Source organism: Anabas testudineus, chromosome 2 (assembly GCF_900324465.2).
Source record: "Anabas testudineus chromosome 2, fAnaTes1.2, whole genome shotgun sequence".
Taxonomy (NCBI): domain Eukaryota; kingdom Metazoa; phylum Chordata; class Actinopteri; order Anabantiformes; family Anabantidae; genus Anabas; species Anabas testudineus.
Window position 1 is genome coordinate 20643203 of NC_046611.1, and position 112240 is coordinate 20755442.

The following is a 112240-nucleotide window of genomic DNA, read 5'->3' on the forward strand; positions in this document are numbered from 1 at the left end:
TGCATTAACCCAGGCTTACCTGTCACACAAAGATAAATATATTACTTGCATTTTGTGGTGCCATGGTGGGCCAATATACCACAACAGCAACAGCTCCAGCCTAACCAAGGATCTTCATTACGTTATACAATGTATTTGTGTATTTGTATATGTATCACTGCAGTATGGCATCCCTTTGTACTTCTAAGTTTCAGTCCAAGCTGAGCCTATATTAGCATGCCAGTCTATTCAACCATTTTTCATAATGTTTTTCATATAAACTATATTGCTAAGTATGATGTGAAGCTTCATGAAAAACAAAAGAAAATATGATTACAACCACTCACTAAAAAATTGGTAACACCTTTTATTGATCCATAATTTGCACAATACAAACAATGCACATCTATTGTAATATAGGGCAGATGTATCATACTCTACAAGAGCATTACCTCATCATCATGTATATATATATGTATATATATATATATACATACATGTGTATATATATACATATATATACATACATATATATATATATATATGCTGTATTTTTTTACCTTTACTGTCACCCACAGCAATATAAAAAGTACACAATTAAATTTTTCAGAAGAAAATATTCTATACCATTGTTAAAGTAAGCAGAGAAGTATCTAGATCACTATCCACATCATTTAATAGCAGAAGGAGAAAAAAAATGCATGAAATGTTTTCATACTTTCACAGAATGTCAGATTATTGGAAATATTTTTTGTGTCTAATGCTATATAGTAACAAATTAAAGGAGGACTAAAGGTTAATTTTGAAATTGTTCCCTAAACAAACCAGCTCGCTGATTGCTTGAAACTGTCAATAATTAATTGGATTTTGCCACACAAGGGCTAGTAAAATGAAGACTGATGAACAAAATATCAACAATAACCCAGCCCCAAAAGCTAAACATCAGCACTGCCCGTCTCACAGATGAGACTGCAAAGCTTCAGAAATTCATAGCTGTCTAACTCAGTAAATGGACAAGGCCTCTTTAAACAGGGACATGATCATAATTGCATAGAGCACGGACGGAAGTCTGCCAGCTACTGTAAGTGAGCTCCTAATTGAGACGTAGAAAAAAAAAAGCACAGCTGAACACTGTTAGCATTTTTCACTATTTCATTTGTATATTCAGTTGTGTTTACCGCCAAGCTCGCTGCTCCCGCTCTAAAGTCAAAAACTACTAATGTTGGATAAAAGCTGAATAAACATTTCCCCATGGAAGTTCTTTTTGCTGTCTTTCTTGTCTTACAGCAGTGGAACTGGTGGTTTTCTCGTCAAAGCCATACATTTTGGTCCTATCTTACCCTCCTGACATAAGCTGACTAAGGTAGAACTCATTCATTGGGTTCATATCTGAAACAAAAAAACAATACAAATCTGATATGAGACAAAATTCTTATTAAGGAAGTCAAGTTTGGAATTAAACAATACAACAGTATTATTATTATTCATTAAATGCAAAAGGCCATACAGTGTTTCATTGCAGAATACACTGCCCGTCCAAAAAAAAAAAAAGGTAATCACTTGGATTCAACTAAGAGAATAAGAGACTCCCATTGGTTAATTACTGCATGGATGATTATGTTTCAACTGGCAACAAGTTATTTAACCCTAACTGGAACAGTGGGTAGCTTCTCATTTCTTAAAACAACCATGTCTGAAGACACATCCTGTGGTTGTAGAAATTGCGCTAATCTGTTTCAGAAGGGTCAAATTATTGACATCAAGCAAAGAAAACATCTAAAGAGACTGATGAAACTACTACAACTGGGTTGGGATGGAAGACGGTCATGTGATCTGAGTTCAGAGTCCAGATTTACCCTGTTTCAGAGTGCTGCGCACGTTAGGGTAAGAAGACACGAGGGTGAGGTGATGCACCCATCATGCGGAGTGCCTATCATACAAGCCTGTGGGGGCAGTGCTATGATCTGGGGTTGCTACAGTTGGTCAGGTCTAGGTTCAGCAATGTTATGCGGTCAGCTGACTACCTGAATATACTGAAGGACCATTCATTGGGTTCAAATTGTGGTTCAGGGACCATGACACATCATTTTCACACATGGATTGGCCACCACAGAGTCCAGACCCTAACCCCATTGAGAATCTTTGGGATGTGCTGGAGAAGACTTTGCACAGTGGTCCGACTCTCCCATAATCAATACAAGATCTTAGCGAAAAATGAATGCAACTCTGGACGGGAATAAATGTTGACAATGGTGACTTTGCAGCAGCTTATCGAAAACATGCCACAGTCAGTGCAGTAATCAAAGCTAAAGGCGGTCCAACGAAATATTACACTGTGACTTTTTTTTGGACAGGCGGTGTATATTCCCTACCTTACCATGATGTTGTATGTACCTTTTTTGAAGTTGCTAAAATATAGCAATTGCACTGTTTTATCCTTAATGAATGCTCACCTTTGCAGCCGTTTTCTAATTTCTTTGATCTGCTCATTCTTCTTGGTCAAGATCTCCTTCATGTTGCGATAGGCTGCAGTTTGCTGGAACTTCTTGTCCAACTCCTGCACAACATATACAAATGTAAATAACAAAAACAACTAAATGCTTCCACGCTGAAAACTAGCGAGCATTACAAGTTCCCCTTGTCAACTTGACAGCTTGTGTTTGGTGGGTGTTAAAGCTACTGTAAACTGAAAGAAATCTCTCAGTAACATCAAGAGTGAGAGTGGGCCCGCCCACCACAGTAACTAAATGTAAGTAAGTAAATGGTCGAATTTGTTGATGAGACTACCTACAGTTGCAAGAAAAGGTATGTGAACCCTTTGGGATTACATGGAGTTTTGCATTAATTTGTCATAAAATGTGCTCCGATCTTCATCTAAGTCACAACAATACAAATGCACAGTCTGCTGAAAATAATATTACACAAATATTATATGTTTTCATGTTTTTATTGAACATAACATGTAAACATTCACAGTGCAGGGTGGAAAAAGTATGTGAACCTTTGGACTTAATAAGAAGATTGGAGCACATTTTATGACCAATTCATGCAAAACTCCACGTAATCCCAAAGGGTTTATACAATTTTTCTTGCCACTGTACAGTGACGAGGTAGAAAGGCTGACAGGGTGGTGCAGAGAGAACACTCTGCTCCTTAACACATCAAAGACCAAAGAGGTCAACATTGAATTCATGAGGAAGAAAACCATCTTTTTGCCATTGTACATCAGAGGGGACTGTGTGGAGAGGGTGCTGGACTTTTTTGAAGAGGATCTGACCTGGGTCGTGAACACCTCTGGACTGCTTAAAAAAGGCCCAGCAGAGACTGTACTTTTTACGGGTGCTCAGAAAGAATAATATCTCACAGAGACTGCTGGTGTCATTTTATCAGTTCTCCATTGAGAGCATCCTCAAATACTTTATATGTGTTGGGCTTAAAATGTCCCAGAAGATTGTTATGTGTTGAGCTCCTACATGCTATTTATCACTGCAGGTGTATGTGTATGTGTGGTGAGGTTTTATTTACTAAGTTGTGTTTTTACTGACTAGATGACACTTTAACTTTCTACCTACTATCTATTAGTAGCCCGTTAAGCACATGAACACATTAACAAAGGTGAAGGTTTTGACAGCAATTTTCTTGGTTATCCTTCTTTTTAATGATACGTTTAACTCTCAAAACCCTAAAGACTGTGTGGATGTGGTCAAATCAACACCGAACTCTGCAACAGTTTATTTAAATTTAGCTAAATCTTGATTTGTGCACATGTATGTACAGTATGTGACATCACGATGATGTACCTTTTCTGCCAAGGCTAGCTGCTCCTGCACTCGAAGAAGCTCATGTTTGGCAGAGATCAGGTTCTCCTGTAGATCCTTTTGGGATGCAGCGTTGGCACAGAGAGACCTTTCATAGTCCTCCTTCAAGGCTGCGACTGTGTCCTCTAGACTGCTGATCTCCTTGGATTTAGCAGCAATCTTGAATGAAAAAATTAGCAGTATTAACAGTATACTTTCAAATGGAACAAACAGAAACCATTGCTGTTACACATTTATAACACAGAACCTAACATTTTGTACTATTGACCGTGACAGACTAAAGTAACACTTTGATTAGCAAGATACATACCAATTTAAGTCCAAGTTAGCAGACAAAAGCAAATAACAGCAAGTGTTCAGACCCAACACAATAAAAACAGAAGAGTTAACAACAAAAGTCGCACAATAGAAAGCAAAGTTAAAATGTCACGTTACAATGTGGAACAGTACCTGTTGTTCACCTTGCACCATCTGAAGGTCCTTCAGAGCTCTCTCTGCCTTTGTTTTCTCATCCAGCGCACTCATGGCCTGATAGAGTTCATCAGAGCATAAAGTCAACCATGTAAACTGATGGGATTAAGGTTTTGTTAGCCTAATAAATGTGTAGCAACATTTTTTACCTGGCATTCTAAGGTCCTCAGCCTGGCTTTCAGTTTATCATTTTCCTCCTGTAGTCTTCCTATCTCCTGAAGAAATATTCAACACATATATGCATGAGGGAATAAAGATATTTATGCAGCTTTCTGCAATCAATCAGTAGTACCAGTAGTTTTCATCTATTCTGTATGTTTCTTTACCTTGTTGAGAAGTTCAGATACCCCACTTTCATTCAATGGTGCTAACTTGGGTTTGCTTGTTTCCTGGTTTATCTGAGAATAAAATAAAGACTTTTCAGTTTTTAGTAGTTTTATTATTCTATATGTGTTAGCCATGCTTTGCTTTTATTGTACAGAAGATGTAACAGAAAAAATAAACATCTTTTCTGTATCCGTGCGGTCATGCTTTTCTTAGAAATGTGTAGATGACTTGTGTCTACCTTCAGAGTAAGGTGTGAATAGCCTAACCTAACTCTTTATAGCCTAAAGAGTATTCAGTTACAAAGCTGAAATGTTTTTCGTTTCCAATGCTTCATAAAACCACACGTCAGCCTCAGTGATGCATGACTGTGATGTTTGACACTTTTACGTGTCAATGGCAGGCAGCCTGATATCCGACTTAACATGTACAGCAAAGCCGAACTGCTCTCTAGTTACAACATTTCATGTGTGTTTAAAAATGCTTTGAACACATGATTAATGACAGCTAGACTGAGTCTACATGTGACAGAGTTGAACATTAAACTCACCTTATCGGTTGTTTTAAAGTCAGTCTTCTCAAATTCAGCCACTTGTTCTAACAGCTCCCTATACAGGTAGAGAAGAAATAAGAATTACTGTAACTGGCAGAGCAACAATGAAAGTAGGAGAAAAAGTTTAAAAGCTTATAAATATCATCTGCACTTTTAGATTTTATTTAACTGTTATGTATGAAATGTCATGTATATATAGTTGGGGTCAGTATTTTGCAATCAACCCTGAACAGAGCATAACTGATCTATCCCGTGACACAGCTGTGAGCATGTTTATGTTTTTGACATTACAATAATCTACTATTTGGCTGGTATGAGTGTTTGCAAGTAAAATAAACACCCTTGTTCTTGATGGCAGTTTAGCACTTTTGCTATAAGATATATGCCTGTGGTGAACCGATCAGCTCTCTGAAAAGCTTAAATGTGGTTTTTAAAAAGCAGCTGAACACACGTAGACTGTGACATGGGGCGTATTCCTTGCTTTAGACACCGTATCAGTCACGTAGGGCTGAGCCCTGCAGAATATCTTGACTGCTTGTTTATCTACCCACTATTTTCATATTGCAAGCAAAAGAATTTTTCCAAAACACCGTGTTTTAACAAGGTGAAAGGTCACTGTGGTTAAAAGTTGTATGAAGTTCACCTGAGTTTCACAGAAGGCAGAGCACACATCCAAACCAGTTTAAATGTACTGTGAACCTTTACAGAGATCAAACTGGCAAGAGCATCATCTCATATTGACAAACAACCAGCTGGAGAAGTAGGTGAATTCTATGACCTTTTGTTGATACTGAGATCACCAGATAATGTGACGTGAGTGCACATGGAAAAGTCACACTTCCTTCATATGACAGGCTAAAAGAGGAACAAGGTGACATGTCCTTTTAGCTTAAATTTGACTTTGATATATTTCAAAGCCATGTTGTGAACACATTTTAACAGACACGATGGTTCAAACTGATTCCTCTAACTTGTCTTTCTGTAAAGTAATTTTTTGAATAGAAAAATGTTATATGCTCTGTTATTTGTCTTATGTTATATCATTGTCTATTCATTCTTGGTATCATTGGTCAGTAACAACAGCAAAAGAGCAACCATAAGCATTTGTTGATATGGACTAGATTTTACCACACATGAAAACAAACCAGTGATGTGATCACATCACTTTGTGCCATTTCACCCCTTCAGAAGTATACACATAATACATCTCAGCCACTAATAACTACTGATAATAAAATATTTCAATATCAATTTATAACTGTGTTCAATTAAACAAAACAGTAATACATAATAAATCACTGTAAGCATGTTATAGTATGAACCATTTAAATTGCTAATGTAATTAACTTCTTTTTTTACCACTGCAGATAGTTTTAAGATGTGTTGCTGAAATTTCAGTGGCTGGGACTAAGAAGCATCTAAAAGTACATGTGAAAAACATCATCAAAGTGTCTCCATTTAACTAATGTGCTTGTTACTCGGATTAACATGCAGGCTTCACTATGAACAGGCACCTTAAGGAGAGTTCCCTTGCAAAAGTAGATAACAACTTCATTAAGTAGTAAAGTTTGCAAAGTATTCTGAGAAATATGGACAATGTTTCTGTGGTAACATATCACTCAAAAGCTTTGATTCACCAACATTAACATCAGATTTCTCACTGGTCAACATTAGGGAACACTAAAAAGCCTCTAATCACTGTGTACATAAATTGTAGTGAGAAGGTGGCAGAATGAGTGGTTTCCACATTAGGTGAATGTCACTGTGAAAAGCAAACTAAAAAAGGTGAAATTCACAGTGTATGCAAGCATGTGGCTTAGCAATGACCTTTTTGCCTGGGACAGAATGCGCAACAGATCACAATCTATACAGTACTGAAGAGGAAGTTGCGTATGGCAAAAAACTAGAGAACATGAATGTGTATTGCAGGCTAAGACCTTAAATCTTACATTGGTGTGACACTCTCTTTGATCTTGACCTGACACAATAAAATCATTTTACATTGAAAATGTTTTTACATCTACTTTGGTGTGTATTATTAATTTGTGTGTACAAGATATGATTAGGCACAGTAGATTTTATAAAATCCAAGTAAGACGATTTGCCACTCTAGTGGGGACAAACCTGACTACATCACTTTCCTTTAAATACTTCTAATTAGGTTATTATCAATAAACAGAGAGGAGGTGTAAGTCTGAGGAATTTCGTTCCTCACAGCTCACCTGTTCTCCAGTTCTGAGATATCGCTCTGCAGGCGAAGATAAAACTTCTCAGCCTGGGAATAAAGCTGCCTCAGTAGCAACACATTGGTGTGCGCTGTGTTGATGAGCTCCGTCTCCACCTCCCCACGCACCACCACCTGCAACCCATCCAGCATCTCCCGAACCTCATCCACTGTGAAGGTTTCCTCCACTAGCCTTTACACAGAAACACACATGCACTTATGCATAAACATTATAGATCCATCTGACCTGAAAATCAACTAGCTACATAATGGATCTGAACTCTGAACTAAAGATTAATTTAATTAACCAGATTTGGTTTTATTCAAACAATGACATCAAAAGCTTAAGTGTGACCAGTCACCTGCTATCTTTGAGTTCCTCGAAGCATGAATCAATAGTCCTGAGCCTCAGGACCCTCTTTGAACGGGCAAATCGCATGTAATTGATGATTTCATTCTGATGGTGTTCATTGAAGGCAAATTCAGCCTACATAATAGCAAAAAGAAAAGAAAGATAAGATGTGGACACTGAGAGCTGTACTAGCAACCACAACTAGCTGATCAGCCTGATCAGCTAACTCGAAGAGGATTTCCCCCTCCTGTGTGATGGGGCCTATTACAACTATTGCACATACAACGTGCTATCTATGTAGATGCTTGCTAATTAGCTACTCGACTTTGAATCCATGTTATAAGTTAAAAACAGAGGTTAGCGTGCTGACTTCTAAAAGCAAACAGATTGCCTGCTTACCTAAAAGAAGGTATTGCTACCTATGGTAGCTGCTACTTACCATGGTGGCTGTGCGGCTAACGCTAACGTAACTAAGTTCGCTAGGCTGAAGACTGAGTTGATCCAATAGGAAAATGGGTGTTTCAGCCTCTAATTTAGGCCGCTCAGTAAACTAGAAAATAAATCTGCGATGCTGGAGTCGACGGTTCCGTCGCACGTAAAGTTTAATTGAGCAAAGAACATAAACGGCGATTATATCATAGCTAGAGGCTTATCTGGCAGATCGGCTAGCTTAGCAATCCAGCTAGTGTTTGCCTTGAGAATGCCTTGGTAACGGAGGCTAGCGTCATTACCTTGGTTACTAGAGGTGCGTTCAACGGCGCTTAGTACAACAGGAAACAAAACGTTACATACGAGTTATTACTAAGGTATAATATATATTGTATTATCATTGTAGTCAGAAAACAGTATATACATAAAGTAGAAGCTTACTTGTTATTGTTATAGTTTTAATAATTACATCTAATACAAATCACCACCATTCGCAAGTAGCTAATGCACTGCATGTTTTTAAAATAGAATGCTAATGTCTGCTTGTCTCTTAACTTGACCTTATTTTATATTATAATTATTCTACTCATATAAATCCTACTAAAATGTATATTTTACATATTATCTGTATGTATCATGTATGTATCAGGCACTTGGGGTACTTAAAATAAAATTGCTTTGGCTTTCCAATGATGTGACTACTTTGCAGATGAGGCCTTCTCTGAATTCACTGAATTTTCAGGCAGGTCATGGATACTGAAGTATTACCAGAAAATATAGAGGCTGAATTTGTGCCACAAAAAGGGCACTTACATTTATTACTTGAGGTCTTTTTACAGCAGTAGATGGCAGTGTTGAGTTAGTAAACAAGTGTGAAAAGGAGTAAATTAAATCCTGCATGTCTTGTCACTGCAGTACAGTACAGCTGGGGAGATTGTATTAGGGTAATCGCCACAAAGCCAATCTCTCGCCATTAAATAGTATATACTACTCCTTTTTTGAAACACCATGAAACCACCATATGGTTAAAAACATTTTTTTTTACACATTTCTTGAATTCCTTCCCCTTCCCTCCAAAAGGTGATGGAAAATCATGTAGAAGTGGCCGTGACTTTAACAATTAGGAAATATTCATTTAAAAATAAATAAAATGTACTTGTCAACCCAAATTTAACTGTACAGTCACTAAGGTACTACTATTCTAAGAAGATCATAAGGTTTGTTTTAGTCTTGAGCTGTTTACCCCCCACACACACTTGTTGTATTTAGTACTAACAGACTTGGTTTAGGTTCAAATGATCCATAGAAATACTGTAGATTGGGATGACAAAATCAAGCTACTGGTCAAAACAAGATGAAAGTTTTGACACTTACACATCTCAGTCACATAAAGCCAATGCCAGAATGTTTTATAGTACCACCTTCTGTAACGTTAGACACTTTTCATTAATGATCACATACAGTAGCATTTATCTGTAATCCGGTAACAGCTTAGTAACCCAGCTTCATTGTAGTGTTTTTATTTTCATGGTATACAACACAGTTACTGTTTATCACAAAGACTTATTTTAATCCATATTTTAAATGATAATGTAGCTGCCTTCATGAACCACGTAAAAACTTCATAGAGATTCAGTTGCACTGTCTACTTGTCCCCTGTCACTGAAACCTAAAGGACATCACTGTGCATTTTATTAAGGATGTTCCTAACAAAAAAGAACTAAACTTTTTCCCTCATTTCTCTCTAGCAGTAATTAAATTAGACTAACAGGCAGCGCATGGTTGGTCACCTAATCAGATGCCTCATAACGTGACTACTCTGTGCTGTCCCGCTCATGTTCACGCTGTAACATCAGTCAGTCACAGAGGCCAAGATGTTTCCCCTTTACCTTCAATCACGGTGAGTCACTTACAATTTCAGGCAGGGACTAAAAAGCACTAGTTTTAAAAGATGTTGGCAGTCTCAGACCCAGTTTTTCAGTGCCACTGTTCTACAATCATACCACGCTGGTTACTTTTCATTATACACGTCTTGTGGTAGATTCAGAAGTAGCGCATGTTGTTGTTCAGTGGCTGGTGTGTTAACAGCTTTAGCAAACTGTTAAGTAAATAATAATTATTGAAGAATGCAAGCCACTGGGTGGCAAATGTATTCAAAGAAAAATGTCCTGCTACTGCTACTACTAAAAGTAGCAGGAAAAATTAAGCTTGTTGTGAGACATACAGCAAACACATTTTAAGTGAACTGTTGTAATTGGAACTATAGGAAATTATTACATGTTATTGATGTACTGTTACTGCTCTTTTGAAACGTGGATAGTACATATTTGTTCTTATGTAACTCTGTGTGCATATGTATGTGTGCTCTCAGTGATTTTATGTTCTGGCTTCAAATAATTGTGCTAAAACTTGATCAATACCACAGTCTGCCTGAATCTGAGATATTGTTGCATTAATGGGATAGAGTCCCTAGATGGCACAGTAGTTCCGTTTAACCCAGGAGAATCACTTTATGTTGTTGATCAGTAAAGGTAAACTAAACCAGTTTAATCCCCATTATAGCATCGATTAGTGATTATTTATTTATTAGGATTAAGCAGTTTTATTTGGTTCAGCTCACTGTGATTGCAACTCAACTTTTAATTTTCTTGATTAATCAATTCATTGGAAACTACACCAACGAAAAGTGACACTTTTTCCACTTTGTTTTGTTTTATCCGAAAAACAGGTCAAGCATGCTGCCACAGCTAAGCAAACGCATACTATGTATTACTACTGTCTAGTCAGCATTTAATCCTCACTCACTCATTCACTTGAAAATAATTATCAAAGCCGATCCGCAGTAGCCAGTCGTGGAAAACTGTTCCGAGGTCAGTGAGGGCTGCATCCATCAATTCAAACACTGAAGAACCTGAGGGAAAGCCGATCTGGGATCAGGTGTTTCCATGATTCCGCGTTGTGACAAACCAATCAGCTGACCGCCGCATGACAGGCAGGCCTCACGCGTGCGCAGTGGCACACTTTTGGTATGAGGAATATGGCAGCGTCCTGAGCGCTGTTTGGGGGAATACGGCGCAACTGAGCTCCTTCAGCATCACAGTGGGAAAACTGAACCGCAACGGCCGCACTCAGAGGAGGGTGGGGGGCTGAGGGACGGCTACAAGTGACACCTGTTAGTGAATTTACAGGTAAATGCTCCAGTTGGCGCCTGACACTTGTTCAAGCCATCTTCTTCCATGTTTGCTTGATTGAACCCCGCAGCTAACGCGACTAGCTTCAAAACCTGAGTGATGTGCTAGTTAGCCGCTAGCGTCTGGCTAACTCAACACTAGCTTGCCACAATCCCTTTTTACATTTGGTAAACACACGCTAGTAAAACGTGTTTAGAGCTGTGTGTTGTTTTACTTGAGCGGGGTGTCGACATCGCTAAAACCGTGCTGTCGTGCTTGTTTTCGGCTAACGTTAAGCTGTTAACCGCGCAGGCCTCCTACAATGAAGCAGAGTTTGGCTAGCTACTTAGGAGCCAGGTAACGTTAATGCTGCCTGTCGTGGGTTTAATTGACAGATCGGGAATCAGCGCACATCCTCAAGTGGGTGCCTTTAATGTGACCTCGGTCTTTACATGTGCAATGACGTGTGAAGAAATTATCCAGCGTTACATTTTGCAAGAAAGTCTTTCATGCAATTCATACACAGCCGCAGGAAATGGAGTGTGAAGTTTGATTGGTGAAAGTTCCTGCCCTGGAAGGTAGATTGCCTCACATAACTGGGAAATAAAAGAAGGACATTACAACACGCCTGCAGGGCAGGAAGAACTATAAAGAAGAAAAACACATTGCGGAAGCAAGCTGGATTTTTTTCGTTATGTTTTTGGTTAAATGAAATAGATATTGTGGTGTTCTTAACCTGCAGATTCCCATGTAGATGTGTCTTATTATTGGCTAACTTTCTGCTGTGGTTCTTATTGCACTGCTAGGTCAGATGTGGTAGCATGGCACATGATTTTTTGACCCTTGTACCTGCAGTTTTCCTATTTACATCTTTCAAAATTAAACAGGTGATCTGGCTGTGAGGAACAAGGTATGAGGCATTAACCCTTAAACTAAGCAAACAGCCAGAGTTAAATGACATGACACACAAATGGTGGCTCTAGTCTAGTGAGTTGGTAGGAAGCAATATGTTGAGGACAGTGTGTTTGGTGTCAATGATGTCACAGCCTTTTATTTGTTCTTTGTTTCTGAAGTTGAGAGACCTGTCTGGAACAAGTGATCATGAAAATGCACGCTTTGCTTGTGGCTGCTTTCTATTTATACATTGACCTCTGTTTACTCTTTTTTTCCCTAAACTTAGTCCAGCATATGTCATGAAAAATTTCCTATTGATTTACATAGAGGCAGGAGAAGCTGGAAGTAGTTATCACATGACCCAGTCCATTTTTACACTCATCAGAGTAATATTATGAAAACTGCACTGCCCCTTTCAGTGGAAAGCACGCTGTGCACCACACTGCTAACATCCCTTATTGTGCATTCCTTCTGCATCTCGCTTTGGATTAGATGCATTATGCAGCTCTGTGAAACAAAACTGTTCATGCAAAACATGGATCTAGACTGTTCCTTCCACCTTTGTTTCTCCAGCACAGGCCTCAATTGTTGATACGCTAAAACTGTCAAATTTGTAAAGGTCTTCATCATGAGTTGCTTGACTTTCCGCAAACTAGTCTGTATGTATGTCCTGCTCACTTTAAATACCAGACACTTTTCCAGTTCATGAATAGCGGATTCTATCATTTCTACCTTTTTAGCTTTTAGCTTCTACATTTACACCCAGAAATGGAGAGGAAGGAAATCTGGAGTCAGATTTTTCCAGGACTCTGACAGACTGCTGACACAGGTTCCCCTTGTCACTGTGCAGCTGCCAGCAAATTAATTTTCTAAGGACAGGAGGAAAACTTATTCCCTCATTTATTTTTACAATGGACTGGTGACTGGTTTGTTTTTTTAATCATCACGTCTAATTTGTTCAGTCACGATCAGTTACAAAATTTCACAACTTAATATGAAAGAAAAATATTTGCTAACTGAATATGGATCCTAGTTCATCTGTTGTCCAGGTTTGGGCGTGTCCAGTTACTTTAAAGTTAAATTGTTTTTTTTTTTTACCCAAATTATACAACAAGCAAGACATTAAGACATTTCCTAACCTGTCCCCAAAACTGTCAAGTGGTGACATTGGTACCAGATTTAACACATGCTCAGGAGGTCCACTGTGCAAATTTCTCCTGTTGGTTAATCGATGTTTACAGTGTATTAGTCCTCTAGCTGAAGGAGTGTATGGTGGGAGTCTTTCCCTTTGAGCTGCAGAATGTTTAATGACTATGTGAAATGTGTGTGGCCATATATTAGAATGTGTGTTACGTGAAGTTGAAGTAGTAATGACTTGTAAAGCTGTGGATGCAGGTTATTTGGTGAGTTCATGTAGAGTGAATATTACTTGAGATCCAAGATCACTCATAGTCCACCGTTTTGTTTTCTGTATTGAATATTTTTGAAAGGCTTGCTTTTTGATCAAGATGATAATAACGCTTCTCCTGTGTTGAAGGTCCTGTGAAAAGATGAATGTCGTCAAAGAAAACAAAGATCTGGCCTGTTTCTACACCACCAAACACTCCTGGAGGGGAAAGTAAGGACCACAACTACTTGCTTTTTTAACCTTGCTTATAGGATTTCAGGACTTCTGGCACTGTCTATTTACTTTTGTCTGGGTATTGGTTTACAAGTTACGTCTTCTCTTTGTCTCCTTGTAAAAGAGGTTTGGGAAAATCCTGAAATCCTGACTCAGATCTTCCATTGTGTTGACTTCCTTATCTCAGCCAAGGATATGAGGCCTGCCGCACGGACCACTGTCATCAGTCACTGACCATCACTAGTGATATGTGTTTTGTAGAGCTGCATGGCCGTATGAAATATAAGTTGAAGAATAGACGGAGACAGTAGAAAAAGCATAGAACTAGTCTTAATTCAGATGGCATCCATATAGTGGGCATGAAGCACATAAAGCGTGAATATGGTGGTAGGCACAGTAGCCATATTGACCTAACAAAATATGTAAGGTAGAACAGTACCGTAGAATAAGACCAATATATTTGATCTATGTTTGAAATAGGGTTGCCACGGCATTCTGGTTTCACAAAGTCGATAGTAATCATACTATGTACATTTGATTATTACTGGTATTGGGAGAAAAAAAAGCAACAAAATGGAGCATCTAACCTCAACGTGCCTATCAGATTTGCATTGGGCACCTGACTGAAATGAATGCGACTGTGTGAAGGAAACACACAGAAAAAACTGTCCGCTGTTACATACATTCAGTAAATTAACATTTTTTTAATATAAAGAAAGCATGTGTGAAAGCATTTCTTGCAGTTTTTAGAATTTTTACAAACCAAACTATAAGTTAATGGAGAAAATCCTCAGCACATTAATTGATGATAAAAATAATCATCAGTTGCAGTTGGATGCAAAATAGTTGAAAAAGAATCCACGTCAACCAACTACGACAGTAAAATCTTGCTTTTACATTATTAAAATTAATAATAATAATGTAATACAGTAAAACAATATTTTTTAAGATGGTTATCATACTGTTATCAGGGTCATATCATGGAAATCTCACATTTTTGCAACCCTAGATGCAAACATACGTGTTACATTATACAGTATCTGAATTCTGCCTGTGCATGTAGTACCTGTCTGTATCTATTTTAAACTACACACTTTAAATAGATATCAAACTAGATGGGACTGGATGGTAGCCTTCACAGCTAATGGAACAAACTCCTGTTGATCAGTGAGCCGGTGGTGTCACATTACCAATACATGCTTTTTAAATGTCTTTGTCCCATTAAGGGCTGCCATTGACTTAGGTAACTTAAGCAGGGCTGCAGCACATTAGCCATCATCAGCGCTTCATCTGGCTAATGCTTCCTGTTGTGTCCAGAGACAGGAGCGTTGATGTATGTGTGGTGGACAGTGGACACTGATGCCCCATTAAGAACAAGATAGTGATGCAGTTTAAACTGGTTTATCTGAATTAGTTTGCATGTGTCAGCTGACCTGGGTCAATGACCCTCCTCCTCACCTGCACCTGGACATAGTCTGGGCATCATGAACAGAAGACTGGCTTCTGTTAGAAACTTGATATTAAGATTTGATGGTAATTCTCTCTAAAGAGAAAGCGACAGAAACATGGCACATTAATCAACAACACGTGAAACTGGGCTGCCATGAGAGAATGAAGTAAGGAAAGAGAAATGAAAATGAAACTTGTTTTGGTGCTTTTCTAATGTAACATGAGTGTGAAAATGCTGAAACCACAGAATAACATCTGACCACAGTCTCAGATTAATGGGTCAAATGAAAATGTAATAGATGGGCATTATGTCCGAGTCTGCTGTATGAAAAGAATTCAAGTGAAACAGCATTAATGGGCAAAGAGAAAGAGGTCATGTCAGGAGCCTCTTTCATCTTGCTTCATGCCAACTTCAGATGTTGTGAGTTACTTTTGTTTTCAGTGGGTTGTAGATCACAAAAAGTACTAAAACTATTCTATTCAATCTTTCATCAAGCATTCTAACTGTATTTTTCTGCCTAACTGGCAAACAAAGACAACAAACATACTAAATTTTGCCTGACACCTCAATTAACCATGTCCTTTGGTAGAAGAACCTGCTTCAAGTAGCCATTGAATAATTTTAGACTTTGCTATTGTCAGCTATTGTCAGCTCCTCCTTGGGAATGCAGTAAAACATGTTTGTGATTACCGTGCTCCCAATGACCATACTGTATATCATATGTCATGAATTAGCCATGTAGCATGTTAGGTGACATTCAACATAATGTTCAACTTGATGTTCTGTGCAGGATCTAACACTCAAGTTTCGAAGTGCAAACAGCAGCAGTCAGTGTGACACATTTGCTCAGATGTCATTTAGTCCAGTTTTTGGCGTTACTTCATGTAGTGGTTTGGTCTATTTTCTATCTGGTTGCCTTTTGACATGTGTTTCCCATTTTCTGGTGGCATAATCAAACTCAAAATCAATGGATGTCTGAGCAATGGACTTACTCTCAGATCTTGCCTGAGAAATGTTTCTGCAACAGTTAAATTAATAGTAGACATAAAATGTGTGTGTGTCCAGCTTTAGTGTTACAGCCAAATTTTTTCCTCCTCTGTTCTCGTGGTCATTTTTAATTCATGTCTTGTGACTCTAGCTTGTAGAAAATATCAGACTTGTCTGTGTGTGTACTAAAGAAGGATATTTCCATGACTTTTAAACACGTGCATCCACTTTTCTCTTGAGTTTGCTTTTCAAGTAAAATATGTAAATGTTTATTTTGTCGGTTCAACAATACATTTGCCTAAAGTACATAGAACGTGCTGTAAATAATTTTCACTTTATCCTTTTATTGTATTGTAGAGTATGTTTCTCTCATTCAGCACTCTTCCACCACAGTCTGCGTCTTTATAATCCAGTATTTGCAAAGTGTTGTTTACAACATTAAATAGAGTTTTACTAGATCTGTTTGTATTCCTTACAAACATTGGGCTCTACCTTGTTTATGAGAAATTGAGCATATTTGTGAGAATGTGGTTGAATTATGTGATTTTATTTTATTTTAGACAACAATGGCACAGAGGAACCAGCAAAGCTGAGTTGCAGATACAAACACAATACTTGTTGGTGGGATAAATTAATAGCCGTTTTGGTCTTTCCATAGAAAACCACCTGACAGCAAAGAGGCAGTTGGCCGGAAAGAGTTTAGTCAGATACAGGAAGTTGCTTAATGTGATATATTATGAAACTGTGGAAGGAAAAGATACACACTACCAGTCAAAAGTTTGGATTCACATAGATTTCCTTGTAACATCAAATGAATCAGTACAGGGGAGTATAGTATGGCCATTGTTAATATTCTATACGACTATTGTAGCTGAAAACAGCTGTTATTTACATAAATGTACAGAGGCCTGTCATCAGCAAACATTAGTGCCGTCTTCCACTTGCACGTGTGTTTGCTAATGCAAAGTTATTCATTTAAAAGCAAACTGATTATTAGAAAACCCTCAATGATAAAGGTAACGCATGATGAAAACATGTATCTTTTCATGACAAATTGGTTATTCCCATGGGAGTCCGAACCTTTGACTGGTATTGTACTCATTGTGGCTGAATGAAGAACAACATGTTAGCACAAACTGCATCTACTGTATTACCTGTAAAACATTTGTAGCTGCTTACTGTTATTTTTCTATGCATACCAGAGTGATTTAGATTTTTGTTAATGTTTTGTTGATACATGTTAATTTTCATTTATTTTATTTCTGCATGAAAACTAACGTGATCCTGACTAGTTTTAGTCAAACAAATGAAATAATGTAAGGAGAAATGGCCTTTTTCATTTATTATCTAATACATGGAAGTTTCAAGTCTCTGCAACTTGATTTTCATATATTTGTATAAATAGAAATCGAAACCACAGGAGCACAAGTTGTACAAGCTGCAGACTTCCTAGTTATCTTTCTTCTTTCATTCTTCAGACCAACTTCTCTTATAAAAAATCAGTATACCACATATAGTATGAAATGAATTGTCACTCTAGATGTCTCCCCACAGTAAAAATAAAACATCATGCATTGTTAGCAGGTAAAGGTCACATACTTGCAATAAAAGGTTAAATATTGTCTGTGTACAAAAATAGAATTGAGGAAAAAATTTAGCTCAGAAAATGAATAATTAACAAGGTTTGTGCTGACACCCAAGTTCAGCCTGCCACTTAGCACCAAGGTCAGGATGGTTGGAGAGACAGCACCCTGAGATCAGTACACAGTTTCTTAGGCTTTCTAACACAGAGTTACTTAAAAATGACTTCATGTTTGTATAATTTTGAAGAAGGGATGTGGGATGTGTATGGACCTAATATTCCATGTCGGCCTTGCCTCAGGCCTCTGTCCCTCTTGTCTGTTTGTGCTAGTCACATACTGCATACACAAGTAGAAATGAATTCTGAGGAAGTAACCTCTCAATTTGACTTCCTTTTACTCTGCTTTAAGATAGAATTAACGCCTAAATGGTAACTGTACCAGACGCTATAATCCCATCCAAGATTAATGAGAATGTTCAAGGATGCATCTGTAGGTTGCATTGGAGACACAGATAAATATAAATGTATAGCAGATAGAAATAACTGCTTAAATTTAACACTAAACTCAGCACTGCCTGCTGAGTCATCACCAAAACTCATTTAAACTAAAACTAAAACCATCCAGTGAACCATTTTAATTTCAAACACCAAACATGGTAAGAATGGGGCAAAACATACGGAACGGAAACTGTTGAAAAATCACACGGCAATGAAGCACACACCGCCGTGCCTGCGTGCTCACACACACATACACAGATTGATTGAGTGTAAAATCCAGACACACTGGCAAAATAGCGTATTACACCTCCTTCCTACTATGTGAGAACAGTTCGGATGAATTTAAGTTCATGTTATCGGTGTCATGAAGTGACAAATTGCAGAACTACTAACGTACAAGATGTGACCTTTTTATTTCATAACTTAGAGACAGAATGTGGCAAATATATACAGTACATATCGGGTCTCCTAGTTTTAATGCCAGATGTAATTAGCAAATATTCAGAAATTACATCTACACTACTTTAGTATGGTAATAAATCTACTTTTAACTGTTGGGAATAGAAAGAATTAAAGCTTCTTGTTAATCATTAGTTTACAGTTTGTATTCTTTTGTCGTTATCATTTCACTTTGCCTGTGTGTTATCTCAACTACTGATTCACAAAAATGCCTGGAAAGAAACCTGGATAATATCAACAAGTAACCGAGCCCTCTGGTGATGTCACCTGTCCTTGACTTATATTGAGTTTCCAGAAGGCAACAGAGGGGTTGCAAGTGGACCCACTCCTCCCACACTACCATGCTCACTGTTACATGTAATGGAGATGAGGTGTGATGAGATGCATTTTGACACATTTGAAATCATCAGATCACACGTTAATGAGTAATAATCTGAGTTACCAGGGCTGACTGGATTTGTATCTGACAGGTTTAAAACACAAGCCACGCATTAACTATTAATGTTATGTGACTGCCTGTGCTCTTGTAGGTGTTACTTTCATGTGCAGTTTTGAGTGGGTGGGCTGCGTTTCTGACTCATCGCATCTTTGTGTTCCAGATACAAGCGAGTCTTCTCAGTGGGGACGCATGGCATTACTACTTACAACCCTACCACGCTAGAAGTAACAAATCAGGTCAGTGTGTATGCAGCCTGTCATAGAGGATTTCCTTGTGGCATTCGGGTTCCTCCTTTGTAGCTGTCAGTGTCTGTGCGATGTGCTCTTCTTAAACTTGTGTGGCTGTTGAAAATCCATTTGATATGAATTCCTCTTTTGCTAAAAGCTAAAAGCAGTATTTTTATCTTCTTATGTTTAGCCTTTAAACAAGCTTTTAGCAGTGCAGTTAATGTTAAGCAGCATGTTACACAGAACATGAAATGTCAGTCAGTACTCATTATGTGTTAACAGCTTATCATATTCTTTAATGTAGTTTTATGAAGCTGTAAGGGTTTTTAGGTGTAGAATGCAGTGTCGCATTTATATTATTACTGTGTATTGTTATTGTATTACTGTATTTTGCCCCTCATGGAAGTGTGTAAATGCTGATTGTATTATTGCAATAGCAAATGTTTTTAGTGTCATGTGTGTTCATGTCTGTGTTGTTTCTGTACTTGTTTGCCAGTGGCCTTATGGAGACATCTGTGGTATTGGTCCGGTAGGAAAAGGTCAGGGAACAGAGTTCAACCTCACATTCCGCAAAGGCAGCGGCAAGAAGTCAGAAACGCTGAAGTTCTCAACAGAGCACCGAACAGAACTGCTCACAGAAGCACTGGTGAGGAGAAACAGCTGCATTGCTTCACTGCCATCATTCGTGACAACTGAACAGAGCTAATGCACATATGTTTAAAGAATATGTCAGAAAGTGGTTTTTGAAGTGACGTTTTCATGCTTTCTAGTTCTGTCATGGCTGCACATCTTTGCTGTGTTGATTAAAAGAAATTCAGCAAACTCACTAAGTGTAAGCTGCACTGTTAGGGAAAGCGATGCTTGCAATTCACAGGCCCTTTGACTCTCGAAGTGTTTATCAGCAGATAGTTTGTTGTAAGCTTATTATCCTGAGATGCTGACAGAGCAACAAGAATAGGTATTTCCCCATAGAGCTAATTAAATTTAGTTGTAATTTTTCATTGAAAATTTATAAGCATAATTTAATACTTACAGTAAGTATTATCATTTTATATGCTGTGTAATGTGTTTTATTTTTTTATTCACACAGAGGTTCAGAACTGAATTTTCAGAAGGAAAGATAACTGGCAGGGTAAGTACTTTGAACGACAAACGTTAAATTACCATATTAAATCCAAAATGAAGTGATGGTGGCGATTATGCCACAGTAAATGTCTTAAAACATGTACTGCTGTTGAACTCTTAATAGCGTTACAACTGCTACAAGCACCACTGGAGTGACACACGAAAGCCTGTGAGTTTAGAGGTGACGCCAGGCGGTATCGACCAGATTGACCCCCACACTAACCGGGTGGTGTGCTCCTATGACTATCGTAACATAGAGGGCTTTGTTGATGTCTCAGATTACCAGGGAGGATTCTGCATCCTTTACGGAGGCTTCAGCAGACTGGTAAGCATTTAAAGTTTGTGTGTTTGTGTTTGTATCTTCTATCTGTATATGTTTCACTGGTGCTGTTATGTGTCAACAAAGAATTCCTTTCTATTTGTGTTCTCGTGCCTGTTTTCTCTTAGCATCTGTTTGCCTCGGAGCACCGGGAAGAAATCATCCGCAGTGCCATAGAGCATGCTGGAAACTTTATTGGCATCACACTACGACTGAGGAAGGAAGCTCTTACCTTCGAGGGTTATGTGACGGACAGGTTGGGGAAGTACAGCTCAGATGACAGCATCACTTCCCTCGCTGAGTTTGTGGTGCAGAAGATCACCCCTCGACACCCGGTCAGTGCGCCCTGTTTCTTGTTTTTCTCAGTGTTGTATGGTATTAGTATGTACTTTGTTGGAATCCTTTTGTGTTCCTCATAATGGTGTCATACTAATACTGTGAAGAAGAGTTGGTTGGTAATGAAATATAATACATATATCACTGTCTGTTACTACTAATGCCAGGGAAATGGAAAATTGTTAGTGCCTTGTTCAGCTTTTAAGTTGTACAGTTATAAATTAGTCTAATAATTATAGTAGTAATTATTTATCTGATCTTTGTGTGTTCTGTTGATCTTTTCCAGGAGCCTGTGAAGCGTATCCTTGCCCTTACAGAGACCTGTTTAGTAGAGAGAGACCCAGCTTCATACAACATAGTGACAATCAAACCCTTTGGAGAGGTGAGTCACTTTTAAACTGAAACATTCATACTCAGATCCTCTCTGTCCAGTCTGGCTTTACATCGTGAAATAGATTAATTGAACTGTCTATCTATGTTTCATTATTTATGAACTGCATTACATTACTACAAGTTAACAGAGTGAATACACTCTCTGCATCCCCCTTTCCTCTCATCCTTGTCCTCTCTGATCTCCCTTCAGGTGTTTGCTCTTATCTGTGACGTAGACAACCCTCAGGTGTTTACAGTTGAATTCATCAGAGGGCAGATCAGGAAGTACTCCTCCACAGAGAGGTACACAGACATAACCTAACATACATACCATACAATTTTGTATGTGGTGACACTACAGGACTTGTTGGTTTATAAAATGTTTGAAAGCATTTTACCTCACTCAGTATACTTTATTTGATTAATTTGTTTGTGTACATGTATTTTCTACATAGTCTTAACTCTGTCCCACACACACACACACACACACACACACACACACACACGAACACCATCAGTGCTCTACACCACTGATCATTTACAATGTATTTTGCTCAGTCTATTTAATATGTGCCTCTAGGGATTCCCTGTTAGCCAGCCTACTTGATGGAGTCCGCGCGTCAGGCAACAGGGATGTGTGCGTCAAGATGGCCCCCACACAGCGAGGGCAAAGATGGGGCCTACTGAGCATGCCCGTGGATGAGGAGGTGGAGAGTTTGCATCTCAGATTTCTGGCAGCACCTCCTAGTAAGTGAAAACCCTGGAGCGCACGAGATTCATGGATTGGACTTCATATAATATCATTAATTTGGGTCAGTGGTAAATATATATACATTTTGAAAGTTTCGAGTAAACCATCCACTTTAGTCGTGCGTTGGCCAGTTAAACACTTCAGAACTAATATATTTGTAGCATTTTGTAGCGATACTCCAGGTTAACAGAGGATTAATCCTGGTGACTTTGGTCATTCTTGATTCTCTTTTTGACATTTAGAATAAATTTGAATATTTTCATTTTTGTTTTATGATCAGGTATCTGTAAAACCAATATTATTACCACCAGTCTCAGTTTTTGTTTAGTGCTATTTGGCACTAAATGCCTACTAATCATCAATTTAGCATGGTAACTGTAAGTACCGGTAACTGTAATTAACTATAATTATGCTAACATTAGCATTTATATTAAAGCTGAGCTGTGCCTGTCTGCAGTCTGTGCCTTTCCTGTATTGTCATTATTTTGGAATAACAGAACTAAACGCCTCTGTGTGACTTAACACTGATCTGAAGCTTTTTCCAGTATTATTAAAGACTCTGCTAACCATATAGATGAAATGTAGTTAAAATTTAAAAAATCTTTGTTTCTTAGTTCAGGTAGCTGTAAGTGATGAAACATAAATATATACAGAACTAACTGATAATAAACTATTTTGTTTTGATTTACCTGTTCAAATTGAGAACATAGATATGTAATTTCTAGTTACTATTGTTGTCTGATTTAGAAAAATTAGGCCCTATTGAGTAAACAGTTGAATGATTTTACATCTGAGGACATTTTTTAATTAAAATAACAAATGTTATTTGTCTTTTTCAAAGGTCACATGATCTTTTTCTTTTGCCAAATTGAGTGCTTTAGTCTGTGGCGTGAATAGATCAGCACTGTGAGATATACAAACTTGGGCTACCTTATGCTTAAGTGTAGCACACTCACTTGCGTAGCTGTAGAGTCATGTTAGAAGTTACAGTTGATATATTCTTTTGTTAAATTGTTCCATCCCTGTTTCCCAGATGGAAACTTTGCAGATGCAGTGTTCAGATTCAACGCCAACATATCCTACAGCGGTGTGCTGCATGCAGTAACCCAAGATGTGAGTGTGTCCAGTTCTTGTGAGATTTGTCTACCCATCTGCTTAAACAGGATTCGTACTAACTTCCCCATCTTTATGTTTATCTGCTTATCTTTTTTTCCCTTCAGGGCCTTTTCTCTGAAAACAAAGAGAAGCTCATCAACAACGCCATCCTGGCTCTTTTATCCCAGGAGGCTGAGCAGCCGGCTCTTAACGCTGAGCTGGAGAGCCACTTCCAGGCCATTCGACGTTTGGTGGCCTCCAAGGCTGGCTTCCAGGCTTTCACCCAGCTGCCTAAGTAAGGATGTTACAAATATGTGACTTTACTTTCCTGCTTTCATTTCTTTAAAGTATACTTGTTGAGCTGCTGGTAACAGGCATGCTATGTCATTCCAAGGTCTGGTCAAGGGTCTGGACTCACAGATGCAACGTAAATATGAATCCATACATCTCAGTCTACCCTTTGTCAGTCTCTGTGTCTCTCCTCTTCATTCTTTTTTACTGGAGTCTTTCTTAGCTGTCTGTCGGCCAGCCGTCTCTTCTTTTATCTTAGTTCTGCTTTCATCTTAGATGTTTTAGACGGGCTCTTCAGAGGGGAGGTTATGTCACTTCACTCTGTTCAGTAGAGCTGTCTGCCTCAATTTATCTCGACCTTCTACTCTTAACCTCTCATACCCTTATTTTTTTGCCTCTATCTCTGTCTCCCACTATCTACATTGGTCATTTTATCCTTTATGTCTGTGTATTTCACATTTTTAGGTCTTGTCGTTGTTCTGGGTCACTGAGATGTATGAGAGGAACTCTATTTACTGTTTATTCCATGTTCCTATGAAGCAAATAAACCAGAATTGGATTTCCTGAAAGATTCATTGCTGCAGCAGTTTGGTGTTTCTTACAAATACAAAGCATAAATCACAAAAAAAAACACATAAATGGTTTATCTTTGGCTTAGGAAATCCTCTTTCATTATGTTACTCTTAGTAGTTTGATGACCAAAGAAACAACAAGCCACTTCGTATGCAATGAATTCTTTGTGTATCCAACCCCAGACCTCCTTAAATACCACAGCATTTGTGTACTTTATATTCTGTTTTTTATGTTGTTTTTATGTTCTTTAATGTTTTAATGCATGCGCCATGTAGTAATGATGTTAAATCTTAGAGTTTCTGTTTGTGTTTTCCAGGTTCAGGGAAAAGTTAGGAGTAAAGACAGTAAAAGCTTTAAAGAGGGACAACAATGGTGTGACACATGCTGCTATAGACATGCTCTGTGCCCTTATGTGTGTAAGTACATGCTAAATATCAAATTATAAGCCAAATACGGACATAGAGAGAGACATAAAAGTAAATACAGCTCCACTGAATGAATTTTATTTCTTTGGCTGAGACCTTTTCTTTTATCCTTCCTTCCAGCCGATGCATGATGATTATGACCTGAGGCAGGAGCAGCTGAACAAGGCCTCTCTGCTCTCCTCCAAGAAGTTTCTGGAAAATCTTCTTGAAAAATTCATCACAAATGTGGTATGTTTCTTTTTGTTGTAAGACAGCTGGTTTCAGCCTGAGCTCAAGCTCACAGAATTTGTAAGTTCTTCCGAATCTTATGCTGTTTTTTCCAGGACCATGGAACTGGAGCATTGGTCATCAGCTCCTTACTGGACTTCTTAACATTTGCCCTCTGCGCCCCCTACAGTGAAACCACTGAGGGGCAGCAGTTTGACATGCTGCTTGAAATGGTTGCCTCCAACGGACGGACCCTGTTTAAACTCTTCCAGGTGAGACTATTAAGATGGTAGGGTTAAAGAGGAGGAGCATGTCTACGAGCAGGTCTCGTAGCTCCCATGTATTTCCACTAGAGCTGTAAACTATTTTACATAAGTTTTTCATTTTGATTACCTTCTCTCTAATGTGACTCATACATCAGATGCTTATGTTCTGAATTGTGTTGTCCTTGTCTATAGCATCCCTCTATGGCGATAGTAAAGGGAGCTGGGCTGGTGATGAAAGCTATTATTGAGGTAAACTTTTCTATGGGTTAAGTGTGAATAATTTAATTATCATTGGACTGTGTCCGTGCTTTATAATTACGATGCACCTGTATTTGTTTAATGTATAGGAGGGAGACAAGGAAATAGCCACAAAGATGCAGGAGCTGGCTCTGAGTGAAGGGGCTCTTCCAAGGCATCTACACACATCTTTGTTCACCATCAGCGCTGACCAGAGGATGCTTACCAACAGGTCCAAGCTCAAAAAATGCCCACTGTCACATACAAAAAATGCACTAATTTGTATTTGGATTTTTTTCTTTCTAGTTACAGTTCAATGTAATAGCAGTAGAAGTTTGTTACAGTAGATGATCTCAAAGGTATGTTTTCTGACTTTATCAGGCAACTGAGTCGTCACCTGGTGGGACTGTGGACAGCAGAGAACCCTGTAGCCATGAACCTGCTCAAGAGGATACTGGTAAGCTTTCAAATCAAAAACTTTTGGTTATGCACAGAGTAGACAAGACAGCTTTCACCTGCACATTTCCAAAACCTAACACAATCAGAAAATGGCATCAGAATGACACCGAAAACTAATAAGCAATACTAACCATAATACAATCAATAAATAACAATAAATAGATAAAACATTTAATTACAATGAAATTAATGAAATTAAATATGTAAAAAGAATCAAAAAAGTTTTTGTGAATAGTTTATATTTCTGAGAGCTAAAAAAAAACCCTGTTCAAGTCCTTATTTCAGTTTGTGTTCCTCTCTTGCTGGTCTCTTAGCCAACAGGTCTGCTGGCTTACCTGGACAGTCCTGACCCAGTCCCAGAGAAAGACGTGGACAGAATGCACATTCGTGACAACTTGAAAATTGCCACGGTATCTGGACAAAACAAACTGAACAGAAAGCCCAATAATGAATTTTCCTTCTGTTAAATGTAAATGCTGCTTTTGATTTGTTTGCCACAGGACCAGCTAAACCGAAACAAGGTGCCTGAGTGGCAGCGGATAGCAGGCAAAGCAGCCAAAGAGGTGGAGAAGTTTGCCAAGGAGAAGGCTGATCTGGTGTTGATGCACTGGAGGGATAAGATGGGCATAGCACAGAAGGAGGTGAGCATTCATTTTCCCCTACAAGGGGACTGAGTGGGTGACTTTTCCTGTTATCTTTTAAGCTTCGGCTGCTCAAGCGTCTCTTACTGTGGCTCCTCCTGCTGATGCTGAACAGTACTGCAGAATCGAGAGGCACACTTTTCACTTGCTCTTGCTGTATTTTGCATGGAAAGTGTTGTTGGCTCTGATGCCTCCTGAACTTGTGGAGACACGGTCTGCTATGATATAATGGCATTTGATTTTTCTGTGCTTTACGTATTTATTATTCAAGCTGCTTTTACACCTTTCATGTACAGGTGTTTTGCGTCTACTCTATGACACAGGTTTCCTATTACAAATGGATGTCTGTTGTGGTGAGCTGCTGAATTTGACCAAAGTGCTACTTAAATTTGAATGTCACCTATGTGTTTTGAAGAGATGTGACATGTTTGAACTAAAGGCACATTTTGCACGTAGAACATGTGAAGAGATTCAGACTCAACCTCTGGGTTTTCATGTAGAAGATGCGTGGGTGGGTTGAGGTTTGTGGTGTTAGCTAGAGTGCTTACAAAAAATTTGGGCCTTTACTGCCTGCTCTCTGGCCTTTAGCGAAATCAAATGTATGTTCCTATAAATCTAAACTCAAATCCTTTTTCACCTGAATGTCACCTTTCTTTTTCTTTTCTGTGTTTTTATTCAAAATGGCTGAAGCTGATCAGTAATACAATTTGATTCACTTGCTTTCACTAAATATTTCCTTTTCATATCTTTCATTTTATATATTTGGCTTTAGCAATTCATTATTCAGTCCTTTAAAATACATCAATCTCATAGATACTCTACTAATGATAATGTAATAGAAACAGTGAATGTTTTTTCAGATTCTTTTTATCGGTAGACCCTTTTTGTTGCGATTCATCTGTTTGATCGAAGGAACAATAATCTCTCTGTGTTGTCTCTGCCCCACCCTCCTTTTGTGTGGTTTCTCTGCTGTCAAACAATGCAGCAGGACAGAAATAACCTGGTAAGTAGGACTGGCCGAGGGGATCGATGGTGTTTTGCTCTCCTTCTTCTTTCTCTTGAACATACCGTATTTCCATCTTAATGTGACATATTGAGTGTGTTTTTTAATTCAGAGGAATATACTGGAATTTCATGGTTTTCTGCATTAATTTGTCATAAAATGTGATCTGATCTTTATCTAAATCAAGAGTATTAACAAATATAATGTGCCTAAAATAATAATGCAAAGAAAAATCCTGTTCGTTCACATTTTATGACAAATTAATGCAAAGAGGTTGATACTTTTTCTTGCCACTGTGTATGTACAGTATGTATACAGTGTAATCTTTCTTAAATGTAACTACCTGCACCTGTAGCGTTAAATAAAAAATAATAAGCACATTTAGTTTAAGAAATAAATGTGATGTCCACAAGCTGAAGGATCTTAACTTCGCCAAGCAGCCATGCCAAAAGTAAATACAGTATTTTTGCACTGAGAAGAGAAAAAGAGTCTACCTTGCAAGTCATAAGTAATATACAAATTACATTTGTAAGTAGCAACAGGGAGCAGCAGATTAATGGGAATAGTGGTACAAAATATAAAAATGTTTAACAAGATGTTTTAAAAGCTCTCTTGGCAAAGGTCAATTTCATTTAGCAGAAATTACAGAACACACTGAATTCTGTGATCCCATCTTGGTTTATGTGTTAATCAACTTAATTGTTGTTGACTCATTCCACTTTCTCCATTCTTAACACTTTTCATTACTGTTTCCTTCACATTGGTGCCAGTGTTCTTGTTTAAGTTGTTGGTTATATCGTCACTTTTTTTTTGCGTCACAACTCTCTACTACTCTACCATAAACTGAAAAAGTTAAAATATTAAATGCTCTGAATAATAATAAACTGACTTGAATCAGGTCATAAAAGTTTTTTTGTTTTTTTTTTCAGAACCCAAACCAAAAGCCTGTCATCCTGAGGAAAAGACGGCAGAGAATAAAGATTGAAGCCAACTGGGAACTTTTCTACTACAGGTACAGCTTGATCTGTAGTAAAAAGACAAACAAAAATTTCCTATCAGCGTTTACCTGTTATTTAGCAGATGTGTGGTACCCACTGATCAGCATGATTTTATTTCACAGCAGGTTTTTAGGGGTTTGTCTTTGTGGCTTGTTTAAGAGCATTGAATCCCACTGTGAGATTATTTACTTAACATTCCCCCTGTGTGTTTGAGACACTTTGATAGGATACGTGTTATAGTGCTGATGGGCTCCCAATGGGTGTATAGACGTTTTTTACCTAACATTGCTGAACTCAAAGTCTTTTGTCCCCTTAAGATTTCAGCTCGACCATGCACGGTCCAACCTCATCTGGAACCTGAGGACGAGGGAGGAGCTGCGGGATGCACTAGAGGGTGAGATGCGTGCCTTCAGCGTGGACCGCGAGCTTGGCAGTGCCACTGTCATCTCCTGGAATCACCAGGAGTTTGAGGTTCGTGTTCATGTTTAGCTGCAGTGCCATGGATCTCGTAGGTCTCATTTATTTCCAACCACACTTAAACTGAGTGAGTGTGGTGTTTGTCCAGAGTAGTATATTATAGTACTGCTGTTAAAACCACAGAGAAGTACATAGTTGTTTCTAAACCTGATACTTATACTGTGAACTACATTTGCTTGTTAATGTCGTTACCTGCAGGTGAAATATGAGTGCCTTTCAGATGAGATCAGGATTGGGGATTATTACTTGCGTCTTCTGCTTGAGGAGGATGAAAATGAAGAATCCAGTGCCATCAAGAGATCGTAAGACTATAATACAATATAAACACAGCTGACTGCTCTAACATTAACATCTCCTGGTTATTATTTCTCACTCTCTTTTGTCTTAGATATGAGTTCTTCAACGAGCTCTACCATCGCTTTCTGCTGACACCCAAAACTACGATGAAGTGTCTGTGCTTGCAGGCACTCGCTATAGTCTATGGCAAGTGCTATGAGGAGATTGGTCCATTCACTGACACAAAATACATTGTGGGCATGTTGGACAGAGTGAGTACAAACAAACTGTCAAATCAAGTGTTTTTGCATTTTTTGTCATACTCTTTTTAAAGTATTTTCATTAATCCCGATATATATGCTTCTATAATTACAGTGTACTGACAAACTGGAAAGAGACAGACTAATTCTCTTCCTCAACAAACTAATTCTAAACAAGGTAAGATAATAAAAGGAACAATATCATTTGGCACCATGCTTCTTTCTTTATGTCATACAATTCTTTTTTTTTTTTTGTGTCTGTAGAAAAATGTGAAGGATGTGATGGACTCAAATGGTGTGCGAATCTTGGTTGACCTACTCACTTTGGCCCATCTGCACACCAGTAGAGCGACTGTGCCCCTCCAGGTGATAGGATGATTTATGATATAATATAAAAAAAGTGGCTCATTTAATTTGACCAATAATGCATTCAGTACAAGCTGTTGTGTATCTTAATGGGCTGTTAACAATGCTTGCTCCTGCAATAGTGTCTGCAGTCTCAAACAAAAGTCTTCTTAATTTCCACAGAGCAATGTGCTGGAGGCAGCACCAGACATGAAGAGGGAGAGTGAGAAAGAGTGGTACTTCGGCAACGCAGACAAGGAAAGAAGAGGACCTTTCAGTTTTGAAGAGGTATGTGATGAAACAACATCTTGTCTGTACAGGCACTTGTGATTTTAACTTCATACTGCATTTGTGATTGATTGCATCTTTACTACAATGTGTGTGTATATTATTCAAGTAGCCAGTTGGTTAATAACTTAACAATTACTGCATCATCACAGTTACTAAAGTGTTGTTCCGTTTTTTTAAGTCTCTAGTTTATTTACATGTCTGTTTTTTTTTTCTTCTTCTTCTTTTTTTTAATTGTCCAGATGCAAGAATTTTGGAATACAGGTGTCCTGACAGCGAAGACACGCTGCTGGGCTCAGGGGATGGACGGCTGGCGCCCCCTGCAGGCCATTCCACAGCTGAAAATGGTGCCTCTTAGCCACTGGACAGGCCGTGATGAATGAGTCCGACCTGGCCACACTAATCCTTAACATGCTCATCACCATGTGCTCCTACTACCCCAGCAGGTGGGGACCACTGGAAATGCCTCAGTGACTGTGTGCCGCCACCTGTTGTTTGTTTTTTTAATGTTTTATGTATTGTAAATCTGTGAAGTGGTATCTTTTGAGACCATAACTACAATGTATTTTGATTACGTTTTACTCAGGGACCAAGATAATTCCATTATTCGACCTTTACCTAAAATCAAGAGGATGATCAGTGACAATGCCTGTCTCCCACACATTGTCCAGGTAAGTGCACAATTTAAATATGATATTAACATTTCCTTAGAATTGGGACACATTTGCTCCAGTGAATTGTTTCATAAAACTGAATGTTATATTTATGGTCTTGTTGTTGTTTGTCTTCTCCAGTTGCTGTTAACGTTTGACCCCATCCTGGTGGAAAAAGTTGCCAACGTTCTGTATCTGATAATGCAGGATAACCCCAATCTGCAGCGCCTCTACTTAACTGGAATTTTCTTTTTCATCATGATGTACACAGGCTCCAACGTGCTTCCTGTAGCAAGGTGAAAACACACATAGCTCACAACAACATCTTGTTTTAGCATGCCATACTTTGATTTTCACAAATGTATGATAACTAACATTTGAACGTATTACAGCTACCTATTAGTAATTATTCAGCTGTAATGTCAACTAACAGTTTTCTCGATAATTTAAAATTGTAGATATAATTAAAAAGTACATGTTAAATATGAGACATTCATGTAATTTCTTTAGGTTCCTGAAGTACACTCACCTGAAGCAAGCCTTCAAATCAGAGGAGGTAAAGTTTATTTTCCACGCTGTGTTTCACTCTTGTATCTTTTTAATCAGACCTCCTTTTTAAAAATGACTTTTGCCTGTTTGTGACCTCTTTCTAGGCGAAGGGTCAGGACATCGTGCAGCGTAGTGTTCTGGGACCAGTGTTGCCTGAGGCGATGGTGTGTTATCTAGAGAACTATGAGGCTGAACGTTTCTCAGAGATATTCCTCGGCGAATTTGATACACCTGAGGCTATTTGGAGCAGCGAGATGAGGTAAAGAGGAATCTGTTAATGTTGTTTTAAATTAGTCTACTTTTAAATTTTAAAGATCTTGTAGATATATTTAAAATGCAGCAGCGAAATCCTCTAGCTTATATGTGTACGTTTATATTGTTTGTTTCAGACGAATGATGATCGAGAAAATAGCAGCTCATGTAGCTGACTTCAGCCCCAGGCTGCAGAGCAACACGCGGGCTCTTTACCAGTACTGCCCCATCCCTGTGATCAGCTTCCCTCAGCTGGATTATGAACTCTTCTGCAACATCTACTACCTCAGGCATCTTTGTGACACCACCCGCTTCCCCAACTGGCCAATTCGAGATGCTGTATGTCGCTTTTTTCCTCCCTTATTTATCTAATCAGTGTTGTGCTTGTATTTCCAAGAAAGAGTTATTTGATCTTGAATGACCATCATTATCTCTACAGGTGAAGCTGCTAAAGGACACTCTTGAAGCCTGGAAGAGGGAAGTGGAGAAGAAACCTCCCTCTATGTCTATAGATGACGCATATGAAGTCCTCAACCTCCCCAAAGGACAAGGGCAGTGAGTGACCCCTTTTTTTTTTTGTGATCATTCCTATTGAATTTTAAATAAGCTATTTTTATTGTAGCAATAAACAGATCTGTTGTCTATGATGGAGAAAAGAATAAAAGTAGAAGAAAAATTATTTGTTTTTTAATGTTAAAGAGACTAAAAATTACAGTTTTTAGTTTTTACAATTATGCCAGACATCACTAAGTAATGAAACTTTGTTAAAATACAAATAAATTAAATATGTGTTAATGTCATTATTTATGCCTTCATGTTTTATGTATATTTGTTTTCAGGCATGAGGAGAGTAAAATCAGGAAAGCTTATTTCAGACTGGCTCAGAAGTACCATCCTGACAAGAACCCAGAGGGCCGGGTATGTGTTACCATTAAAACCAAACTGTGTGTAGAAGTTTAGACCTTAAATTAGTTTTCAACTACGTTTTGTATCTTTTAGGACATGTTTGAGAAAGTGAACAAAGCATACGAGTTCCTCTGTACAAAATCTGCCCGAATAGTGGACGGCCCGGACCCAGAAAACATCATCCTCATCCTTAAAACTCAGAGCATCTTGTTCAATCGACACAAGCAAGGTATGTAGATTAATAAATATGTTTTCTTTCATGTTCTTTCTAACTACACATTATGTTCCTGTTATGTTAGAAACGAGCTCTGGGACATTTTTCTAATAGTAAAAAGTAGGAACAACGGAGATACTGATTTTGCCACGTGTCTGTAAATAGAACTGGAACCCTACAAATACGCCGGTTACCCCATGCTCATCAAAACAATCACAATGGAGACAGAGGACGAGCAGCTCTTCTCCAAGACCTCCCCTCTCCTCCCAGCTGCTGCTGAACTGGCTTTTCACACAGTCAACTGCTCAGCTCTCAATGCAGAGGAGCTGCGCCGTGAGAGCGGCATTGAGGTACACATTGAAACAAAGTCTGAAATATGAATGAAACATTATAGCTGTCTGTACATGCGAGCAGGTGTGTGGTCAACTGTGATTGGACTGATGATCATTTTTTACCTTTTTTTCATCAGGTCTTGTTAGAGGCGCTTTCTCGATGTGTAGCTGTATTAACTGCATCCAGCAAACCTGATGACATGGCTGTACAGGTAAAATGATCACAAAACACTGAGTTTTTATAGACCTGTAGTATTACACTGTGAGTAATTATGTCTGTAACGCTTTTTCAACACTTTGATGTGTTACAGGTGTGCGGGCACATCTGTAGGTGCTATAGTGTAGCAGCCCAGTTTGAGGAGTGCAGAGAAAAGATCATCGAACTGCCCAACATCATCAGGGATCTCTGTCACATCTTGTACTATGGAAAGGTGAGAATATTACAGCTGTTTAATTAATTCTTCTGAATTATAATTCCAAAGAAGAAAAACATTGTATTTTATTTTGCAAAATTAATATACAGTTTGTGTTAGTTTCTCAAACCATTGCAGTTGCCACAAATGTTTGTTTTTTGAGAACAGACATACAGAGACAGCTGTTCACACATTATCATCTTCTTTCAACACTTATGTGATCAGTTTCTGACAAAAAAATAAATAAAAAATCTTAATAATAATAATCCATTATGGGTTTTGTTTGAAATGCAGGTTGAAGTTTAGTGAGGCTGCCACCTTTACTGTAGGCAGCTTGTTTATGCTCTTATCATCTGAGAATAAATATCTATAAAAATAAATTATACCTTGGAGCGCCCTTGATGCTTTGTTGTGATTCATGTTCTCTCCCTCATCTTCTCTTAGGGTCTTCCAAAGACTGCGGCATTGGCAGTACAGTGTGTTAGCTCCTTCGCAGTGGATTTCTTCCTACAGACTCATCTCTACCATGCAGGTGTGCTCTGGCATCTGCTGGTCCACCTCTTCAACTACGACTACACTCTGGAGGAGAGCGGTGTGCAGGCTAGCCAGGATACAAATCAACAGGAGGTTGCTAACAGCCTGGCCAAGATCAGCCTGGTGGCTCTCAGCCGTCTGGGAGGCTACACCCAAAAGCCAAACTCTCCAGATGGTAACAATCCTGTTTCAGAGACCAATGGCATGGAGGGCATACCTCCAGAGAACCCCACGATCCGTAAGAGCTTAGCAGCCATGTTGACACCGTATATATCAAGGAAGCTGGGAACAGGAACTACAGCTGAGGTCAGTTGAGCAAGTGGAGAGCACACAGGTCTCTAAGCATTTACTTGCATTAAAAAACACAACAGACTCATTTTGACTTATTTTGCATTTAGGTGTTGAAGCTGTTAAACAGTAACTCGGAGAACCCATACCTCATCTGGAACAATGGAACCCGAGCCGAGCTGCTGGAGTTCCTGGAAGGTCAGCAAGAAGGAAACATCAAAAGGGTACGAACGTTTGTAAAAATGGCCAAGCTTCAGTTTAGATGTTAAATTCATAAGAAACAAATCAGTAATAAAACACAGACACCACTACAGGTTCAACAGACATTTAGGATTGATTGAAAGGAACTAAAGACCATGTCTGAACAGTGAGTTACTGTTATAGGGCCTCTAAACCGTTTATATAAAGATGGAAATTTCCTGTTTAAATATTAATATATAGATGTTATTGATACGTTCTGTCACTGTGAACAACAAAAATGATCTATAGTTAAAATGACTGATGCATCTTCACGATGGTCTCTTCACAGGGAGAAAATGATAAAAGCTTTGGTTCAGAGTTTGTGTTCAGTGATCACAGCAAAGAGCTGATAGTTGGGGAGATTTTTGTCCGAGTCTATAACGAGCAGCCGGTATTTCCACTTGAGGTGAGTAGAGCTTAGTATTGCAGACACATTCTGCATCTTCAAATGTCATCATCTGTCTATCATATTTATCATAGATGTCGATATTTAAAACTTACTGAACAGTACAGCACTTCATTTTTAGCTTTTTTCCACATTTAATGGTCTAGTTTTATGAGTCTATAATGCTGTTTTATCATCTCTGTTATAGTACCCTAAAGCATTTGCAGCCAGCCTCCTGGACTATGTTGGCTCCCAGGCTCAGTATCTCCACACTTTACTGGCTATGAGTCAGAGCAACAAGGTTGAGTCCCAACAGCACGCCGAGAGACTTCGCTTCGCAGAAATGGCTCTAGAGGCACTTCGTAACGTCATAAAGAACAACCCTGGTGAGAAGAATCACTTCTTTTAGTCCTTTTCTTATCTGAAGGATTCAACCCTTCATAAAAACTGTGTTTAGACTGTTGCAGTAATAAGACAGACATATTACAGACGCTTTACTTTTCTAAACAGATGTCTCTGAATTCCTACAGGTTCTGAGTCGGAGTGCATCGGCCATTTCAAGCTGCTCTTCTCTTTGTTGCGGGTTCATGGAGCAGGCAGAGTACAGCAGCTGGTTTTGGAGGTAGAGCTGTTCTCTGAAATAAATATCCGTTGTTCCTAAAGCGCCAACATATTAATCATATTGGTTTCTCCTGCAGGTTGTGAACACAGTCACATCAAACCAGGAATGTGTTAGCAATATTGCTGAGTCTCTAGTGTTGTCCAACCTTCTGTTGTTGCTGCACTCGCTCCCATCCAGTAAGAAAGCTCTCAATAGTTAGTGCTTCTTCTTCTCCGTACTTATTCTAGCCTTGTGCCTTTGGACTAAAACAAGTTTTTTGCACAATGTAGGTAGGCAGATCGTGCTGGAAACCCTGTATGCTCTTACTGCCAACACAAAGATAGTCAAAGAGGCTATGGCCAAAGGTCAGTGTACTTCTGTGTTGTTGTTTTTTCTTTTTCTTTCTGAAGAGTGACTCATATGTATGCAAATTCTGATTGCTCAGATGCTAATTTTAGTCTGTCTGGCTTCCAGGTGCCCTGATCTACTTGCTAGACCTCTTCTGTAACTGTACACACCCCCAGGTTCGCACACAGACTGCAGAGCTCTTTTCCAAGATGACCTCAGACAAGCTGGTTGGGCCAAAGGTCAGTCTGAAGAGGAAAAAACATAAATTACTAAAAAAAAAACCTTGTCCTTGTCTACGTTATCATGGGTCCTTACACAGTATATCCTTATACATCTTTTGCTCTGGTATAGGTGCGTCTTATACTAATGCGTTTTCTGCCAGCGGTGTTTATGGATGCAATGCGAGACAACGCAGAGGCAGCGGTGCACATATTTGAGGGAACGCATGAAAATCCTGAACTCATCTGGAACGATGGCTCAAGGGAGAAAGTGTCCACTACTGTCCGGGAGATGATGCTTGAGTATGACAACTAAGCTAAATTTTTTATTTAACCAACCACTAGCACAGTGGTACGGAAAGGAAAGTGACATAAAGTGAAATAAGTAAAGTATCCAAACGTCTAATATTGATCTTAAAATCACTTTCTTTGCTTAGGCACTTTAAACAGCAGAAGGATAATCCTGATGTGAACTGGAAAGTAAGTGCAACAACGCAGTGTTGTTTTAGAACAGTAATATCCACATATTATATGTATTATATGATGTGACAATAAATTCTTAATAAATAAAATCTGCCCAGTTGCCAGAGGACTTCACAATGGCATATGGAGCCGGACACGGTGAGCTTGAAGTTGGTGGAGTCTTCTTGCGGATCTTTATTGCGCAGCCAGGCTGGGTGCTACGCAAGCCTAGAGACTTCCTGGTGTCTCTCCTTGAGACCCTGACTGAGCTGCTGGAGAAGAACAACCCTAATGTAAGCTACCATAATGAGTAACTCAAACACATGTAACTCAGTTTGTTCTTCCACATGTTATTAACATCCCTGGTCTTCTTCAGGGTGAGGCGCTGGAGACCGTTACCACAGCAGCCGTGTGTCTGTTCAGCACACAAAGCCAGCTGGCTGACCAGGTTCCTCCTCTGGGCCACCTGCCTCGCATCCTGGCAGCACTGAACCACAAGAACAATGCTGTACCTAAGAGCTCCATCCGTCTCATCCACGTGCTATCAGACAATGAGGTGAGAAACCAAAGCTCTATATATATTTAATACTTAGTAATGCTAGTCCTAATGGGCTAAAACCAGGTCTGAGTCATTGCAATGTTTCTTACCTTTTAGTTTAAAAAGGTAATTCTGCCATTTTTGACATGTATCCTGTTTTGCTGGATCCTTGAAAACAGTTTCATAATGTCTTCTGTTGTGATAGAATTTAAATAATGACAAAATAGGACCCGACAGATTTGTAGTTTTAACGTTGCATCATGAGATCCTTTTGGAGCTTCTTCTCTGCACTATGGACTAAATTTACACACATGATAAGGAATGTAAAAGTTCAGACTCAAAAATCAGAGTTAACATGTTTCTGCTTGTTTTGCTCAGTTTGTCTCCTTTTACTAACATTGCTAACTAAATCTGTTTTGATTGGTGTAGCTATGTGTACGCTCCATGGCTGCTCTGGAGACTATCGGCCCCTTAATGACTGGGATGAAAGTTCGCGCAGACATGGCTGGATTGGCCTGTGAAGCTCTCAACCGCATGTTTCAGAAGGAGCAGACAGAACTGGTGGCCCAGGTGCAAATCATTATACTGTTATTGTGTTGTTGTTTTTTTATTTACAGCATGTTCAATGATCGCATAGTCTAAATAGTAGTGTAATGACCTCAACAGGCCTTAAGAGTGGAGCTGGTTCCATACCTCCTGAAGCTACTGGAAGGAATCGGCCTGGAGACACTAGACAACCCTTCAGCTACCAAGGCCCAGATCGTAAAGGCCCTCAAGTCCATGACTCGAAGTCTGCAGTATGGAGAACAGGTATGTCTTATCATTCACATAATACTGTTGTATATCAGTTAATTAAAAAAAATTCCAAATGTTGTTGTGCTGGTTATTTATCAATTTAAACACTGTGCAGGTGAATGAGATCCTGGCAAAGTCCTCGGTGTGGAGTGCATTCAAGGACCAGAAACACGATCTCTTTATCTCAGAGTCTCAGACCGCAGGCTACCTGACAGGTAAAGTATTTCTGTACATAAGACTCAGCATCTCAAAAGCTGACATTTTCTAAATAAGAAACATGTTCTGACTGTTTATAAGGTGAGTCGGTGGGCTATTGTTGAATATAGTGCTTTGCTTTATCCTAAACACTTCCTTGTGCCTGACTTCCTCCCTTGCGCTCATGCCCAGCAACGCTTTTTTCGCCAAGTCCTATAACTCCCTGGCTCTGCCCTTTCCTTCCTCTTTGTCCTCGATATTTCCTCCTCAGGGGTATCCACTCCTTCTCTCCTGGCTGCCAGCAGCCCACTGCGAGGTGGGCTCTAGACTCCTGGGCTGGGCCTTCACAGCCCTCCTCTCTCTGCTCTAATGCAGGTAGACTTTGAACTTGCTCCTACTGTCATTCCCTTCCTTCTTAACTCCATCTGTGTTCCACACTTCATTTCCCATTGCCACATCTTCATCTTTGCAATGATGAAAATAATGTCATACATAAAGACATTTCTCAAAGAAACTACAAATGCTTAAACCGCAAATGGAAATCAAATTAGAGTACTTCTGCCTCATGTGTTCCATTACAGTATGAATTTGGAGACTACACATGCTTCTTGACATTCTCTCATATATAGCAACCTTTGCAAACTGTATCCTCCATTCCTGAAAAAGACATGTCATCCATTTCCAGAGAAATATTTGTCAGGTCTTTATTGTAATTGTCATTTTGTTACATTCCACCTCATCCATTCAGTTGATTTCTCAGTTTAGTACATCACTGTTGCTCTCCACTGACACTCTGTTCTCACCAGTCACATCTGCACTCTATCTTATCTGTTTTGTACTATTCTGTCATCTGTAGGTCCAGGAGTGGCAGGGTACCTTACAGCAGGAACTGGCACCACGGTAATGCCCAGCGTCCCACCCCCTGTGGACAACGACATTGGAGACCAAGGCTGACGAACACACACACAGTCACGCTCAGGCACCCAGACTGCAGCTTCACGGTCGCAGCTCACAAAGGGACTGTTCCGCTTCCCATGAGGAAATGGAGAGAGAGAGAAAGATGTAGGAGAGTAGCCATCATTGACTGTCACCAAAATCTCCAACACCTCCTCCAGTGTCACTCTGATCTCCCCTTTGAAATGACACTCATGTCTTCATAAACACTTAAAATTGTTTTAACGGGTGACCACGTTTGTTTTGTTTCTGCTTCTTTTCTTGTTCCCTCCTATGACACACAGAAGAGTTTACTTTTTGTATGAATATATTTTTTACTCTAGTTTTTTTTTTTTCTTTAGAAAAACACAAAGACAGAGGCATATTATAGGTAAATGTCTCTTCTCCATTGTTTTATCCTCCTGTTATATCCTGATTGGCTACATTAACCCCAAAAATCCTGTGAAACAGTGGGCACTTGGCCTTATTTATGACAGATCCTTACACAGGACCTATCCATCTATTACATGAATATGTTGTTTAGTGGTCTGCTTACTGGATTCTCACATGTAAAAGGAAAAAAAGTTAAAATAGGAAAAGAGAAATTGGATGTGTATGATTTCTCTGACCTGAAAATGCCCTTAAACCCCGAAGACTGATGCTGACCTCATCTGTTTTGGTCAAGTTGAGATTTTCTCTCCAGATGTCTAGGCTCTTATTCCTCTGCTCTTAATTCATTCTTCACACTGCTCTCTTTGAAGGCTTCCCTTTCTGCCTCGCATTTTTAAAGTAATTCTCCTTCTCCCCCAAAATGCAAAATGCACTAGAATATTTATAAGTGAATAATAACCACGGAAAATGAGCTTCTGCTAAGACGTGATGAATGACGTTGACTCTGATTATGAATCTATGTGAAAGACTAGTGCAATTTGTGAAATGTTCAATGTAATATTACGTATATAAACTTTCTATATTGAATGTACATTAAAAAAAATAAATCAGTCGCACTTGTACATAAAATTTTAAGAATTAAAGGGAACCCACAGTGTTGTTCTTTTGTATTTGCATTTGTGTTGTTCAGGCTAACACATTTCAGCAGAGTGAGCCATTTGTTGTTCACTCATATTGAAAAAGTTGAAAGATACATGTGTTTTTTAGAAAATGAAGTAATCACAAAGTATTAGTTGGAATTTTCCACAGGAAGAAAGATGAGCACATCGTCCTCTGCAAGTTAGTCTACAAAGCCAACAGTATGTTTTCTCAGATTTTTATTTTATTTTTTAGAATTTCACTGTAATAAACATTTGATGGACATTTGCCAGGCTGATTCTGGTATTTTTAGACTCAAGACACTTTTTAGAATAACACATGTTTCATGGTGGGAAATGACATTTATTGACTGTCAGCTTAAATAAAAACAATTTTAGGCTGTATTTCTGGTGTCTGGACAAAACTGCAATCATGATCTTAGTCTCCAGGCAATGATGATTTAGCTGAGACAGCACAGAATATTTCATAATTAAAGGCTAATACAATTATTTAAGTAAGTAATTATTTAAAAATGTAGACATTAAAATATCTCAATAAAAGCATTCAGAACATAATTGCCACTGGAAAGATTTGTGAGATTAATTTCTGGAAATAAACTGGCTATTGACTGAATACATTTTAGAGCTAGGATTCATTTACAGAATGATGTTTTACACAATGCTGCACATAAGAGTTAGGATTTTGGTTGTCCTCCATAACTCTGGTGTAATTCAGTGCATGTTGGTGCTAAAGTAACTAATTAGGTAAATTAAAAGATTTATTCTTTCCTTTTCTAAATTGTCTAGACCTGTCTTTCTTCTAGGTTAAGTGATATGTGTAATTACACCCCATAATCATCATATATACTGTAGTACAATATTATTATTATTATTTTATCTATATAATAATTATAAATTATATTTAACAAATCTATACCTGTACAATAGGTGTAGTACATCCTGTGGTATCAGTGGTGCGTTCAGTGTTTAGCTGTGGAACATTTTAACACAAGGATCTGACTCCACACGGTCAGATTTTCACGGAGCACCGGAAGTTACGCCAATGGCGCGAATGATATCAACAAAGAGTACATTTTAATTTCGCTAATCTATTATTAAATTGTTATACTATGTAAATATATTCGTTCAATACGCTTATGATTGTAAAACTTGCTTTTAATAATATTAATAGTAATGTCTTTGTTTTAGTTTGAATGTTAGCTAATACACTTTGTTTCGTGTTAGTTCGCACAGACGCTGTTTGAAACTGACATTAGAGGCGTTGACAGTAACTTTATATTAAATGTTATGTTTAATAATAACGATAAACTAGTTTCCAGTGACTAGTTAGAGTTCGTATACTGTCAGAGTAAAGACACTGGCTCGAAATTTGTTGACAGTCTTGGCATCAGGAGGAGGTAAGTAACGTTAGCTATCCTAAGCTAACATTAACAGAAGCATGAGCTACTAGCAGGCTAATATATGAATAACATGAAACCACTTTACGAACGTTATTTGCTTCCTTATCATTATATGGTATTGTTTCTTTACATGACAACGTTTCAGTAACGTTAAATGTAAATTCTTGTCAACACAGACCTACTGCTAATGCTGTTTAATGTCATTAGAAAAACGTGAAATCTTTATGCTTTGGCTTTATACGTTTAGGTTGATCATGTCCAAGGAAGACAAAGAGGGCTACATTGTTCAGTTTGTGGGATGTAAAGGACCAAAAACAGAGTATGCTATCAAGGCTTATGAGGTAAACTACACTATCTGGCTCATTGTTTACACGTTGCCTCTGCTGTACTGTCTGTTTTATAGTGTGTTATAATTCCTGTCTTATTTATACAGGCCATTTTGGAGCTGCAGTCTGAGAAGTACGTGAAAAATATCGATGAGGATGCTGTTTTACAGATGGACCAGAAAGACAAGTCTCTGTTTGTGTTCAGCAGTTTCACCTCTCCAGCTTTTCTGCACTGCAAAAAGGTCTGAGTCATACTTTGATACAGTGGGATTGGTGACGCATTACTCGATTACAATGCTCTTTATGGAAATCGTTCTTTGTCTTTTGTTATGTAGCTTGGCTGCAGAGTGGTAAGTCCCTTAGTCGTATTGTACTGTCTGCAGCAGCAGCGCTGTGTCCCCAGAGCAGAGAAGCCTGTTTATAACATGGCCATGGCTGACGTCACTATTTCCTGCACCAGCTTGGATAAAACAACACGGGTCAGTTCACTGTGTCTGATACTTTGAAGATTGTTGCTACTTGGAAATTGGCAATTCGATCAATGTCAATTACAGTACATCAGTAACGATAGGAGTGAACGTTTGCAGAGAAATGTAATTCTGAAATACATATAATTGCAATGTTGTGCACACTTTTCCTGGTAGTGGGTTAAGAGTTAGGATGTCAACACAGCATCTTTCTCCCAAGAGTTTAAGTCTTTCTGAATGTCTTGCTCTATCTACAGGGTGAGATTATGGATTTGGTGCAACTTATGGGTGGACGGGTGTATCTTGACCTAAATGTATCCGTCACACACCTGATAGCGGGAGAAGTAGGCAGCAAAAAATATTTGGTAGCTGCCAGCCTCGGTAAACCCATCCTGCTGCCCACATGGGTGAAAGCCTGCTGGGAGAAATCTCAGGATAGGTACACACTGTTACAGTTTTGGAACATGGTTGAATTTACTTTATTTTTATTCATATATTTTGTACATATATGTATATCATGTCAACATAACTATAATAATAGTAATAGTTTATTATAGATTTTTAAAGTTAAATAAAAAATTGTTTCTCCTCTCTTTCTGCCTCCTTCAGCCTTTTCAGGTATACAGATTTGCCTATTGAGGATTATCTGTGCCCCGTGCTGCGTGGCTGCACAGTTTGTGTGACAGGCCTGTCCAGCGCAGAGCGCAAAGAGGTTCAGCGGCTCTGTGAACAACATGGTGCCAGCTACACAGGGCAACTCAAAATGAATGAGTGTACACACCTCATTGTTAGTGAACCATCAGGCAAGCAGTTTCAATCTATTAATAATAATTATAGGATAATTATTGTATAAAACAGGCTGGTGAAAACAATCACAATAATCATTCCAGTGGTTAGTTGTTAATTTAATTCTGAGTATTTGTTTTTTGGTTGCAGGTCAGAAGTACGAGTGTGCTCGGAAGTGGAATGTATATTGTGTGTCTCTACACTGGCTGTTTGACAGCATAGAAAAGGGCTTTTGTCAAGATGAGAGCAGGTACATGGTAGAGCGCAATGCATCAAAAACCACTCAACCACATACTTCTACCCCTACTGGCACCAGCAAGAAGGAGGGTGAGGCAGATATGGTTGTTTATGATATTTAATAATCCCCATCAGAGCACAATAGTTGTAGTAGTTTCTTTATTTTAACGTTTTGTTTTGTTTTTTGTTTTTGAACTCTAGAGGGTCCATCTCTGTTGGGCTTGAGCCACATCTCTGTCAATGCTAGCATGACAATAAATGACACAGCCCTCACTAATGGTACAATCAGCCGCCTGGAAGCCCCAGACCCTATAGATAGTCTGGATCTCACTGTCTGTCCAGCTGATGATGTACTGGATGGATGCAAAGTAAGTTGAAGAATAGACTGTGTTGTTATTGTTACTAATGTTGTTGATTTATAATGTTAAAGACAACATCGTATGTAGGAAGGCTGTCAGTAAGGCTTCATTTCTCATGTGTTTAATGCTGTGCAGCTGTATCTGTGCGGCCTGCCAGAGAAGAAACTGGACAAACTGCGACGGCTTGTAAACACTGCAGGAGGTCTGCGATTCAACCAGCCCAGCGAGGAACTCACACATGTGGTCATGGGAGAGCTGGACCAGGACCTCAAGAATTTTCTCTCCAAAGCAACTCATAGGTCTAAACTGATGAATTGACTTGTCTTAGCAATCACTACCTCCTCAGTTACAGCACATGTTCACAATCTGTATATTGACCTTTTCAACTCACATAAAAAAATATTAAATCCAAGTGTCTCCACCCATACTAACTATTTTTATTATAATATTGAGAGTACTGTTAAATGTAGTAAGTTTAAAGTATGATAATTCACATATATATAATTACTGATGATATGTTTTTGCCTTCACAGACCCCATGTAGTAACAGTGCAGTGGCTGCTGGACAGTTTCTCCAAAGGCAGTCTGCTTCCAGAGGAAGACTACCTCCACGCTGACTGCCTGCCTCCTGCTCCAGCTGCTGTATCTGTGCCGACACATCACACTCCTATGTCCCGAATCTCAGTAGGTCCTCCCGTGGCCAGTCCCAGCACTCCAAGGCAAAAGAGAGCAGAGGAGGATCTACTGTCCCAGTACATGGATGATGATGATCCTACAGTAGGTGAGTAGCGTGTGAAGAAAGATTTGGTGTAATTATTAGCCATTAAGAGTTTGTACAAGACACATGAATGGTGGTGATTAAATATTGTTTGTCTTTCATCTCCAGTTGACATACCTCCTTTAGAAGACAACAGTAGAAAATCTATCAGTTTAGCTGCAGAGCCTCAGGCTGGACCCTGGGCACCAAACCACACCAGAGGACCAGAGACGGAGATAACCATGCAGGAGGCTAGTGAGGCGGGACTGTTTGTAGGGAAGTGTTTTCTACTTGTGGGCTTTAGTACAGAGGCAGAGGCCCAGCTCTCTCAGGTGGTGACAGAAAATGGTGGCAGAGTGCTGATGGGCCGTACGCGACTTGTGGCAGACTATGCTGTAGTCCCGTTGCTGGGCTGTTTTGTGGAGGCCACAGTGGATGAGGTGGTCACTGATACCTGGCTGGTAAGAGCACAGAGATGCTGGTTTAATTTTATATGTGTAGGGACAAAGTTGTGTTGCTTTAAATGCAACGTTTCAATTTGCCACCAGGTCAATGTATTAAATCTCTTGCTTGTTGCATTTAAGGGCACCACATATTATTTTGCTTCTTAAAAATTTAAATTTAAAAATTTTAAAAATTTTAAATCCACAACAAATTTTGAAAAAGTGTGAACTGTTTAACGCTTTGTTTGGCATTTTCACTCTTTGTTTAGAGCATCTGAAATGTCAGTATTTGTAACTTTTCTCTGTATGTAATTTTAAATGATTTCTTTTTACTTCTGGTCCCATAAAAAAACATTTGGAGATGTTACTGTAGGTTCTGTTTCATACCTGACATTTTCAAACGTGTCAATTTTCAGGTCATGTGTGCTGAAAAGGAGTGTGTTCTGCAGCTTTCCTCCAACCCTTTGTTCACACCTGTTTCCATGATAGACGGACGTTTCCCTCTCAAGGATTGTGTTCTCTCCGTCAGCCAGTTCACTGGAGCAGAGAGGGAGTCTTTGGTGGATCTGGCTAAACACCTTGGAGCAACGTACGACTATATTAACCACACACACAGCAGTTTTACTTTTAATTTACATGGTGTAAACATTAAAAACTGCAGAAATGTTTGATGTTTATATTTACTAAATTGATTTGGATCTGGCATTTGAATCCTCAGTTCCTTTCTACTGTTATTTTATTTGGGTCCTCAAATATTTATTGGTTTGTTGTCTTGGTCTGTTAAGTAAATGTAGAGGAAGTCATTAATGTATGCATTGATTAAATTAACCTCACTGTGAACTACTTCTTCTAAATCTACGTTCTTTCTCCTCTCTCTCCTGCAGTGTTCAGGATTATTTTGTGCGTCTGGCAAACCAGAAAAAAGGCATGCTGGCTAGCACACATTTGGTGCTTCATAGTCCTGAAGGCACAAAGTACGAGGCAGCAAAGAAATGGGGACTTCCTGCTGTTACCATGTACTGGATACTGGAGTCTGCTCGGACCGGCCAGAGGGCAGAGGAGGAGAGATTTCTAATTGACCAACCACCATCACCAGGTTAGAAGGTTTTGGCAAATGTGTTTTTGGAAAAGCAGATAGCAATGATAGTAAACAAACAACTTAGTGGCATTTACATTTGTGTTTAACCCCTTTTCTGTCTTTGTTGATTCAATTAATATATGACAACAAATAGTGAATAGTTTTTTACTTATTCAAGCAAACCACATGAAATTGCTAATATAAACAGTGCAGTCCCAGAAACTTAATTTTCATTACTTAGTAGAGTTATACTCTACAAATACATTCATTGTTACTTGTGTTATAAGAGAATGACTTTATTTCTTTCTTTCACAGAGAGAGAAGAAGAGAGTTTTGTTGGTGGTTCCCAGAAGCCAATCATGCCTCCTCCAGCTCGTTCATCTCCAGAGATCCCTTTGCTGGGTGTCCAGAGCGGTAAGGCCATCACCCCACTTGATTTAGGCCGCTTTCGGAGTAAAGTGTTCCACTCTGTGTTGGATGAGATGAAGCCCAAAGAAGATGTCAGCACCCCAAAACAAAACCAGCAGGGTGGAAGGAGGAACCCACTTCAAAAGGAGACCTCCCTGCAGTTGGACACTCCCTCTCGTTTCCTCAGCAGGGACCAGCTCTTTAGGCCATCCTTTAATGTCAAGGTTGGGACTCACTCGGTAGCAACAGAATCTACTACTAGAATTATGATGGCAGTAAATATGTAAATATTTTATAGGTAATTTGTGGACGGTTTCTCATATTTAGGATGCACTAGGAGCTTTGGAGACTCCAGGTGGGAGATCCAAGCCAGGAGAGAGAGTGGGAACTCCATTGACAGATGTCATCAACAGAAACATGAAGGTGGCTCTGGCTAATAGCACCCGCAATAATGTTTCAGACATGCAAGCAAGCTCTGCTAGCCCCCAGCTAACCAAGACAACTGACAGGGAGGTGAGCACAAATGTACAGATAAGTAAAGAGTATTGAGGTTTTCATGTTCAGTGATTTATTGCAAGATCCCTTAATTTGTTAAATATACCATACAAGAGCTACGTTTAGCAATGCTGATGGAAAATATTGTATTATTACATCGTTGTTGCTTTACATATGTAAATCTAATTAATACTACAAAAGAAGGTTACATTATATAGTACATATTATGGTCTATATACTGTCAATGACACTTGTCGCGCTGTACATCTGAAAGTTAAACAAATGCATCATTAATTCTGTTTGTAAGGTCCCAGAAAAGGAAGCTGGTCCATTGAACGGTGTCGTGATCTGTGTGGGAAAGAAATTGAGCAAAATGCAGAGTGAGCTAAACGCCATTGCTGCCTCTCTTGGAGCTGACTTCAGGTATCAAATAAATTGCTGCATGCTCCTTATTGTCCTTATTTTAACGAATGTGGATACAGATAGCACAAACATTTTTTCAACTTGTTTTTAGGTGGGCTTGTGATGATACGGTGACACACTACATCTACCAGGGCCGTGTGGGGGACAACACACGGGAATACAGAGGAGTGAAGGAGAGAGGGCTACATGTGGTCTCCCAGTACTGGCTGCAGGCTGTATGTTTCCCCGTAGCACGTAGGAATAGATTTAAGGGAGACAGAGAAAACCTCTTCTCTTCATTTTTGTTGAGCGTAAAAAAAAATAAAAAAGTAAAATAGTTTGTGATGTTGCTTAAACAAGCTCATAAAGAAATCATGTAGAATATAACAAATTGTAAAGTACATCTGATTTAATTTGTAGTTTAATTTTCCTTAACTTTAACTGTAAAGAAACTTTGTTGTCATTGTAATTATACAATGAAATTTGTTTGGTAACTCTCAGAGACCAGCAGCAATAAAAAAAAAAAATGTAATGTAAGAATAGCCAAGGAAAAAAAATATACATGCAAGATAATTGCATGTATAATTTTTTTTCATAGTGGAATACAATTCAGTGCTCTGACCATTTCAGCAAAGAGGTATAACCCTTCAACAGAAGCAGAATATTTAATTAGAATCGTTTGTAGGCTAATTTTGTAGACAGATTGGGGTTTGTGTCTTTTTTTACAGCGTTAATCAATTTTCTATGCAGAGATGTGTATTGTGTGCAGTAACAGGTTAATGGTACTATCTTACACAGTGTGCTGAGGAGCAGAAGCACGTCCCAGAGTCTCTTTACCCTTTCACTTACAACCCCAAAATGAGCCTAAACCTCAGCCAGGTGCCTAACAGCTCTCAGAGGTCTCCACCCTCAACACGAACCCAGCTCAAAGACATCACTGAGGCAAAGTACGACAAGGTCGGTCTACAAATTTTATTTTGCCCTCTGCCCTCTGAGTTTATGGGCTTGTATAGTCCAGATTCATTGGAGATTTCTCATAAAGTTATTATTTTTTTAGTAGTTCAAGCATTTTAATATCAGCCTGTTTCACCTTTTAATTATCTGTCCATCAGTCTGAGCTGAGTGCTGCAGAGGACACCACAAACCTACGTCGTGTGAGTGATGGAAGCACTGATCAAGAGGAGATGAACGACAGCACAGAAAAGAGTGTTGGTGCGGCGCGTTTTTCCAGCTGCATCATACAATTCCATAAAGCTTGTGCACATTGATAATGAATACAGTGACATATTTGTTTGTTTATCAGATATTTCAGAGACTCTGGAGATGAGAGAGAACCTGCATAGGCAGCTCCAGGAGATCATGTCAGCCACCAAGATGACGAACGGGAGGCGTACCTCAGTCAGACTCACCAGGATGGGATCAGGAGGGGCTGACTCACGACCCAACACACCTGAGGGGAGCCGGGTTGGACGCACTGGGAGCAGACGCACTCTGGAAGCTCTAAGGTAACATGCCAGAGGTCACTATTTTATGTAAACCATATGTACTTAAAATGTAATGCGGTTCACTTCACATCACTTCGCTTGTCAAAATAATTTCCTCTCTCCCTTCTGACTTCAGGGTTTCCAGAGAAGCAGCTTTGGACATAAACACTGAACCATCCCAGAGTGAACAGATAGTTTGGGACGACCCTACAGCCAGGGAGGAGAGGGCCAAGCTGGCTGACAATTTACAGTGGCCCGGGAGTCCCTCACAGCACTCAGAGTCCCTCGCACCTCCACCTCCCCCTACTGCAGAAAACGTCCCTTCGTTTAGGGACTCTATGACGGACTCTGAGCTGGTGGAGATGGGTAAGAGATTAGATGTCCTAATTGGACTTAGAATAACTTAAAATAGTTGACCAGTTTATATGTAGAGAATAGCTCCTGAATTGATTGCAGCTTGATTTATATGATTTAGAAGTGACCGGTCAAGACATTGCTTAAGTTGTGATGGTGCCGATGTATTTAGCAAATTGGTAGTTTGAAAGTTTCTAGTGGAACAACTTGATGCATTAAGTAATCTTAGTAATATCTGGTGCAACCTAATCCTGTAGAGGTTTGTTTATTTACTTACATGAAAAGAGTAATTTTAGCATGAATGCATTCACTGGAGAAACATGGCTTCTCCCATACAGTCAGTACTGTAATTCAAATTGCAGCTGATTACTTTATTGCAATCATCTTCTTCTTCCAGCTGCTTGTGATGTTATTGACCAACATATGGGCCAGAAGGTCACGACCCCTCCATCAAACAAACCAGAAAATAACATCCTCACACCTAAAGCTCCGAGCATCGCCTTCCCTCTCGCCAAACCCCCAGTAGCACCAGAGCCACAGGTGAAGATTGACAACGAGCTGATGCACGTTGGCTGATGTCGTGCATGATGCGAACCCAGAACACATGCAACTGCTGATTAAATATGTAAACTTTCTATGTGCCATATTTTTGATACTGTACCATCATGTTTAAAAGAGGGTTGATTCTTCTTCTCAGGAGGAGAGAAAGGAAGAGAAGCAGCCCCCCAGATTTCAGCTGTCCTCCCTCACCCCTCAGGAACGCATTGATTACAGCCACCTCATAGAGGAACTCGGTAAGTTTCCCACCTAATTAGAGCTCTAACAGCATTTCGTCATCACACACCTCGAGTCAGAGGAGCTAATCCCTGTTGACAAGAAAGGATTTGCCTCTGGAGTCTCCAAGTATTTCCTCCTACTGAAGCTCAGCATCATCACATGTTGTGTTTTCTCTGCTCGCAAGTTCAATGATATTTTTATCTATTATAAGGTTTATGTTATGCATTTGTGTTGTATTGTAGGTGGTGTAGTCCTAGACAAGCAATCATTTGACCCCAGCTGTTCCCACATCGTCGTGGGGACTCCTCTGCGCAATGAGAAGTATCTGGCAGCGATGGCTGCAGGCAAATGGATCCTACACCGCTCATATCTGGAGGCCTGTCGATCTGTGGGTTGCTTCATCCAGGTCAGGATCTGAGAATTTCTTTGTCCTTTCAATTTCTTTTGAATGGTTAGTAAGTGCATTTGAAGTTACCTTAAAAAGCACAACATATGAGAATTTAGAAAAAAACACAAATAGAAATAAAGATTTCTTGTAATAGAAATCATCATCATCTCCAAACGTAGACACTTAATATTAAATCTGGTTTAATGTGTTGTGATAAACTGCTTTTTTTATTTACCATATTTCTGCCTCTGTAATCTGTAATACATTTTTATTATAATGAACAGAGCATTTAAAGAATAACTGCACACACATTACTCCAACTTAAACATTATTTGATCAAGACTAAGACCACCAGGGGTCTTCAGGTAAAATTAATTTGGTTTTGACAGTTTTCACAAGCTCTCATGTTTCAGAGTTGAACTCACACTTAGTTAAAACATAAATAAATCACTCACACATTGCTATTTTTCCACCGCTAAGAAGATTGGACATCTCTATGTCGGTTTGTGTTCCAGGAGGATGAGTATGAGTGGGGGAGTAGCTCCATCTTGGATGCGTTGCCCTCCATCACCTCCCAGCAGAGGAGACTAGCGTTAGCTGCCATGCGCTGGAGAAAAGCCCTACAGGGACACTCTGAACACGACGTACGTACTGCTCGCTCAGGGTGATTGTCACTGAGCATGAAACCTTTCGTTTAAACAAGTGTTTGTGTCTTTCAGGGTGCCTTCAGTGGATGGACAGTCATGCTGAACATTGACCAAAACAGAGAATCAGGCTTCAGGCGGCTTCTGCAGTCCGGTGGAGCGAAGGTTGCTGCTTGTTTATTGCTGTGTCAGAGCCACATAATTTACCCGTTATTCACCACTGCAGTTATCAGGGACAGAGATTAGCTTGACACATCACAATAAAATAGCAACATGAACAGGGCCACAGATTTTCCAGTTCTTCTACATCACCAGTATAACTTTTTTGGTTTTTGGCAACACAAGAATTTCACCTGTAATTCCTCTCCAGGTCCTGCCCAGTCCCTCCCCGTCTCTGTATAAGGAGGCCACTCACCTGTTTGCAGACTTCAGTCGGCTAAAGCCGGGAGACTTCAGAGTTGATGTATCAGAGGCTACGTCACAGGGAGTAACGTGCTTGAAACCAGAGTACATCGCAGACTATCTCATGCAGGTAGGTGGAGCTCTTCATATGGAATTTGATGGTGTAAACTTGTCATTTCGTTGTTCAATGTGTATGAGTAACAATATATCATTGTTATTCAATAGTAACAGGATTTATTTATATATATTGACCATTTGAAAAGCAGCTGAAACCTATAAACAATAGTATGAGATACTTTGACTGTTTACGTTAGCTCAAGCTCCATACAATCAGTTTTCAACTTCTTCTTCTCTTTCGGCTTTTCCCATCAGGGGTCGCCACAGCGAATCATCCTTTTCCACCTCATTCTATCATGAACATCTTCTACCCTAACACTAGCCAACCTCATGTCCTCTGTTAAGACATCCATATATCTCCTCCTTGGTCGTCCTCTTGTCCTCCTGCCTGGCAGCTCCATCTCCAACATCCTTCTACCAATATACAATCAGTTTTCAACTAAAAACCCTTAAAATTATTATTTTAGCAGTGACGCTGCCTTTATTCTTTCCCCCAGGAGCCGACTCCACCTATTGAGCTGTATTTCCTGACTGAGGCTCCCTCTGAAGAAACTCCAGGCACTCCGTCACGTAAACGTAAGGCAGCAGCTGACACCTCCAGGCTGAAAAAGTCACGTCTCAATTAAACTCTTAATCCCAACTATTGTCCATATAATCCTCATATATGTGAAAATGATTGTAAATACTTTTTAAAATATGTATAAAATAAAATAAATGTAGCAGCAGATTTGTCAACGTTGCCCTTTTTTATATATGAGCACTGCAGTTGTTGCTGCCTGCACTGTGAGCCTGTAGTGGTGATTGATGACTCGGTGAAGCTCTGCAGAAAATGTTGAGTCACGTTTTGTAATTGGATGCAACAAGATCCTGTGACCTGTGGAGGGCAGTAAAACATCAGACTCAACACTGTTACAGACAACTGAGGAGAAACAGTCTCCAATGAGTCTTTATTGGTTAAAAGACTGTGACTACTAAATTTATTAAATGTTGGGGAGCGATACTCACTTTAAATTGTTTTTAAAAATAAACCATTTATTTAACAGCAGCTTTACCCACCATGCCTCATACTCACTTATTTATTCCAGCAGCTGAAATGAAACACTAAAAACTGTGAGCATGAGCGTCCTGTGTCATCTGTAAACACCAGGTTTTGTTTACCCACTGCTGCTCTTGATACAATGTGCTGTTTCATCCCCTGGTGCCAGCCGAGGTGAGTGTGTTGCTCCCATATGGACAGATAAGTGGTTTAACCTCAGAGAACACGGAGCAGCTGACAGACTGAGGGCTGAGCTGCTGATTCACGCCCCAACAAAGAGACCAGCTTCAAGTCACTTACTGAGATCTGCACATAAAGAACAACACACTGACTCCTTACAGCCATCACTTCTTCTGAATGGGGTCTATGTTTGCACATAAAGTAAAATTCAGTTTGTGCTTATTATTAACACCCAAAGTGTGTCAAAACCTCAAAAACGATATAATAAACTAAACTCTGTAGCCTAAATAAAAATCAAATGACCCCCCAGTGAACTAAAGAGCTTGTCCACTGTGTTGACTGTCGGGGGGGCAGGAGTTGAGCTGCACCGACCCTTTATGTCGTCATTCCGCCCCCTCCTCTGTCGTGAGGTAACTTTCAGGTCGTCCTGTCGGGACAGTGGGCTTCAGCACAGCGGGGGCCACGACTCTCCGCTCTGGGAGGAAACTCTGCAGCAGTCCTCATTAACATTCCCAGTCCGTATCCACTCACCGCGAGGAGCCTCGGGTAGTGGGTGGCACCGGAGTCCTGCGCGCCTCTTAATTGCGCACCACGCATTAAGGAGCCGGCGCGGATCGCGGTGTGAGCGCCAGTCCCCCCGCACATCACGCTGCTTCGAGGCGGAGAGTTTCGTGTCCCGCTGTCGACGGCGTCAAGGGCCGAGACAGGAAAGGTGGGCGCACAGTCCCGGAGGTCCAGCAAAGGGTGGCGCCCTGCGCATCTCGTCCGGCGCCTGGACGCACAGTGGCGCTTCCTAGGGGCCGAGAGGGACCCACGGCGACACCGACACCGACACCGTCCTGCAGTCCGCTGCCGGGGCTTCACTGGCGACTCGTAGCGGCCCGTGACAGTGACATTTCTCGGCGAGGACCGGCAACATGTGCGCCTGGATGCTGTGAAGTGTGACACGGCGGCTTCGGGGTTGCATTTCTCTCGGATACGACAAGTACCCGACGTTACTGCGCACCGTGTGTAATAGGTGAGTGCATCAGTTCATCTGTCCACTTCACCTGCGACTCTTTGACTCTGCTGTGTGTTATTGGCCGCCCATTCCTCTGCGTATTGACTGTGTTCAACATCATTTGTTGAAACCCTGGCTGAAGGTTTCCAGGCAGTTATGAGCAGCAGTGACTGTCACACACACACACACACCATCAAATCACTGTCAGTGCTGCATCCAAATAACACTGCAACATTTCCTAATTCAATGTCCAGTCAGTTCAGAGCACCGTTAAATGCAGGTGTAGACATGATACTACAGGGAAATGCTATCATCATCACACGCTGCTCACTTCTCTGGAAGGTTCCACGTTAATCACTATTTAAATGGGACTTTTTTTTGGTTGATTTGTGTTTTTGTGTTGGATTTTACACGATGTCAGCCTCTAAAACCTGGACAGCCCTCAGAAAAGGTAGGAAACCATGGCCTCTAAGTGTTTGGGTGACACTTCATCCCAGCTCGCAGTGTTTTTCTCTCACTTTATTTACAGCAGTGGTCGTTTTTAGAAGGGGGACTTGGTCATCAGTTGTTCCTTAACTTGAAGCTCTCTGCCCCAGGTGCCCTTCAAGTGCTTTATTTCTCAGACAACATGGCAGCAACAAAGCAGATAATAGGTGAAACTCTCTTAAAAAACAAGACCACCGCCAACAACCTGGCATCACCCAGCTCCCCCTTTGTTTTCAAGCACTGGGGTTTTATAGAGCTCACTTTAAAGTGTCTCCTAATTGAACCTGCCGGCCACTCCATCCATTGTGACAGGAATGTTTGGTCGCCTGTTCTCCACTAAATCCCCCCACTCCTTTGTTCTGGGGAGGACAATCCTCCAGTCTTATGTGTGTATATGTTTGTGTGTGTGTGTGTGTGTGTGTGTGTGTGGTGGGGGGAGGGAGCAGGGTCAGAGGGGGGATTGACATCTGTAGCTGACAGCTTCCTCGGGACGAGACATGCTGTGATGCCATGAATGAGTATTAGGGAACATATGAGCAAAGCACTTAACACTAATGAGGACATTCATACTTAGAGCACAGTGTTCAGGGACCAGACATGTATCATGCAATGCTGAAAATTCAGTCATTGATCATTGGATGTAACCAAAAGATCAATATGGTTATGATTTAACGTCACTGTTTGGTGCTTTACTACACTAAAAATTGTTACTTACAACAAAACACAAAGCACAGCTGAGGCTGATGGGATTTGGACTCAAAACAAAGTATTGAACACATTAACATTTGACGGCACCAGATGAGAAGTGAAGCGATCATGAAGGTCACTGTGATTCAAACTGAGGTGGGGACTAACAACAGAAGCAGAGATAATGGCATCCATCCTACAGCTGTCAAGAAATTTCATTTAAAAATCCCTGAATGTGCGCTCATGGGGGTGCTAGAAAAAAGTCAAGGTTCACCAAAGTTGGTAGGATTCTTCCTCTGAGGAGATAATTCTGACAGATTAGAATCACCGGAGATACAAATGGCTGAATGTTAAATGTTGTCTGACATCAGTTGTCATGCTGGATGTATTGACTAGACAAAACATAATATTTAAAAACGGAATATTTCAAATCCCGGTCTTTGTGTCATCTTATCAGCTCAGTTATTAGTCAGGTAAAAGAGGGCAAAGTGTCTGTCAGTCATCTCAACTCCTTCCTATTCGGTGTGACATCGACTGTGATCGCTAAGAGGAATTTTCAGAGGGCAGCAGCTGAATAATCTTCACAGCTGCTCCTGTTATCACCAATGTTAGGAAAACAATGAAAAACCACCGGAAAGTATCAGCTTTCCCATCCACAGTGACAGAACTGCCTTAAACAAACTTATCAGGGACGTTCCAGGAAAAGGGAAAATCTGGTTTCTGACTCTTGCAGCAGAAACTCTGAGCTGATGGGAAAGTTTTGGGGAATGCAGCTGCGACAGTGTCGAGCTGGTTTCACACTTTTTTGTGTCCCTCGTGACTTGTACAGTGTGGTACGCACCGTGAGGATGAATGTGGCCCCCTCATGCTACACAGTACACGCTCAGGATGGACTTTGCACCTTCCCCCAGCCTGACAAAACAGCAATTGGCCAAAACAGGATTTCACCAAAGCAAAGGGAGGAAAAATCCAGCTTGCGCCAGTGTTTCTTTTCCTGTGTTTTCTAAATGCCACGCAGTATTAACGAAGGCGCTCAGCTGCTTTGAAAATGACTTTCATTTAGGCTGAAAGAAGGGAACCACAGGGGGAAGTGCCCGGCTGAAAAGCAAGCGAAAGCCGTTCAATTCAACAAAGAAGAAAAATAAAAATATTCCCCGTCCTCGATCACTTATTATCAGCTCAAGAACGCTCCCACGGGACCAGAGGGAGCCTGGGCTAGTTGTGCAGAACCGCTTGAGTTCAAATGAAAGGAAAACCTCTCTCTTTCAAGGTGTTGACATTTGAAAACCATTATACTGTATACAGAGGTATCAGAGCAGGCTCTGTTTGCCCATTGGAAGGTATCAGAGTGAATAGTACACCATCTGGCGCCTGGTGACCACACCTGGCCGGGCTGAGCAGGGGCCACAGGAAGAGCAGATAGCAGGAGAAGAAGAGGGGGCGTTGGTAATGAATAACTCACCATTATGATGATTAAAGGGGCGATGGGCAAGGGGAGATAAGAGTGTGATGACCGTTCAAGCATGAGGTGTTTACAAGGGGAATTCCTCACATTCCTCTGCTGCAGCCATGCCACTCCAATCTGCACCTCCACCCACTGACGGTCACCCTCCGGACCAAGAGGGACCCAAGAGGCGAAAAAGGGCCAAACAAGTTCATTCTCCGTCTCACTGCTGCACTAAAAGTGTTATTTAAAGTGATTTTTGAGTATTTTACTGCTAACACAGCAGAGTGAGGGGTACGTAGAGGTTTAAAGTGCTAAAGTAACACAGCTAGGTGGCATTAGGATTAAAGACCGGGCAGGCGTGATGCAGCAAGTGCGACGAACATTTCCTGTCGTGTTTCGATCATTTTCGACCACAGCAAACGCGTCGTTTTTAGCCGTGCTGATGATGTGGCTCTAGAAGCCGGTAATCAGCGCGTGGGTTCACTACAGAAAAAGCTTTACAACCTTCAGATGGATCCATGAGTGTAGTGATCACACAACCTTTTGCCTAATAATATGCTGAATCTCACTATTGCAGTTTAAATGACTGCAGTCAGCTGTACGTTTGTTGACACATTAAACTAAGTTGGTGAACACTAAACATAAGCATGTTAACATGATGCCATTAAGCCCACTTCACAGAAATGTTGAGCTCATAGTGCCATGCTTTACCATACACACTTAAATCAATGACTTAAAAGACTTAAATCTAACAAAGAGCTGCGCTGAGGTCAAATATTTAACCTGCTTATTTGTATATGCATTTATCCTTCAGGAGCCTTCTGCATTAGTAGTTCCTAATGTGTTTCCTGCAGTAATATGTCATAGTAAAGCACCCTAAATAAGTTTTTATGTTATTAAATAATAACCTTTTGATGTTTGAAGACTGAAAAGAAAATGATTTTTCTGCATTTTATGGCAGGAAGTCATAAGACGCGGCTTAACTTTATCCCCTCAGTCTGTGAAACTTTTTTTTTTTTTACAGGTAAGACCTTTAATCTTCACCGTCACCAGTTGCACAGCAGTTGTTTTTATTTCCTCCAGTTTGTTTAAAGTGTGTTTGCATTGGCTAACACGAGGATGAGATGTGTACTACTCCCCGTGGTGGGAGAGGTATATGTAACATCCACGTGTGAAAAGTGAAACACAGGAGAGATGCGGCCTCCTCTGTAGAAAATGTTAGGACACAGGGTTTGTGTTTTAGGCTCACTCAGCACATTTTATTAATGCAGCACAGTTGACTGGGTCTAATAGGATTATAAGAACTCCTGGTGGGAAGAGAAGAAGTCCCCAAGAGCTGCATATTAAACCACCCTGGGCCGGCCACTGGGAGTCATGTGATGCACGGGGACAATACCAGCAGGTGTCAGCACGATGATTACAGGGTCTGAGGCTGGGTTCACCTACGAGGATTACTCAGAGCCTCTAATGGATGTGAGGTTGTGACTCAGGCTAAAAAGCAAGCAAACCGCCAGCCTCTCACCCCGGAAAGTGTTCAAGTTAGAAAAAAGAGAGAGACAGCCTCTAGGCTCTGGTTTCCTTGGCAACTTCTACAGTGCGACTATTATTTCAATAGAGAAACTTCTCACCATTAAAATCTTTTCATGTCGAATTTGTGAGTAGTTGCCAGTTGTACTTTGCAGTTTATGTGCTTTGTTTTTATTTAGTCTTGAAGCTCTGAGCGTGCAGTCAGTTAAAATCAAACCTTGTCTACTTGCCAGACTCATCTGATGGAGGCTGCAGATTAAAGTGCCACCATATGCTGAGGAATAAGGAGCCCTGTCCCCATGGCGGAGCTTATTGCTGGGCGTCTGTGTCACTGTCAGAAGTTAATTGTTGTGGGGGGATTAGGGTACTAGTGTCTAAAATGCTTGGTCATCTCTACAGTACATTGCCCTCCTCCCTCAACGCATTTCCTTTTCCAAAAACACGAACACACACTCATTTGGAATCACCTTGCCGACGCCTTATTAGAACTAACCGAGCCAGGAAAGAAAATCTGGAGTGCTTACGTTTATTAAACCATTGTTTTCTCTCTGCGCCCTGCCCATGGCGCATACGGCTCATTACATGGCTGCTGGAGGAGTCAGATTGATGGGCTGATGTTGTTCATGAACAGTGCTCAACAAGGCGAGAGCCAAGCCCACAGCAAGGTTGCATGAGGTGAAAGGAGACGTATAGGAGATGGAAGAAGAAGAAGAAGAAGGGGGTGGATTCACCCGAATCATCGAGTTTTCCTTAGTGCCAAAAGGCTCTTCATAACAAACACAGGAAAGGTGGTTTTCCAAGGAACTCTTAGGCTACATGACAGCCAGCGTGCAATAATGCTGGTGATAGAATCTGTTTCGGATGTCTTCCCTGCCAGAAGTGTCACGGGAGCTGACATTTCATTGTAATCATTGAATTAACCGCCACTGGGAGAACTCCTCAAATGTGAAACTATCAGCACTTGTCACCCCCAATTAGAGAGCAGTTTATATGGTTTCGCTTCCATTCTCCTCCTCCGTCTCACTCTCCAGTCTAAGAGATTCTTGGCCCCAGGGGGCTGGAAAGCTGTCTAGTAATCTGAGACGATATTAATACTGAATAAGATGGAGCGAGGCGTCGGCCGCGCAAATTAATTTCCACACACAGAGCAGTTGTGTTTAAAAAAAAAAAAAAAAAAAAACAGCAAAAAGGCACAGTGGGAATTCGTCTGGTGTGTTTGTTTGTGTGCGGTTGTGGCACTGGAAGCGGTGGCAGCGACGGTGGTTTGTGGCAGCTACATCACCATGGAGACAGCGGCATTATTGTGTTGGGAGGACGTTGATGCTGGAGTGAGTACAGGATTGGCAGCAGAAAGGAGCAACGCTGCAGCAACAAAATGCAGCTGGACAGACGTGTGACAAAAAAACAGAGACTAGGAGCATGTTTCCTCTTTTAAACGTCCTTCAGTGTCTGTGTACCCCCACCTGATTCTGACCACTTGATCTACGTTCACACCCAGATTATCTCAGTTGCACCGCTGTGAACGACAGACAGCACGAGCCAAATGAAGCTGCAGCTGAAACTGTTGAAATTACAGCAGCTGTTTTGTGCTGGAAGAACGCCGCAGCTCGCCGTGGCGCGTGATATGTCAGAGATGCTGTGGGAACTGCAAGGATTTCTCTCGGCACTGTAATGAGAGTCACTTGTGTTTCCTTAACAACATATAGTTAAAGGACCTTAATTGAAGCATCGTCACTGTGTTAGGAAGAAAGCATGCTGAGGAAGAAGAAGAAGAGACTCATCGATACGTTTACAGCAAAAAACTGCAGATACTACATGACGTGTTGTTTTTAATACATAAGACTCCCACATACTGTGTGTACACCTTAAGCTCTAGTCTATAATAAGGTGGCCACATGCTTATAGAGGTGGTGCCAACACCCATTGTTTTGGGCGCAGTTTGTCCAACAGGAAGCCAGCTACAAACTGGCCAATCAGAACAGAGTAGGATGGAGGGAAGGGGGTCTTAATAGCACAAGTTTATTTAGTTTCGAGGCATCATAACGTGTGTTTGCACTTTACGAACTTCATAATGACATAATGTTGTAATAGTGGAGCCTCAGAGCAAAACATAGCCCCTAGATTAGCTGTTGTGCTAAAATAAAGGGTAGGACATGGTTAGCCGGTGAGTATAAATGGTCTAAGTGATTTGTAGTGAACGAGCGTCAACACGCAAAACCACTGGAACGCGGCTAAATTTGAATCCACCCGAGGCTTCGTAATCTCCAGCACAGAAGATGTCTACTGCTGAAACTGTCGCCACACTATCTCCTAAAATAATGCCAGAGAGGTTTGGCCAGCTCCACAGCAGCTCTCCCCTGGGCACTCGCTCCATTTGTCATTCATTTATTCTTTCACTGATAATAGATCCAGCCGCTCATCCTGCCATATTGTCCCATGCACAACATCACGCTGAAGCGAGACGCGGCAGTGTTATGGAGGGAGAGACACCTGCTTCTCCCAGCCAGCTCATCTCCCCATGAGGCAAACCATTTGACATTTAACTATGATAGCTGTAAATAGGCCACTGGAATGTCATTTAGATTCATTTTGTCTGGTGCAGGTAAAAATCTGGATGCTTTGTGAAACCAGTAACACAACGTGGAAACTGAGTTCAGTAAACGTTAAAGCAGAGGAGGCCACGTGGCAACTTTATGGACTTCTCTGGTGAACTAGAGTAAATATTTTCCTCATGTTAAATATTACTTAACCTGTCACAACATTGGGGCGTATCATCTGTGGTTCATCACTTAATCATAGACTCCATCAAGCTTATCAAACAAAATACTCACATGCTCAGCTCTTCTTCTGAGCTCCATCTCCAGCCTACCATGGACCTCTTCATCCATAATATTAAACACTGCTGACTCTGAGCGCACGTGTGTGTGTGTGTGTGTGTGTGTGTGTGTGTGTGTGTGTGTGTGTGTGTGTGTGTGTGTGTGTGTGTGTGTGTGTGTGTGTGTGTGTGTGTGTGGTGTGTCACAGATCTCATCCAAACCATGCTGAGTCTGGCTTGTTCCTCTGCTGTTTACCTATTCATTAATTCAGCCATGAGTGATGGCAGGGGTGAACTAAAGCTCTCCATCCTTTGGTAATTAAATGCCTGTTGGAGAGACATTTTTCTCCAGGAAAAAAAACACACACACAGACACACACATGTTGTCTGAGATGCTGCTGGTGGGCGTCCTGGGCTGGCTTTGGTGATTAGCGTGTTGAGTTGTTGCACTGATTGCTTCATTATAGACATGTGGAACAGATATTTGGTGGATGTTGCATGTTTGACAGTAATACATGCTAAAGCCGCTTCACGTCAATAGGAACGATGTTATTTAAGTTGCACTCCTCCTTACATCTGATCCTGATTCTCTTGCATCAGACTGTCTATATGCGAACACCAAAGCTCGGCGCAATTAAACAGCACCGTGCAGTTGCACAACATAAACACATGAATGTTGTTGTAGGGTGCGGGCCCCCTTTCAGGAGCTTTACAGTTGCACAAGAGAGGTTTCTAAATGTTTATCGGCGGGGCTCTGATCCTGCCCAGTTTCGTGTGAAGACTTCAAAACTGATTCTGAATAACGATCTTGTTTTGCTCACAGCGGTTCAGCCTGACGGTGTGAGCAGGGCAGCGGTCGACAGCGGTGGCATTGGCACGGACACAGATTATTTTTGTACGCTACAACAAATAAGTGGCTGTTTCTCAATACAGGTTTCAGTATTTGATAGTACTGTGTTCTTGTGTATTTGAATTTGAAGGTCAGAAAACAGTGCATGTTTCTTTTGAAAATAACAAAAAATTTAAAGAAAAAGTCAAAATGAATGGACAACAACATCATTATTTGTTATTTTTTAAATGGTTTATTATTTAATGGTATTTTTTATTTCTGCTAAACCATAGAGAAAAATATAAATCATCTTTTCTCCACTACTTTCATTTGACAACTACACTTGTCTACACTAGTCTCTTTTCAAAACAACACAAAATATTGTATAATCACACTTAATTGATTTCTGGTGTAGTGACAGTCTCACATCAATACTGTTGTATTTCAGTACCATTTTAAAATCAGGACTTTTAATGTAACAGAGGAGTTTCACACTGTGGTATTTCTACTTTTACCTAATTAAATGATCCTCGATGAGTCAACTCCTGCTTAAAGGTATCTTGCTAAGTTACCCACTGAGGTTGTGAACATGGTTAAATATTATACTAAATGCCATGTTAGCATGATGTCATAAGCATTTAGCCTCAGAGAGGCTTAAACTCTTGGGATATTCTTTAGTGCCGAAATATTATAAATATTATATATAATATATATAAATATATCTAAATACGTAAGTAATATGTAAGTTTAAGTTTAAAATGCTTATTTTTTTCAGTACGTGAGTGAGACAAAGTGGTTTTTCTTTATCAGGATGTCTTATTTATCTTGCTCTTATAGAACATCTCAGACTGCAGCAGACTGTTGAGTTCACTTTATTATAAAATTGACTACTATGTACAAGTTCACAAATAGCGTTTTCCATTTTGATCTGCAAACACTCAAAATTGTTCAGACTCTGATTTTTAACACCATGGCCTCCTCCACTTCTGGCTGGGAGACGGTACTGTCTGCTCCGTGATATTAATCCAAATAACGTGTCACATCTCTGCCCTTCCAACATGTCCTCCCCTGTACTTGGACTCCCACTGGACTGGCCTCAGTAGGATCTCACTTAAAAATGTCAACCCTGTCAGGTCCCCGCGCTGTCATATCTTCTGTCATTTCCAGATAAACATCAGCCTCAGAGTCACACGGAGCCCTGGCTCTGATTATTAGACGGGACATCTTCCACCATTCTCTTTCCAGCAGGTTTCCACTTTCACCTTATAACCAAATATTACGTCTTTAATCATCGTGCTCTGCTGTCACATTTTTAGGGTGTGTGTGTGTGTGTGTGTGTGTGTGTGTGTGTGTGTGTTGCACCACATGCAATTTATTCCTGGTGTAATTGGCTTATTAGGCTTTTAGTTTGGGGAATTGGGCGTGCTCATCCTGGGCTGCTCATCCGTGAGTAAATTCTCCATTTTCGGGCCAATTGTCCTTGTTGTGTTTTTGGTAAAGTGCATCTGCGTTTGTCTGTCACACACAGAGGGCCTAATTGATGCGATGTATATGTGTGTGTTTGTGTGTGTGTGTGTGTCAGCAAACAGCGAGCCAGACTCACTCTCAGGCAGCTCTCGGAGTTAATCCGTCTCCCTAATAGTGGGGGTTGGAGCATAGTGGGGAGGAGGAGGAGGAGGGGGCAGGAGAACAATACCACATCTCTCCCTCTGTCTCTTGTGCTCTCTGGCACCGGACACGTGGTCATCGCTCGGCGGGAAATTTCTGGACCTTGGACATTCTTTACGGATGTTGCTCCTTTCGTTCACTTGTCCCAGCTGGCTCTCAGTGGTCTCTGCTGCACCGCTCAAGGAAACGAGGTACAATACACTCCCCCCCCTCTCCAGAAAATACCCTTCCCCACTGTTTTGTCTTCCTGCCATTATCACCAGACAAGAGGCTGCGTCAAGAGGTAAAATTAGGGATGTGTGTGTAGAGTAAGGAACTTCCTGGAGATTTTTCCTCACTGAGGTGTGTTCTGTAGAAAGTATGTTGTATGTTTTCAGGGCATGAAGTAAGGCAGGAAGTGCAGAGACACACTGAAATCAACATGAATTTCCTCGTTTGCAATGCAAATTATTGGTTACAGCACACATTTGCTTTTTCTACCTCATGGAAATTGCTTTCTGTGACAAAGGGCTTTGTTTCCTGTCCTGCTCCGGCCATAGCTCTCGTGTGGTTCATAGATGCTCATCTTAGGATTATCAGATCGTGTGTGTCCAGGAAAGAATGAATTCCACTGTCTATTGTCACACACATTTTTGTCCCCTTACATCTAGTAATCCATATTACAGGATTTCCTAAGTTAGTTATTTCCTGTTATGGGTACTCTACGTTTCCTTACTTGCACTCTTCAACATTTTTCAGGTGTGACCAGTGTCAAATAATCATGATCCATACTTGAATTCTAGAGGCCTGAAGGTGTAAAACTGAACAGTGTTTCAACACGGAAGCTCGTTCATAGTGTTAGATTATATGTGTTGGACAAAATCATCAAAACTCAAAGTGCACGGAGCTGATTTCAACTGTTCAGTCTAGTAGGAACGATCAAATTGTCTTTTAAACTTCTACTACTACTCTCCTACCTACAGCCGCCACCCTGTGCGATGACTCTCCTCTTATTGTGAAACTGTTTTTAGCATCGCTATGATGGCCATATTTATTTATTTCTCACTTCATATGTTAGAACAACAACAAGTCCACAGAAGCAGTTTTTTCTAATATTTTTGTGTCTTTTTCTTTTTACTGTTTTAAACACATTTTGTTATTTTGTAATTGTAATTAATATAACAACGAATCTAAAAGTAGGCTAAGACCTTTGCACAGTGCTGTGTAACTATTTTCGTATACTTACTTTTAAATATTTATTCTACTGTTAGAAATATCCTTTTGGCATTAAGAAGGTATCTATCTATTGAGGCATTTAATCTATTTGTGACACCTTTTCATGTATTTTGTGACCTCACAGGGGTCCAAAACCCCACGTTGGGAACTCGGGATTCTGTTGATCTACTGATCAGTAAACACTGCGGCTCTAATGACCGTCGCTCGAGCCTCATCCGACACAGCACAACACATTACAACACAACACAATAGCCCAGAGTTTGTTTTTGCCCTCGCCCCTCAGCATGTTGAAATAAGCACACTGTCTCGCCCTGTTACATCTGTTGTGTTGATTTGAAGGGATTAAACTTGTTTATGGTGTTCTGCCCTCTGTGTTGGTGGCAACCCCAGGCGTCATATTTTGCATTAAGTAAAACCTAGAAGGAGGAGAGAGCTTGGCTCGGGTCCAGAGGGTGCAGCTCTTGGTTTGTCATCTTGCACCACTACATTTTTAATCAGTCACCCTGAAGGCAACTTAAATTGCTTTAATGTTCATGCATGATACTTAAATCATTTAGACGTGAAATTTAACTGCAGACGGCGTCCGTCTTTCACATGTGAGCTCCCGTAATATCCGTCCCTTCATCAGAGCTCGTCTGGATGTGGGGGCACTTCAGTTTACGTCGACGTGTGAGTCACAGTTTCTTCTGAGGACAAGACCACTAACTCTCCTCCCCTCAGAAACAGAAACTGCATCGAACAGGGGACTTCTAGTGAGAAGCTCTTTGATAAATGGTCCTTCTGAATTGAATGTAGCAGCAGTTGTGCTGCAGTGCTCTAATCGTGCTTCTGCTCTCACTGCATCCGAAGTTTTGACTCTCTATATCCAATCTTGCGTTTCTGCTCAGAACAAGAGGATGAGGTGCAGCCGGGGCGGTCTTGTGTTAACCACGATGCCCACTGGGAGGCTCAAGGATAGATAGTGGCTGACAGCACCTGTGGCGTTGCAGTGCTACTGCTGTGTCATGCTATTTGGCTGTTGTCTGCTGTTGTCCTGTCTCATGTCTCATGTCTCAATTTAAAATCTTTGGAGCCGTGTCTGCTTTTATTGAATATCTGTCTCGCGAATCACAGCAGAGACCAGATTGAACATTGAGGAGCGATTGGATGGGATGTCTTATGGAGGTTTTTCTTTTTGTCTGTGAACATTTCAGTTTATTTCAGTGATTGTTTTTACCATCCTAATGTTCTTATTCTCTTTTTTATTGCTGATTGTCCTCTGTGACTAGTACGGTTTGCACTCGCAGGTTTTTGGACATTATGCATCTCAGTTCTTCTCTTATTCCAGCAACATACCAACATTTTGTACAGTTAATAATAGCGAATATTTAATATATAAGGAAAATTATAATTTTTTTAACTCAGCCTAATGAGATTTGGTGCAAACTACTGTCAGTATATTGTATTTTTTCTTATGTGCTGCAGTTTTAGTAAAAATGACTTTCACTCTTTTTCCGTTTCTGCCAAACTGACTGAAAAAGCTTTGAAAGCAGCTTCGAACCATCTTTTTAGGGACACTCTGATCAACAGGGGTACAAAAGGAGGCCAACTGACCTTCTGTTGTGTTAGAAAAGGACGTTGAAATTTTCATCTAATTTTGTTGTCAGTCTACTGTAGTTGTGCCAAAACTTTATCAGTTGCAGTTCTTCCCAGTGCACGAAGTACAACATATGTTTTGACAGTTTTTGCTTTAAAGTCAGTCATTCTTTGTTGGTAATGAACGCTTGTCTTTTTTCTTTTGTGAGATGACATTTAAAGGATGACTCTTTGTGCTCCTGCAAATATTAAAATCTCAAACTGTGTCCAAATCACATGCTATGTGCACTTTTTCTCTCTGTTTTCTCTCTATCAACATGTCAGGTGTATTATTAAATTGTGTTAATTAGTTTGTTTTGGTCAGTAGGAGGCAACAGAAAAAAAACATTGACTTTTTGTCACATTTTAAAACTGTCACAATGAGCCTGGTTACATATTAACACACTTAACCTGTGAACAACATTCACTTGCAGTCTATTTCTAACCACGTCCTGATTCTTCTAACGTGTAAAGTCGGACTACTGCTGCTTAGTGTGGTGAGACTGAACCAAAGAGTAAAGCTGTGGGCCTAAAAATCTAAACAATGACCTTTAAGACAATAACTGAGTTGGCTGATAATTCTCTGTGTGTTTGTTACTGTGAGTGTTCCCATTCACATTACATATAATAATTTAATCTATTGTTAATATAAAAACAGTGATAAGTGCAGCTTTAAATACTGTAGCACAGTGGCTCCAGTGATAAAGAAACAGTTTGGAAATAGCTGTAATAAATCCTTATACAGGTTGAGATGTTCTGTACTTGGCGGTTGGAAGTCTTTAAATTATTTAACACCTTTTTCTCTTTAAATCCAATTTCCGACTCGGGCAGCTTTAAATCGCCTCTTTGGTTCAAGGGATTTGGAGCCTGAAGACCAAGCCTGAAGTAAAGATGAGAGATCGGAAAAGGAACATACTTAAAGTATATGGATGAAAGCATGACATGACATTAAAGAAGTGGGAAGATGGAGCATAAGAAAGCTCTGGGCTTTTCTACAACATCAAGGCCTGCGTTAAAACTGCTCTTGGAGATCCTTTTACAGCTGCTTTTACTGACGAATTTTAGCTTCGGGGAGTCACACAGACCTGCAGTTATGCAAAGTTAGTTATTCCCAGGCTGCCTGGAGAACATACAGTAATGAAAGTTAGCACCAAACGCACGCAAAGGGGTTGGCTTAACTTTTTTCATCCTAAATCAAGCGCGAAAGCAGATTGGTTATGTCCAAATCAATTCTGAAAATAGTCTCTCCAGCAGTGATATAGTCTTTGATCGATGAGGTCAAATACTTCATCTACAAAATACTTTGCTCTCTTGGTCTATTTTCGTGGTGTAAATTTAGATTTGACGACCGTTTGGTGGAGGATAATGTGCTTGTTACCAATTACTGTGGGCTCACTGAGCGGCGCTGGCCTGATAATCGATGTGGACGAGCAGGAGAGGCAGACTTGACATATCAATCTGTCAGCTGGCATGACCGTTTCCAGCCATACTGTAAGATGTAACAGTCTGGCTGTGAGACAGAAGCCAAAGATGAAGCTTTGATCAAATGGTTTCCCGCGGGAGTTTTACATTTGAAAGAGATAAAAGGGAAAAGGAGGGTTAGCTTTAATTTCAGTAGTCTAATAATTTGCTTATTCTTAAGGCTGCTGGTCAGAAACCTTGTTAAAGATTAGTTTTTTTCCATTATCCATCTGGCTTTTTGGCCTGTTCTGTCTCCTGTCTTGTGCTGGTTTTGTTCAAACAAACCAGTAAACAGCACTACAGTATGTGGACAGAGCACCTTGTTTCACTTTATTAATGCAGAATCACGAAGGGAAAGAAAAACATGTAACAACAGCACAGAACCAAGGAACCAAAAAAAAACCTCATACAGTTTAACTTGGATCCTTCTTTAACATCAGGTTTCGTGAATATCAATCAGATCCCTCTGTTATGTTTTTGGGTTGGTGATAATAAAACACTGTACTCTTATTATTTCCAGTGAGGACATGCTTCAGACTTGTTCCAACATGACCTTTTTAGAGCTGGGATGCATTAATAAACTAATTTGTCTGCAGTGTCTGGACTGTGTTCAGACCAATCAAACGCTGAATTACTCCGGGAGGTGTCATTATGCATTCAGTAAGCGTGGTGAATTTAACTGTCATCTTAAGCCCCTTTCACCTTTTTTTTGCAGCGGCGTTATTTTTTGATTGTTTCACCAGCTGTGACAAGCGTAGCGGGACGTGACACGCTGTAGTTTCACATTACTCCTCATCATCAGTGAGCCGCACACGGCGGCAGTCAGTCACGCAGTCAGGGGTCATGTAAGGACGGGGAAGAAGAAAGAGGGAGAGAGTGACGGGCAGACAGAGATAGAGAGGAGAGCATTTATGACTCAGACAGTGGCGAGGGTGAGCTGCATCCCAATGTCTGCTCCTTTACTGCCTGGATCAATAACTCCCAGGAGTTTAGGAGTAAACCTGTGATGAGGATTTGCAGGTATCACAGGTCGTCAGGTTTGTGTGCGTCTGTGCGCCGTCGGTAATAAAAAAGCCAAATAGCTCACGCCGAGGAGGTCTTCCAGGAGATATCCTTCAAATTGGATGCAATGTTAGACATCGTCTAACAGTGTAAGAAGGTGATGTTCGGTACATTGAGGTGCTTCATGATGGAGCGCTGTAATTTGCCTTTTTCTGTGCACACTTTCTTAACCTGTCATTTCTTTTTCTGTTCTCCTCGTCTCACTTATCGCCCACTCGCTTTCTTAAAACGCATCACGCGGCTTTTGTTAGTGACAGTGTTGTATCTTCTACAATGGATTTCAGTGTGGGTGATTATTGAACTTTGGTGCACATTAATAAGCTCCTACTCTTTATTCTAGCGACGATTATCTGCTGTCTGCCAACATCATCATGTAATGTCACAATCATGTGTCAGACTAAACAACTATTTGACCACAGGACCCCATGGGTGTTAACTAATAAAGTTGTTCCTGGCCGCCAGATCTTCAGCACTTATCAAATCCACCCACAGGCAGCACGCCTCCCTCAGTCATTGCAAGTGTTTGATATTCAGCCTGCGGTGTCCGCTTTCCAGTGATATAACTAGTCTGTCACAGGTTCCTCACTGGGGCTCTGTTACCTCTCTCACTTTGTTCCAAACCTGACCTTAGGTGTGTGTTACACAGTGTAGTCAAACCCCCACCACCGCTGCTTCAGTCCCCTGTTGAGTGTGTCAGACGTTCTGGTCTACCTTCAGTTTTAATGACCAGTGTGAGTCTGACACTTTCTTCTACAGTATAAAAAGCACAGAAGGGGTCAGTGTTATCTCCGCTAAACTCCCTGAATGCTAAAATCTAGTCTGATTTACATCATAACACTCTGGAGTTGACTTGGACGTGCCCAGCTTGGACTTGCTGAAGGCTTAACGTGTACAATATTGCATATAGTACTCTATATTTTACTCTATAAAGACTTCAGTCTTGAGACTGGAGTTGGACATAGGTATAAAGAAGTGAGAACTTGACTTTTGATTTGAATTAAACTTGACTACTCAAGAGTTTAGACTTCAAGATCAAGATTTGAACTTGTTAAAGACACAACTTCACACTTAGACTTTGGTAGAGCTTGAAAAAAAGTAATGTCTGAAAGTCACACAAAAAAGACTTGAATCCTGACGTGGATTTAATTAAAGTCTTGACTTGCACCTAATTGAGACCTCAAAGCCTCAACAGTTTGCTTATGAAGAAGTGTGGCATGAGTTGATAGGCTCGAAAGGGTTTGAGGCTGCTTCAGACGATTTAAACCTGCTTTGAAATGCACAGGAAGCTCAGAGAGTAAAACTTTCTGCTTGTAAATGGATTTCACTGTACAAATCAACAGAAAACCAAGCTGACTGCCTTTTGTCCCACATTTCTTCACACACTCACACATGGGTCTTAGGCCACAATTTCTCTGACGAATTGCTGTAGTCATTGGTCGTGGCTGTGTGTGTGTGTGTGTGTGTGTGTGTGTGTGTGTGTGTGTGTGTGTGTGTGTGTGTGTGTGTGTGCGTGTGTGTGTGTGTTGAGTAATGAAAAGGCCGGTGATGCTGTTCCACTCCTCCTCAGTCGCCCCAGAGTGCAGGTGTTCTGCTCTTCTTGAGTGGGAGTTCTTCACTGAACGAGTTAGAAATTCATTCATTCTGAGAGAGCTGCAGCAGGTCTCTTCATTGTTAATGTGACGCGAGTCTGCATCGGAGATTCAGAGTTTTGACAAATGTAACAACGAGGACAGAAGACCAAGGAAGAACAAAACATTTCCCATAACTGTGATTAACAGAAAAGTAGGTTTCTGCTCCTGAGCTGTGCTGTGTCTTCTACATTAATGCGTATTGACAGGCGCATCATCTGTAATGCTCACTGTCCTGCTCCCTCAGTACCGACATATACAATATGTTAACCCAGGGACTATAGCCAAGACATGGATATGAGCTGACAGCTTGCTCACTGAGCACATAAAATCTGTACAAGCATGATACTGGACTATGAGCGTAAAGCTGGAGGCATTCTGTTTATTACCAGGGGATTTGCTGTAGCTGCTCTGCTGTATGTGCACATTTAACAGGATTTGCAGTCTGATCAAAATCCAGGCCCATCCTGATAATAGGACCGAATTGCCATTTTGTTTCACTTCATTATTTACTCTGACATTATGCTCAGTCTTTCTGTTCAGAAGAGGTTGTTTTGACCTCGGCACATACTCCAGAGGAATTGAGATATCTATCGTGCCGACAGAAATTCAGTCGACGCAGAAGTGGTTAACATTTTTCCACTTCCGTAGCCATTTGTCTAACTTGACTTTATGAATCTCGTCCATTTTTCTGTTGCTGTGGAACAGGAATATGGCGTCCTGGTTTATAATTTCACCTACGAAGCTCTGATTAGTTTATTTACATTTACATTCAGTCATTTGGCAGAAGCTTTTATCCAAAGCGGTTTACAAGTGAGATACAACGTACAAAGGCAGGTGAAGGGTGTAAGGGGTCTAGCCTAAGGATCCCTACTGGAGGAAGGCATTTGAACCCCAGTCTCCTGCATGAAGGACAGTAGTCTTACTACTACACTATCCAGCCACTAGTGTTTCCCAGTTTAAATATACCTGTATGTAAAAATAACTGTATAATGGTTTTAAAACACGTATCTCGCTCCTTTTAGGAGAACAACAGTTGTGATCAGCTTGAGATTCACACAATGACCCAGATCTCCAGTGAAAACCTTTAGGGGATGGAGCACAGTATTAATAGACCTAAAGCTGTAGATATGCACCTTTGTGTTTGATGAACAAAAGAATTTAGAAGATCTGAGTTTGTTCCATCAGCATTAAAGGTTTTTGGATACTATTAAAGAAACAATATTTATAGATGACTCCATGTTGATGGATTTGTCAGATTCATTCACAGCACATGCACAGTTCTACAGTATTTTTCAGTATTATGTAACCAAGTGAGGTCTGTCCAGGACAGTCAGAGACAAAAGGCATGCTTTGAGCGTAATGTTCTTTTAATGACTTGTGTGTTGCTGCACCGCCAGCAGGGCCCGGAGGAGAGCGATGGTGCTGATTGATAACCCACGTTTACTCCACCTGTCTTCACAGTTTACCATCCAGGGCCACGACTGACTTTGACACAGTGACTCAGCAACATGGCCGTCCACAGGGATCTGAGCGTTAGAAAACTACCTGACAAACTATTCCTGCTTTGTGCTTCTTGTTGCTTGCATTTAATTTGGGACTGTTGTTACGTTGAATTAATACTGGTAATCAGTCAACTGTGCTGATCCTGGCTGAGCAATTAAGTTATCAAAGCTCCAGAGTCTGTCTTGTGCTTGAATCCCTCCCACTGACGATAAATGGTTTCATAATACAGTTGTTCTTAATCAGTAATTAGCTTCCCTGGTGCACTGTACACCCTATTCTTACATGGCTGGTCACTTTGAAAGGACACCAATGTGTTGTTAGCGCCCCCAGCAGTAAGGCATAAACACATGGACAGAGCAAGACACAAGCTAAAACGCTATCGGGGACTGTTTTCTGATTTTCATTAAAGGGGAATGGACGGCCTTCTGTGTGGACACGTCCCATGGGTCACTGTGGAAGGGCAGGGCTGAGGGAAGTTGTTTTTTTTTTTCTCCCAACTTAAGATTGAGCTAAACTCTCTGAGCTCACTTCCACTCTAGGCTCTGATGCAATAAAATCACTGATGTAACCCGTGTTTTTTATCACACAGCATTTCCATAGTGCCTCTGATCCTAATGTAAATCCTAAAAGATGAAAAACAACTTTTCCAGCTGTGACTTTCATTAAATAGAGCCATGCTGAAAGAGACGTGTGGTGTTGCAGCTTCAGTCGTCAGTTTTCTTGATCTCTACACATGATCTGTCTGTAAATTACTTCATAGCTGCTGCTTTCACACTTCTGTTCCTTTTTCCTCATACACAAGATGGTAGAAAACTCCAATTCAAATACAGTTTATCACAGAAAGATAACCCAACCGTGTGTGGCCTCAGATCTGGAGGGAGAAGAGGTTTGATTGGAGGTCCGGTTATCAGTTGACTGTGTGAGAGCTCAACACTGTAGTTAACACTGCTGTTGCTGTCTTCCCTCCTCCTCTCCTCTTGTTATGGAAAAGCTGCAGCCATTGTGGGCAAGCAGCCAACCTTCTGCCACAGCCCGTATACATAACCGCAGAATAGAGGGAAGTCCAAAATTAAAAGCATTGTTATCCCTGCGGCTGGTGGCCACGGAGAGATGGAGTGACAGCCTTATTTCATTGTGCCGTCTTGGGTGACCTTGGTTTTGGCCTCTAGTTTGCGTCCCCTCCAGACACACTATTCAGGGCGGCATTCTGGGACCTTCAGGGACCAGGGCTTGTCAGAAGGACCACAAACACGAAGCCTGAGTCCCTGACACAGGCAGATTGTTACTGGATTTCTCACTTTGCCACTGGTGAATGAAAACGTCTGTGATTTCAAATCTCCTCTTTTTTTCTTTTTCTAAATTGTGTTAAAGCCCCAAAATGTCCTTGTGAATGAATTTTAATATAATGTACCATTAGAGTTGCTATGGTGATGGCTGCTGTCTGCGTGCATGTCAGTTGCCATGCAACTTTTTTCCCTCTCCAGTAGAAAGCTAAGCAGCTACGAGCAAAGTCTGCGTTTTTATATGTGAACATGTGTGTTAGTGCTGGAGTTTTTGGTAATTCTAGTGGGGAGTGGAGGATTGTTGATCTCTTCACCATGTTGGAAATTCGAGTGCCTGTCTCTGCTAACAGTATTGTTGGATTAGATCTGACCTGTGTGGACCTTCATCTGGCCTCTCGGACACACACTTGCCAGTGGGGAAACTTCATAACTATGAATTCTAACCTTCAGACTAAATGGGCTGCGTTGGTCAGAGCTTGTTGTTGTTTTAGTTAGAGGTGAGACAGTGGAAATACCATCCTGGAAATGTGGTTTGGGTTATAGATCCAAAAGGTTTGAGCCTTATCACACACTGAAACAAAAAAAAGGGTGAGAAAGGATTTTTCTGTCATAACTGTTGAAAGTTAGTTTATGAGAAATGTGTGTTTACATATTTAATTAGTCACCAAAGTCATTTTCTAGATGAAATCTAATATGAACAACTGTGTTATGCTATTTCTCGTCATAAAGCATCCACAGTCTGCTTCCATGTAGAAACTCCATACTCCTTGTAGGAGTCTCTAGTGCAGCAACAAGGATATGATCCCTCACTGGCTTCCCACTGGTGAACAAGTCCAAGATACTGGAGTTGATCTTGGAAGTGGTGGGAGAGTGTTTAACATTGCAGAAACTCTCAGCAGTTTCCAGTGAACTCCTCGTCCTGTCAGAGGTTTTGGCAGTGCAGCGACACTGACTGTCATCCTGTATTATCTGTTACTTGCATGTGGACACAGAACTAAACCAGGATTCAGCTTCTCAGCAGGAGGCCTGAGCAGCCTTTTGTCTTTTGTCCATTCATCTCATCCACCCTCTCCAGCAAAAGCCTTGCTCTGCTCTGTGGTGACAAGTATAAATGAAACACTCTCTGTCACTATCTCACTATCTCTTCTCCCCACACACACACCTTCCCCTGGCCTCACCCTGTGTGCCCCGTCTACGAGCCTGTGCTGGCCTAGCACCACTCATGAGGTGTAATCACCATGGAGAGGCTCAGCTGCTCTCTTCACAACGTGCCATTGAGCTCATTACTGACAAGAATGTGACACAAAAAAATGCAAGGCACAGAGTTCAGCGGATGCAGGTATGTGTTTAGGATGTTTGCAGCTGATGCTTCATTTCTGCTGCTACCACTGTTGAAGCCTCATTCCCCTTTGCAGGCACCTGCAGTATATTACGACTGAGCCCTCACCTTTATAGTCAAAACTGTGAGTTAGGAGCAGCGAGTGCCTTTGTTTTCATTTTCTCAACACTTGCTACAATCATCTAAAGGCCTCGTTATTTCGTTTCGTGTTCTGGATTATTGTTTTTATCCATTTCTTCTTTCTTATTTCTGCGTTGTAATAGGAGAGTGGAACCAGGAGGGGAAATAGAGAAGCGTTTTGGTAAAATACTCTGCATGTTATTTGATGCTTTTGATGAGGCTAACACACTAAATTCAGATTTAGCGTCAGGAGAGAGAGAGAGAGCATGTGTCTTTCATAATAATAAAAACAGAAAAAATTTATTACGTCTTTTTATAGAGGTATTTATTCTTATATATAGATAAATAGGACCCAGGTGTAGTGTGTTGCCTCGTCTTCAGACCACGACTGCATTTATGAGATATAAAGCCTTATGAAAGGATCAGCACCCAGCAGTTTTGTTGTCTGTCCCTCTCATCTCACACGTCTCCCACATAAACATACGTCACCTGCGACCAGACCCCACATCCTGGGGGGGCACAAATCCAATTTCACGTGTCACCCTCACAACAGAATATTCATGCAGGTCGGCTGAAGGCTGCCTAGCTGAGTGCGTGCACGTTAGAATACACTTCTTTATGTGGATTATGCGAGTGAGTGGTGTGGGCTCATTTCTACAAAAGGAGACAAACATGCGCACACACAGGGGCACACTATGGGTAAGAAGAGATGTGTGTATGTGTGTGTGCCCTGTTATTTAACAGAAGGCCATCGGTGAGTCATTCTCCTGAAGAGCACCCCTGGGCACTTGTCTCGTGGACATGTATGCGACAGCTATCTCAGAACAAGCCTTACTGGTCAATGTTTAATGCTCCATAATTGGTTTTACTGTCCAGTACTGCCTGCAGGATGCCACTGCTGATTTGAAGCCGAGCAGCTGAGGTTGACCACCACTGCAGTCCTTCCTCTGTCTTCTAATATGAAATGTTAGTTATTTGTAATTCATGTTATCTACTGAGACATGTATAACTGTGGTTTGTTTCTGTTGTCATTATAAAGATTAAACTGCCAAGGTTGTTTGCAGTCCCTGCCTTCTTCTCTGTGTCGACTGAAACCTGCCCAGACATAATCACAGTTTATCAAACTGACTTGACCGTGACTTCAATGTAATTTTGACACGAGTTTCATCTTACCTGTCTTTTTTTTTTTTTTTATTATCTGTCTACTAGAGAACCATGAGCACTGTGGAGGAGGAGCCGGATCACATGATACCATGAAGACAAGCCTGCAGATCCTGCGCTGCCAGCTGCTGAGTGAGTAGGCCCAAAGAGGAGGAAGAGGGAAATAAGGGCATCAGCAAGGTGTCGGGGGGTGTGCGGGCAGGAGCTAGGGAAGATCTGGGAAAGCACTGTTACTCTTGGTAGTCTCTGTGCTCAGAAATGAATCATTATTACTGAAGATCTTGTTGAATGGCTTCAGGGAGCCCCAGCAGACATGAGATACTGTACATACAGAATCCCATTAGTTCTTGTGATACTAAGATCCTATCCTTCTTTAGAGGACTCAAAGGACCGGATCAAGGCTCTGGGAATAAGTGCACAAAGCTGCGGCGGGTTATAAACGCAGGATGTCACATGAATATGGAGCATAGAGGACAGATGGAGACTCACTAGGCTCCTGGACAGTTAACTAAACCAGGCTGATGATCTGGTATGCACCTCAAGCTCCACCTCAGGGCAGCAGAGCCAAAGGCGCTTTCTGACAAATCTGCCTCAGTCCCTGAGAAGTGATAAACTTGGACTGGGCTGCTGTGAGCAAAGTGCTTTAAGCTGTAGCAGAGGTGCAGCGAGGTCACTTTGCAGCAGTTTAATCTAAAAAGGGGGAAGTCTTTGTATAGAGGTTATTCTGAGGCCATATTTTTTGTCCTGGTGAATCCAATCAGTTAGAAGCATAATGCTCCCTCTTGCCTTCATGTGTTCACTTCTTGGAGATCCACGTCTGAGTTTTCTCCGGTACGTTACACCTCTGTCCTTTTCATTGTGTACAGAGCTGAGGGATGTAGCTCTGATCTCTGCCTCGGCGCACCACAGAGATATATTTCATTTCTCTCTCTGGACCAGCCTGAGGAGACAGATGTGCCTCAACATCCTCAAGCTGCAGCAAGAGAAGAGATGCTGCAGATAGAAGTAAACTCAGATGGATGCTCCTGTATTGTAACAGGCATTGTTTTTTGTTTTTTATTTATTTATTATGTCTGCTCACCATCTGTGGTGCTTTAGCTCTTCTGCCTTCTCCATTTTCGGATTTCCAAGTCTGTCAGTGCTCTGTAGTTATGTGAGCATGTTGCGGTGACATAATACACCAGAATCAAGGGGGAAACCTCAGTGTTTGTTTATAGCCAATTAAAGTTTTTCTGACATCTTCAAAGTAAAGTCTGGCAACAAAGATATTTGCTTTCAAATGTTGTCTCTGTAAAGGTGCACGTTGGATTTTGAAGCCAGCTCCTTAATTAAAAAAGAAATCACTTGAAAGACAGGTCGATATGAAGTGTAAACAAGTACATAAGGACTGAGTACTCTCCCGTTCTGTCTCCATCATGTCTTATATGATTGTTGTACTAGTCTGTGATCTCTTCAAAGCCACATTTCTCTGGAAACATTGACAGTTAATGGAGTTGTGTAACTACAGGCCTGCGAATCACTGTTCTCCCCAGATTCCAAACAACTTCCTGTTTAACATTTGTCCTTCCTTTCAGATCTGCGGCCGCTGTCGGTCGCTGTAGCTCACTCATTATCCCAGTAAACAGCATAAGGACTCTTAGCTGTTCTTGTTTTGAGCCTTCTCTCTCTCTCTGCCCGACTCCGAGATAAACACGTCTCTGTTCAAAGCTGCTGTAACTCGACAAACAATTTGCGGAGATTTCTAACAGGAAGCCATTATCCTGTTAAGAAAGCTTTCCCTCTTATCTCGGCCCTCACATCTGTAGAGCCACCCCCACTTCTCTCCGCCCATCCATTCCTCGTCCAGGATGGTCCCAGCGGCCCACCGGATAGGTCCTATCTCTCTGCTTCCCCCCTCGAGACAGACAGTGTACCCACAGTGGCAGACGACCACACCCAGGAGCAAACCAGAGGAATTTGTCTGTTTGTGCTACTGTGAAGATGACACTCTCTTTTAATACGCCCCTGTGCCTTTTTCCACGAGGGTGAACGTTCAACGTGCTCTCTGTCTCCGTATTTGTTTAACTAGAATAACAACTGTCTTTATTCACAATGCGTACTTGCATTGTGAATAAAGACAGTTGTTATTCTTGAGGAAGAAGAGGAAGGAAAGCCAGTTGTTTCCTTTTGGTGTGAAGTGGAGTGAAGTTTAACGTATTACATACAAATTGTTGTGTAGCAAAACAGTGAGAAGACAGGGTGGTGGGTACTGTGGCACTACTCCTGAATTAACCCTGAACCCCTTCAATGTCCGATCAAGCACAGTGCAGATGAATGAACATTAACAAATAGGTATAAATTAACCTTAACATTACCTCAGTTGATGAAATAAATTAATCAAGACACGTCTGAGTTAGTGCTCAGTTTAGGTACTGTATCTGTTTTTGCACTCAGTATGTTATTTTATTGATTAACAGATTTATCCTCGTGATTCATTTCACGCAGGTGCACGACTGTGCGTGTGAATAACATGTTGAAGAGAGACAGGCCTAATAGTAGTGGGAGGAGGAGGAGGAGGCAGAGGGATAGTCAATATTACAGTAGAAGTTATTTTTTAGCATTGGTAGTTGTACTAATGGTAACGGCTGTAGTAGTGTTAATACAGGTACAGGAAGTAGTCTTGTCAGTAGTGGTAATTGTTGGAGGAGTCCACTGAGGTCAGTCTGGGCTGATAGTGCTCGTCCAGGCGTGATGATCCAATCTTAGCAGCTGTTATTTAGACAGCTCTCCGCCAGGCTGCTGATAAAGGTTTTTATGTGCCTGAAACTGATGGATCTGATCTGTTTCTGCGTCTCGCTCCGACACGGCGTCAAAGCTTCACATTAAAGACTTCGACTACCTGTTACAAAACCATCCGTTTAAGGCTGATGATTACTTTATATTTTGGCCTGTCAGCCTTTATCCTCACAAGTGAGATGTGGATTCATTTTGTATTAAGGGAGCAGAGCCGTGGTGTGTGTGTGTCTGTATGATGTGATAAAGGTTCATTGGTATTCTGATGAGTACTGTTGATAAAGCCTTCTCCGCTTGCCCCTGAGGGATTTGGGGGGAATCCCGTGGAGGTTTGTCCACTGCTGCGGAGTGGTTGTGATTAACATAAATGAGGCTAAATGTGATCAGCAGTGAGGAGGACTTCCTTAAGTATTGGTTATAGTTCAAACTAGCTGCACAGTACAGTGAATACAGTAATTCACTTTAGTTCTTTTACACTGGCATCAGACAGAGGGTCTGTGTCTTGTTCAGGTGCATTTTTAACCTGGTTATTAACGGACACACTGCTTAGCTGTATATTTATGATTCAAACATATTTAGTCTGTTTGCAGTCCAGTCACACACATTATGAAACTTTTGCAGGTTACTAGCTGAGTCCTTCACTTTGGCAGATATATCATACAAGACATTATTATGCTATTATTAGGTATTTAGTCATAATTGTGGATCAGTTTCCTTCATGTAGTCAAGTGACCTTGGCCAGATGCATTTTGTCCACTATGCATCCAATTCTTCTTTTATACCCTGCCATGCTGCCTGAGCAGGGAGACGACAGAGCAGTAACAGTTGACAAGAACAGTCTGACGAACCGTCACAAGCCTTATTGATGAATGATTCTATTTTTGGCTTCCTGTAGAGCCTCCAATTCCAATAGTGACGCTGCCAGCTGCCCACTGATGATGCAGCGCAACCAGCCTGGCTTCAGCACTTGCTTCATAGGCAGTTTGTCACTGTACATGGAGAACGAGGTGACCTCCTGGAAAATAACAGATAAATATCCAGCCCTCCTGCGTAGCACACACTAAGTGCTCAAGTGTGATTGATTAGGCTGGAAGATTCATGACGGCTTAACGATGCTGTTTGTTTGTAATGTGGTGGAAGCTTGTGAGCAGCTCCGAGTCAGAAATATGACGCAGAATTTCATCAGCAGTAGTAAGTGTTGTGCTGTTTTCCATCACACGCGTGTAACTTTAGATTCAGTGACAGACACTCTGGCTCCTGTCCCCTGATATTGAGTCTAATAGTGAATTATTGGTGGGACAAAGCCTGCGTTGGATCAGTGCACAGGATCCTGCTTTGCAATATGATTTATTGATGTCCCTGATGGCAACAATGTGAGACTTTGACTAATCTCACTGGCTTCCTATGAATTCAGAAGAGCCCTAATTGAGCAGGTTTGCTGCATAATTTGCCCCTCCCTCCTTCCAAACACCCTGAGCTTAGTTAATGGAAAACAGGTTGACGCCATTAGTCAAAGAAATTGCATAATATCACAGTCATTTTACCTGGAGGTTGTTTGTCTCCAAGATATTAGCATTTGCTGTTCTGAGATGATCAGCTGGGTGATATAGATAATGAGGGCAACAGGTTGGTGAGAGCGATAACAGTGTTAACTGTGTGCCGCCCTTCAGTCCCACAAAGCGGAGAACAAGGAGAAAGACCTTCACGTCAATGTCACAATGGAAACGGTGTTACTCCAAGTGACTGTGATAAAGATTCACTGTGTTCTTAATTGCCTCCTCACTTGTCATCACTACTGAAAATGGTCTGACTGCGTCTGTGGGTGGTTTTTTTTGTGCTTGTGAGAAAATTTCATGTCAGGCTAAGAACAGCCAACAGGCATGATGGTGAAAGAAATCGTGCTGAGTAGACCAGTGTTGCTAAGCAAGACAAATGTTACACAAAGTGCCTCCTACATTTTCATTTCTCCTGTGCCTTATTTTTCCTTTGAATGTCCTTTTTGGTCCTTGGTCTAATGTGTCTGATTCAACCTTTTTGATTTTGTCTTATCGCTGATGAAACACCCACACATCTCCCTCTCTTACTCCGCACTCCATGTCTGGCCTTTCTTTGCACATTTCCTCACCCTGTTCAACCTCCCTATTCTTCCCCTTTCCCATCCAATTTTCTCATTAATTCCCAGCGCTTCAACTTAGTGATGGATGTTCATGAAGCTCAGCTCACATCTCTGGGTTTTTCAGTCATTTCTCCTGTTAATTCACTCCCTGTGCCTGCGTCTCAGCTGCGTGTCACAGAGCCGGGCTCTCTGTGTGGGTTCATCCTGCATCTCACTCCATCAAATTGTGGAAAAACACATATACACATATAATCCCTGCACACAAAAACATAGCAAATGCTGTATAGATCAAAACAGATGGGTTTCAGTTTACACTAATGGAGGACGCACAGCAGGGGGTGGATTTAGTTAAAAATGAAGACGCTGTTGCTGCTGACCATGCCCCCATTATCATTTTTGTCTTATTAAAAATGCCCAATAAGGTAAAGACACTCACTTGCTGTACATTGGTGAAAATAATTTTACATTCTAGCTTATATTAATATACAATGGCTCGCTGGCAAACTTTGCTTGGAGCTTTATAAAAGCTGATTATGGTGGAATTTAATCAAATTAATGATAAAAAGGAGCTACCTGGTAGCCTAATGGTTTTTGTGCATGCTAAGCAAAAATTGTGGTGAAAATACTGTGAAATTACTGGTAAACATGTGTGAGACACATTTTGTTACTGTGTACGTTTGGACTTTACACATCGAGTTCCAGTAGGAAATGGTATTTATCACCAGTAGCACTGAGGGAGTCCGCGCTACAGTGAGTGAGAAATGAGTTTAGAGTCCCCGACAGGCAAAATGAGTTGAAAGCTGCACTTTGCACATGGACATAGACATAAAACCATCTATATTACACTACTTTACTGTAGTCTTGTGGTAACAATGAAATGAGAAGATATAGTTCCATGCAGTAGCATCTTTTTCATTCATCGCACTGCTTGCTAAGCAAAGTCCCACCGTCTCCATCAGTTTTGTATTGGGGAGTACGACCAGCAAACTAGATTTATTCAAAGATGAACTTCAATGAAGAGAGATGATCTGTCATTCCTACCACAGGATAATAAATTCTTATCACAGGGAGAGTTTATGCTGGCATGTTGAGTACAGCACAATAGGACCAGCTACTATGCACCATCCAAGGCTCTCATCATATTGCTAAATGTTAATGGCTGCAGTCTGAGCTAACTTAGCTGTCCTCATAAGCTCTCAGATATGTATTCTCTATCCCCTGCATGCTCACTGATAGGGCACTAGGAAACACACATGTAGTGGCTTGTTATTGTGACCCCTGATAATCTAATTCCAGCTGAAGTCAAACAAGGAGTGTAAACTCTAAACTGATTAACCACACAGTGTCAGATTACAAATCTTATCTACAGTCTATAATATTGTGCGTATTAAGTGCTAATGAATATATGACCATTCAGATTTCTGAGCACAAGCAAACTTAAAAAGCAGATTCTCCCTTCTACATTTTAGATGACATCTTTAATTATGTCATTTGACCAAACTGCAAAGTCCCAAATAAATATTCATCTTTATGCTAGTCACAGATGAAGATGAAACTGTATATTTTATTACAAGTATCCGATGATCTGGACAAATCAGAAGAATGTCCTTCTTCTCTTCATTTGTGTGCCAGAGCATTTAATTTACCCATTTCTGTGTTTGTGAAGAGAGTCTGGGAGTTATGTTTAATTCAGTAGCAGCAGAGTATTGGGTTGCCAGGACGTGACAGCCAGGTCCAGCTACTGATTGAAGGTATGACTCAAGCCAGACCACATCATCAGTCGTAATTGGCCTCCATTATCTCCTTTATCTACTTTTTTTTAGCTCTGAAAAACATAATTATTTCTCTACCTTGCTTGCACCTGCGAGGCTCCACATCACACAGAGATAAGTGCGATACCTCTCCTATCTGAAAAGTTATTGTTTAATGTGTTGCATTAATGCATTTGTTTTATTATTCATTTATTAATCAGGTTTATTTTGGTTTATTTTTTGTTCTGGTGCGCAACAAGAAAAGATGCTGCATGTCCCAATGTGACCACTATTTGCATTATTGGTGATCGACAGTAGCTCCAACTCTTTAACTGTCTCTGATGTTGTCTGTGTTTCCTGCCTGAAGGATCATTTCACGAAAAACAAGCATTCATAAATCAAGGATGGCCGTGTGTGTTATCTCCTTAGTTATGGGTCTGGCGTGGGATCCATGGATTAGAGACATGTCAGGCTTGGTTAATGGAAGACTGTGCCCAGACTCTCTATGCTGGTAGTCTGTGTGATTGAGTACAGAGGAATATGATTAATGATTCAGAGGCTGAATTTCAATAGTCAGTGCTTTGGGTTCTCCTGTGGTGTATTTTAAATCCCTCCTGAACAAAAGGGAAAGGAAGATGGAAAAGCTCTCTATGGCAAACACATTTGATTTTACTTTTTGTAGCAGAGTTTGTGCAGTGTTTCTTGGGCTGTTTTTAAAAAGTCATTTTTAACCTTTTTGTGACATTTTTCTGTGTTCACTTTTCTCTTCTTACTTCTTCTTCTGCCTCCTCCTCCTCCTCTGCCCCTCTTGAAAATAGTAACTTGGTTTCCATAGTTACTGTGGGAGCATAATAGTTAAACGATGGCCACCACACCTCGGTAGCGTGAGTTTAGCCGGTGTCTTTCCTGTAACCCTTGTTTCTGGAGGAGTTTAATGAAAACAACAGCGTGTTGATCACTAAAATCTCTAGAAACTCTCTAATGCAGAGGCCGTGCACGTGTCAACCTCTGCAGATTTTTAGCTTTGCGTCTTCCACGTTGTGTGTGTGTGCATCCACAAGACTGTGGAAGTTTATTCAGGCTCTGAACTGGCTGTTTTTGTGTTTTTTCATCTGACCAACCAGTCTTTAATAACCAACTCTGCAAATATCCGTATAATTATTCTTTTAGAATTTATTCTAGTAGCGTGTGGTAAGTACAACAAAAGCCAACATGTTATTTCATGAACCCCAAATCCCAAAGATTTACTTCTCCAGTAAGAATGAATAACCTCAGGGCTCAGTGGCACAGACAGGTTTGTGAAGTAATGCATTCTTGGTTTTGGTTTTGTCATAAGAATTGTTGGGAAAACATGTTAGCAAAATAAATTTTATATCAAATACAAATAGAAGCCTAATGTATGTTGAAGTAGCACAGAAACATGACCGATGGCAAAAACGAGCTATATAACATAATTCAGATAGCAGTTTAGATTATGTTATGTTCCCAGCTAAATGCATAGACATTGCCCAGTGGGGGCTCTGCTAATGTGTGTGTTTAACAATGTCATAAAGGGAATGAGAGGAAGTAGAAGACTAGGTATTTACAAGCTCTTGCATCTTCTTCCCTGTATGACTTTCTAGCTGTCTGGATACACATAATAAGACCAAATATTTTCCACAGACACGTGCTAATGACTTGTCACTGCAGAGCCTTCTTATTGGATTGAGCTCAAGAAAAGGGAATCTCGGAGGCTCTCAGAGATGGTTTCAGCAAGTGAAGTAGGCTATTTTGACACTAAGACTCTCATGAATCCATCTGCTGTTTTCACTGTAAAATACAAGTCAATTTTGTCTTATTGAGTCTGAAACCAAGTGACAGCAGCATTTTGACTCAGAAATGTTTTTGAGATTGTTGACATGTTCTTGGCAGCACTGGATCTCACTAACAAGAGACAGCTTATTTTTAAATACAGAAAATTGTCATCATTGCATGAGACTGCATTAGAAGTGAATCTATTTGTACTCATACTATTTAAAATAAATTTAAGACAAGACTTTTAACATAGTGTTATTAAGGAAAGAAAATCAAATAATTTCTTGTTATTCTATTACTTCAGCGCAAAGTGAGCTCACTGAAGCATTTCTGCACAGGAACAAAACTGTTTTCAGCATTAAAACACAGACACATCCTCCTAATCCCAGCTGCCACCTTATACATGCATGGTTACACACTGTGGAACTAGTGAATAATGCAGTTAATAAAGCAATCTAGTTAAACGAGGTGAGTGACAAACACTGCAGCTCTGTTGATTAAAGGCTGAGGAACTTAATGAATGCGAGACAAGGCTACATGCCTTCTCTAAACACCTGAGCAGTCAATTTCAGCTGCCGTGCTGCAATGTCATCTAGCTTTGCAACGCAGGATCCTTGTGAGAAATAATATAGGCAGAGAGGAATGCTTAAAATACAATGTTACATAGAAATGGTCCAGTAATTTATGAAGCTATGTACTGTTGTCTCTTTTGTTGTGCAGGTGTTCTAGCATTCCTAGCAATGCCAGTAGGACTGGTGTCGGCACAGAAGCTGTTCCTCAGCCAGACGTCCCAGGACTCTGTCTCCATGGCAACTGCCCACAGCAACCCCCTACTTCCCCCCAAACCTCCTCACCTGGACTGGCATCAGGAAGGCTCAAGCAGTGGGGAGCGGTCATCCAAAGGAAACATCCAGCCCTCAAACTTCATCCTGCCTACTGTCGCCCTCCGCTCTTCAGCCTGGCTTCACACCACCCAAACTTCCAGCATGGCTCTGGAAGTTCCTCCCATCCTTGACACAAATGTTGTCACGCTAAACACTGTGAGCACTGAAAGCCAGATGAAGCAGCCCTTGGAGGCAAACTCTGATGTTGTAAACCAAGGTCACATACACAAATCGGTCAGGGTACCTCAAGCCTATAATCCAGCTACTATGAGCACTAACCAGGCCAGCAGCAGTCCTAAATTTCCCACCACAGCAGTCCCAAATATAGATGAGGAATCTACTTTCAGAGGGGCTCCAAACCCCCGGGCTCTCATATCCAGCTCTGGATCAGACAGAGGAGATAAACTCACTGTACACCATGTGGAGCCTCAAAAGTTGAGTCTGGAGGATCCCAGTGACCCCAGCCAGAGTGTTCCAGATCTGCAGCCCTCCTCGCTATCGTTTTCATCAAGAGATGGTGACCCTGCTCTTGGCCTCAAACTCAGGGAGCATGCTCAGGGTGTTCCAGAGGTGGCTGCACACCACAGCAGCACCCTGAGGGAGGCGCGTGCAGCAGACGAGCCGGTGACAGAGCCAAAGGCTAGTTCTGTTTCTCCAGGCCCAAATACAACGTCCACTGTGTCCCAAGAGCAGAGCCTCAAAACACAACCTACAGTCACCGCAGTCGTCCCAAACAACAACACTTCAACCACTGAGGAGGGTTATGGTCAGGTTGGTCAAAGCAACAGCACAGACAGCCCAACTCTGGGAGAGTTGTTGGGGAATGTAACAGGAGTTCAAGGGCTGCTCTCTAACGGCACCTCTCTTATGAAGACGTCTGCTCAGGGGAACAGCTCAGAGGCAACTCAGAACAGCTCAGAACCTGCGGGCTCAGGAAACTTCCTGAACCGCCAGGTTCCTGCCACAACACAAGACCCCTGGACACACGGAAACACTTCAGGCCCCACTGTCGACTCCCCGCCATCCCGCATATCCATCTGTTTGAGCAGGATGGACTTTGTGTGGATCGTGTTGGCCATCAGCGTGCCTGTGTCTTCATGCTGTAAGTAATATCAGAGCAGCTTGAAAAAGATTAAATTACTGAATGCAAAAGTGCTATTTAAATACTAATTCAGCATTTTAACAAACTTATTTGCATCAAGCATCAAGGCTCAGCCAGCACAAGCTTAGTTTAGCAGCTAGACTAGCTCTGTCTACTGCAAGAAGTAGTCCAACACACTGTGTGTAAAATCACAACTTGGCATTCTTATCGGTGATTTAAGCAATATCTTATTTATGTTACAGTAGCTGGAGGCTCGCTTACAAAGAGGACAGCCACGGTACAAAACTGTTGCCATTTGAGTCAGTTTGTGGACTGATGAATATATTAGTTTCACTACTAATTCCACGTGACCTCTTTGTTTGGTTTTCTATCCCTAAGCAGATAGAATGTTGTGCATATTGTCGACCATCTGAAGTTTCAGTCACATTTCGTCTACCTGATCTTGCTTTGAATAAAACTGATCCAGTTTGTGCCGTGCACTGCCCCATTAGATACAATACCTTCAGTGTGGCCATGATTTGACACTGAAAGTCTCTTTGCCCAGAGACTGAAACTGGAAACTCGAGGCACAACCATGGCAAACAGTGACTGCAATGTGATTTACCTGAATAGATTAAATTGATTATCATCTGAACATGTGCTTCAGTGGATAAAACTCAAGGATGTGACCTTGTGTATAGTGCAGTGATATTGCACAAAATCAACTGCAACTTGATTGCTGACCTTAAAGTAGGTTAAAAAATGTTTCTTCTTCTTCATCATTGTAGATGTCACAACTGCCTGCGTTTCTGAATCTTCAAACTTTCTGATTATTTCTCAGTATTACATTAAATATTACAGATTTGCCACATGCTGTTAGACTTCTGACTCTAAAGTAGAAGGTTTGAAGTTTAAATAAAGATTAAATCATAGATTAAGACATTTATACAAAAACTTTAAAGAGTTCACTTAGTTTTCTGTGTATTAAATATAACATAAATCATGTATCTGGATAAACAGTATAATGTGGATTATTTATAGATTCATTTTGTGTTTCTATTGACGCAGATCAGATCTTTACTTCATTTTATTTTCTGCTCCACGCTGATTTGCTGTATATTCCTGCAGTAAGAGTTGCACCATAGGCAAAACCTTTGCATTTTAGTCTGCTAGACATGGAGAAAGAAGTATTTCTTCAACTTCCTTCATAATATTGTTATTATTCCTCCTTACTGTTTGTTTCTGAGGGACTGACATTACTACAAAATTATTCTGAGGCACATCACTAGTACCAATTTGTTACCGTATTTTAGAGTGGACCTTCTTCTTTCAAGCCCAATTTATTCTACCAGTGGCATGTTGTCCTGAAACATGACAGCCTCTACCTTAGCAGCAAGTGTGGGCGCATTCACAGGCTATTTGAAGCAGTGTCTCTTCCAGCGACTGTACTAACTCTCATTTTCCTTTCCTGCCTCCGCCTGATGTAGCTGTGCTATTGACTGTGTGCTGTATGAGGAGGAAGAAGAAGTCGTCAAGTCAGGAGAACAACCTCAGCTACTGGAACAATGCCATCACCATGGATTACTTCAGCAGGCACGCCGTGGAGCTGCCCAGAGAGATACACACTCTGGAGAGCGAGGTACAAACTACTGGCACGTTAGCGTACAGCACTGCACACTCATGTGTTGGGACATTCAGTTGATGTTTCAGTATCAGTCAGCAGAATGGTTTTAATGAGTATGGAAACAACAAGAGGATCCATGTCGAATCTCCACTGTCAGCAAGCCTCGAGGCCTGCTGAAGTGCACTTGAGCATGACACTGTTTTCCTACAATTTAGATGGATGCTATTCTGAACAAGCAAAAGGAGAATTTTCCTGCAGGGAATCTGTTTGAGTACTGTTCCTTAGCTTTTCACACATAACATTGTCTTGAATTAAAATTCAGAGAATAGCGGTATACCTTTGATATGCATACATGCACTTTGTAAAGGAAGTACAAACAGACATTATTAGTGTGATTAACATTATAAGTGTATGTGTTAAGTCATCATGATCTCCTGCAAGTGTTTTAGTACAAACTAACATGCAGTGCTGAGGAAAATTGAGAATCTGCATCTGAAAAATAACTTAGTCATCCCAGAGGAAGGTGTTGTGTCCAAACGCTTCATTAGAAAAGATATAAATGTAGAGTAAAATTACAATATTACCCTCTAAATTAAAGTGTGAGTACCTCAAAATTTAACTTAAGTGCAGTACTTTAGTAAATGTACTTAGTTACCACTTATTTTCTTTCTCAAGACAGAAGCAACAGCAACAACAAATGTTCATAGGACAAATCAGCTAAAAAGTGCTGCTGATGAAACTCTAATTGTATTTCTTGTGCAAGATCTGAGATTTTTTGGTGCATTACAGCGCCATCTGCTGAAAATTACAGAAAATAACAGGAAAATGCTTCAGTGAGAATTAAATTTGCCGTCTGCCTCCTGTTCTTTCCCATGTCATTTTAATTTAGCGTTGTTCAGCTTGCATGTTTTTGTCATCTTATGTCCAGTGACCATCTCACTGCATGTCCCTTTTTCTTTTATTGCACAATTTTGCATTCCTTTGCCATCTGTGGTGGAGACAGGAGATGGAAGCTGAGGTTGGATCCTGTATAGGATGCTCCTGGTGACACCCAGGTGTTGTTTTTTCCTCTGCTTGACCTGTCTCTGTAGAGCAGTAGACCTGTAGCTTCCCTGGTACAATAGGTAAATGACAGTGCTCAGGGAGAAATGATAATAACAATATTTTCTTGAAACCTAGATGTCTGAATGTGTTCGAATGGAACTTGCTGATAAAATGGGCTCCTTCCTGCTGCAAAACAAATGATTTTGTTTTTCACACCTCCCTTCCCCAGCACTGCCTCATTACTGCTGACTCACCATCTGTCCCCCGAGTCATCCCTTCCTTTTGTCTCTCGACTTGTGAAGCTTTTACATCTTCCCCCCGGCTCCCTTTGTATTTATGTTCATCTAGCTTTGTCACATATCTTTGTTCACCATCTCCTAAATGCTGGGGGGTGCTCTAAACCCATATTTTATCCCGTCCCCTTCCACATGAACTTGTCTGACTCCGCTCATTTCCTGTAAAGTGACTTAGACTACACCAGATCGCAGTGCTTGCCCTAACCATGAGCTCTAAAACCTCAATCACGACTCACAGCTGCTGTGTAAGTTAGGCACCTGCACTGACAATTTTTTTTTTATGTGTGCGCACGTGCATTTGCAGGAGCATGACACCTGTCTACCCCCTAATGGAGACTACAGCGGCAGCAGTGTGGTCCTGGTTAACCCTTTCTGCCAGGAGACCCTTTTCATCAACAGAGACAAAGCTTCTGCCATCTAGAGACAGAAAGAGAGAGGCACTGCTGGATTCTCCTCTTCTCCTCTCTCTGCTGTTGTTGTCTATTTTATATATGTGGTAAATAATCAGAGACTTTGACTTTATACTGTATTATAAAAGACAAAGAGAAATCTGAAAGGAGAATGATGTAAACAACACTATTTACTATGAGGATGCACTTGCATATTTTTCTGATGTACATTTTCTACAAAATGCTTAATTGTGATAAAAGGTTTTTATTGTCTTTATAAAATACAGAGTATGTGGTTTTGTTTCATTACAGTGGCTTGATATAGTGAGTGCACTGTGACTCTTGCCACATGAAATCTGCTTTAGAGAGAGAAACATGCTATGAAAACATTTAAAGCTGTTCTTTGTAATTTTATTTTTCCTTTAATCTCAATTCCAAAATTCTTATAGCCTGTTGAACTTGAATATAGCACCTATATACTTTGGGGGGGAAACAGAGATCTGTATGAGAAATCAGGGTCTGTATTTATCAAACCTCTAGGAAATACATGTGAGATCCAAAAAGGCATTTTCGGTGTCAAGTAAAATAGGAGTCAGCAGACAAATTTATCATGCAACTCTCTTTGCAGCAAAGTGCAAGAGTAACCTCTAAGAGCAAGTCTCAAACACTTGCATGATTAATCACACATTTGCTCAGAGCAAGAATCGCACATCAGGGACAAGCCCTTATATATTACTGACATTCTGATGACATGACTGTTCCTGATTTAAAGTAGCTTTTTTGACATCTCCAGTAGTGTGTAAAATTTCAAATAAGCAGCATTTTGTTTTCTAGAAATTTCCTAGAAAGCCCAAAGAATGCTTTAATAATAAATTGAGTAAAGGAAAAGCAGTAAATTTGAAATAATGTGCAAGGGCAGAAAAGAGCGTAAAATAAGTCCTGGAAAAGTATGGCAGTAGGTTAAAACTTTTACTAAAGATAAACATTTGCTGGTGGTAGAGAAGGTACATCAGAGAAAGCATCATATAATGAGGTCAATTTAAAATCAGTGCTAGCTACCCCTGATAAATGCAACAAAGGAAAAGGTGGCATGACATCCTAGTTTCACCCTACATGTCTATGAAATATACAACTATCTTATTATTAATCATAAAATGAACATTTTTACATTTTTACTGCAAGTGTGTGCTCACCAGTGTCGCTGTACTGCAGTTGGTGTACACTTAATCAACCTAAAGCTACACCTTTTTTTAAAGATAAGAAAACTTATATGAATGTGGAGAGGTGCTGTGAAAACATGATATTGCTGGCAGGTAAAAGGAATTAGGTTCTACTAACCAGTCAGACAAGGTCAAACCCTGTGCATCACATGTGACGTGGAAGTGCACCATGCCTATTTCTATGAGATGCTGCCGGCTTTGACGCTGCATGTTTGGTTTTAGCACAGGGTCAGTATCTGAAGCCCTGGCTTGATTCCTAAAAGTAGCCTGTTGTAGCTTTGAGAGACTTCTGCAGTCTTGAATTTCAGATGCTTGCACGTTGTGAAACATTTATGACATTTTATTCTTAATTTTCTAAACAGGAGCAGAGGAGGAGTGAATTGGATTTAAACTTGTATCTTTCCGCAGTTTGATAAACACGGGCCCAGAAATGAATGGTCTGCATGCATCAGTTTTGAGAGATGGTGCATCACATGTAACTGATGGGCAATATGGCTTTCCCCCTAATGTGTCACCAGCTTCTCTTAAGAGGGACCACATAGATGTCTTACTTCCTTATGTTGGCCCTTTATATATGAGTATGTGCGTGTATGAATGCCCCCTTTTGTACATGTAAGCAACTGTATGAGTGTCCAAAGTGTGGACGGATGAGTTCAAACGTGCTGCCCCCTTAACCAAATATCACTGTTACTTTAAATCAAACAAGACTTTTTATCACTTTTAGCTCAGTTTTATGTGTTTCTCTGTGTACGTATGTTTGTGTGTGTGCCTCTGTATGTGTTTCTGTCTGTTTGTCTATTGTCTGTATCGTAAAGTGGCTCCTGGTTATAGTCCAGTTTGAGAAAGAGTTTCTCAGCGCTGTAGGAAACTATTAGACCAACCTTTGCAACTGTGTCACCCTTCATGAATAATGTGTTTTGTCCATCAACGCAAGCTGTGTTTGTTGAAATGTTGAATGATTGTGAATTAGTTGCTGGTTCACATAATATGTGTTAGAGGTTGTCAAAAATCCTGATCAATAAAAACACTGAGATAAATAATGTCTGCTGAATATTTACTGTGAGCACATACAGAGGCGGTTGACCTGTGGTCCTTCCTTCACCTGTTCTCCTATTGCATTGCTACAGTTTTATTCTATAATCAATGCTGCCTGCCTCTATTGTCGCTAAAGATTTTCTGCATTGTGAGATGCTGGTATAAAATCACTGATTCAAACAGTGATAGTAAATAACACGTTTAAATATATTGATATTTGCTGCATTGGATGCTCACAGCTGGGCTTATTGTTTTGCACGCTCAAAAAGTGGATATTTTACAAAATGTTTAGTGGCACGGTGGAGCAGTGTTCAACATTATGTTTTTTTTTTGTTTGTTTGTTTGTTTGTTTTTTTGTACTGTAGTATACACTGTACTTTTTACTGCTGAGCAATAAAACAAACAAAAACATTTTGTTTGTCTCATTTGTTCCCTAAAAAAGTCTAAATTGAATCAACAAACACACCTCTTATTTTGCCTTGGCACATTAATTTTGGGCACACAGGAATGTTAAGCAATAAACCTCAGTACACATGATATTACACCTATTGGATATATAACAAAGCAGTGTAAATAGTTTTGCTGAACACAGCACATCCATTGATGCAGGGATTTTCTCTTTGTGCAGCAGTGTTTAAGTGACCCCCAGCTCTGGGGATATAACATCAGTTCCATAATGTGTTTACAAGCATGCTTTACTGCTGAAGATAGGCTTAATTTGATGTGAGTGTTATATAAAGATCTGTGATGTGTTTAAATATAGTCAAATATTGGCTAGTGTGGTCCAAGCTGGCAGTTTGTGGGGTACACTAAAAACACATTCCTGTTAATTAGTGTTCCTATTACATGAGGTTGTTAATGTTAAATTATCTTTACAGATTTCAAAGACTTTACACACATATTTTACAGTGGAACCTACATCTTCCCTATTTACTCTATAATTATATTTAACACCTTTCTAAATAAAAAAAACAAAAAACTGAAAGCTGAATGTACATTTACAAAGAAGTTACGTTATATTGCAAGACTGTATGCCCTTTAATAACTTAAGCAACTTAATAACTTTTTGGAAACTAAATCTTGGAATATTTCTCCTGAAATCCATGTGGGAGTTTAAAAATTGAAATATCTGATGTAAAACAAAACTGTAGGTTATACACTAATCTGTCCCCAACATTAATAAAAAAAACAAGTGCAACTTCAGAATTTTTTACATCACATAAAAATAAAATACAGCTAACTAAAGGTTGGTTAGTAGTATTAGCAATCACTATTAGTAATATTGTGACTTTTATTTTTAAGGCTCATACTGTATCCGGTTCAGGGTTCAAGTCTTTCCGGGTAACGGTACAGATTTATCAAATAGCCCGTGCATGGCATGGTTGACAGGATAGCTAAAGATTCAGCCAGGAAACCGGGTTGAACGTTTTTATCAGGTTGTTGCTGAAGTTTAACCGTTGAAATAAGGAGTAGTTCCGTCTCCTCTGATTGTTTGACCAGCTGTCCTCACTTTCCGAGAGCGGATTTTCACATTTGTCATTGCTCGGGTAGCTAACTAGTTAACGTTGCTCTTTGAAAATGGCGGATGCACCACCAGAGAAGAGTCTGGATGATTTCTTTGCCAAGCGGGATAAAAAGAAGAAGAAAGAGAAAGGGAAGGGCAAGGAGACTGCAGCCGGGCCCGCATCTGCTGTGATGAAAAAAAACAAGAAGGAGAAAGAAAAATCGGCAAAAAGCGAGAATCAAGACGCACAGATTGAGAAGGTAATGCTGTTCTCCGGTAACTTTTTGCCTTAGCAGCGTTATTTCCAGACTCCGGCGTCTGTCAAGTTTTGCATAACCGTCGCAATTTGCTTCCTTTTTATATTAAGCCAAATCGCTTACAGCTCTCAAACATTTCACTCAGTTATGAAAACGACGTAGATGTAAATTTGGACTAAAAGCAGATACGTTAGTTGGTAGCTAGCATATGTTTTCCCCAGGCACACACTCTGACAGGAGATAAAAATGAACATAACAGGCTTTTTGTGCTTTTCTGGGATCTTTAAATGGGTGAGCTACGAAAGCAGATCATATCCTTAATATGTGTAAACATTTGAGGACTATAAATTTGACATAGTGACCCTGGCTTAGTGCCCTGGTGAGGTAGCTGTCATTCTCCTCTTTGAATCGTGGCTTTCCCTGCTAGGCCGAGCCGCCATTTGTCACATTTTTTTTTTTTCTTTCCTTTTTTTTCTTTTTTGGTTTTAACAATCTTGCAACTCAAAAATGTACACATAGATGACATAGATGACATAGATGACATAGATGACATAGATGACATAGATGACATAGATGACATAGATCGGGTAATTATAGCAAGTCAAGTGAAATAGGTTGTTCACTGAAGGTACAGATATTGCCTGGGTAACAGTTTATTGGGTACAAGATGTGACCAGATGTTTTTTTTTTTTAACAGCTGGAATAATATTAAATGTTAAAAATGTTGATTGTTATCTTTAAATTCACAGGTTTCCCACATATCAAGTGGTTTTAAACAAGATTGAGCTTTTTTTGGTTAATGTATGTCCTGATTTAACAGATATGCATTTGACATTAAAGGCTTTCACACTTCAGTCTGAGTAACTGATTTATTACTCATATCCATGTTGGACAAGCAGGATGTGTGATTTCTTATTGTAGTCTAAATAGACAATATGTTGCATGTGTTGAAATAATGAAATAAGGGTGTGACAAATAGGAGAGTATGTTTTAGGCGAGTTGAGACTTAAAGTAATGTACACTGCCAGTCCAAAAACAAGTCACCACCTGGATTTAAATAAGCAAATAAGAACCTCCTGTTGGATAATTACTGCATGGATTGAGTAGCTTCTCATTTCTTAAACAACCATGTCTGAAGACACATACTGTGGTTGTGGAAAAGATGTTAATCTGTTTCAGGAGAATCAAGCAAAGAAATCGTCTAAGAAGATTATTGAAACTACTAAAACTGTTTAAGAACTGTTCAATGGAAGAAGGTCATATGGTCTGATGAGTCCAGATTTATCTTGTTCCAGAGTGATGAGCGCATCAGGGTAAGAAGAGAGGCAGGTGAAGTGATGCACCCATCATGCCTAGTGTCTACTGTACAAGCCTGTGGGGGCAGTGCTATGATCTGGGGTTGCTGCAGTTGGTCAGGTCTAGGTTCAGCAACGTTATGTGTCCAAAGAATGAGGTCAGCTGACGACCTGAATATACTGAATGACCAGGTTATTCCATCAATGGATTTTTTCTTCCCTGATGGTACGGACATATTCCAAGATGACAATGTCAGGATTCAACCGGCTCAAATAGTGAAAGAGTGGTTCAAGGAGCAAGACACATAATTTTCACACATGGATTGACCACCACAGAGTCCAGACCTTAACCCCATTGAGAATCTGTGGGATGTGCTGGAGGAAGACTCATCATCAATACAAGATCTTTGTGAAGAAATTATTGCAACTCTGGGCGGGAATAAATGTTATGACAATGCAGAAGCTTTTCGAAACGATGCCACTGTGAATGCATGCTGCAATCAAAGCTAAAGGTGGTCCAATGAAATATTAGTGTGTGCCTTTTTTTAGATTAGAAAATAATGGTGAATTGGGTCAAATTAATTTTGGTTTACTATAACTTTCCCTTTAAAAGCTGCATTAAAAGCGAACTTTTTACACTGGTGGTTGTTTATAATTATGATATAATTTTAATGAACTCTTTTTGCCTAGGAGGATGAGGAATGGAAAGAGTTTGAGCATAAAGAAGTGGACTATAGTGGGCTCCGACTCCAAGCTTTACAGATAAGGTGAGAAGAAAAATGTATAATGTATTTTCATGACTTATTGGGTGCACAGATTTTGTCATCTTAACATGGTCCCCATACTTAAGTTACTGGCTCTTATCTTTCCCCAAATATACCTAACTTTGGCAACAGTACCAGAACTTGCCCAACGAAAGACTCCCTTACAGACAGATAAGTAGTTTAAGTTGCTGCCATTATGACAGGGTGGTCTGACAAAGAAACGCAATGTCTCAAACCATTAATTTAAAAGCAAATGTGTTGAATGGTGCCATTCAGGTGCATACAAACGATGTAATGTGTTGAGTGGATGAGCACAGACAGATACAAGCGAGTAGATTTGCTCAATAGTTAAAACTGGTCTGATATTTTGTCATTGTGAGGTTCCCTAAACCTATGCAGGCAGAAACAAAAGGGAAGGGTCTTAAGGAAACACACAAAAGAAGCTCAAGCCTACAATGATTCCCCTTTTATTGTCTCCCTCCCTATGATTTTCACTATCTGTAACTGGTGGAATTAATACAGCTTATTTTGTGATCATCTCTGATTAACTTCTCTGTCCTTTGGTTGGTTGCAGTGACGAAAAAGAGGAGGAGGAATATGAGAAGGAGGAAGTTGGTGAGGATGGAGAGATCATTCTGATCAGTGGAGACAAAGTGTCTGGGCCCTGGAATAAGTCTGGTGCTGCTCCTCCTCCTCCTCCTGCTGCACTTGTTGGTGAGTTAACCAAGTTGCATGTAACACAAATAAATTGTGTTACATTTAAAGCACAGGTTTAGATTACACTCACTAGGCTTGTTTCAGTTAATCGACCTGCAGCCATTGTTCACCTGTTAGAAATAGGGCTGTGTCTCAAGTTTCCAGAATTTATAGTTTCTAAGTTTTCATTGCTTTCATAGGATTTTGATGTGCTTCTGGAGTCTTGTTGAATTAGAGTAATCTGTTTTATCTGCTTGATTTCAGAGGATGTAGAGGTGCCTGAGGCAAAGCCTTCTGGTGTATATCGCCCTCCAGGGGCTCGGCTGACCACCACCAGACGAGGCCCGACTCAAGGCCCTCCTGAGATCTTCAGTGACACACAGTTCCCCTCTTTACTGGCCACCGCCAAGCATGTGGAGACACGCAAGTAAGTAGATTTTAAGTGAGTGTGGTTTGTTGGTTGGATGACTGAGCATGTATGAGACCTTGATGCAATAAGATGTTTGTACAGAACAGCAAACATCATTCATAACTTAAATAGTTAACCTGTCTTTCAAATTGAATTATTGTTTGCTCTATAAAATATTTTTCTAAATACTGTTTCTTTGTTTTAGGGATAGAGAAATGGAGAAGACCTTTGAAGTTGTAAAACACAGGAATCGTGGTAGAGAAGAGGCCATTGGCGCATCTATGCAACACCTGCAGCTTGACAACCAGTACGCTATCCTGGGGGATAAGTAGAGCCACTCCCCTTTGTTCCCTGGCCCCTCCAGCGCAGTCCGGCCCAGCCCCTTGAAGGAAGCTGTATTCCAGCTGTGTGGACCGCAGTCCTGACAGAGCTCAAGCTGCCACCATCACCACACTGGCTTCTCAAACAAACACACAGCCTCATACACATACATACTCATTTAACACATTTTACATACATTTGGTTGGCAAAATGGAAGGACTACATCTGAAGGGGCTGTTGAAAGAGGGAATAATTGAAAAGGAATTAGCAAAATACACCCAAACGTACAACACTGCAGCACCAACAAAAGACAACATAGTTGTCCTTTGTGGATTGTACTCAGAGCAGCAGTTGTGTGGCACAACTTCTCTCTGGACTTCGATAAAGCCACAGAGGATTGAAGATGACTTTAGGCCAAGATGATTTTACAAACTGAAAATATCTATTTTCTGCAAGATCGTTATAACCCAATCGCACAAGGTTATGTTAAGGGTGTTTTTTTTGTTTGTTTGTTTTTGTTGTTTTTTTGTTGTTTTTTTTTTTTTTTTGAGTTGCGGTTGGGGTTCCGGGAGTGGGGATACTACCTCAGCATCATAGCTGGTGACCGTGTAGACTGAGCGTTTCTTTTATTGCTGTGGTGGTGAGCGGGGCAAACACCAACCCCTTCCACATACAAGCTGGCCATCAGGCTCTTTGATTTGGAAACTTGAAGCTTTGTTTTTTCCCTTCATGTTGATGATGATGATGATGATGATGACACTGCAAAGATCGGTGGACAAGAAGCGTTAGGTTATGGTCCTCATTTATAATTTCTATATAAAGTGGCCTTACTGATGGAGAGAAACTGCTTTGTCAGAGAACTTTGCTTGTTGTCTCACGGGCTGATGCCTGCCTATGGATCTCACCACTCTGTGAAAAAAAACTTATAAAAGAAAAAAAATCCCTCTGTTCAAGACTGTAGTGCTGTTGTAGTATGCCTGGTGATTACTACTAACTGTCTCTCATATCAGCTGTTTGATTTTGGTCTCACTAGAAAATCAGCAAAAGAGTCATTAAAGCTTGTTTCTAGTCTGAATCCATTGATTTGGTAACAAACGCTTTACTGTGGTTTGATAGCAGATGCTCACAGATGTTACACCGTCAACTAAGTGATAGATAACCACTCAAAATGCAAACCTGTTATGGTTGTGAGGCTGTTTGCTCATAATGTCATAAAGTGGTACAACGCATCCCCAGTTTTAAGATTGTTTTTTAACCCGTACTTTGCCTCACAGATGATCATACTGTCTCAGCCCTGCGTGTAGGACCGGCTGTGCGTCATTTCCAGAGAGTTAAGACTACTTGTCTGTAAATACAAATTGTCACCAAGCCAACAGAATACTATCCACTAGCAAATCAGTGGGACTCTGTTAAAATCAAAAGTTCCTTTCTTTTACTACAAGCATAGTTATATTTAGAAAGTTGAAGAAAAACTGGATTTATCTTCTGTTTCTGTCCTTTCCATAAAATATGTCAGGGAGTTCTGGTCCCTGTGGGGACACTTTGGGTGAACGTAGATAATATTTGTGATAAAAAAGAGAAGAGCCTAACACAAAAAATAAAGCAATCCTTGTGACTTAAGTCTTGTCTGAATCTGTGATGTTGAAAATTGGGAAAATCTACACAGTGTATTTTCCAGCAGATGTGTTCTCCTTCTGTCAGCTCAATACTTGTTAACCTTGTGTCCCATCTATAATCACATACGTGATTCTTGTGGTGTCTCATTTTGTCAGATAAGGCGTTCATTTATCCACCATTTCTCAAAATTATCAAAGGTTTTGGCTCCTTTTTGGAAAAACGATAGCTTATTAACAAATAAAAGAAAATTTTCTCATACAACAGACTTAGAATGTTTATTTGAAGGTGACAGTGACACCAGCAGAGTAAGTAAATGATCTGCTTCTGCCGTCTGTTGAGTCCTTCTGCTGTGTCTTCTTTCAGCTTTCCTTCCCCTGGAAAAAAAAAACAAAAAACAGGACGGCCAACATTTTTCATGTTCCATGCTATTTTACTTGCAACATTTTACAAATGTGAACTGTGAATACCAAACAGTTTTATACCTTGGTCGCATCTCCATCAGTAGGTGCAGGTGGAAAATCATCTACATTGCTCATTGGGTGCCAAAAGCCTCCACTGTCCTGAAACAAACACAGGACGGCCAACATTTTTCATGTTCAGTGCTATTTTACTTGCAACATTTTACAAATGTGAACTGTGAATATCAAATAGTTTTATACCTTGGTTGCATCTCCATCACTATGTGCAGGTGGAAAATCATGTTCGTTACCCAAGGGGTGCCAGTGGACTTCAATATTCTGAAACAAAAACAGGACGGCCAACATTTTTCATGTTCAATGCTATTTTACTTGCAACATCTTATAAATGTGAATTGTGAATATCAAATAGTTTTATACCTTGGTGGCATCCCCTGGTGAAGCATGTTTATTACTCAAGGGGTGCCAATGGACTCCAGTTTTCTGAAAAAGAAAGTACTTATGTAATATGTATCTTGATAAATCAAGTTTACTCCCAAAATATTTGATAATTAGAAATCAAATCTGAAATAAGTGCTGTTGTGGGTCAACAGTCCGTAATTAGTATGAAACTCGGTGGCAACTTAATAAATAACTCTTTGCAGATAATAAATATAGGCTATGTTAACCCTCCTTATACTGAAACCAGCTTCTGATTGAGACAGGCTTGTATTTCTATTCTCCAATTCAATATATTCCTAAATGTATATTTTATTTAGACATTTTAAAAAAAGCACTTAATCATTTTGATATCCCACCGTGTTGTTTTATCTGGCCAACAGTGCAGAAAATATAATGTTTTTTGTTTGTTTTTTGTGTTGCGGCATCTGTACTTAGATATTATGAAGGACGAGGCGGGAGCCGTTAAGGTAACTAGCTATGCTAGCTAGACCTGCTAGCAAGCTGGCTGACAAATCATGGCTGTGCAGTTAATCACGGTAACGGTAGATTGAAGTTTACCACTGCAAATTTGTGTGCACTGGTTTGTTAGGTTCAGTTAGGCAGCCGTAAATGACCACTGTAGTGTGTTGGTTTGTTACAGATCCTCAACAAGCGACAGATTCACCGTCTGCTAAGGTAATGCTAGTTACTTACTCTTGCTAACGTTAGCTTCATTGCTAACGTTTAATTAATAATTAAAGATACTTTAATATGAACTTTTATTAGCCATAATTGCATTGCAGATGTCTTAAATTACGGTTTTTACAGCAACTTAAATTGAAAATGAATATTTCTTTCGAAATATATTTTATTATTTTTTGCCATTTCTAATAATAAATTAATTTCTCTAGGATAAGCAGCAGACAACTGAAAGTTAGTTATTGTCCGCAAACATATTATATAAATGTTTATATACAGTATATATGTGTATATATATACTTGAATATAGGCAGACTTGTGATGATAATGGTCATGTTTTCTGAGAAATGTTTTTATGACTCATCCTTCTTCTCCTGTACATGTCTGTTTACAAACCTCACTAGATGCCTACTTGTGGTACTGCAACCAAAAAACCCTACTGCCTAAAAAGCATTTTTTCAGTTTCTGCTTCTAATCTATGGTGTTTTAAGAGCTTAGAAAAGTAATTTATTTTTGTGTTATCATCACAGTGTAAAAACTATGGCTGAATCGAAGGTGCACAGATCGGGGTCAGTGCAGAAACATGAATTAACGTGTAGGTGAATGTGGACGCTGGATACATCCATGGTCTGTTGTCACTATGTGTGTGTGTGTGTGTGTGTGTGTGTGTGTGTGTGGTGGGTCTCCGCTAATAAATTATAGTTGTTAAAAGTCTAAATGTTGCATTGTAGTCGCACCACCAAGCCCATAGATCCTCACTGGTCATATTATACTTTTTTTTTCTTGTAATGACCCTTCAGCTTTTGCTGTATCTACTACTAGTCACCCTCCACTATTTACTAAGTCTCTTCTGTGATCTGAATATATCAGTTTCCTCTGTCCTGCTGGCACTTTTATTACTTACTGGTTTCTTCGTTGTTCTTGGCACTGTGTCTTCTTTAGGCACCTGAAATTGAAATATATAACATGAATTTAAAATATATGCAATTGTAAACCAGTGACGCAACACTGAGTGTTTGCACTAATATCCTCTACCTTTTTGTTTATTTTGTTTCTGCAAGGTCTTTGACCTTGTAGGATGTTTCAAAATAATCAGTATTATTGAACCAGTTTCATAGAGATAGCAGCAGTATGATTAAATCTGTAGCTCTAGTCCTGTGTTTGTTATGTTTAATATGCAGCAGACTAAATAATGTCTGAAAGAATAAAGACTACATTTGTCTTAGTCCCATTTAAAGCACTTTAAGAAAGAAGCGAAGTGCAATACTTTGTTGAGTGATGAATTAGTCAGTCAGAGCGCAGCAGTTTAAATTATTTTTAGACAATTAAAGTTTGCTACTCTTAAAAGATCTCACTGAAGCAGTGAGAATAAATGCCATCAAACAGAGCAGTGCAAGCCCCCTCATCTGGAACACACAAAAAAACTCTTACATGGCCCTTTGTTCAGCTGTGTCCATGTCAGTAGGTGGACTCTGATAGTTACACATTGCAAAAGTGTTTTCAACTTCAGCTCTAGTTTAATATCAAAGTCTAACTTAAGACCTTTGTTGGCAAATGTGAAAGTGTTTACTCGTGGTCAGTTAGTGTTCACTTTTTTACTGTGTGCGTGAATTGTGTATAAGTGTCATGTATCTTTACAATTTCATTTTTCAACTCTTGTTCTGAGGCTACTTTTAATTACTCAGATTTAACCTCCATTTACCACACTTAAAATATAAATCAATTAAAAATGATGATGAACTGGATTTTTGTTTTTTGTTTATCTACTTGCATACAAGATCCCAGAGAACTCTGGCCTCTTTCGGGTGCTATTTTATTTAAGGGCTCCAACGCTGTATTTTGTTGTCTGTGACAGTTTCTTACCTTAGTTTTCTCTCCATCAGCTGGTGGTGGTGGGAAACCGTAGTTATTTTCAATTGGTTGTGTGGTACCATTCCACTGAAGGAGAATACAAATAACAGCACTTAATGGTGATGTAATCATGATATATAAATAAGTTAATCAGTTGATTAAACTAATCATCAAACATCAATCAAATATTTACTCATTTGTATGTAAACACTTTGTCTCAGTCATATTACACTATGCTGAAAATCCTAATTATTAGTTTACTGTATGAAAGTTACGTACATGGTTTGTCTCGTTGTGTCCACCACTTTCTGCTGGTGCCTAAAATCAGAAGGCATTGCACTCAAATAAGTAAATATTTACCCAGATCCAATGATACAACAGTCTGCATTTGCAACAACATTTAGCTTGCTGTAAGTTGTATAAGCTGTAATTTTATTCTTACATGATGGTAGGAGGAAGTGAGCAAATAGGATTGGAAAGGACTGGTGTTTTCTGCTGTGCATTTTAGCAATGTAATTAAAAATGCAGACTTCAATTACAAACCATTTCTTTTCCCCCCTTCTGGTGCCCCTGCAGCTGGTAGTGCCCTCGGTGACCACATGTGTAGTCCCTGTTTTTTCCTAATCTTCCGTACCTCTCACTTAAGCATTCAATTGGTGGAGAAATCACACTCAAATAGTGTAATCTCACCTAAGAAAGTTTACCCACCACTGATGACTTGGTTGTTGTGTTAAACCCATCCTTATTTGACATTGGACCTGTAGTACCAGGGGGCCACTGAAAATAAAGATTTTGGAGTTTGGAGTTAAACATGTTTAGTTGGTATACATTTCACATTTTGCTCATCAAGTCCTACAAGTGACATGCATCTATTATTATATAGGTCTGCACAGATTTGTTTATTTGTTTTTAATATCAAATCGGTAACAAAATGACAATTAAAATTTGCGTGGAAGCAAAGAAAGACTAAAATAACTGGAATTGTATATGTAATCCAATAATTGTCACTCATTTTTAGTGCAGTATACATGGGAATAAATTTCCCTCTACAGTTGAAGGGCTAATTATAGTATAACTTGCATCATGTTTATTTGTTTTGACAAATACTGACTCCTCTAAAGTTTGGACTATATTGCTTTAATTTTGGCATCTTCGTGTTTCCTTGACAGAATATTGCACACCTGGGAAATTACAATCTACAATTGTAAGAGGGAGATATTCTCACTACATAAATTAAGATGTAGTTTTTAATATAAAGTTAGACATAATCAAATATTATAATATATAAGAAAATAATTAGATGTCCTTTTATTAATGTAATATTGCACTATTATAATATTGTGCTATTATATTGTAATATTGTAACAACATTGTATATTGCAATGTTCAAATCTGTAGGGCCTTTTGTTGCATTTGTGAATTTGAGGTTTGCATTAACATCAGTGCACAGTAATTTAAACGTGAAGTAAAGTGAAGAACAGTATTTGCAGTATTTGCAGTAAATATAATTACTTTTGTAATAAATAAAAATACAAATGCAATGAAATTGAAGCAACAGAACATTAAGTGATGGTATTTTTAATAAGTTAATTTTCTTTACAGTACCTGCATCATATTTGCCAGGCTACGTTTCGATGGAGGTTTTTCTGGGTTTTCTGGTGCTGCCAGAATATATCCAGCCAAACAGAGAAACATGAACCTTCTCATCTTGACAATGAATTGGACTCTCTGTGCTCTCTGCTCTCTGCATCTGCTTTATGTGGCTCGTGTTAGTAGGTGGAGTAGTTTGAATTTTGTGGCTTACTATCAAAGTCCAACATTTTTGTTGATTTTATTAACCTGCTCCCAAAGGACATTGACACCGACTTTCGAACATGCTTTTTTTGTGTTATATCGAAAACAGCCAATTGTACAGTATGATGAGCCCAAACCATTTCTAGTTTAATTCAAATAAACCTCAACTGCAATAAAACTCCTAAGTAGGTGTATTTCAGTTGATGAAATTGACATTTTTGTGCTGCTCACTGTCAATTCTAACCCATCTCCCTGTCGCTGTCACTACAAAGCCCCCAAATTAACGTGATGCCCCCATGTTTCACTGTAGGGATGTTATTATTCAGGTGGTGTGCAGTGCAAGGTGTTCAACAGATAAAGTCCTTGGAGTTAAACGTTTGTGTCATCAGCAGCATTACCTTACCAACACCAATGCAGCCCCAGACCATCACATTGATTTCACCATGCTTGATGCCTAAATCTGATGGTGCTTTCACATCTACAGACTTTAGACTGTTTAAATCGAACTCAAGTTTGTCTGATGACTCTGCAGGTGATGTAACGTAATGAACAATAATTGCATGACTATCATGCATTAACATTCAGTCCGCAGCAGACACATCTGACCAATAAGCGGAGAGAACATTCTTGTGTGATTTAACATGATGCATTTTAGCATCACTTGGATTTTTCTAAGTGTGGAAAGAAACCAAACCAAGAGGAAAAAGCTGCAAGTTTACAAACTCATCCACTGATTCAGACCAAAGCAAACACACCAAGATGTGAAAACACCCTGAGTCTGCATCTCAGTAATGTTCTTAGTGATCCAAATACTCTAAACCTGTATCTGTACTTAACCTTTTCTTCCTTCAGTTTCTTGGTGACTTTTCATAAGTATTAGCCTTCATTTCTCAAAACAACAATTGATGGATGAGTTTTAGATGAAGGTTGATTTATTAAATTCCTCGCCCGTAGCTCAGGTGATAGAACAGGAAAGAAACTGAATCCTAACTCCTGGTGTGTGTTCCCTGTGTAAGTCTAAGTCACTTGGGGTAAAAGTTACTAAATATAAATATAATCCAAAACTGCTGATGTTGCATATCCTCAACTAGTCCGGGGAAACTTCCTTAATCAGCACAGCAGTTTTTAGTTTTGCCATCTTAATTGCAATAGGGTTTTCTAATAATCAATTGACTTTTTAAACTGATAAACTTGCATTAACAAATACAAATGCCATTGCAACACTGGGCTAATGTTGGCTCGTAATCTGTTTTGAGCTACAATAGTTATTTACTAATTTAACAATAGCTACATTGTATCTCTGCTAAGGTGGTTGTTATTGCAATGGACAAGAAAAACAATTTTAATGAAGGAATCCCCACAATAGTGTGGCTGACTGATGTTTTTACTATTGTTCATACAGTACAATCAAAAGTAATAAGCAATGTCAGACTTGGAAAACAAACACAACTCTTAAGATAAATTACCACTTTCAATCTGTTGGTAGGTGTAATAAGAAAACTACAAAAGTGACTAAATTATTTTAATTTACTTTTATCATAAAAGGTGTAAAACTTGAAATTATTTTTTGGAGTGGACCTCATAGAAAACAATGTGTAAATAATAGGAGAATTTCAAACAATTATGGAAATAAATGTCCGGACTTCCCCTCCCCACAACCCCCTAAGATAATGAGTGGAGCAGAATGATGAATTTATCTGGTGGGCCTTTTATCTTCATCATGTTGCCTCCCCATTATGCCTTGAAATGTATTTGTATTTGCTGATGTGAGCCATCTTCCTTGTGTTCTTAAATAGTTTTTAATTTGGAAAACATAAGATGAACAATATTGAACTGGATGAACTGGAAAAATATTTCCAGTGAACTGATGTACACACTTTGACATGTATGTACATTCTGTAAAACATTCTACTGAGATTAGTAGCACTCGGATTTTGTAGTTCTTTGGATTAGCAGCATTTGTCTTGCAAGATGAAATGAGAAATTCATAAATATTTAAGGATGCTATTTTTGTAGTTTGGTGTCTCTTATTTCTGAACAGTTTACCTTCTTTCCATCTTCTGGTGGTTTGATCCCAACAGCATTTGCAGTTAGTTCTATAGTATCATTCCTCTGACGAACACGAAAATAACTTTAGTAATGTGGGCATGATATGTAAATTAGTTGATTAGTTCCAGTGATTTCTCCTGCCTCCTCCTCATATGTTTATAATAAAGTAGTTAATCATTAGTTGATGAAAGTTAGTTAAGTGCATTGTCTCCTTGAATTGAGGTAAGTTAAGTTCTATATGTTCCTGAAATTAAAATGCATTACACTTTAATAAGAAAAATATGTATATTTGCTCAAATCTAATAATATAGATAACAATTAAATGCTCTTCTAGTTCTGTCTAATACTTAGTTTGTGTAATTCCATAATGAGAAAATAAATTTGGGTATATTTACACCAATCCAGTGACAGGATGTTACAGATGGTTCGTATCTGCAAGCTTTCTTTTATTTAGTGAGACAGCTGCAAATGTTACTCTCCTCATAACATCAGATGTTAATCTTACCTAGTGTGCAGCAGCGATCACCTAATCTTCTATTTGATTTAAAGGTCATGTTTCATCTCAGCAAACTTAAACTACTGCAGGTGATATTATAATCAAGAACATTTGAAAGTTAAATAGTGTAATTCGACCTTCTGCAACAAAGTATACCCACCGTTTGTAACACCTCAGAATTTCCCATTGGGCCGCAACCACCTGGGAGCTGTTAATAAGATGTTAGAATTATTTAACCTTGTAGCATATGTAGCTCATTTCTAGTGTATTGCAAACAAATACAGGAAAGCCTATAATGTTAAATGCAGTTCTTAAATTGTGACATTTAAACATTTGGTAACAATTGCTCACATAATTTGTTTTTAGGATTCCAGCAAAGCTAATGAGACAAGATTTACTCAAGATTAACAGTTGGTATTTTCTTGACAGTACCTTCCAACATTGTGCATCTGCAGCTATAAGAATATATCCCACCAAACAGAGCAGTGTGAACCCTCTCATCTTGAAAATAAATTGAGCTCTCGACTGCACGTGCGACAGCTTTATCGTCCACAGAAGTAGTGGGAGTGAGGTGAGCTTTGTAATTCACTTGTAGCTCAATATCAAAGTTCAGCTTGGTTTGTTGTTGATTTTTCTAGGTCTTTGACATTGTGTTTCAGACGTGTCTCATCATCATCATATATTTGACATTTTTCATAGAAAAACCATATTTACATATGTTGAAATATGTTCCTTTTTGACTTGAATTAATCTTAGACTATTCTACATTTATTTTAAAACCCTAACCCGGCCATTGATAGAGGATTTTAAACACAGCATCTATAACCAATGAAATACCCTGTTTCACAGAAATTGGATTATGTGGCATGCTGTGACATTCTGTAACTCTTAGTGTTCATCAGTCAGCACTTGCCTTAGTTGTATCAAAATGAAAATTGAAGTCTGAAGCCTGGCAGGTCACAGTTAACATACAACTTAAGAATGATTAATGGAAATCAGAATCACTATCCCATGGACATCTGAATTCAGAATCCTTCTCAAAATAAAAGTGGAAAATTCAGATCACAGACTGATCCAACTTATGTGGACATTTCTCAAGACAATAAAAATGAGACTCAGTAGTGTTTGTGGCCTCCATGTGCCTAGCATTGTTATGCATCATAGGGAACACAGGGCCCACTTCACCAACATATGAGCTTACAGTGGGTCTAAGGATCTCATCCTGGTACCTAATTGCAGTCAGGGCACCTCTGGCTAGCACATGGAGGTTTGTGCAGCCCTCCAAGGAAATGCCTTCCCAGACCAATGACTTCCCAGGTCATTGGCCCACCACCAAACCGGTCATGCTGGAGGATATAGCAGGCAGCAGAACATTCTCCACGGCGTCTCCAGACTCTGTCACGTCTGTCACGTGCTCAGTGTGAATCTCCTGTCATACCTCAAGAGCACAGGGCGCCAGTGGCGAATCTGCCAATCCTGGTGTTCTCTGGAAAATGACAATTGGCCTGCACAGTGTTGGGCCCCACTAGTGGACGTCTGTTTCTGACAGTTTGAGCAGAAACATGCACATTAGTGACCTGCTGGAGGTCATTTTGTAGGGCTCTGGCAGTGCTCCTCCTGTTCCTTCTTGCACAAAGGAGCAGATAGAGGTCCTGCTGCTTCGTTGTTCTCTTATGGCCCCCTCTACGTCTCCTGGTGTACAGGCCTGTATCCTGATATCTCCTCCATGCTCTTGACACTGTGCTGGGAGACACAGCCATCCTTCTTGCTACAGTGCACAACTTCTGTGAGTTACAGACACCACCTCATACTTCATCTAGTGGTGAGGGCACTGGCAAAGTGCAAAAGTGACCTAAAATCAGCCAGAAAGGATGAGGACAGGGAAATGGTCTGTAGCCACCACCTATGAAACCTTGTCTTTACAGGGGTTGTCTTGCTTATTGCCTCTAATTTCCATCTCTTGTCTGTAACATTTGCACAACAGCAGGTAACCAGTGTTGCTTCCTAAATGGACAGGTTGATATCCCAGAAGTGTGATGGTGTTGGACTTACATCGAAATGATTATGTGTTCCCTTTATTTATTTTTTTTTTGAGCAGTGTATTTATCTCTATTGTATCTCTATTTATAGTACTTTTATGTGTCTTTATAGACCATAATTTGTAGTAATTTCTAGTCTTTGTATTATTCTTTTTTGCTTCCTAAGTCGATGTGAGTTTGATAGTGATCCTTCTGTGTCTATTAGCTATTTTAAGTAATAATTTTGTAATTTAATAATTGTGTTTCTTTTCGAGGGCAGTTTGTCAGCAGCTGTTTTCTGTCTTTGTTTCTCTCCGTTTAGTCTGATCTCTTAGAGGTCAATTTGTCAGTGTCTCTTACAACTCATTTTTGCTAATATTTTTCTTTCTTAGTCCTTCTGTGTCACTTTGTGGTTCATTTTTGCCTTTTGTGCATGATGATAATTTTATATCTATAATCTTAATAGCCAGTTGATGTCTCGCACATGTCCTTTGGCTTCAGAGGTAATCCATTCACTTATGTATGAAAACTCAGCTGCTTCAAAGTGGGCCAACAATAAAAATTATAAAACAGAACCTGCACTGAAGTAACGTTGTCAGCGTGTATTTAAGTAGAGAAGTAATGCGCTCAGTGACCTTCCACCTCTGGTGACCTTTGATCCACGTACCTGTTTAAGGAGGAACCACGTGAGCGCGCTTTGCCACCTGTGGTGCGCGCGGTCGCGGTCGTTGCCATGGAGCTGAATGGAAATCGGAAAGGTAAACTGAACAGAAAAGATGGAGTGGAGCCGATAAAGTCTGCTAACACGACCAGTTCTCCACTGAAACCCTCACGTCCCCGTTGTTCAGGTAGAGTCAGCGTTTGAACAGTCGGACACAAGATGAAATGTTCGAAGACGTCCACCGTGCCGCGGTGTGTTTCAGACGGAGCTGACACGGCTCAGCGCAGGGAGGTGTCGGTGTTTGTCCGCATCAGACCCACCGCCAACTTTGCTCATGGTCTCATTGAATGTCTTCCTGACGGGCAGGTGACTTAAATCTCACTTTAACACCACAACCATTAAAATGACAGCCTATTAGTTGATTCGGTGTTAAAACTGGATACGACCGGATGTTTTCTATGGAGGTTGGAAATGAACGTTAATCTTTGGTCGTTTTCACGTTAGCTGACGCTAACGCTAAAGCTAGCTAAATGCATTCCACCGATACTTTAGGACATATGTTCAGTGTTTAGGTTCAGTGACAGTACAGTAGAGCGTTTTCCGTAAATGTAGTTTCAGTTTGCAGATAAATATCTTTTACAGTCATAAGTGGCTACTCCACTGGACAGACCACATCCACATCAGTAAGGGACATGCTGACACCTTAACCAGACTTATCTTCTAATATTATTTAGCTTGTATTAAAAATAAAGGCAGCATTTGCCCTTTCAGGTTGTAATTCAAATAGCATTTGTAGACACTCAATATGACTTTATAGTGTTGATGGCAATCGCAGCACAATGGGCACCCAGTGGTGTAATTTCAGGTAATGTGTTTGTGTGGTTGAAAATGTTTGTTTCTATTTTGACCTACAGACGGTAAACATCTACCACAGAAAAGACTCAAGGAAACTCCAGGACTCCAAAAAAGGGCAGCTAAGCTCCTGGTCATTTCGACTGGAAGGGGTCCTGCAGGATGTGTCCCAAGAGGAGGTGTATGCCCGCGTGTGTCAGCCGGTGGTACAGGGAGCACTAGATGGCTATAACGGTAAATCTGTTTACTGTAAAACCAGATAAGTGTACGTGCCTTTAGCCACTAAAAGCCTTCATTTTCTGGATGATAGAATAAAAGGGTCTGGAGAGTTACTAGATTTAACTTTCAGGATTACATAGGTGACTGTTATACTGTCTGGTGTCTGGTGTTTTTGCTACAATTTGTGTCTCTTTTACTCATTGTGTTTCTTTTTGTTGAATTTTGTACACTGCTCAAATAATAATGGGAACACTTAAACAACACATCCTAGTTCTTGATGAATCTTCCAGTTGAAAATCTTTATTCATTACATAGTAGAGTGTGTGGAGAACAAAATAACTTGAGAATGATTAATGGAAATCAAAATCAGTATCCCATGGACATTTGAATTCAGAATCTCTCTTAAAATAGAAGTGGAAAATTCAGATCACAGACTGATCCAACTTCTGTGGAAATTTCTCAAGACAATTCAAAATGAGGCTCAGTAGTGTTTGTGGCCTCCATGTGCCTAGCATTGTTATGCATCAGAAGGAACGCAGGGCCCACTGCACCAGCATATGATCTTATAGTGGGTCTAAGGATCTCGTCCGGCTACCTAAAGACAGTCAGGGCACCTCTGGCTAGCACATAGAGGTGCAGCCCTCAAAGGAAATGCCTTTCCAGACCACTGACTTCCCAGGTCATTGACCCACCACCAAACCGGTCATGCTGGAGGATGTAGCAGGCAGCAGAACATTCTCCACGGCGTCTCCAGACTCTGTCACGTCTGTCACATGTGCTCGGTGTGAACCTGCTGTCATACGTCAAGAGCACAGGGCGCCAGTGGCGAATCTGCCAATCCTGGTGTTACAAGAAATAAATTAATAGTCTTGTTTACAGTGTTCTGTTGTGTATCTTTCAGGTACTGTTATGTGTTTCGGGCAGACAGGTGCTGGAAAAACCTATACTATGACAGGATCTACAGAATCATACAAGCAAAGAGGAATCATTCCACGAGCCCTCCAGGAGGTAACTTGTTTTGTGCAAATGTTTAAACCTCCCAACTGCTTAAATATAGGAATTTCTCTAACATGGTATTCAGGTGTTTCGGGAGGTTGAGAAGAGGACTGAACACTCCATCTCAGTGCATCTGTCTTACCTGGAGATCTACAATGAGACCCTGGTGGACTTGCTGTCACCGCTGCAGGACTCACCTCAACGTCCTCCCCGGGGTATGGTGGTGATGGAAGAGCCGGGCAGGGGAGTGTTCATCAGAGATCTGTCTCTTCACCCAGTTCACAGTGAGGAGGCGGCACTGAGCCTGCTGTTTGAGGTGGTTTTAGAGCTGTGAAAATATCTGTCTTTAAGGATTTTTTTTTCTCCTAAAAACAACAAATTAGTTTTTATTTTTTAAGTTTATATGGACAGCTAACACACAATAAAAATATTTTATTGGTTTAAACTGTTAATCCAAAGCTATATTTATGTCATAATGTTATATTATATAAGAGATCATCAGGAATTTTGAAAGGACCTAAAGTCTTACTTTGAATCCAATTTAAAATCAGTATTTTAGATTTGTATTGAATGGTTATTTTGCCCCAATTAAACAATTTTTAGTAAAATTTTTAGTGTGAAATAAGGTTTTCTATTGTTTTTCTCTATGGTTTCACAGCAATGGTTGACTATGGTGAGAACTCTTTATTGTCCACAATTTAATGACTGAATTAATGAAACTTTGACAAAACTGTTTGTTTTGTCTTATTAGGGTGAGATGAATCGCATTATTGGATCTCATGCCATGAACAGGAACTCATCTAGGTCTCACTGTATATTCACTCTACATATAGAGGTCTGATTCTAGTTATATTCATGATTTACCTAATTAATAACTGTCTTGTTGGTGCTGAAACACACAAATTTTCTGCATATTGCAATTAGTAGAAATGTCTTTCTTGATCAGTCTCGCTCACAGATTTTGTCTGATGCCAAGTATATTGCATCCAAGCTAAACCTGGTGGACTTAGCTGGATCTGAGAGGCTGGGAAAGACTGGGGTGAGTTTGAGAATGCCACTGTAAAACTGGAAATGTTAGATTGTGTTAGACCTTTCAAAAAAAGTAATGTCAAGGTGGGATGTTAGAATCACCCATTTGGTTTCAAATTTTTCAGATTTGTCCAGTTGAATTTTTATAAGGTAAAGTGGGGAAAAAAGAATATAGTTTCTTTGTGATTTGTAACATAACTTTTATTAATCCCCCACTTCATTTCATGTTACCATACATCCAGTCAGAGGGTCAAATTTTAAAAGAAGCAACATACATCAACAAGTCCTTGTCGTTCCTGGAGCAAGCCATCCTGGCTCTGGCAGACCATCGCAGAGACCATGTTCCCTTCAGACAGA

At 40.2% G+C, this 112240-nt stretch overlaps 6 protein-coding genes across 7 annotated transcripts in view; 5 read left to right on the forward strand and 1 right to left on the reverse strand.

Annotated features, from left to right (window-relative positions):
• Positions 1-385: 385 nt before the first annotated feature.
• On the reverse strand, positions 386-8260 carry lztfl1 (leucine zipper transcription factor-like 1). The gene is made up of 10 exons (XM_026361391.1): positions 8161-8260; positions 7732-7856; positions 7368-7562; positions 5143-5200; positions 4595-4666; positions 4418-4483; positions 4248-4325; positions 3780-3956; positions 2433-2536; positions 386-1368 (listed from the first exon to the last, which is right to left on the reverse strand). Exons 1-10 carry the CDS (start codon positions 8161-8163, stop codon positions 1350-1352), a joined length of 897 nt encoding a protein of 298 aa, XP_026217176.1. The 5' UTR covers positions 8164-8260; the 3' UTR covers positions 386-1349.
• Positions 8261-11176: 2916 nt separating this feature from the next.
• On the forward strand, positions 11177-40127 carry LOC113163265 (dnaJ homolog subfamily C member 13). The gene is given in 57 exon segments (XM_026361725.1): positions 11177-11338; positions 13752-13832; positions 19411-19486; positions 19974-20123; positions 20568-20609; positions 20727-20927; positions 21050-21256; positions 21544-21639; positions 21841-21932; positions 22210-22376; positions 23414-23493; positions 23601-23770; positions 24656-24755; positions 24885-24992; positions 25088-25243; positions 25430-25486; positions 25585-25706; positions 25856-25931; positions 26248-26343; positions 26434-26574; positions 27563-27577; positions 28507-28589; positions 28893-29046; positions 29251-29354; positions 29441-29600; positions 29704-29766; positions 29853-29954; positions 30117-30221; positions 30464-30562; positions 30564-30667; positions 30808-30892; positions 31016-31170; positions 31385-31430; positions 31528-31682; positions 31813-32014; positions 32115-32230; positions 32515-32593; positions 32675-32810; positions 32961-33145; positions 33265-33339; positions 33439-33558; positions 33985-34380; positions 34473-34586; positions 34892-35008; positions 35196-35373; positions 35518-35609; positions 35686-35785; positions 35879-35953; positions 36063-36175; positions 36288-36457; positions 36592-36634; positions 36736-36909; positions 36993-37172; positions 37584-37724; positions 37821-37964; positions 38065-38164; positions 39001-40127. Coding segments are annotated over 56 exon segments (6783 nt in total). The 5' UTR covers positions 11177-11338; positions 13752-13764; the 3' UTR covers positions 39099-40127.
• A 1032-nt stretch (positions 40128-41159) lies between these two features.
• On the forward strand, positions 41160-52168 carry topbp1 (DNA topoisomerase II binding protein 1). The gene is made up of 28 exons (XM_026363566.1): positions 41160-41523; positions 41774-41867; positions 41960-42094; positions 42188-42331; positions 42577-42758; positions 42929-43122; positions 43256-43432; positions 43544-43710; positions 43837-44000; positions 44235-44482; positions 44588-44919; positions 45318-45490; positions 45786-45997; positions 46295-46611; positions 46715-46900; positions 47190-47305; positions 47397-47520; positions 48083-48241; positions 48397-48496; positions 48588-48789; positions 48905-49134; positions 49520-49662; positions 49820-49916; positions 50142-50305; positions 50803-50931; positions 51007-51096; positions 51302-51463; positions 51948-52168. Exons 2-28 carry the CDS (start codon positions 41781-41783, stop codon positions 52074-52076), a joined length of 4563 nt encoding a protein of 1520 aa, XP_026219351.1. The 5' UTR covers positions 41160-41523; positions 41774-41780; the 3' UTR covers positions 52077-52168.
• Positions 52169-53263: 1095 nt separating this feature from the next.
• On the forward strand, positions 53264-90221 carry tmem108 (transmembrane protein 108). Its single transcript, XM_026362631.1, has 5 exons — positions 53264-53684; positions 75563-75646; positions 84668-85933; positions 87400-87551; positions 89181-90221. Exons 2-5 carry the CDS (start codon positions 75607-75609, stop codon positions 89295-89297), a joined length of 1575 nt encoding a protein of 524 aa, XP_026218416.1. The 5' UTR covers positions 53264-53684; positions 75563-75606; the 3' UTR covers positions 89298-90221.
• Positions 90222-92859: 2638 nt separating this feature from the next.
• cdv3 (carnitine deficiency-associated gene expressed in ventricle 3) lies at positions 92860-98587 on the forward strand. Of its 2 annotated transcripts, none has more exons than XM_026363096.1 (5): positions 92860-93284; positions 95267-95343; positions 95915-96054; positions 96301-96463; positions 96651-98587. In XM_026363096.1, the coding sequence occupies exons 1-5, from the start codon at positions 93099-93101 to the stop codon at positions 96775-96777; spliced, it is 693 nt and encodes a 230-aa protein (XP_026218881.1). In that variant the 5' UTR covers positions 92860-93098; the 3' UTR covers positions 96778-98587. The 2 variants fall into 2 exon arrangements, with proteins under 2 accessions (XP_026218881.1, XP_026218882.1); XM_026363097.1 differs by having other exon boundaries at positions 95270-95343.
• A 10257-nt stretch (positions 98588-108844) lies between these two features.
• The window catches only part of kif9 (kinesin family member 9), a 12372-nt gene continuing 8976 nt past the window's right edge, over positions 108845-112240 (forward strand). The window contains exons 1-8 of the mRNA XM_026361851.1: positions 108845-108884; positions 108975-109153; positions 109702-109873; positions 110760-110866; positions 110940-111170; positions 111606-111689; positions 111801-111893; positions 112126-112240. The exon at positions 112126-112240 is cut by the window's right edge and continues 33 nt beyond it. Of these exons, the coding sequence (XP_026217636.1) occupies positions 109007-109153; positions 109702-109873; positions 110760-110866; positions 110940-111170; positions 111606-111689; positions 111801-111893; positions 112126-112240 (949 nt within the window). The 5' untranslated portion in view covers positions 108845-108884; positions 108975-109006. The remainder of the gene's footprint in view (positions 108885-108974; positions 109154-109701; positions 109874-110759; positions 110867-110939; positions 111171-111605; positions 111690-111800; positions 111894-112125) is intronic.

Bases quoted from the DNA above. Each gene is read 5' to 3' on its own strand.
- lztfl1 (XM_026361391.1), bottom strand. The intron at 4,667-5,142 runs GTGAGTTTAATG...TTTTATTCTCAG, and splicing joins ACTTTAAAACAACCGATAAG to ATAAACCAGGAAACAAGCAA. The intron at 4,484-4,594 runs GTAAAGAAACAT...ATATTTCTTCAG, and splicing joins TATCTGAACTTCTCAACAAG to GAGATAGGAAGACTACAGGA.
- topbp1 (XM_026363566.1), top strand. From the start codon at position 41,781: ATGTCCAAGGAAGACAAAGAGGGCTACATTGTTCAGTTTGTGGGATGT. The intron at 43,711-43,836 runs GTAAGTTGAAGA...AATGCTGTGCAG, and splicing joins ATGTACTGGATGGATGCAAA to CTGTATCTGTGCGGCCTGCC. The intron at 49,663-49,819 runs GTGAAGATTGAC...TCTTCTTCTCAG, and splicing joins CAGTAGCACCAGAGCCACAG to GAGGAGAGAAAGGAAGAGAA.
- tmem108 (XM_026362631.1), top strand. From the start codon at position 75,607: ATGAAGACAAGCCTGCAGATCCTGCGCTGCCAGCTGCTGA. The intron at 75,647-84,667 runs GTGAGTAGGCCC...TTTGTTGTGCAG, and splicing joins CCTGCGCTGCCAGCTGCTGA to GTGTTCTAGCATTCCTAGCA. The intron at 85,934-87,399 runs GTAAGTAATATC...CGCCTGATGTAG, and splicing joins CGTGCCTGTGTCTTCATGCT to CTGTGCTATTGACTGTGTGC.
- cdv3 (XM_026363096.1), top strand. From the start codon at position 93,099: ATGGCGGATGCACCACCAGAGAAGAGTCTGGATGATTTCTTTGCCAAG. The intron at 95,344-95,914 runs GTGAGAAGAAAA...GGTTGGTTGCAG, and splicing joins CTCCAAGCTTTACAGATAAG to TGACGAAAAAGAGGAGGAGG. The intron at 96,464-96,650 runs GTAAGTAGATTT...TCTTTGTTTTAG, and splicing joins AAGCATGTGGAGACACGCAA to GGATAGAGAAATGGAGAAGA.